Here is a 144,179-nt window from a genome sequence, read left to right as displayed (position 1 = left end):
CTGATGAAGGAATAATCTCATATTCACTCAGATGTATAAGAACTTAAGAGTGAAGAAACAGTTTTCAAAGTCTGTATCTTAAATTGTCCTCAAAGTGGATTGCATTCATAATTGACTTCAGTATTTATACACACACTCACAAAAGACAGACATGCACCACAGTAAGGACCTCAAGAGTAAATGACTACATTCACAACTCCACAAGGTCTTCGCTCTGTTTGATCTAGTAAAATAACTGGCTTTGGATATTTGCCTGTGCAGAATCCAGAGATGAATGCTTTACCATCATGGCTGTCACCAAGGCACAGCTGTCTCTTGAGGGATTCAGCCTCAAAATAATATCACCTGGAAAAATGCATCTATACACCCACTGTTGGCATAAGCATCCCATTTGACTTTTCCTGTGCAGAATGTAGCATTTTATATACAAATTATTGTAGTGAACAGATGATCAATGGATTAGTATAAGTATTCATTTACTCACCTTTTAGACTTTTGTCCATTGGGCTAGAAATTAGCAAATGCCTATTTTATTAACATTTTTGCCTCTGACAAAGTCAAGTAATTACGATTATTTTTATTATTTTTGTCAATATAAAATATTTCCTTAGAACCCCAAAAGGACATGGTACATGACAATCCTAGAAAGACATGCTCCCAGCTCAGGGAGAGTTGAAAACAGAAGACATGCATCACACACACACAAAACATTTTGACCAGTACTGGACAACTCAGAGCACTCCAGAAACACTGTCAATCATTCCTCCAGTTACTTCTTTAAATATTTCTCAGACAACAGTAAGACTTAATTTAAGACCTGAAATTACATTCTTCTTTGCAGCAGTATCTTCCAAAATCTGTAGCTTTCAGTCACCAGAACAAAGCAACACTTCCTCTGGTCATGAAATAATAGTTTCAGGATCACATGAGTACCCCTTATCCCACTGCACTGGAGCATCCATCTCATTCTTAGCACTCCTTTAGATTTTAAGATTTTACTCAGTTCTACCCTTTTGTTACAAGAAAACAAATTACAAGATGAAAGAGAAACAATTGAGCTATTTCTTTCCTATTTATTTTGAGAAGCTAAGTTTTTGGTTTTGACTGAGGACAGATTATTCAGACCATGAAATAGTTGCCAAATGTATCATAAATGGCATTTAGTTGGCAAAGAGTGTATTACTGCCAAATGCCTAACACACTGGGCATATTGTATTTGTACCATCTGGGAGAGTAAACAGTGACAGGAAATAACCACAAACAGGTGTTAATGTTAGCCCCTTAAGGGTCATTAATGAAGTATGGCATTGAAAGAGCCCACACACAAGCCCACAGTCCTGACAACTGGAGAAGGTGGGATTCCAGGGAGTGTAATAGTGTATTAATTTGTCACACACAAAAAAATCTGTTTTTGATTGCATCTCCTCTGCATGTCCTTTCCCCTCTTGCCATACCACATCCTTCAGCGGATCTCCTTTTGAATACTCCTTCCCTTTCCCTTTTAGTCAACAAGCTCTATTCTTATCCAAGCCAGCCAAGACAAACACAGTCCTGAATGACTCATCTTTTTCAGAAAGCCTATCAGCCTCTAAAGACAACTCCATGCTTTCATACATTCTTCAGAAAAGAAATACTGTCTCAATTCCCCTCTAGACACCTCCAGAGACATTTCCACCTTCACTAAAATAAAAGGCCTCTGGCTTCTACAAAGTGTTATCCATATCACACTACATCACTGTTTCCCCAGTGCATCTCCAAGGCTGCTTGCCCTGTCCCAGAAGAGACTTTAGAAAGGCTGCATGACAGTGGCACTGCCTGCTTTTACAATAGTGTCACACTGATCCAGAATAGAGAAGGTTCAGATTACCACATGGGAAATGAAATGGGTGCTGCGAGGTGAATCCATCCTGACACATAACTAGTTACACCCTTTTGAGAACATCAAAGCAGAATATATGAGTTTATCTTCATATGTTAGTTACCTTTATCTTCACAGAAGGTTACTAGATTCCCAAAGCAAATGTTAATACTTACTCAAAGTCATTAAAAATAAAACAATAAAAAACAAACAGCAACAACAAAAAAAACCCAAAAAACCAAAAAAAAAAAAAAACCCACAAAAAACCCAAAAACAAAACAAAAGAACCATCATTTTGGGATAAAGTATATAGGAAAGCAGACTAATCTACTTCTCTACTCTCCCCTCCCCTGTCTCATCCTATGCAAAACCACACATTTTCCTAAAAGGACTCTGTTTTCAGACAAATGTCACCTGGCTAATATGTAATGTTAATGATGCCTCACAAGAGCCTGAGAGACAGAAAAGACACACAATGAAGAAGAGGACATGGAGCCCTTTTCTTTAGGAGGCAGACCCTAAACCATGAGTTTCACACTGCAGAACTTCAGACTCTCTCTAATTCAGGCTATTAGTATTACGAAGAATACTGGTGGGCATTTGAATTTAGCCATTCACGAATAACGAAGGCTAACTGCTGAATAGATTAAATGTTTCCAAAGATACTCTCATTGATTCTGGCTAGTGTTTAAGAGTAGGGAAGGAGAATATTTTAAAGGCCAGAAAATAGCTCCCATTCTTTATTTCTTTGTTAAAAGAGTACATGAAACATAGTCATAGATACACTTACCCAATTCAAGAGTTCACTGTATCTAGGATGTGTAACAACTGCTAGCAGAGAATTTCTGTTACTGTTTTACTCTGCACGGCTATATACAACACTCCCCATCTGCAGTCCTTGGGTTTTGCACCAGTATGTGTCACAGCATCACAGGATCAGATATGCAGCCATGCCAAATTACATTTTGAGAGAAAAGAAAGTAAAAACAATTGGAGAGCATTTGGGCTTATTCAGGGGAGTCAGTGGAGCTGTGCCTGCAAAGATCACAGCCCCAAACTTCTAGGAACTGGCCAGTGCATGATGCCTTCTTGTTACTTGAACTAAACAGATGCATACTTTTTTACACTGGTCATTTTCTAAACTAAGTACTTTAAAAAATTAAGCCTATGCCTTTCTATAAAATTGCATCTTACCAATCCTTTGTTTATTATAACCAGTGAGAAAAGGAAACAAAATGGAACTTAAAGGAAATTGAATAAACATTTAAAGGGAGGAATCTGTTTACATCACACCATTCCCCCAGTTCTGATATCTGCTTTATTTCTACTTTAAACAATGTAAGAGTATTCCTGCATCAGTATTTTGGTTTTCTTCAGTTAATCTGACAACCTCTTCTCCATCTATGAAGTTACATTAAGCTAAGGAAAACCAAACACTCTGCAGTGTAAAATCTTCAGATAGAAGCTAAGAATACTAAGGTTGCTAAAACTTGGCCCCTTTGAGCAGATGCTAACTCTGCTGTTTTTTAAGCATGAGAGTATAGTCTGTTTTTCCAAACAGACTCTGCAAAATTTTTGTTAGAGAATAGACAGTTTGGGAATGCAGGAAAGCTATCCAGTAAATAAGGCTGCTGTCTCCAGAACCCTTGAATTATTTGTTGTAGGATCTGGAAAAGTCATAGAAAATAAGGCTAGAGGAGGAATGACTGCAAATCACAAAACTGGGGGAGTGGAGTGCTTAACTTTGGAGTGTTAAATTTCTTGTAATGTTATCAATTTTGCTCTTTTGCAGCAAAAATAGAAATTCTAGACTATATGGATTCTTGTTTTGGGCTAAAAGAGACCTTGCTTATGCATGTAAGTTGACCTTTAACCAGATAAGCCAATGAAGGAAAATACGAAACATATTTTGCCCATGTATTTTAAAGTAATTTTCGGGCCATGGAGGAAAGTATAGATTGGATATTCCACATTCAACTCTCAAACTCTGGCAGAAAGCATCTTCTACCTGAGGAAATGGTTGTTCAACTAAGTCCTTTGCTGCTTTGCCCTGACAGTGATGAGAGCTATCCTGATTCTAGCATTTAATCTGGAAGCGGCCCTCTACATACCGAGTGAGGGCAAGTACTGAAAAATGCTCATCTTGGAAGTTAAGTATGCTCTTGCTGTTCTGTGGGCCTCATACTGGTATACAGTATGGACAGCTGGAAAGGTATGACAGAGGATAGAGATGCCCCAGTGCAAGCTGAGATCTCTACACAAAATTTAGCTCAGGGTTCCAAAAAAGATTTTATTGAGCAAGCACAAATCAAGTTTTTTCAAAGGTACAACCTGGCCCAGTCAAGGCTAGAGAAAGCATCAACTGGCAAAAGAGCAATCTGCCTGTCACATCTAGAACTTTACTACAAAGCATGCAGGTCTTCTCAATAGCAACAAAGAATGTTTATTCTCCGGTACATATTCCCAGAAAAGGCAGAACTACTTGAGCTTAAATGTAAAGCTTTAGCTTTAAACTTTACGCCCCAACCAGATACATAACATAGAGTATTTCCCCTCCTCAAGATGTGAACTTGAAACTGAAAACAGCATTTCAGAGAACAGTGGCAGTCATATTGGAAGTATGACATAGCTGAAGAAACTACCCTTTCAAATAAAGGTTTTTCACAGCCTGCCACTGGCAAAGTTTGTGTATTTTAATAACATTTGTGATAAACAACTTAAAATATAAGCAAAACAGTGAAGAGTTAGATACTGAAGAATATCTCAAAATAAATTTAAGCAAAGAAAAAGTGACGGTTTGCTTTTATGAAATTAGAACTTGTATATGTTGATGCAGAAATAAGAAATCACCAGACTCATAGTCCACATTAATCAAGTGTTCCATTGACAGTGTGTTCTATTTTCATCAATGTTTTGCAATATTCTCTGTGCAGCCCTCATACATAATAGTCTTCCACACAGACATAAAATAAGCATTTTCCCTGTAAAGAAATATAGACTCTCTGCACAGCATTTTCTTCAGATTTCTCAAACAAGGGTTAACTCTGTCCTCTAGTCTTCTTGTTTCAGCTTGCATAGATTTTTAAGCCATTAGAAATCTTTTATCCATTCTAGAATAGCAATTAATTTTTTATTAAAATATATCATGTGCTCCTCAGAATACATTCACACAAATATCTTGTAAATATTGTCAGCCAGCTGAGAGAGCACTGATTAAAAATCAGGTCAGAGTGATTCTCATAGAACTGGCCACATCAACTGAGATCTCAAACCACAGCTGTCTGAAATTCTACTCCATACTTATGACAAAAAAGTCTGGACTTACACTGTTATTGTGTAATTAGGGGAGATTCAAGCCAGACTAAGCAGTGATACCCAAGAAAAATCAAGACATACTGTTCTGTGAAGCAGCAGTTACTGTCCTTCTGACATTAACAATCAAGGAGTCAAAGTAGACAGAAAAGAGAATGTGGGAACGGGCTGAAAGGCCTGTGAGGGCTGATTTATCTGACAAGATAAAAAGAACTTGATTCTTGTGAATTTGCAGCTGGTAAGTCATTCAGGTAAAGGTAGCCTAATTCCCCACAAAAACCAATACAACAGTAAGTTTTAAAGGACCAAGAGTAATTTATTAGTGTGCTACAGAATGGTATAAACAGGATTTATTGGTAATTGCCACAGAAAGGCCAAGAGTTTATGGGCATCAGAACCAAAATATTCTTTTCTTCTCAGAGAGTTAACTTGTCATGGCAGAATTTAGATGAGAGCATGTGGTGGCATAATGTAGAGAAATTTGACCCAGGACTGTGTTTCTGCACAGTCATGAACTAGAGAGCACCAGTAACTATCATACATGTCAGTCAGTGAGCAAGAAGGGTTATCCTAGCTCCTCTGCTTGGCTCCCCTGTATGCAGATCCTCACGCTGACAGAAGCCTTTCCAGACGGCAGAGTCTGCAGCTAAAACCCTCAGGTCACACTTCTTTATACACTGAAGACAAAAGATGTGACAAGGACAGACAGTCCTCCCCAAAGAGGGCCAAAGAACACTAGTTTTCCCTTATAAACAACAATAACATGACATGAATCTGGCTGAAAATACAAAAACTAATATGGATACATGGAACTGCAATTAAAACAGAGCCCTTATTGTTCAGAAAGGCTGAATGCCTGGAAAATAAATGTATTTTGTTTGAATTCTGTCCTTAGCAACAATGCCACCTGGACAAAAGTGTAGCTAAATTAAACAGTCTAAAAAAACATCTATATTCTGCTGCAGTATACCCATAATATGCCAACAGCACCACTCTGTGGATTAACTGTGAAAGTTCTGTAAACTCCCTAGCTGCCTTTCCAAGTCTTAGATCAATCACGCCAAAGAAAAATGCAAATACATTTCTATAAATATATGTAACTCTTGCAGCGGTATAAACCTGGCATTAGTAGAATTTAATGAACTACCTTATTTTACAGCAGTGTAATTGAGAATATAAATTGCTTGCTCAGGTCAGGTATGTGGCATGTCTTCTACTCATTTCCCATAATTTCTTTGTGTATCAGTGAGAGAGGCTGCATGTGCTGAATTTATAACAGATGCCTTACACTATACCAAAATGAGAACTTGACCCTGAATCCCATCCTAGATTTACACCTGAAGTTTCTCATTAGTGGTAGCTGCAGCAGAATCCATGAAAGGCAGATCAAAGTACAGTATGAAATCAGTAACTTTAAATACTTAAGCTAATCTTCAACTGAATTCCCTGGGTCTGCAAAAAATCAGGCTAAAAGGAGCTTTCTTTCCAGGTCTGGGAAGAAATCAGGGCTGAGACTGGGGGATGAAACTGTGGGGGACCCATAGAGCTCCATCTTAGGCCCTGTACTCTTCAATATCTTGGACACACAACTGAAAGGGATACTAACTTCACAGATGATACAAAACTGGGAGATGTTGACTCCCTCGAGATCAGGGAGGCCCTGCAGAGAGATCTCCACAAATTAGAGGACTTGGGAAATTACCAGCCATACCAAGTTCAACAGCAGAAAGTGCTGGATTCAGCATCTGGCATGGGGCAACCCTGGATGTATGGACAGACTGGGGAATGAGACACTGGGAAGCAGCACCGTGGAAAGGGACCTGGGGTTCCTGGTCAATGATGTGTTAAACATGATCCAGCAGTGCCTTGGCAGCCAGGAGGGACAACCCTGTCCTGGGTGGCATCAGGCCCAACATCACCAGCCGGGCAAAGGAGGGGATTGTCCCTCTCTGCTCTGAGCTGGGGCAGCCTCAGCTCCAGTGCTGGGGGCAGTTTGGGTGCCGCAATATGAGAAAGATAATTATTTAAGGTAAAGGGCCTTAAGGGAAAACCACAAGGAGCGGGTGTGTTGGTCTGTTCAGCGTGGAGGAGACTGAGGGGAGACATCACTGAAGTTACAACTTCCTTGTGAGGGGAAGAGGAGGGAGGCACTGATCTCTGCTCTGTGGTGCCCGTGATAGGACCTGAGGGAATGGCCTGAAGTTGCACAGGGGAGGTTTAGGCTGGATATGAGAGAAAGGTTCTTCACCCAGAGGGCAGTTGGGCACTGGAACAGGACCCTCAGAGGAGTGGTCACAGCACTCAGTGTTCTCAGGCAAACGGTATGACTCCTGGGACTGGTCCTGTGCAGAGCCAGTTGTATTCGATGATCCTTGTGGATCCCTTCCAGATTATTCTGTGGTTCTGTGAACATAAGCAACTACAAAATTTTCTGTTGAGACTGCCTGTCTCCCACATTGGACACTTCAGCCTGACAGCCAGCTGTCTGGACTCATGATAGAGTTGAACAGGTGTCAGCAAATCACCTGACGGAGCTCAGTGGGATATATTTCCTACTTCCCCATCTCTAGCTACAGCAGCTTTAAGAATTGAGTCCATCAGGAAAGAGTGCAGGGCTGTATGCTGTCTTGACAACAGTCTCTGTGCATCCCCTGGTGCCTGCAGCAAAAAATGAGAAGGGTTGGCTACAGTTGTTACTAGGCTGTGCTTTTGCAAACAAATCTTACCACCTGAGCCATGCACAACCTGACTTCACAGAATGATAGAATATTTTGAGTCGGAAAGGACCCACAAGAAGCATCAAATTAACCCATGGCCCTGCACAACACCATCCCCAAAAGTCATATGATGTGCAGAGAGCATTGTCCAAACGCTTCTTGAACTCTGTCAGGCTGGTGTTGTGACCACTTCCCTGGGGAGCTTCTTCCAGTGCCCAGCCGTCTCTGGGTAAAAAACCCTTTCCTAATATCCAGCCTAAACCTCCCCTGACACAGCCTCAGGCCATTCCCTCAGGTTCTGTCACCTGGTCATCAGTCAGGCCTAAGCACCTTGAGAAACCAGTGCAAAAATAATTGTTCTTGAGCATTTTTAAATTCTGGTTGTCTATCAAGTGCAGGGTATATTCATTTAAGAATGAATGTAATTTAAGAGGTGATTATATCCTGGGCTCCCAAGATCATAGGCAAAAATGACTGGAAGGAAAAGCCATTGTACCATTAGATCATACATGGCCTATTAGTTCCTGTCTGTAAGTCTTAAGGAAACAAGCAAAAAAATGCAAAACCAAAAATCAAAACCAAACCACAACAACAACAACAAACCAACCACAAAACCAAACCCCACCGGAAAAACCCACCACCGGTATTTTGCTTGAATTGTTAATTACTATCCTCTCGGCTGAGCCTTTCCCCGACACAAACAACTCTGCCCAGCTGGCTCTGTCACACACTGCTCCGGGCGAAGAGAAGACAGAGGAGGGAGGGCTCGAAGTGCTGCATGTCCCCCTCTTTCCCCTTCGCCTGGGGCAGGTGCGTGTCAGCGAGACAGCTACAGAGCTCCCGCCTCACGGCAGCGCACTCTAAGCCCTGTCAGGAGGGTCTGCGGGCGCCGGTGCCAGCACTGCCCCCTCCCTCTTCCCAGCTCGCCCGCCGCCATTTTAAGGCCGTCAGGGGAGCCGAGCAAGCCGCTGCGGCCCTCGCCGTGCTCTCACTGGGGAGCGGACGCGTCACCGGTCTGGGGGCTGCGGTAGCCGGCTTTTTGTCCCCGAGTTCTGTCTTGGTTGTTAAAATTAAATTGTGCTATTTCTTGTAGTGGCGCCTGTCCTGCATTAGTGCCTGGCCTGAAGGCAGCAGAGCTCCTCACAGCAGGTTGCCTGAGGAGGGCAGCATGTTCTCCATTGTGCTGATGTCATCTTTGGCGTTCCCTCCAATTTTAGCAGTTTCTTAATAAAACGGGAGGCAGGGGGAGAGCACGGGGACGTAGCAGCTTTCTAAATTTCTCCGTGTTAATCAGCCTTCAGGTTCTTTTTTAAATCTCCTCTGCATTCTTTCCCGTTCGGTATCAGAGAAAGAATAATACTGTTCAGGATGAAGACAAATCAATTCTGCAAATGTAATAAGAGGCTATTTCCCTCCTTCTCCTTCCATTAAATGGATAACTCAAAAAGGAATAATTTTTGTTTCTGCAGGTTTGTTGTAACACAACAATATGTTCAGCTGAGATTTGGAGAGGAATATGAAACACGCTGAGGGAGAAGGCTTTCCTTACACTCGTGAAATAAATCGATTTTCAAATTGGACTTCCTCATGTAGACAAGCAATTTTTCACTGACTTGGCCAAGTGTAATTACTCTAAATGCAATGACGAGTTGTTCTTAGGTACCTAAGGAAGGAGGGCTAATAAGTCAGTGAAACCCACCTTGTCTCTGTATAAGATTTTTTTTTCCCCCAGAGAGCTTCAGACTATTTAGTCTGTACAACATGTGTATGCAGAAGCCATGTGACCGACCAAACAAGAAAAATCTATGGTAAGGTCTTGGACATCATCTGAGTTAGGGATTTACTGAACTTAATATTGCTATTAAAGTTCAGCTACTCTTAGCCATTCACAAAGCAGCTGTTGTGCATAATAAATACTTGAAAGTGGCAAGGCAGACCAGAAAACCATACCCTGTTACCATGCAGCTTGCAGTGCCTGGGAAATCTCAAGTAGGCTGTATAAAGATCGATTTCAGTGAGTGGCTCAACCAAGTCATCTTGAAAACTCATCTGTAATTTCTGACCCATATCCCTCTTCTGTTATCTTGCCACACTGTTCAAGCTCCTCCTTTGCTTTCATTGTTATAACCCCAAGTGTATTCTATGCTACTTTCCACGCTACCATTTCTTACAGCCTCTAATTAAAGATCCCTCTGAATAAAGCCTTCTGCTTGAACAGCTAAGAGTGCCCTTCTGAAAGGCCTCTTTTGTGGGTGACCATCTTGTGGAACACAACAAAGACAAGGCACTGCAGAAAAGACACTGTTTTACTTTGTAGCCACTTCACTTGTCTCTGTCTCAAATTAATTAGCACTGCTCTGTTTTCAAGTGTTATAACACTTTGGGGAGGAGAATGGAGCTTTCAGGGGGTAAAACTGCAGCACACCACCAGCCTTGAGCAACAGAGTAGACTACAGAGAATGGTCATTAAAGGTGGTAGGTTATTAGAGGTGAGGTGGAACTCAGGTGAACGGGACTGCAATTCACACACACAACCCCCAGCCTCCTGAAGTACTGGCATTTACGTTATACATTATTAAGAAAAAGATTCAGAGTGATCCTTGCATTGGGAAATTGTAAATGAAATATCATTACAGTTATTTTGCCTGAAAAACCCCCACATTCTAATCCATGTGGGTTTTTTTACTTGATAATTATTTCCTGATGACTGTTTCTTGTTCTGCCTATGCTTATAATTTTTCTTGTATCCTTGAGCACCACAGCATACGAACATCTGCATCAGTGGAGAAGAGGATACATCTTCTGAGCGCATATGCTGGTGTCCTGATTAGAGCTGCTGAGTTTTCTCTGTGAATTAACTCTTGTAAACAGTGCTACAGCAATGTGCCGGCAGAGACTATATTGAAAGACTGCTGAAATCCAAGGCCTACATCTGTAGGGTTGTGTGGGTCAATACCTTATGCTTGTGGCATAAGCATCATAGAAACAAGTTGCCCTGGAGATACCCCAGCTTCTCTGACGAGTGTTCACGCATGGAGCAGCTCCTTTGGAACCCTCCTGAGAACAATTCTCTTCTTTCTGTTGCCATCATTCTTCATGTCTTGCTCACAGAAGCTAATGTGGCTATAGCACAGTGAGTACATCAGCTTTCATTCATCCCAAAGGCAATCATCTCTGTATTCTCTTTGTGTAAATCTCCAGGGATGCATAAGTTCACCATAATTTGCATTTACTCATGAACAGCTTCCCTGTAGGGTTATTGAAATTGCGTATTATATTATTTGAGTCATCATACCTCTAGCCGAAGGCCACAAAACTTAAAAGGTTGCTTGATATTGGCTCTTGGCTCTCCTGCCTTGTGCCAGATTTTGCTGTTAAATATATAAAGTGCAACAACTTTTGGCTACAAATGAATTACCCTTCTCCTTCTCAGATACAAATAAGAACAGGAATTGACCTATGCCTTTTATTGTCATGTCCTCCATGTGTAAGTAACCTTTTCGACAGGAGAATTCATGTATGTGAAGTATAAACTCTTCTCTGAGGCTTTGTTTTTATTTTCAGTGTGAGTACCCAGGCTGCACTGATTCAATTTGAGCAGGATGTTTCATATCAAGTCAACGATAATCCTGGAGTAAATATAATTGTAGCAGGACCAGGTTTTGAAAAATGTCACCCTCAATGTAAGGAGACAGAAAATAGGCATGTTTGTGTGGTCAAAAGCAACCAGTGTAACTGATGACTGCATACTGAGTGCCCTCTCTGTCCCCACTGATGGCAAAAAACATCACTGGCAGAAATCAAGCTGGATCTTTTTTTTGGTGATTTTTTTTTTTCACTGCAGAAAATTAAAAGGAAGATAATGAACCTGCTGGCAGATAACCTGTGAAGAATGAGAATAGTGAAGCACAGCATATTAATTATTCGATATAAACAGTTCACCCTGGTTTTCCAGCAGGCACTGTCTTCTCCAACTCCTACTCCTACTCTTTTTTGCTCTGCCTGCATCTGCCTGAAGTCCTGACTGGACAATGGCACAACTGACCCACTGAAACATTTTCCATCCACCTGTGCTTGTTCCATTCATGGCTTAATATTCAGCATATTCACAGTTCAGCGGTTTTTGTGCTTGTCTGGTGTCTACAAAACCAAGATGCTGAGAAATGTGGAAAATAGAAGAGCACAACTGCAGGGAGTGGGGAGTGGTGTGGAGTAGGGTCACCTGTGCCAATATGCAGCTGTCAAACTCTCGTGGAGCCTGATCAAGCAGTACATTTAAACCCATACATGTGTCCCAAAAACTTCAGGGGAATAACCTGTATGATTATGTTTTTTTATATAATTAAGGTTGTATTGGATTCTTTAGCCTCTTTATAATCCAATAAAGAAAAAAAAATAAAGCTTTGGTAAATCTATGGCATTAGAAAAAATCCTGCAACCTAGCTGTTTTTCCTAAAAGCTCTTTGCAATGACTGGTGGTTATGTTTTGTAAGTGTTCTCTGAAGGCCATGCATCAGCACAGAGTTCAGTCAAGTCAAATGAGAGGCTTGCAGCTTGGAACTGTTTCTAAAAAAACATTCCATTATCATCTCTCCCCTTCACCAGTTAATATAACTGACCCCAGTCATCACTCTGTTGCTGCCTGTCCTTGCCTACATGCCCGTATCAGCCGTGCATGACACAAAACAGTATATGAACTGACAACAAACCTGGGTGTGTGTCTCTTCAGCAGCATCACTTGCATGAGCTACACTGGCTATAAGACTTCTGTTTGTCTTCCGGTACAGATGCTTCTGTGGTCTCACTGCACCTTGTGCTGCAATTTCATGGTTTGTGGCTACAAATAATTTGCTTTTATTTCTCCCTGTGAAGCCAGTCAGCCCCAAGTTTGCATGTTACAAGATGAACTCTGCCTTGAATGTGATTATTACTTGCACCAGGAGAGATACTAGTGAACACTACAATTGTGAAAGTGGCAGATCGCTGTGTGATGAACAAAGACTTACATCCAAATTGCTAGTTGCACCAGGTGTGTTTAAGATCACTTCAAGTTGGTTTGTTTGGTTTTGGTTTTTGTTTTTAATCTCAGAGGTTCTAAATATCTGAATAAAACCAAAGTGGCCATATTGATTTCGCCAGTGTTACAACACTTTCAGAAAAAGATTTCTCAGACTATTTCCCTGTTTCCAGGCAACCTTGCTGAGGGGAAAGATAAATTGAACATTGTGCTAACAGATTGACATAAAACTTTGACAGCTATTTTTAGCAAATGTGAATCTAAAATACTGTGCCAAACAGCTTCATTCAAAATCTGTGATCTTGGCTACTATAATACCTCTAATTTATTTCTTTTCACTTTTGCCTGACACACACAATCCACAGAAAGCAATCCAGATCTACAGTTATTGGCACGGTGATATGGGCAGACATGGTGCTTGTTAAAAAAATAGCTCTGACAGCTTCTTCCCCAAGTTGAGTATAATAGGAGCTAAAAAGACAAATTGATTGTGGGCCTGAAGATAGATAAGAGAAAGCATGTCTGAAGAGAACAGAAATACTGAAATTTAGGTTTTTTCCTCTTTTATAGATGCTCTGGGGCTCAGTGTCAACATAAGTATGATCAGTCATAGGTAGAGATAGGAGAACAACTGTAAATCCATTGTCAAGATAAAAAAAAAAAGTCCTGCTTCCCTCCATCACAGAACAAACATCAGCAGGTGGTTCACTACACCCACATGATTGAGACCCGAAGAGCAATTGTTTGTGGATAACTGATAGCAAGCCCAGTCGCCACTTCTTGACCTGCCCAAGGGGCCAGGCAGGGCAAAATGGGGATCAGGATGCCCAGTTGCGGCTAAATTTCTCCCAGTTTTGTGACAACTAGAACATTGTCTTATATGAAAGTATTAGCTAGTAGAGTATACTATCCTGCATTAAAACCGACTAATTATACATAATACTATATTTTATTCTGCTGAATATTTGATTCAAAAAGGTCAGTAGAATACATACGGTACCTTAGTGTGGGTCTGTGGAGCAAGCGCTTCAGAACAGACCAGCAAAACCAGTGAGTCTGATTCTCTTGCTTCTGTACTGAAGGCAGAATTCCCATGAAGTAAACTTAATTAGAATCAAATGAAATTTTGTATCTTCTCTATGCTGATTTACATAACTTTTAAGTCTAGCTAAGGAACAGTAAGATAAACACTGAATGCAAATGAGCTAATAAGGGTGCTGCTTGGGATCAGGAGTCAGTGAAGATAAACTTCACAAATTTTGTTAATCTGTATTTCTCTTAATGTCTGATATATTTTCTCCCTGGTCTTGGTTTGTTGTAGTAAAATCCCTGGACTTCTCAGTATTTCAGTGTCTTACCTCAGATGTGTTAGCGGAAATCTGCCTTTGGCCCACTGAAAAGCAATTGTGCCCTATTATGTCTTCTTTTGGTAGACATTAGCTACAGGGACTACATGCTGAATACTTCAGAAACTAAGGTGATCTTCTTTCTGAATTGCTGTGTGCTCTGATCAATGACACTGGATAGTGCACAGGTCTCCAGTTCCCTCTTGTGGTGCAGCAGTTGACAGCTGCAGGTCCTGACACTGGGATGGGCCTCTGCTTCTAAAGTGCAAGGGTTCTCCATTCACCTAGTTCCCTCAGCTGGTGGTAGTTGATGCTGCTTCTGGGGTCCCATAACTTTTAGTATGTTTTAATTGAGAATTACTTTTTTTTTCCACCTCCTTTGTTCTGTGTTCATCAGTAGTTTGTTCATAGTATCCGGTGTACATCATGTTACATCTTGTACATCTTGATCTTTGTCTTCTCTTTCCCTCTATTTCATGGAAACTAATTTAAAGTAATTGCTTCCAAGTAACAGTGACGGAGAGAATGTCTAATATGGCCATCATTAAAAGGAACATATTCTTCATTATTACAAGAGGAAAACAGAGCTATCTTTCAGCACTGAAGAATTTAAGCCACTTAAAATAAGGGTAACTATTCTGCTCTCTAATAAGAGATGAACCAGTCTGTCAAGTTGGCTGGGTAACTGCATCCTAATGCTTACCATGCTTCATTAATGAAAGCAGAAGTGTAAGCCAGATGTGGGGGCATGTACTTTGGCAAGTTCTCTTCAAGGGATACGCTATCTAACAAGACAAGAGCAGCATCCCTTTTGATGCTGTTTAAGAGTACTGTTCTTATAATGATCAGGACATGAATTCAGGAATGAGCACTCTTGCTTAAGTGGTAGGGGCAGTATGAGCATCTGATATCCATGAGTTATCTGGATGTGTGCTACAGAAAGAGGTTTCATTAATCAAAGCAGAATATTGAATGTCATTTACAAAAAGCTGTGCTTTCATGTAAACATGGAAATATGGGGTAGCATATTTATGCCTTATATTGAATAAAAAATTAGTGAGTACCATGTTCTTTCACAGGTCAAATACAAACTGTTAACAATCTGTTGATTGTTTCTAATACTGAGGAGAGGTTTTACATTTTCGGTAAAAATGTAAAAGCTTTCCAAAACATTTTAAATGTGTATATAGTTCTGTTTCAGTAGTATCATTTTAATTTTCAAAACATAACAATAACTTAAGAGGAGCTGGAAGTGCAATAAGGTTTATTATCTAATGTTAGTGCTCCCATGGACAAGCAATATGGTCTTTAACAGGCAAAACACAGCCATAAGACATTAACAGGGAAATTGCAAAGGCAAGAGAGATCTTTCCAGTCTGTGGGAATTCCTCTTCCTACATTCAGTATTAACTCACATATGTAGCTAAGTAGAACTCAAGGCCTCCCAGCTCTTAAGTTTTGATTTTAGAATGCATAGCCTCACTTTAGATAGCTATGTGTTCAACCCACAATTAAACACTTACTGGTCTTAGCCTTCTGAGGTATATGTCATTCATATTTTCCTTTAATACCAGTGGAAGTTACTCATCACTATTATGGAAGAGTCAAAGTGCATGGAAAGTTCGGTATCCCAGTGGTACCCAGGATAGGTGTGACCCAGGTAGGCTAGAGTGCTAGATAGCCTATGTCCCACTCCTTAGCAACATTTCATTTAGACAGACTTCTTCATTTCGGAAAATACAAGTGCCTCGTTGAAATAATGCTTCATTTGCTGTAAAGATGCTTCAAGTGGGTTTGCTTCAAATAATCAATTGGAAGTGTGTAGGAAAATCGGGTTTTTTCTTGCACTACACTGTCAGGAATAGAGAGGCCAGTGGGTGGCAGAGCAGCACATCAAAGGGCAGGAATCAAGTAGCACTGGTGAAGAATGAGAGAGCTCAGGCTGAGGCAGAGTCTCACATGAAACATGATGCTTAAATGCATCTGTGTGTCCGGGATTCAGAGAAAATGGTAATTTGCACTGAGCAGCCAGGTTGTTTCTTCATTATTCTAAGATGGCTGCCTAATATTTAGGTAAATTAGGTTTTTCTTAAATATAACTCATGGTTTTAAGAGACTTTTCTTCTTTCCATGATTTACCTGCTTAATGTGACAAAGAGACAGGCACAATAGGTTTCCTGATAATCTAAGACAGAAAAATATTGTGAGATACTGTTTAGGCTTATGACAAGTTGTTGTATTCAGCATAGCACGAAGACCTCTCTCCAGGAGATTGTTTAGATAGTATTTGGGGATTTTGTGCTGAGTAGAATGGATTAAAGGTTTTCACAAATATTGTCACTGAAGCATTAGGTGTTAAATTAAGTACTGATTTCCATGAAATAAATTCAATTTTTGTGTTAAACTCTGAAAATACTTGTGTTTAGACACTCTCATCTATAAATCTGCAGAAGGGTTTTTTTTTAGCTGAAATCTGTGTTTTTTGCTGGTGAAAAAAGATTTAAAAAACCCTGCTGTAGTTTCAAATATTAAAATATAAGCATTTCTTTCATATCTTTACCGCAGGCAAGAGACTTCCTTCACCTCCCAAGTACCATGGAAAATATTACCTTGAGTCATAGTTTGTCTTTTTCTTTCTTTCTCTTGCTTAAAGACTTTTTTCTTACTACTGTTCCCTACCCTGAAATACATGATACCTAGTAGTATGTTTAGTAGCAGAAAGGAACAAGTCCAGTAGAAAGACTGAACTGGATGCATGTGGCAGTCTGAAATGCTTTTTAAGGGTGCAAGAAAAAGCACCTTTACTTGCACAATTAAGATAATTTAACAGAGAAGTCTATTCTGGTTTGGAGGAAAATCAGTATGCGAGGAAGTAACAGAGCTACCTTTCTGCATGGTGAGCTGACATTGTCCTGCATTCTTCTGTGCAAAAAGTGAAGAACAGTATCTTTACCTTACCCAATACCTCTAGACAGTTGCAGTACACAGGGTGCAGCTGCAGTACACAGGGTGCTCAAAACAAGACTGTCCAGATGCAAATGGAAAATGCTACAAAAATTACATTTTTCAACACAGATCATCTGCAAAAAAAAGTCTTAGTAAATCAATTTCAGTAATGCTAAATGATCCTTACCCAAGATTTGTTTCTCAAGGTTCTTTCTGACCTCCGAAGGTTCTTATCCTTGAAGGAGGACACTGGTTTTTTAATTTACACTGTCTGAACAGGTCCATTTCCAGTAATCCATGCACAGAGAAATCCACTTATAGAGATGACTGTGACTACAATACACAGGTGTTCTTGGAAAGCAGCTGTGCCATGCAAGTGTCTGTGCTATGTATTTAGGTCAAACTGTAATAGAAAGTTCTAATTTCTCTGAAGTTCTTGGGAATCATTACAAAATATGGAAGCAGATTTTTTTTGGTTTGAGATAAACAAGAATTACATATCAGATAGGAACCAGCAATTACAATAAAGCTTATTAAAGATTATTAAGGATAATAAGAAAAAAAAATCTCTACATAGAACATCATATATCATATCATATCATATCATATCATATCATATCATATCATGTATATAATATTTATTATATTAATTTTCTGAAGGAACACTGGATTATATGACCTTGTCAGTTGCCCACAGTTTTGCAATGCGGCTTTGAGAGAAGAATTTCTGTGGAATATCCTGAACAGAATAATGCATATTGATGATGAGAAAAGGGGACAGTTTAAAAAACAGATATTGATGTTGTTGCCTGGGCAGAGGTCTCATTGTCACTCCAACTGACAAATCAAGTGCACTAAGACATGGCTGATTCATATCCAGGGGAGAGATGCAGTTTTAGAATAAGCAGCAAAGTTTCTATTTTGAAACCAAGAATTCTCAATTTGTGCAGCTATGGCTGAAGACAGCTAACTAACCCAATTACCTGGATCCTACTTAACCAAAATTCCCATGCTTTTCACTTTAAAGAAGTACAGTCAATGAAGCAAGACTTTTACCTTTAACGTTTAACTTCATTTAAAATTCCTCACTCTTATGAGAAGGGAGGCACAGTTTATTGTTTAAAAACCTACATGGCCAGCAAAAGATCGGCAGTTCAGCAAAAGATTTTTATGCCACATGCTTTCGGACTTAACACAATTAGCATATCTTACAATGAAGCACAGAAAGAAAGAAAGAAAGAGTGCAACCTGAAGCCAGAAAGCAACAATACTATCTCAAAGGATGTGTTTATTTAGGAGTGCAATCATATTGAATGATTGACATAATAGAAATGTGCCCTTCTAGTACTCTGTGACTTTAAAATTATTTGTACATCATCAGCTGCTATTGCCAAAGGCAACGATAAGTTGTCATGACATTTCAGTTACCCTTTTTCATTATCTTACTGCTTTTTGACCATTTAAGAAACCTTCAATAAAAAAATAAACAAAAACAAGCTCTGGACTATAATAGCGCACTACACTTCATAAATGTTGCAATTTTCAGGGACAATTACTTGTATCATTTGTTATTCTAGAATATGTAGAATCTGAACAGATTTTAATTACTAGCTGAGTCCTTTGGTTTCCAGTGTGTCCAGTTGTTAATATATCCAAGATACCAAGACTGGAGACTCTCATACAAGAATTCTATGGATTATATATTGGAAACTTTAAAAGTTTTGTATTTAATGCACCAAATGACTGTGGAAGGTTGCCTATAATTTGCTTTAATTCTAGATTATGAAAACAAAGATATGATGCCCCCATAATTCCTATAGCATTCTTTTGTGTATTTTTTCATCTTTACACTAAACAATAGTGTAGGAAATTCACCATCATTCTAATTGAAGACTATTTTTCCTCAGAGCAGATGCACTTTCTGTGCTGACAAGCATTTTAACCTATATTTTTCAAATTGAAAAAAGTTGTTCTCTTTTCAGAAGCAGAAAAATAGCAGCTATAAAAAGTCTAAAATGCTCTACACCTTCAGTTGTAACCCTTAATAATCAGGACATGCATCTCTTCATTTAACCTTTCCAGTACTCCATCATGTGAAATGCAGAGGATAAGCAGAACTGCCTTTATATTATGTTTCAGGAAATTTGCAGGAAGTTTCTGAAAGGCTGTTGGCTAGCCAGTCTGGAATATTAAGAACAAACTGCTGTGTGACACTAGAGAACAGTTTCAATAGCTTTTGTCAGCTAACAGTCTGTAGCTAATGTCTACTGCTGAGATCCTGTTGAAGGACTTACAGAAAGTTGCTGCTTGGATCTGGGCACAAAGATTAAAACGGACAACCCTGGAAAGAGCAGCCCACCATTTTGGTAGCTGTTTCAACAGCTGGGTTTACTTTGTCAAACTAAGCCTAGTTTACATCTACAGTAAAATTGGCTAGGGACCATTCTCTGGCCTTGAGGACAACATTAAGGCATGGCTTGCCTTAAATTCTTATAGCTGAGCTCTTTCATGCTCTGGAGTAGTTTACCTTCATCTCTGGGGCCCCTTTAGAGAAGTTAATGTCCTATGGCTATTCCAAGGCATGCCATAATATTGTTCTGGAAAGGACTATCTGGTGCCAGACAGTTCATGCCAATACCCAGACACATGTGCCTCAGCCTTGTTCTTGTTCTTGTTCAAAATTTGGGGCAGCTTTTTAATTCAGGTCCCACTCTATATGTGGATATAATATATAGAGTGATTGCAACATAGGATGGTGGATATCATATAATGTTCCTTTACTTTTTTTTAAAGTGTAAGCTAAAAGACTAAGTGTAAAAAGGAGCAACACCTACTAATCTTTCAATATATAACCTTTATAGTCAGACTAAATGTCATAAAAATGGCAACAAGAGCTTTTCAAAACATTTCCCCAGGGTAGGAGCTGCTTGGCTTTGAAGAGAAAGAGTGGATATCTTTTCCTATTAAAAAAACTCAAGGCAATCTTGCACAATTTTGCTATATTTAATCATAATCTTGTGAACACGTAGAAGTTTTCAGATGGGTATATGAGGTCCTGTGTACTAAATTCCAGCCCTCTGACAATGGACATTCCCTCACCTTTTCAGATCCTTAGAAATAGTCCCTAAGTCTGCAAGACTAAACTACTGAAAAGAGAAGAGAATAGAATAGAATAGACTAGACTAGAATAGAATATATCAGTTGGAATGGACCTAACACAATCATCTAGTCCCGCTACTGACCAATTCAGGGCTGTGCACAGGTTATGAAGAGCCACTTCATCATGTAAATTCCTCATAAACACTGACAGGTTTGGGATATCAATCACCTCCCAAGGAAGCCTGTTCCAGTGTTTGACCACCCTCTTGGTAAGAAATGTTTCCTGATGTCCAGTCTGATCCTCCCTTGATACAGCTTTGAACCATTCCCACATACCCTATTGCTGGATGTCAGGAAAAGGCCAGCATTCCCTCTCCAGGTCCCCACTAAGGAAGCTGTACCGAGCAATGGGGTCACCCCTGAGCCTCCTTCTCTCCAAACCGGACAAACCCAGAGCCCTCAGCCGCTCCTCACAGGATGTGCCTTCCAGCCCTTCCACCAGCTCTGTTGTCCTCCTCTGGACCATTCAGGGCCCTTCCCATCCTTCTCAGGCTGTGGGGCCCAGCACTGCACACAGGACTCAGGGTGAGGCCGCAGCAGGGCTGAATCCAGCAGGATGATCCCAGCCACAGCTGGTGATGCTGTGTCTGATGCGGCCCGGGATGGGGTTTGCCCTCCTGGCTGCCCGGGCACACACTGCTGATTCACCCTGAGCTGCTGCAGACCAGCACCCCCAGATCCCTTTCTGCAGGGCTGCTCTACACACACTCCTCTCCCAGCCGATACTTGTGCCCAGTTTTACTGCATCCCAGGGGCAGAATCTGTATTTGTTCTCATTAAAGTTTCATGCCACTGATAGTAACCCAGTGCTCCAGTCTATTTGGATCCCTCTGGAAGGCTCTTGTGCCTTGAGAGAGTCAGTAGCACCTCTCAGTTTGGTGCCATCAGCACACTTGCTAATGGTGCCTTTAACACCTGCATCCAGATCAGTGATAAACTTGTTGCCCAGAACTGGTCCTACAATGAATTCCCGAGGAACACCACAGGTGATTGCTCACCAGGCAGATGCAGCCCCAGACACTAAAACCCCTGAAGTTCTGACATTCAGCCAGTTCTTCATCCAGCATAATGTGTCATCTCACAGCTAGACAACTTGTGCAGAAGAAGCTGTGAGGGACATTATCTAAGGCTTTACAATGATCTAGAAAAACTACATCCACTAATTGTGATGAAACACAGTCAAATTATCTAGAAGCTTAGGAATGTGTGATGATATTATACTGACTTTTCAAAGTTTTCTGAATGAGCAAAACAAAGGAACCCTCATGAATTTATTACTCATCATGTTTTCTTAGGGTTTATTTCTGATGTTGTGCTACAAGGAGTCTCTGGCAGTATTTTTACCCAGGTGCCTAGCTTTCATGTGTTTTTTTCTCCAGGAGCTATTACTATCTGACTGTCCTTTCTTGATTTTCATCTGTATTACTGACCAAACAGATGCTCTCAGAGCAACAGAGCAACACTCAGAACGAGATTTTTTTTGTTGGTGTTGTTGCTGAGAGGGGAGATTGTCTATACCTGTTGTCTTGGTTTAGGGCAAAATTTGGGAGAAAAACCTCCAGTGGGGCTCCCCCGGGAAGCAAACCCACATGGCCCTTTTTTTCCCACCCCCCCAACCGGTTCGGGAAGAGATTTCTCTGAGAGAAGTGGAAAAAACCTGTTTATTTCACAGGCACAGCACTACCCAGCACAAAAATGAATGATATCACATTACAAAACCTCTCGCCCTTCAGAAGAGATGACAAACTTCAGAGGGTCTCTTTCCTGTGGGTATTCGCTCTGTTATCAGTCCCTCTGGCGCTGGAAAATGCCGCTGCCCAGGCTGGGCTCCTGGTAGTCCACGGGTGCAAGCTCCCAGTGCTCCCCCGAGTCCCCAGTCCAGAGCAGGTTCGATTCGTTTCAGAAAAGGGAAAGAAAACAGTCCAGGAAGACCTCTCTGCTCCGGCTAGTTGGAAAGCCAAGGCGATCTGTCTCTTGTTGTCTGTCTGTGCTGAAGTCAAAACTCCCGATGCGGGGGGAGCCAGTACAGTCTCTGATAACAGACTCGGTGCTTCTTTTCCACTCACTTTTACTCTCAGATGGAATTTTAAGAATACAAAACCTGTGTCTGGGTTAGGTGGACGAATGGGGATACAATTTAACATCATAATCAACCCAGGACACCTGTGTAATTCAGAAATGGACAGGAGTTGATTTGATCTCAAAAATTAACAAAGACACTGTGATAACTACCAAGAAACAAGACATTTCTGTAGGAAATAAGTCTTCACTCATGACATAATAGAAATGGCTTTTTTAGCAGTGGACTTTCTTCATTGGCATTGTTCTCCATGCTTCGCTTTCATTTCTGGACAAGCTGTCAGAAACCTGCAGGTTTCTTTCATATTTTCCCTTCAGATAAGATTCCTGTTCTCCTACGTACTCCTCAAAATAAATTCCCTGAGTAAAAGTAGGAGGTGATTAAGATACTGATGAAAGAACGGCTTCAAAATATAAATAGAAGCTTTTGTTATGCTACTCTGACCAACACACCAGAAACTTCTGGCAAATGTATTTCAATAACATACCATAGAATCTGGTATATTCCATTATATTTAAAAGAGACCTTATTCTCCTCATGAAACCGTCATATGAAAATTTGTTTCAGAAAAGAAATTCAAAGCATTTTTCAATGCTTTTGGGATCTCCTTCAGAGTCCCGTTGCAAAGAGTCCCTATTTATGCTAAATAGGCCAAATAAAACTCTGAGAAAGAGAATCGAAGATTTAGAATAGTGTTGATACAGAAGGTAATAGTGGTCCTGTATCACTTATTAAAGAAACTATGCATGCAGTTAAAAGAAGGCGTTCCTTAACTTTATTCTGTTGCTGGTATGTTTTCCATCTTTGCAAGGGTCTGTCTAACAAAAGCTGGTGAATGTTTGAAATATTGCTCTTTACTAGGTTCTCCACAGCTTTCTCTTTTTAACTTAGATTCTTCTGATACCCGGATCCTCTCTTATGAGATATGCCAGATGCCTAGAGAGGAAAATCTAGATAACAGCTCTGGCTCAGCACTTTCTAGTGGAGCCCACATGACACAGCTCCTGGTAGATGTTTCATGGCCACTAGGCAGTGTTTTGCAGTCCTCTTTGCCCTGTAGAGTAGCCAAGCTGCCCTATTGACATCTACTGCATTTGCATTATCCACAGTACAAAAAAGACAATGTGACCGTGCAAGTACTGGGATGACTGTGGTCAAGGCCACCAATATTTCTATCTATCTGCAGCTTTCAAGGAATTAGATTGCATTTGTGTGGGGTACAAGGAACCTTGTCAATCAAAAAAGCAAGGATCTGCAGTGAGGTCAGAATGGGTGATGGGTGATGCCTCTAGCTTCAGAAGTACAGGATGTTGAACTGGAAATACAGAAAATGGAGGAAGAGTAATATACACTATATTGGAGCACTTGTTTAGAGCAAGGCAAGACTGTGGGTTAAGGCTGTGGGGTCTGAGAGTAAAGCCTTAGTTTGGGAAGATGCTGCACACATAGGTATATGTAATATACCTGCTGATAGGTAGTGTTTGCCTTTTTTCACAAGTACCTGTGCAAGTTACATGGCTTAGCATCAGGTTTGCTTGTCAGCAAGGAGGTAGCTCTTGAAAGGATTTTTATTCCATGAGGTTTTGTCTATAGGTTCTTCCTAGTGTTGTAATGCAAATCTGGAGGAGAGATGATGAGCCCTGAGGCATGAAGCCCTGTAAAATCACAGCTATTTTATGAGAAAGTTGTTTATGAAATGCAAAAATAGAACAGGGACAGTACATGCAGAAAGTAATGCTGTATCCTTTAATCTCTATGGATATGCCTTTCATGCTCAAGCTACATTTTCAGCAGAAAGAGCAATTTGTACCATGTAGAGCAGAAGCACTTGTAATGAAAGCAAATTACTTATATGGCTTTCATCTCTCTACAACATTAGACCTTTCTTGAACTTACATAACCTTACTCTTCTGAATTGCTTTCTGTCCAGCAGGGTTTTTCCATAGCAGATCTCCCATGATAACATTTTTTATTGATGTGTACAAGGAATTTAGTTTTTATGGTATCTCTTGGAGGCAAAGCATACACAGTGCTGGGGGTTTTTTTCCCATTTGCCTGTGTTTTTTAGCAATTAATAAAATACAGGGAAATGTATGAGATTAGTAGGTCTTTAAGGAAGAAATCACTCACCTAGCTGAACATCTTAGTCCTTGCATAGGTCTAGTAAATAATGATTTACAATATGAGTGGTTGGTTGTGGTTGCAATTACATATAGAAGAAAACTCCCTGTACAATATTGTGGAGAAACATCCAGATAAAAGAGGAACCTGTAACTCCATAAATAATTTTTGTAAGCAATTAATCCAAAATACCTAGCCAAGAGATGAACAAATGTGCCTGTGCCAGTTGGTCAATCTAGACTTGGAAAAGTTAAAACTTGGCTGGAATACAAAGTTAAATGTTGATAAGGCACAGCCATAATTACTGTTGCCATGGTTTCTGCTTAAGTCTCATGGCAAAGGTTTACAAGGCTTTCTCACCTCTAGACATGCTGTGTCAGGATGGTCAGAGAACTGCTACAGCTCTTGGGATGCTGCCAACCAAAAGCCCCTGCCCCTTTGGTCTGTATCACCCATCTTGTGAAATGACACATTTCCATAAGGCCTGCTGCTGGTGTTGATATCATTAGGGCAAAAATCCTACCATCCTCAGAAGTTCTGCATGATGGTTAACAGTGTGATTCACCTTCTGTCATTGTTTTCTGTGCATTTTCTGTGCTCTGCAAAACTAAATGTTTCCAACAGCAGTTTGCAGTTACCCATGCCAGTCTACAACAGGCTCTAAAGTAAGAACAGGATTAAAAAACAAGAGCAGACCTCATCTAGTCTTCCAGGATGAACAGACAGAGATCAGGTTTTAAATACCAAGGTAATTATTTAACCGTGCTTTGTGAGCTGGGTGGACAGGGACAGAGCCTAGTGTGCTAGCAGAGATCCATGTGAGGACACCCACCTAGCCAAGGCGGTTTGAGAAGTATATTGCAAAAGTTGTTTCGTCTGCCAGTCTTTCCAGCATGGTGCGTTGGAAGCTGGACATCCAGGCTGATTTGTAGACAGTCTGCTCAGATCTCTGAGCACTGATCAGATCTCTGGTGCACTGCCCTTCCCATGGCTTCCCATGGGGAGGTGGAAGCAGGTTGTGGCTTCTCTGTGGTCCCCCACTCCCTGATATGTGCACCAACTTTTTGTTATTGGGCTGTATTCTAGCTTTGTGCCTTTGTAATTTTGGCTTTCTGGCCTTCCAGAAAAAAAGGCTGGAGGGTTTAAGGTGTTGCAAAGTTATTTAATCCCTTTGTGTTTTTAAAAGAGTATTGTTACCTACTAGTTGTTTTCATGGGGGTTTCCTTCTGGAGTCAGCAGTCTCTGTCAATATTAGTAAAGTGACTATACTTCTCCTCCCACATGTTACCAAAGTCTGACTTCAAAATACAACCTTGCTACAGGTGGAGGCAAAGACACATTAATCAATGAGGACAGTTTTTAGAGCCAGTGTTCCCAGACTTTGATTCAACTGGTGGGACTGCTTTCTGGCTACTCTGGAGACTGGGCACTACATAACAGGACTAATTTGTAGCACAGCACCTTTTATTTAATGGTATACTTCAATGAAAATGTTCATTAGCAAGCCATATGTAAATACTTCTTTGGATGCAAGCGAAAAGCTGAGAATTTTATGAGGAGAATTCAGATGCATAGACTGATGGTGTTTCCCTATTTAGATCATGGAATCATAGAATATCATGTTTGGAGGGGACTTTAAGGTCCAACTTTTGGCAAATGCACGGTCTAGACAAGACAGCCCAGCAATTTGCCCAGCAGAAAACTGTTCAGTGTTGGGAAATCCAACACTTCCCTGGGGAGATTATGTCAATGGCTGACTGTTCTCATGGTAAAAATTTTTCCACTTGTGTCATGTGGAAAAATTGTCTCCCCAGGAGTAACTTGTACATATTATGCCTTGCCTGTTCTCTCTGACTCTGGAAAAAAGCAACTCTCCATTTTCTTTGTAGCCAATGCTTGAAATATTGGAACAGTCCCCAATCCTGATGCATCTCTGGGAATAGATAGAACTGCAGTGTCTCTTTCATGACTAATTATAAAGCATAATGTCTGGAAACAAGAGATCTTCTTCTCTTTTGATATTAGCCTGTGAGATTGAGTAGGCAACATTGCAAGAGAACTTTGGTTTTTGTGATCACATCACACTTAAAATTTTCCAGTCTTTTTTTTTTTTTTTACTCAGCATTCTAGGTGTAAAATAAATTCACCCAGCATCTTGCATGACAAAACAAATACTCCATTACAAGATGAGATATGGAAAGGAAGTGTTTCTCTACATTCTTATTGCCACAAGCCCTGTTCCCGGTATGGTGGTTATTAGAAGATGGTCACCATCTCTCTGAAAGATGTGGAAAGTTAGTAGAATACATTAATCAGTATCCTCTGTCTGATAACTCTGTAGGCTGCAGGATAATGGCTGGGGAAGCAAGACATGGGAGAGTGACAAATACAGCAAGAATTCTTGGAAGAGAAGGATTGCAAAAGCAGGAGTGCTGGTCCTGTCTTATGCAATAACATGCTGAATTTGTCAGCATTCATGCTGAGCTGCCTGCATAGCTGCTGACATAGTTCTCATCTTGAGCTTGCACAGAGAGAAAACTTGCCTCTTGAACTATTGTGGCAGTAAGAAAAATGTCTCTATCTGCATTAATTATGTATCTTAAAATAAGCTGATCATCCCTTTGATGATGGTGCAGGATATTGTTACAGGAGAAAGAAAATATAGCATCTTGCCTAGTTTAAAACTGAAGGTCTGTTATAATAAGGAAATACATACAACTCTAAATGAGCCCTAAAGTCCTATCACTTTTTAGAAAACAAAACAATAGTGTAGGAAATTCACCACTATTCTAATTGAAGAAGATTGTTTTTACTCAGAGTAGCTGCACTATATGGACTTACAGATCAAAAAATACCCATATTCTATAGTTAAAAAGGCTACCAGCTTCACTCTTCATGAAAAGCAACCTTATCTGAACAGGAAAAAAAAGTATATTTTCTCTCAAATATTTCACTTTTTGCTATCAAATTGTGCTGAAAAATCTCAGCAAACAATACTTGAACCTATGTAAAATGTCCCTACTAACAATTTTTTTAAAACTGTAGCTTGTGTTTTCCCATATTTATGAATTTATGTGCTACTCATCCTTTCAAATAAACAGAAATGAATGTTTGCTAAATACTAGCTCACACAGAGTACTATTCTGTTTCAAGTGTGACAATTAAAGGGCCAGAATTAAAGCATTTACTTAATTTGATAGGAGTGTTGACTCCTAGAATGCACAATATAGGAAAAAGAAATATTGTTTGGCTGAGAAACTTATTCCCTCTGAAATATTCATCTGAAAAAAAGGATTAAACAATAAGTCAGAAGAGTATATAAATTGTTTAAATGTAAATGCACTCAGCCTCAGTCTCTTTTTGTTTTAGAAACAAGTTTGATACAATAATTGAATAATCACACTCCAAAGCAAGCACTTTTGAAGAGAGTTGGAGTAATGGGTATCAGTGAACAATAATAGGATTCAAAAGATTTTCTCTGACATGAACTGATAATCCTGCCATCTTTTACAGCACAGTTATGTACAGAGTTGCACAGCTGGCACATTAGAATTTATAAGATCCAAACTGAATGGTGGGTAATCAGATAACTTCCATCTGCAGGAGAGAGGCCTGAAAATGAAGAAGAGTATAAAGCTGCCCAGTGTCTTTCTCAAAAAGGCTTCTTAAGGCTGATGGTTGCACAGACCCCTTTGGACCCCAAAAGAGAATGAGCTGAGGATTGATGCTCCACCTTATTTTCTTTCATTCAACAAACAGACAATACCCACAAGACAGATAGGGATCAAAGGGCTCCTTCCGTTCAAGCAGCAAGAACTGCTTATTGTGAGCAGAGAGAAGGAGGCAGAGTAAGTATAAAATACAGTAGGTCTGGGTAGAAATAACTCTTCCTGAGCTGACAGAGTATTTTAAAGAATGGGATTAGGAATATTGTATACCCTTAGTTTTTTGCATCTTTCTTGGTTTTTAACGCACAGAGATCAGAGCACTGTTTTTATAGAAGCAAAAATTCAGTCTCCAGTAACGTTAACTCCATTCAAGTTAAATCTCAGAATTTTACTAATAAAAGAATTTTCTGAATGCAAAGAATATAAAATAAATCAGCACGTATATAAGAGTTTTCCAGTTTTATGTCAGATTTATTAATGAAATGCTGTATTTACCAAATATAGCAATTATAAGGCAATAATCCACTACTTAGTAGGGATCACGCTGCCTTTGTCCTTATATTTCCTTTCTATTCATTTGCTCAGGCTTCCACTCAGGAAAAAGTGTTAAGACTTATTTTATGTACACATTTTCTTCAAATTAAATATTTACATAATGAAATTCACAGAAATACAGTATTTGAAAATTTAGCTACTTATAAATTACATTCTCCAGGAAGAGTCCAAGTAAGTGCATAATAGCAACTGATAATAACTATATAGATTATTACTTTTTTCTAGTAAATAGTCATTTTATCCTGACGGTAGGCAGAATATTGTATCAATTTATTTTCAGTATATTAAATGATGACTAAAATCACCTGAATCAAATCCTATTTCATTTTCAACTAATTATGTCCTTTTGTACATCCTTTACTTAGATTTTAGAACTAAATATTCAGAATAAAATTATAAATTAACTAGTCACACAATAGTTGCCTCTTCATAATAGTCCAGTGACTGTTTTCTGACCTTTGCTTCAACAGTACTGTAGGAAGTGCTTTGGACTTACATTCACTTTTAATGTATTTTTTGTACTTTAAGAGCAGCTGAACAATGTTAGCATTGTCTTCTCATAATCCTGCACAGCAAGTCAGAGAAGAAAATAATAACTCTGAATTTCCAAGATAAATCCTCACTCAAGAACATCTGGGACTTGTCCTAGACACTTTGTCTGTGTACTGTGCTATCCAGGTATACTTTTATCTGCATGTTACATCTACAGTGTAGATGTTGCTACCTTGCATAGCAAAGATCACTTGCTAAAAGACCTGAAGCTTTTTGACGCCTGCTCAGATAGCCTGTAAACTACTGTCAAATTTGGACTTATGAAAGATTTTCTCTCTTGACTGGAAGGACCTATGAGGAAGAGGAGCATTACCTACACAGATGTGCTTTCCTTCTTGGGCATGTTTGGGATAGCAAATGCCTCCTTACACACAGCTGACTGGAGGGCAGGGCAGCAGCCTTGCTGTTTGAGGTAGACACTCCCATCCTTTCCCTCCTGAGATGCTCAGAAGTGCCTTTTTGTGAGGAAACACACAGGCCAGACTTTTCACTGGAGAATTCACTGACCTGTGAATTCTGTGAATTTCTGTGAACCTGAAAAGAGCTGCTTTTATGGCCAGCATTAAGTACAGATGATCAAATGCATAATAATTTGCAAAATGAAAGTCTTGTTCCACCCTACTTTGTGTCCTGAGGTACTAAACAAGAACTCATGCAGGGTTCTTTTAGAAACAGGGAACAGTTTTTCATAAAGGGCATGTCTCAATTTGTCCAAAGATCCTAGAAAACAGTAAGTGAGCAGTGTATTTTTGCCTGCTGTATAAAAGAGCTGCATTTGATACTGTGGTTTGTACTCTTTCAAACCTGTACAAGCACAGCGAGGTGGATTTTTTTCTTATCAAAAGGAGCACAAATTCAACAACAGGCTTTAAGCTGTGGGCTTTAAGCCATAACAATTTTTGAAACATACTGTGAATTGTAAAAATAAAAGAGATAATGCCTGTTCCTCCTGCAAACCTAACTTCAAATCTCTCCCTAGGCTACAAGCAAACGCAAACATTTGGCTCTGATACTGTTTTTCCTCTTCTGCATACATCACAGAGTTAGTGCAAACCAGCATGAATTGGAACTTCTATTAAAGGCACCAAATGCTAGCAAAGAATGGCAGTTTGTAAGGGGCAGGATGCAGCTGTAGTGAAATGCCCCAGGAATGGAAAGTAAGTGGTCAAGGAGCATGAAGGTACAGAGGGAGTGGTAAAGAAAGTAAGTGTATGTTTTGGGCCTTCCGTTGTAAACATCAAGTCCTCTTCACCAGTTAATGACCAGTTTCACAGACCTTGCATTTTTTAATCCTTTAGTCAACATCCAAACCTGAACGTTCTGTGCTAGCAGCAAATTCTGCAAACTGTTTTGAATTACAAAAATTATAGAGAATTTCCTTTCAATTTCTGCCTCATAGTATTTAACTCCTGAAGACATGAAGAAGACGTGACCTTTCTGCATCTAGACACTGAAACAAACTTGTGAACAGTTTGCCTGAGAGCACCAGTGTTTTACCATGATTCCTTATATCCTGGGAAAACTGCAGGATTAGGACTGGTATGTCCATCTGCATCAAAGCACATGTGCACTGTTTCATAAGTCACTGTAGCATACAATAAAACAAAAACAATAAACAAAACAAAACAAAAAGCTGCTAGATTCTGCATTCTACAGTTTATCTGGTTTTTGGTTTAATGTTTTCTAAAGATCTAAACTTAGGAATATACTTGTGGCCCAATACTCAGACCTTTTTAGACTCCCCAGCTATTAGAGTTAGGCACCTGAAATGCAGGAATGGGAATCTTGAACTATTAAGAGCAGAGTAGTTCTAAGAGAAGTAAATGTTATTTGATAAGGGGTAAAATTATATTCTTTATATAACTTCAACTTTAAAAAGTTAGGGGTAAAAAGGGGTAAACTTTAGAGGGAAGTAATAATAAGCAATTTTTAGCCATTTGACTAGTACCAGAACTTTCTCTCTCAGAATCTTACACTTGTCAGTGGAGAACAGGATGAGCTCAATGGGCTCTTCTCCTTATTTCTTACGCACTTAGATGGCTGCTAGAAGTTAGTTTCATTTTTTTATAGAATTAAGTTTCCTTGCAAGTAATCTCCACAAAGATGATACACAGTGGTGAAGGATAGTAAAAGTCATCCTTAGATTCAGAAAGTGAAATATCTTAGTAAGACAGTATGAGCAAATTTCAAGGCCTTGCTGCGCTTGAAAGGTTGTGCCTTTTCCATTGCTACAACTGTCCTTTTTTTTTAAGTGCAAAACAACTGCAGTATTCCATCTTGTGTCAATAGGTAATGAGGAAGACATAACATGATAAATATTTTGTTTTACAAGCTGTTTCCTGGACCACGTAAACACTGTAATGTTAGGAATGCCTAAAAAGCAACAATTGGGAGCAGGATGAGAGTTTCTGGAGAAGGAACCACTCTTCTTATGTTGCACAATTTCATCAAGCCATATCTGGGGCATGGTTTCTTGGAAGTCAAACCAACTTGTGGTAGTCCCATGGCAGGATGGGGGTCAATTGTACCAAGCCAGCATTGACAAACCTTTGTTAGCCTGGATGTCAGTTCCATGCACAAACATATTAGTTGCAGATCTCTCCTTTCCCTGCTATTAGGTCTTCAGACTGCATTGCTACTTTGCTGCATTTAACTTAGAAAAGCATGTAAATAACTCTTGTTTGAAACACAGTAGCATCTAGTAATACTAAAACCTCTATAAATATTCGAGGTCAGGTTGGATGAGCAACCTGGTCTAGTGGAAGGTGTCACTGCCCATGGCAGGGCTTAAAAATAGATGATCTTTAAGGTCCCTTTCAACCAAAACAATTCATGATTCTACTATATGGAGAGACATGGAGCTGCTGGAGAGAATCCAGTGGAAGAACTGGAGCATGGGACTGAAGCATCTCTATTCTAAGGAAAGGCTGAGGGAACTGAGCCCGTTCTACCTCAAGAGTAGATGACTGAGAGGGGACCTCATCAATGTCTATCAGTATCTGAAGCAGGGGGTTCAACAGCATGGATCCAGGCTCTGCTTGGTGGTGCTGAGCAATAGCACAAGAAGCAACAGACACAAGCTGATGCACAGGAAGTTCCAGCTGGACACAAAGAACTTCTTTATTATGCAGGTGAACAAGCACTGGAACAGATTGTCCAGAGAGGTTTTGGAATCTACCTCACTGGAGATTCAAAAACTGTCAGGACACAATCCTGTGCAATGTGTTCTGGAATGAACCTGCTTGAGCAGGGAGGTTGGACAAGATGGCCCATTGTGGTCCCCCCCAACCTTGCCCATTCGGTGATTCTGGGGCATGCAGAGGGTTAACAAATCTCTAAATTAAGTTGATAGATCCCACTGTCACTACACCCTGGACAGCTGATTGTTTTCTAGTTCTCAGTCTTTTCCATTACACACATTTAAATTCCCTGTAAAAGAGGTAGAGGCACTTTCTGATCACTGATAATTTTCCCAGCAGGAAGCAAAACTTGTTTGGCATATAGTTATCTGTGTTTACACAGTCATACAACTTAATTATTGACCGTGACGTGGTTTCTTTCAAGGCCTTACCTTTCTTAGACAGATTCACCTTCTCCAGAATTGTGATATTTTGCTGTGTATTAAGAGATGTTCTACTAATCTGGGATGTAGGACTTCTTGTTCGGATAGTTAGAGGTTAATGAATGGCTCATTGTTTTTTTTGACGTGGGCTTCCTTTTCACCTCCTCAAAAATAAATGTATGTTTCAAAACATCTCCATGGAAGAGTGTTCCGTTGCCCTTTACCACTTTTCTGCTTCCTGTACCACACAGGTTTTTTCAGCACAGAAGGATACAGTGCCATCCCTTGTGATTCTGTTAAATTCACATCTATCACAAGACAGTGGAGGGTAGAAATTTTGCTGTAAATAGAAAGACATTGAGTTCACTGCTAGCGAATAACTTTGCAGTTGTAAAGTATTTGTCCCAAAACAACAACTAAGATTAGCTTTCACAGGATGAAAGAGCAGAGTGAATCACCGCTAAAAGGCAAAGGTACTAATCAAAGGCAACTTTAGCAGCTTCTTCAGTGAGCAACATTCTCTCCTCTTGGGAGAGAATTACAGAACCTAACATAACCTACCTCTTTTGGAAATGAACGCCACCTCACAACCTGAACTGCACAGAAAGTGGAAGAAAATGCAATGTAGAAATTGCAGTCTGGCTGAAGGGAGAATGAAGCAGACTGAAAGAAGACAAAGTTATGTGTTGGACTAAAGGATCTAAACCGTATAGTTGAGCTACCTGTGGTGGTGGCTCCCCATAACTTCTAAGTACCCAGAATCAAATAATGAAAATATTCAAGCCTAACTAAAAGGAAAAGTGCTGTCTTCCTAAAGCTCTGCTATGGGATGAAAAGGTTAAAAGAGAAAAATGGTGAGTAGGATGGTGGATTCACTCAAGTGACTTTACAGCTGGGAACGCCAAGGCTGAAGAATATCAGTCTGGGAGACCACATGTTAAACCTGCTGCTGATGGTGGAGGTACAACTGACACTGAAGAAGGCTTCAAGCATCAGCACTTTATTGTTTTTTTAGTACAACCTTTTATACCATTCATCTGACATGTATTACACCTGTGTGCCCTCTCTACCCTTTTGTGATTGGTCAGGACACCGCAACACTCCATATTCCATTGTCTTTAATACTGTTCACCTGTCTTACACAGGTGTAGCCCATTGGGGATGAGGCTCTGCTGCAGCCCCATTCCCAATCACAACAAACTGTGTGCCTACATACTGCTGTTTATTTGTTTGGAGAAGTAGAATTTCTGTGTAGAGATAACATAGGTGTTTACAGAGACTTGTAGGCCCTATCCCAGACATGCCTGAGCTCCCTGTTGGGAGGGAGATCAAAGCAGAGACCATAAAAAGCACAGGGAGATCACAGCATGATGCTAAACTGTGCTCAGGCCCTGGATAAATGGGGACAGCAGCAGCCCTGCTGCCCACTAGGACTGGACTGAGCCTGACGGCACCTGAGCCCTCATTCTGTGTCTCTGCTGCCCAGCCTTGTTTCAGGATCCTCCAGTTAGCAAGGTAATTGATACATTTATTCTTTGAATTTCATCTGTTTTTTTTTTCTGGTAGCCCTCAGTCATCAGTGTGATGATTCTGTTGAGTCACACACCTGCACAGGTGTCAGGGGCCTGTTATCAGCAAACTTTCTCTAACAGACAGGCCTCATGAGCTCCAAGGTCTGGAAACAGGCAACAAACATAGTTTCATTCTGGACAAGACCTTCTCATCTCCATCCTTTCCACTCCTTCTCCCTACCTAATGAATGAAATTAAGACACCTGTTTTGATGAAGAAAAGCTTTTCAGCTGTTTTCTTAAGTGTTTAAATAAGAGTTTTTCTGATTTTTCAAGCATTAGCTATACTATCCACTATTAGCCACTGTCTCGGTTTTAGAAGACAGGTGTCTGCTAGGGAGGGCAGGAGCCTCCCTTGGAATGCAAATGTAAACCCCCTCCCTCCAAATTACTATAATTCTGAAATCAAGGGGCTCTCAGGCAGAGATCAGGGGATATGAATAACAGTTCTTTACTAGTATTTATAACAAGGCACACAAACAACAATAACTACAGCATTAACAACAAAACAGAACCAGGGGCCCTGTGACAGCCTCCTCAGCCAAGACGGGAAGGGATGGAGGAGAGGCTTTGCTTCACAAACCCCTCGGGCGGGCAGTGCCGGTGCTCCTGCAGGGCTGTGAGGAACACCCAGCTGGAACAGCAGGGATGAGCTGAGATCCTGGGCCGGTGGATGAGGTGGATCAGCAGCTCCTAGCACTGGCATATCCCATCATGGGACAAGGCCCACCAACGAAGAGGGGAGAAGGAAAAGAAGCAGCAGCAGCTCCGTCTGGGTGATGGTGAATTCCCTTCTCTCCACAGCAACAGCTCCCAGCAAACTGTCCTTCTCTGAAGATGAAGAAGCCCGCCAAACTGTCCCCACCCTCCCCTTTTCCTGCCCCCTTTCTCCCTGGGCCCAGCTCAACCCTGTGTTTCCCAAGCACCCATGTACCCACAGTCAGGTTTTCCTCGCCATGGAGGAATGGGTAAAAATTCCACAAGTGAGCCAGAACTAAAAGAAGGACACCTAAGCCCCAACAGTCATTCACAAGAGTCAAGAAGAGGAAAGAACTGGAAATGGATGTTACTGTCCCCCTTTCCTTTTTAAGATCAGTATAGGAGTCTTTGCTGAGGATTTAAATGGCTAAAGTAGTCAAGAGGTAAATCCTGGCAACTATGGGTATGACTTCTGTTCTCTTGTTCTTTTTTCCAGAAAAGTGTATGGGAAGGTTTCTCTCTTACAGTATGCAAACTGGGAATATATTGTAGAAACACCAGAAATTATCTCTTATGTCGAGATCATGGTGTTAGCCATTGGTCTTTTCTGTTAGAGGTGCCAACTTCATTGTTTTATGAACAATTACATAAAAACTTGATGGTCCAATGTTTTGACTAATCTGCAAATACATAACTGAAGTTGCTCTTTGTGTCCTTTACAACTATATCTGAGGCAAAAAAATCCCCCAAAGATCTTTTGCTCTCAAAACATACATAACCACTATGGAAATCTGCTTTATTTGATGGATTTGTTTTTGTTACCAACTTCCTGGATACCATCTACTTTATTCAAGAGTCAACACTTTTTTTCCATCACCCCATCACCATTACAAGCATCTCTTTGTCTCATTTCCATTTATCTGTCAGTGCCATTGCTCCTGTGTTTCCCTTCGGAGTCATAAAGAGCCAGGTGCTACAGTGTTCCCTCATTTTGTGATCAAGGACAGAAGCTTCACATTAGGCAAATAGGTTTTCATGAGATGTAAACAGATTACCACCTCAGAGTGACTGATAAATTTCAGGAAGAAACAAAGTCAGGTGTCTGGTACTGCTGACTACTACTACTAGTGAGACTACAAGGTCACATTAATGAGCCTTGTTAACAGAGGAAATCAGAGGTCAGGAATTCATTATTGTCTTTGAGAAATAATGTCTGCAAAGTAGAATTAAAATAGGAAAGGTCTCATCATCCTTTTTACTAGGATTTTCACAGAAAATTCAGACAGATGCTACAGTATCTTTTCTAATTTCTAGAATCACTGAAAAGAGGATTTCAGACCAAGGCTCAAAGTTCCCTGGTGCCAGATTTGGTAGACCAAGAGCAGTTCATAACTCATAGTCTAAGGCAGAGGAGGGAAGCACAGAGCTGTACTAGGCTGCAGCTCTGGCCCTGGTCTGTGGGATCAGGCAGTGCACTGAGTCTCAGTTGACTGAGACAAATCCCAGGTGCTGGGAAGTGTTCAAGGCAGAAAGAGCCTCTAGCAACCAAAAATAGCAACTGAAGTACAAGATGGGAAACCAAGCCAAATGAAGAGATATAAGGAGAGTAAACTGGATAAAATAGATGTAAGAACAAACATACTATAGAAATAAATGGATAAATATCAAGAAAAAGGTAGGTTCCACAGTGTAGTAGTTCCACAGGTGGACTTCCAAATAGTCCACCAGTAGTTCCAGAATGGAGAAATCCCAGGGGAATCCCAGGAAATCCCAGAAATCCCAGGGGAGCCAGCAAAACAAGTTTGCTGGGGGTTGATAAAAACCCTGACTGAAGGCCATGGGAAAAACCCTAATAAGCATGGCGAGCAAAACATTACCCACACTGCCCCCTGTTTAGTTATATGCAAATATAGACAGAAAGTTCTTTGTTTCCCCTGTTATCATTGGTTTACTTTTGCTGCATTAATTTACATACCCCTAGGCATCTTTCCCTATTGGGCCCTTACCCTCAGACTCCACCCCTAGCTTAGTTTATATGTTACTGTATTACCCTGACCCTTGCTTTTTGGTGCAGCCTCTAGTGCTGTTCAAATTATGTGTTTGTTGTTTTTAACACTAAACTATTACTTTTTGGGCCACTAAATTGTGCCTGTTCTTCTGTTATTTTGCCACATTGTCCCTGTCTGGCCTGGTCTCAAGGCTGCAGACTCATGTTCCTCCCTGGAAGACTTCTATAATCTCTACCATTTCCTCAGGATGTCCCTATCTTGTTGAGAAACAATATAGATAGTTCAGACTAAGGAACTGTGGCTTACTTGCCATAGCTGTCTACAATCTTTAATAAACATAGCTGGTGCAGCAGATATCATAGACACCTCCATGTAGATAAATAATGTGAAAAAAAATGGGTTTTTTACCAGTTTCACATTGGAGTGAGGGAGAAAGAACTGCTAAAAAATTTAGATTTTTATATGTTACTATTTCCCTGGAAGCAAAACACTTTGTTCACCACAGTATCACTCATGTCTTTTACCTCTCTGTTAACAACACAAATGAAAGTGTGAAGTGTGGATTTTACTTGACCACTGTAGAATGCCAGGACTAATTTTTAACTACCCATAGCCCAAAACTCCTGAAATTCTTGAGGTTACTGCATGGACATGTGGAGCCACAACCTATCTCTGCACAAGAGTGGAGATTCTTTCTTGTAGCACTGACAAGAACTTACATTTCTTTCCAGGTTCTTTAGTTATGATCTGATTTATTTTTTTTTTTAATCTAGAATCATATTATTTGTCTGATCTTCATCTTTACTGTTAATTTCTGACCCCTGTAGCTTAGCTCAACTGTCTATAGTATCAAACCTATTTTATTGTCAAAGGCCATATTTTGAATTAGGATCAAAAATGTTCATGTTCCCAGCAAAACCAATTTTCATCTGGACGATGAAGAACCCTAAGGCTTTTTTCTGTCTACAGCACTATTTGTCTGGCAAGGTTATGAGCTTTTAAGTTAGCATTAGCTTTGTCTTTGCAGTAGTATCTATATTGCCATATACCAGAATCAGTAATTTAAATTAAAAATGTCTCTTCCATTTTATGAAAATTTATAAGATATTTAATGTAATATCCCCTCTGTTTTATTGTACAAAGTCAGTATGTTTTTGTTGCCCTATTCATAACCTGAAGATTTTAATGTGTATTCTTCCTTTTCAGCCAATATCATCTAAGTGCAGTGGTTTTAAGAAGGTCCAGATCAGTGACAGCAGGTGTGACCAAGACATCATGTTATTAAATACCATCTTACTTCATTGCCAGGGCAGAGGAAAAGGCACTCTTGCTCTTCAAAGAAACAGCAGCCCTTTCCAGTCAGGAGAGCAAGCATGGCCATGGTTGTGGCAAGGGTCCTTCCACCGTTGTTGTTCATGTTCCTGGGCTTGGTGAGCATTTTCCATGGATATCACCCTCTCTTTGTACACTTTTACGTGTTACTAGTATTGTTGCTGTAACTGTTTGTTTTCTTATCTCATTTCTGTTTCCTGTAAATTGCTCCTATCTCAACCTGTGATTTTCACATTTTTGTGCCTCCAGCTCTCAACTCCATCCCCAGAGAGAGATGGTGAAGGGGAAGTATGGTGACCAAATGAGTGGTGTCTCATTTGGGAGTGTCTTGGTGATGGACACTGAATTCTAAATCATGACAACTGGTTATTTTAAACTGTGAACAAATGCATGAACTAATACCAAGGATAGCACAGATAATGAAATAAACAGAAATTTTTGGGTACCCATCTTGTCCTGCTTGGTATCCTCTCTGTGCAGTAGCTGATACTGTGGTTGATTATAATTTCAAAGGGAAACTGTTAATAAAAGTATTTTCTCTTCCACAGAAGTTTCAAACGGAAACAGTAGCTTGACCAAAAGTTTTAAGACCAAGGACTCATGCTACAGTTATTCTTCTACGCAGATAGCATTGTCTTTCTGTGTTGCTATGTAGAGGCAAACTACAGCACCACCTACTGTGTGTTTACCTGCCAAAGCAGAGGATAACAAAACCTCACTACATCAATTTCACCCCTTTGCTTGCTTGGTAGGCCTGATTTAAATCAAAGTCTCTGTTCACTAATCCTATTGCATTTGTGAGGAGTGTGTAGACCTGAGGTTCCCTTCTCTAACCTGAGAAGAGCATAGGCGAAGCAAATTGCTTACTCTCAGGTGCCACAGGAATTTTGCTTCTCTGGAGTTTTGTTCTCCTGGGCAGTGTGCACAGCATGACCTGGTGAGTACAAAGAAGAAAGCTAGCCATATGGCTTTACACTGTTCAGGCACAATAACTACTTAAATTCCTTCTTATTCTTAGGAAAGCACATTTGTAAAGCATTGTTTTAAGAGTTATTTCTTTCTTTTCTGTGCCATTGCAAAACCAATCTTTTTCATTATTAAAGCCCAGTGAATGCTAATATCTGTACAGGCACTGAGCACAAAGTGTTTCCTGCCACAGAGAATTCCCCCATGACTCACTGAAGCTGGTGGGACAACTTTGCAGTTCTTTTCACTGTGGTGAAGAGCAGAAGGGCAGAACTCATATGGACAGTATTTTTTACATAAACAAGTCTCAGAAAAAAAGACAGTCATTCAGGGATGTTGCTATGATACAATAATCACATAGGCTCAGTGTCACTCAGGAAAGTGCAATCCCTGAATGTACACTAGGGTTTCCGGCAGCCCACAGGCAGACACTGTTCCAGTATTTACTAAAACCTACCAATCTAACAATATGTTCATATGCTGAACCCTAAACAATAATCAGTGCTGAAGTAGTGTAGCTGTATTGTATAATGTGGATTGTATCGTTATTTTGGAGTTAAAGACAAGAATGAGCATCCTCTTTCTCTTCTTTGTACCAGGTTAAACCTGTGATGACACCCCACTCATTCCTTTTTTTCCCCTATTATACCAGTGCTGCTATAGTGCAGCACTGTAATGGAATTTTGATTTCAGACTGTCTTTTGGTCCCAGAAGAATGACACCTATGTAAGGCAGCCTAAGAAATAACTTTTAATAGTCCAATAAAACGATAGTGCTTGCTAATCCTTAGCATCTACTTCCAATCCCAGTTGCTCAAAAACTGGCACTTAGGGAAAATTCCTATGGAGTTTAATAGAGAATGACAAGCTTTCTATAGAATGGCTGGAACTACCCAGAGAGCAGTTTAACAGGGTTATAATTCTCCATTCATAGCTATCAGCTGCACTAAATTTCTATGGAACCATACTGATTTCTTCCTTTTTCAATTCAATAAGACTTTTCCATAGAAAAAACATGCACACTTAAGCCAGCCTACACAGATACAAGGCAGGGTATATCTGCATTGCTTAATAGAAGGTAAAATTGCTACTGTTCTGTTACATACAAGGTGGGAGGGCTCTGCTGCATAAATTCCAAGCATTTGATATTCAACAAAAATCAGTTCATACTCAACACAATTTGTTTAAAAAAAAAATTATAAGTTAGGTATAACTAACAGCAACCTAAAAGTACTCCACAGTATTTACAGAGGTGTCTCTAATGATTATCAGCCTTAGAAGAAGAAAAAGAGTGGATTTGTGCCTGCTATATATTATTGCTAGGGTACAGTAATAGCAGAGGTGAATTTAGATGCTCATGGTTAGTACTTAAAAAAAAAAAGTTAAGTACAAGTCTGAAAAAAACAACATGAAGTTCTGTACAAACACACAGGAAAGCCATGCTCGTTTTAAGCTCCATTAACAACACAAAGAGATAGAAGAAGCTGCTATTCCACTTGACACTAGCAGCAGTGCCAAGACTCACTCATATCAGAGGGCCTGGGCTTCCTGCCAGAGGGCCTGCCAGCAGGAAAACTGGTAGTGATGTTGTGAGAACAAGAAGAACACATAAATATTAAAAGTAGATACCAGGCCAAAAAAAGCACACAAAGTTGTCCCTGCTTTTATGCAGCTCTGAGACCAAGTTTTACTTCTTCAGTGTCATGGACAGGTAATTCAGTGCCATTCCATCCAGATACAAGTGTTGCAGTTTCTGTGAGCAGTGATTTCTGTGTCAGAATCTTGTCTGCTGGACAGGGTCCTTAGATTGCAAATTCATAATTTTTAGGCAAGACACTTGAAGAGAGAGTGAAAATTGGTCTCAGAAAATTTCTTAGCAGCACTGCTTCTTGCAGATGTTTTTTCTGGACAAAGGCTGGTGGAGCACAATATGACCTAAGGAGATTTCCCTCTTTGCCAGACATTTTCATCTCAGGTCACTTAACACATGCTAAGGTTTGTTTGCAGACTTGTTTGCCAACAAAGATGAGGAGGTGTGTGCTCCAAAGCTGTATGAGTACGGTCAATGCCAACCACAGGCTTCTAAACTCAACAACCACAGATCCCTATATGCAACTCAGGTCCTCAGCAGCTTTCCAAAATGGTCCAAAGGTGAGCAATGCCTGCCAATCTAGTCTGCTATAAATATATACTACATATATACAGTGAAAATGTGGTAAATCAGTATTTCTGTACCTCCCAGCCTCATAGGTGCTTCTAAACTGAGTTTTTAACAGAACAGCATCCTTGTCTCATCTTATTGGCGTATTGGAGGGAAAAAACCCCTTAGGGTCCTATAACTGTGTTTAGCTTTTTCTTCTGTCAAATTGAGTCCCTGGTTCTTATTTGTTCTTCTCTGTTCTTGTTTCAATTTTGGATCTGGTTTGTTCATGGTTTGTAAAAAACTAGTCATACGGAGAGAAATTGCTTTGTTTGAATCAATGTCTCTTGCCGTAGGTGTGATGCCTTTCTTCACTAAATTTGTATTTTAACTCTCAATATTATTGGTGCTCCCAGAGGTTTTTGTTCATGGAGCTCGGAGCATTTTATAGCAGCAGATACCTCTTTTGGAAGATCTATGCCAGAAAAAAGGTGTGGGAAAAGATCCTTTTAATATCATACAAAAAGCTTGCAGATATTTCAAAATACACAGTCAATATAAAAAAAAAATAGAATTACACCTGGTGTAGAGCTAAAATAGTATAAACATAAGTATGCAATTGAAATTAACATAATTTTGGAGCAAAGAAATAGCAAATGTTATTTCCATAGTGCAGGCGTTAGGAAAACAGGGTGAGATAAAGCCTGAAGTCATGAAATTAATACGTCTCAAAGGGGAGATGAGGGAGCAGATCTCCAGTACAGGCTAATACTTATCCCATCTAGGTAGTAGATCACAATGCTTACTTAAACCCTGAAGAGGGAAAGAAACCCAGAGCTGGTCACTCTTCCTTGTATCAGCAGCTTTTCTCCAGCAGACAGTGCTGATCCCAGGGCTTTGGCAGGCATTGCTGGCACAGAACCATGCAATGTTAATCTGGCATTCTGATAAAAGACTTTACTTCTTCCTGAAGATGCAGGATTAGCACTGTTCCTTAATTTAATGTTACTGCAAGGCTTTAAGCTTTCTCACACAGAAAATGTAGAAAATTGGCTCCCCAAACACCTATTCACCATCCCAAGCTGCTGCAGTTTCTGAAGTGAAATGTTGCTGCCAGGGTGTCTTGTAATGGCCATCAAAAACTTCTTCAGTAGCTTTAACCACATGTAATTATTTTCATTAATTTTTTATCTGCATAGAATAGAAAATGGTGCAGGCCAAATTCTGACCTCAGTTACATCTTGTTAAATCTCAAGGAACACTTCAATAGCTGTAAAAGGAATGTAAACTCTAAGTGGTCTGTAGCCTGAATGTCAAGAACATAAACAGGAAATTTGCTGTCACTTCACACCAAGTCAATAAAGCTAACAAAACCATACTTCATTTCTTTTAAGAGAAATGTTAGTGGCCACAAATGTTTCTTTTTCATATTTACAAATATTTCTGTACAAATGAATACAAATACAAATGAACAAAATACAAGCAAAGAAGAAAAAGGTTTGTCAAAAATGTGATTTCTGCTTTTGTGATACTTTTGTACTGAACCCTAAAAAAAAAAAAATCTGTTCTTTGTTGCCATAGCAATGGATTCCCAGGGTGAAATTATATCATACTGCCTTTCTTCTAGGTTTCTGCTATGTGCTATCACCACCCACTCTCCTTCATTACAGTCAATAATCAACAAAACCTCCCCGCCCCCAGCCTTTATTCATCTGCATATTTTGAGGTGGAGGATGCAATAGTTATTGTTTTGACAGGTGTAGAGAAGCCAAGTGAATTCTCAGTGTGCTGAGGAAGCACAGGATGTGCTGCCTGAAATGTTTCCAGTCCAGTCCCCTTTGACAACGCCTGTGAGCAGCTGTCCATCCTCAGTCTCGTATCTCTTCTCCACATGCACTAACTGCTGGTGTCAGCTCCACAGCACTGCACTGTGTCTCTTGGGAGGGATGGGAACAAGCACCTACGCTAGCCTGGCGTTGCCAAAACTGTCAAATTTGAAGTAGAACCCAAATTTTCTCAGGTAAAGTGCTGTTGCATTAACTCAGTGTGTCACCTTTCCCTTGCACCACAGCACCTTCAAAATTAACACCTCCATAGCAGACCAACAGGCCAAGAAGAGCTTGCAGAACACACTCCAAAGTCTGAACACTAGAACACAATGTAATCTAATTTAAACAGGCTTGTACCAGGAAAAAAAAAATAAAATGAAATCGCGGCTTTCATGTAATTATTATGAAACAAAGTACAATTTCCACTCTCACGCTCAGTATGTAGCCCAGCATTTGAACTGTATGGATATTTCTCCAAGACTGATTCACATGTGCCTTTTCTTTAGCACTAAATCCCTGCAAGTCAAGTGGTTAAATTAAACATTTAATTCATGTTAAATACTGACCTGGTTCAAATTATCCTGGTTCGATTACTTTAGAGGATCAAACCAATTTATCATAGTGATTAACAGCAACTGAAGAACTAGCCCTGGATAACTTTCTGGCATTTAATATCACAGAATAGCTTTCTCTTCATTTGGAATAGAGGTTAGTGTTGTCTGGTGTCTCTTCATGCTTTCTCTACTCACGAAATACAATGCAGCTGCAGATTTTCCAGGGCCATGGCAGAGACATGAGCTTCCTCCTTCCTCCTCCTCTAGTCCTAATCCTTTTCCATTACCACTGCTTTTGCTCCAGAGTCAGTGGTCCTGGCTGTGCAGCTAAGTCACCAACCCAGACATCTCTCTCACTTGGATTCAAGGCAGTCTCCCCCTCTGAGCAATATTCACCAGGTTTTAAATAGTTAGTTTTTCATATTTAATCTGAATTTCCTCATATGTCTTTTTTATTCTTTCATCCTCACTAGTTTTTTTTTCTCATTAGCCAGATAGTAAAATATGTTTCTTTGTTTAAAAAATGGTATATAATGTTATAAATAGATAAATAAAAAGAGGTGGAGACAAAGAAAAAAGGTGCTTTGAAAGTGCTTTGCATAGTATTATGCATTAGGTCTTTGCAACAGCCTGATAGCTGAAGGTCATGTCTGCATGACAGAACTCTTTCTCCTTGCCTGTCAGTTAAATTAGTTGCTAAATATGGTTTCAAGTACAAGGCACATCATTGTTAATGCATGTCTTTGTTAATTGAAGAATAAGATGTTCTGAATGCTTACATCCCATTTATTAGTTCTTTGTGGATACAATGGTATCTATTTGAACAATACACATATAAATAATGTATAATTTTTGTAGTGTGAATAGGAATGAATCATGATGTTTATGAGAATACTAGAATGACATTATGTATTTTAATGGTAGACCCATGCTGCTCCCTATGTCTTGAAGTCAGGGTGAGATTCTGGATTTGAAAAGCAGTCCCTTTATTTAAGCACATAAGTTTGACTTTCACCCTTCATTCTACAGGTTGCTGCACACTCTCCCAGCAAAGTGATTACAAACTCTCCAGCCTGCACTTATGTAAGCAGTGGTTTACTCCACCAGATTAAGAGTTCATGTTGTTAGGTCTAGCATCTAGACCTCCAGATCTGCTTTGGTGAATCTCAGCTTCAGATTCCTACAAGTCTCCATGCTAATGGGCGGCTCTGACAATAACTAATAAATAATTTTATTTTTTTTTTTCCAATACAGCAGTACCCCCACTTGTCACACCTCTTCTGTTTGTAGCTGTGAAGTCTCTAGGGTATATGGAGAAGGAAAATGCTTCAGGGACTCAGGATGTAAAATCGTGCTAGCACAGTTGAGTATCTAGGTATATGGCTGATGCTTTTCCTTTGAAAATTGTACAGAAAGAAAATATAAAACATACAACAGTAACCCATCCACCCTAGTACCTGAACTCACTAAATCACTTGTTCAGCTTTATTTGTGATACAATAATAAATCAGTTTATGTGATAAAATACTAATTTAATTGAAGGCATGCTGAAAAGGATTAATTCAGCTGAGAAAAATGGTTTTGACCCTCCTTTCAACATAGTCTGAACCACACGACTTGGGAAGTGCTCACTACTGGCCCTCAACACTACACATGCACCCTGTCTTAGTTTGGAAATTATTATTTTGTCCCACAGTCCTTCCTCTACCATTTTTACTCCCAACTACACCCGCAAAGAGGTGCTATGAGGTAAACTGTCAGACTCTCTGATCTTCCAAAGGTTTTTATTGCCATCTGCAGCAAGGTGGGACATGCTTAGGTTGAACTAAAAATGCAAGTAGGTAAAATAAAGTGGAGGGGGAGGGTCTGGGGAAACAAAATTCAGCAGGCAATGGCTGAGCATCACAACCAGTACCGCTTGCACTAGGCAAACTTAAAGATTGACCTCAGAAACTGTAATTTCATCAGGACAGACTTTTTTCTATGCCATAGGAAACTTCAATTGACTTGATTAGAGTATTTGGATCTTAATCAGCTCTCCAAGATTATGTGTCATTTACATAACAGAAGCCTCTTGTGCTTTTCTTCCTTTTGCTTGATGAGTCTGCCAGTTTGCAGAAGTTTGGTTGTGCTTCTGCCTAGCTCTCTGCAGGGCATACACACACACAGAGAAGCACTCAGCACAATCAGAGTGTTGTGGGCACAAAGGAGTCACACACAAAGGAAACTGAGTACAAACTTCCAATTTCTGTCCAGAAATTAAGCACAATTGCTTCATTGTCTGCTGTACATGTAAGCAAGATAGGCAGGTGGAATGTATGGGCATGAAACATGCCAAACATGATTACTTTATCTCCCTAACATCTAGATGACAATTCTATACAACTCCTGTTTGTTGTAGATTCATGCTTAGGGTTGTTTCAGAAATGCCCAAACACACAGAGCAAACACTGCAAAACAGTCAAATGGACAGCTTTTTTTTTTTTTTTCATATGCTGATGATTTCACACATAGCCATTTTACAAATAGCTGGAGAGTGCTACTCCTTTAACACTCCACCTATAGTTTGTCAGGGTGCCAGGCAGCTGATGGGTTCATCCCAGCTCATGATTTTCAAACTGCTGCCCTTGATTTCCCTGTATTTTGAGCAACCTGGATCATGTACTAATCCCACAAAAGAAGTCTCCCACATTTCTACCTTTAAATATCACCTGCTATATATGTCCTGGTTTAGCACTAGTCTTGCATTATAGCTTTTCTCCAATAAAAATTGTGACAGGCACATGCAAGCCTGCCAGTGTAAAGACTGAGTTTTGGATGAGTGTACGGATTTGAGATTCCTGTGGTAAATGTGCTTTCAAAACCAAAGAGATAGTAATGCTTGCTGTAGTAACAAGGTATTTATTGTGGACTCCACAGTGGTATATGTGTCATGCCAGACCTCCTGAGACAGGAAAAATCTGGGGCAGCAGTTAAGAGCATTAATGACTTTAAATCCAGATTTTCACAGTGCATCCTCAAAGGAAACACTATCGTGTAGGTGTCTTGTCTCATGGTATCTGACAGAGACAATCTTAGAGTCAAACTGGAATAAGGAGTTAAGTGTTAGAATAACATATTTTTTCAGTCATCGTCACTTATTTCAAGTCTGATACTGTGCACATCATGCAGATCCTACAGACATTCTTCATGTACAGTTTAGTCATGTTTTGCTAAAAAAGAAAAATTATTTTCAGCAGCTAAATATGCATCCATGGTTTGGGGATTAAACCCTATATCCAGCCTGCACTTCACATGACTTATCTATAAAATGATTACATTAAAGAATGATTACATTAAAGAGAACTCAGAATTTATATCTAAGGATAAGGTTATGACCACCACAGTACCATACTGTTCCAAAGGATTTTGAACCCACAGGTGGCTTTGAACCCACAAGCAGGCAAAGAGCCAAGGCCACGTGTCAGCAAGCACATTTACCTTCTAACGCATGACATCAGCAGGAAAGTCGTGTGGGAAGTTTGGTGGGTTACAGCACCAAAATAAACTACCACAGGCACTATCCCAATCTCTTCTGCCTTTCACATGGGTTTCTGTAATGCTGGTTCTTGTCTATGGTGAGTGCATGGAGCACCTGTTCAGTATCTACAAGTAAAATTACTTTACACCTAGCTGTTACAGAGGTGTAGGAAAGGATAATTAAAGGAAACAATGCTTGCAAAGTATTTGGGGAGCACTGAATTAAAGACATTATATAAACTTAAGTTCTCTTATTAACTGGTTTCTTTTGTATATATGAATACTTTGATTTCCTTGTTTCCATACTGACCAGAATTGTACAGCCACCCTTAAAAAAGAAAAGATAATAAATAAACATAAACATAAAGGACTGGAAATGCTACCTCATCCTGTCATCCAATTCCCCATGAAACTTACTGATCTGAGTAAATGTGGTTTTGTTGTATCATATATTACTGATAGGTCTGACGAACTTTTATATTTCAAAGCTGAGTGGCAGTAAATCTAGAACCTATTGCGTAAAAGCTGATGCAAAGCCCATTGTTTTATCACAGCAAATATTATAAAATTTATTATTAAACATGCATATCACAATACTGAGATGCCAATCAAGTTCAAGGTTTATAGTGCAATATACAGTACAAATACATCCCTCATTTTCCCTGTAAAATTCTTGAGGTAGCATGTGAATTACCAAGGATTTCTAGCAAGTGCTTTCTTGACTTCTTTCAAATGTAGGTTTAGAATATCCTTTGGCCTGACTGAAGAAAAATTACAAAAAATGCACTTACATATTTAATTTGTTTTGTTTTTGTAGGAAATCAAACTCTTTGAGCTCAGAATTAAAAAGTAAAAAACCAAATTATTTAGTCATGCTATTTTAGAACATACATATTTTTGCACCATAGAATGTTATCCTATATGCAACAAAAAGATATACTATTAAAAGTGATATTTTAACTAAACTTAAGAAAATAAACATCTACCTTACCAAAATTATACACTAACATAATCTTTGTCAAAATGTTTTGACTTGGAGTAAACATTCTTTTCAGAAAGAAACTGTTCTGCCAAAAAATTAAAATCAATCATCTGCAGATTATTTTCTATTAAATAAACATACAATAACACAGAGACCAAACCTACATGTGAGAATTATTATAAATCAAAGGAATGTAATTGCTATTTAGCCCTGATTTTGATTAGTGATTATACTTGGGTCATTTGTCAAAGGTTTTTGTGATCATAGTTGAGCTTCAGGGAAAATGATCCATCCACCACAGATCTGAGTCTTCCTGTTTCCATCGACAGCTTGCATATTTCAGTGGAGAAGAGCATGTGTTTGGGTATGTACATGGTATGGGTCCCTGATGAATAAACACAGGAGTTCATAGGTGCTAGGTTAGCTGTAAGTCTCTTGGGAGATAATTTTTTTTTATTATTTTTCCCTGAGGAACTGGCATAAAAATATAGAGAATAGAAGAGGCACTAATCATTCTGAGATGCGTCCAGAACAGTGATGCTGATAATTTTCTATCAACTTTATTCCTATGTGTCTTCCAAAATACAGCAATTAAATGAATATTTGCAATTTTAAACAACACAGTGTTTTGTTTACTGATTGAAAGGCTAAGGAATTATCTCCCCTCCTAGAAAAATTTACTCTGCACTACTTAGTTGAGTCTAGATACTGCACTAAAAGTACTGCCTTGTGAGGCTAGACGTCCTATCTTGTCAGCAGCTCCAGGCCTTTGTGAATCAGGGTTTTCAGTCTACTTTCTGAGTGATGCAAGATCTAATCACAAAAGTCACTGGCACACCTGGAGCAACTTTTGTAGTAAAAGTGCTTTGGGTTTACTAAAACTCAGTGGCTCTGTGACACCAATTCTCACCTTCCAATTATGCTATCATCCCTGATGTTTATGATGGATAAGGAAGCTCAATTTTTGGGGACGGTAACTAGACTGCTTTGTAAGAAATTAAAATAGGGATTGAAGACCTATGAATCAGCAGAGTATATCACACATAACCCAGGAAATTGCTTCTATAGTCACACTGAAAACAAATGCTGATCTCATAAAAAGAAAACTATACACAGAAGAAGTAATAGACAGCCTAAGTAATTTATGTTCTTTGCTGTAATTAGTCTTATGTTATTAGGAGAGACGTATTATCTGGATGTCAGAAAATAATCTGACAGTGATTTTGAAAAGATTTATCCTGAAATGGTACGCTTAGTATGTCTCCTTGTCTGTTAACTTCGTGTAGAAAAGGCTGTGTAGGTTCAGGAGCCAAGTGGCTATAGAGTGCTATGAATCACTTGACTTGCAGAAACAAAGTAGCTTTTTCTCTTAACACTGCTTGGGGATACACATACTCTGCAAATTTGATTCTTTGTAATATTGACTGAGAAACAGAACACTCGCTTTGCAATTCAACAAAATGTACACGAGACACTTTCGGTAGTAATCTGGCAGGCACAAATCACTCCTTTGAAAACACACTTCTTGTTACTAATCTTGCTCCTGAGCCTCTTTTACACTGAAATAAGCACTATCGCTCCTGAGTTACAATGGTGTTAGTAAGGACTTACTATTTTTTATTATTTCTGTTATATTACAATAAGTGAAATAGTCACACTGGCTTGAAATCATGGAACTGTGAAATCATGGAGATTCTGCCACCAAGTTATTAGGGCTGAATTTCATCCAATATGCTATTAAACCTGTAAGTGTAAACCACAGTCATAATTGCTGATTTATTTTTGACAGCAATTTAGAATTATTTATTCCATTTACTACATGTACAATCCAATATAACTCTCATGAACATTGATGAGCATTTTGAAGGCATATAAATGGGACTAGGTTTTCACCTAGACTAACTGTTCCGAGACTGCCAGATGAGCCCCACCGGGAATTGGCAAGCCCTTTAAAAGTGGACTGCATCGACAAAACCAGGTGAGTACTTCTCTGAAGAAACAGGAACATTGCTTCTGTTGTCAAGCCTCTTCTTCTGTACCTGTGTATACCGTGGCATGGATATGTTGTGTCTGACTTCACTTTAGTGGAGCATGACTCTCCCTCATGCATACAACGTGGTGACCTCTGCTGTTGCTGCTGCAATAGGAGTATTCAAGCACACCCCTCTGGTCCCTGAGGGGCCTGGACAACAGAACTCAGGCATCCTAGACCTAGATGCAGTTGCAAGATTTCCACCTTCTAATACAATTATTTAATGAAAGGGGAAAGAGAAATATTTAAGCAATTAACTTTTCTGTTGTTCCTTTGCATCTTGGTAATTATCTCAGTTATGGTGTATTGATTCCAAAGTGGACCTGCTTTACTTGAATCAATAGCAAAATTCCATTTCCTTCAGTTGAAGCAGGGCTGGGACATAAAGAGTAATACTGAATTACACATTTGAGCATTGCTTGCAATGCAAAAGACATACAAGGTACAAGGAACGTTACTCTTGTATGAGCTCAGGGCTCTCATAAAACATATCAGAGCAAAGAAGTGTAAAAACTCTGAAGATCAAGCCAGGTTGGAGAGTTGGAAATTCCATGGGCTGGCTGCACTGGTTGTCCTTATTTTCAGCAAAGGAACAATCTCCAAAATCAAAACGAACTTTTGAACCTGTACCCAGTGTTTGTTAAAAGCCTGGAGCTGTGTTGAAAATCTGACAGCCTAAACTGTGTGAGTCATGACTTTGAAAACCTGTTAAACACATAGAAGATGGGTGGAAGAAAATGCAGAGCATCCATACTCCTGCATCTTTGGCTATAAATGAAAGAGGGGTGCATAGTTTTTAATCTAAACTCAGGCTGAGATGCAATCATGCTGCCCTCTTTGCAGGTGGTCTTGCGTAACTTTACATCCAGCAATCCAATCAAATACCCTCCCTTCAATTTACAGATGACCTCAGTGGAGGCAAAAAACATTTTTGACACTTGCACTTTTCTGTAACTCGCTCAGAAAATATCAGGGATTCTGTACTTGTTGACCTGTGTCTGAAGGCTAGGCTCTTTCAAGTGCTAAATCAAGGAGGAGTGAAATCATATGAGTGCATTGAACTTCCTATTACCTTTCATGAGCCATTCTTTCTCTGAGCACCTCAGAAGTTCAGATGGAACTTAAAAATTGCTCAGTTATGTGACATCATATACCCTTCAAAGGCTGAACAAAATGGATGGGAGGAAAACAGAGCTACTAAACACTTGTCTTCAGGATGTAATCAGTACTCAGCTTGGCATGGGATCAGTACACTACAGAAAACATGGAGTGCTGGGAAATCTGAGCCAGAAAAGCAACAGAAGCACATAAGAGGACAGAAAAACATCAAATGTAAGGTGCAACACTCTGTAGAGATTGAAGACTGTACCTTGTATTTTTAAAAAGTGTCATTATTGTGGCCTGGTAAGAGAATATCTGCGAACAGCACATAAGCATTTGCTTTCTCAGGCGCCCGAGAGCGCTGCCAGTGGCAGAGGCTCCCTTCTCCGTGAGGGCTGGGAACATTCGGTGTGCCCGGGGTGGGTGCGTGTACCAGGCTACGGCTGTCCTGGGCTCGCCGCCGCTGCGCGGCCCGGGGGCTCCGGACGGGGCGGGCGTTGGGGTGGGGGCAGCTTTTTTGTTAGAGCGGGGTGCCAGCCGCGGGTGGGCGGAGGGCAGCAGCCGCCATCCTCTCGGCTGCCCTGGCCCCAGCTCACCCTGCCCGGGGCGCGGGGCGGGCGGAGGCGCGGGCTGCGGGAGGGCGCGGCCGGCGGGCGCGCACACAAAGGCCGGGCCGGGAGCCGCCACCGGAGCCGCGCTGGGCCGGGGCCGCCGCCGCGGGCTCGCCGTGCCGTGCGGAGCCGTGCCGGGCGGGGCGGGGCGAGCGCACCTGGCCGAGGAGCCGGGCGGCGGTGGCGGGGCAGGGGCGGGAGGCCGCGGCGAGGGGCGGAGGGCGGCGCGGCGGGCGGGCCGCTCCTCATTGGCCGCGCGGCCCCACCGCGAGTGCCTGCGCGCCGGCCGGGAGCGGCCCCGGCGCTGTCGCCGCTTCCCAGGTCACGGAGCGGCGGGAGCCGCAGCAGCGGCGGGAGGGGGGGCTTACCCAGCGGGGGGCGCCGCGGGAGGGGAGAGCCCGTGCCGCTCGCCCCGGCCCGGAGGCGCGGGGCGGCTCCCCCGCCTCGCCCGGGGTCGGGTTGCGGGGATGTCCTGGGGGTGCTCCTGCCGCAGGCCCGGCGGCACGTCCCGGTTGACAGGGCAACGGAGCCACTGAGGAATGCGGCGAGCGGGCGGCTGGGCTCCGGTGGCCGCCACGGCAGCTGGGCGGCTGCCGCTGCTGGGGAAGGGGGGGGGGCGGGGCGCCGCTTTCTTCTCCCGGCGCTCGGGCAGGGTAGGGGAGGTGCCCTTCGGCCCGCGGGTGCCGCTTCCTTGGCGGGTGAGGAGGGCGGGGAGCGGCCCCGGCGCCGGGAGAGACCGCGGGCAGGGGCGTTCACCTCCGCGCTGCTCCGCAGGGCGCGCAGCCGAGCGCGGGGCGGCTCCGGGGCGCTGGTGATGAGGGCGCCGAGCAGGGGCTGAAGCCGACGGCGGGCGGCGACCATGACGGTGTTCCGGCAGGAGAACCTGGAGGAGCACTACGAGACGGGCGAGGACCTTGGCAGGTGGGTGCGGGCGGATGGAGCCGTGGCCTCTGAGCCCGGCGGGGCAAGGGGCGAGGGCAGACTCGTACCCGCCTTGCCTTTCGACCGTGTCTGAGATGCGCCAAGAGGGAAGAGGGAGTTGGATTTGAAGTTACCGCGTCTTTGCCTTTTTAATACGGGTCTGATGAGATTTTTGGAGAGGGTCCATGCCTAAGTGGTACCTGCTCAGCTCGACGCCCTCCCGGGTGCTGTGCGGCGCGTAGGGGAGAACCTGCTGCCGGCGGCGCAGCTGTGGCAGTGCGAGGCTCGCTGCTGTTCGCCGGGCGGGGAACTGGAAACGGGCTGGGCTTGAAGGGGAGAAGTTTGCATTGTTCATAGCATGAAGGACTGCGTTTGTATTGCGTGTTGGATTTTTCTTTATAAACGTGATTAAGGAAGTGAGAGAAGCTCTGCATTCCGTCGATACTGTTGTGGTGAAGATCACTGAGCATCGCTGTTGGAGCTAGAAGTCAGATTAAGGGATGTGAGCAGAGCGCTGCAGATGCAGAGCTGCCTACTTGAGCCTTGATTCTTGAATGCTGTGTAGTTGTGAGCTCCTCCGAGCTCGCACTATTAGTCATGCCTTGTTTTTTCAGTGTTTTCCATGTTTTGAGACTGTTAAAACACTGAATTATGTTACATGAGAGTCTTTTTTGTATTCTTTCCCCCTTCTTTAAGGAGGAATCCAATGGCATTTTATCAAACCAGTATGGCAGAATCCTTTTCTAGTGTTCATCTTGGTGATTTCAAAGCAAAGGCTCAGTTGACACAGGGCATTCACTATACATGGAGCAGACGCACCCGTATCTACCTCTGCACACCTTTCCAGTGAAGGGTCCTAGCAAATGTCATAGCAAGTGCTGTGAACAAGTTACTTGAATAGGCAGGAACTTAGAAATATTTCATGATTTCTTAAAAATAAATAAAAGTAAGAATAAACAAAAACCCCAAACAAAGCCAAACAAAAAAACCCACCCGGACAACCTAACCAACCAAGAAGCCCCCCACATGATAAGAAAGTTAATTGCACTGTATTTCCAATAAATTTCATCCCATTTATATTCAAGTTTGTTGATGTGACTTTGACGATAAATATGTACTTTTATTTCCACTTAGTGTTCTGGGTTCGCATTTTCATACCTCTAGAGTAACGTTCTGTGTTAGACTGTGAAGTAATATTAACTTGCTGTATAACTTGATCAGAAGACGTGTTACCATGCTAAAGCATAGGTGTGGATTTTGTGGTCTAAACAATTATTTTGGCACCTAAAATTTCTCTATTTGGTTTTCAGTTTTTATAAAAATGTTACACAGTGTTCCAAAATTCAGGTTTAGGTTTCTTGACTCTTAAAAATATTGCTCTGCCTACAGGTATTGATAAATGATTGACTTTATGGAAGAAAATAAAGACACACATATATTGTGGGGTTTTTAAGGTTCTTCGGGGAGAAGACAATGTCAATATTCAAATATAGAATGTGTAAAGGGTTATGTAGTTTCTCCTGGTTTTGTTGTTTTTTTTTTTTGTTCAAGAGGAAGTATCAGTGCAATGTTTAGTCCCTAATACATATTTATGAAATAGAACAATTGCCCTTAGGCTGATTACTTAAGAAGTGTTTAAATACATGGAGGTTTGTTTTTTTTTTCAAATAAATGTTCTTTGGAAGTCACAAGCTCCAGAGCACAGCAGTGGAGAACAGGCATTTCGTTTTTACAGTATGGGGAAGTGCAAACACTGAAAACACTAGGTAGTAAAAGAACAACAAAAAAAAACCAGAACAAATGGAGGGTTTCAGATTGACAGCGTGTTAGGTAGCGGTGTTCGCTTTAAAAATGGTATATTAATTTGATCTTTACCAACATGATATTAGCTGTAATGCTATAGAAGCTTAGCATGCAGTCTAAGCCTGTAATGTGTTATGAATTTTAAAGAATATTAAAATCTACTCTAGGTTTCACCTGAAAAAGAGTAAAGAAACCTCTATCAACTCTGCAATTTTGCCAATATATTTGAGAAAATACCAGTGGATGGTAAAACATTGTGAAATGTTTGGCAGGGCTTTTACATTAAAAACGGAATATAGTTATTTAAAAGGGCCAAAGCTTTCACTTTGGTCTCATTTTAAGAATCCAGGGTTGTTCCAGTGTGAAATGTTGGCATAAAACCATAAGAGCAAGAAAACTTCAGGATAATTATATGGTTTACTTCAGTGGTGTTTTTAACTTCTTTTTGAACTTAAGTTTCTAGGGTTGCACAAAGTACTTTTTTGGAAACCTGTCACTTTCTGTTCCTCATTTACCCCTTACTAGGTTTCTGACTGTTCGGTTTGCATATAAATGTAGTTACCCTGAGGCTGAAAACTCAAAAAAACCCAGTGAATATTAAAAACACCTTTGACTTCAAAATTTCCTTTATTCATTTGGAAGCCCAAATTGTGAATTAATACTTCAACTAAGCAATGATGAAAGGTTCCATTTTGCAAAATCAACTGATTTTTCCCCTTCTCTTGGAAGAATGCTTTTATTTCCTCTTACTTAGCTGCAGGCATGAAGTAAAAGAGATGAATAAATTAACAGGTGAGTTTTTATTGACAGACTTGTGTTTGAATGAAAAGATCCTTAAGTTTCTCAGCCAGCCTGCCTTTTGAAAGAGCTCAGTGAATTTTAATTTTAATAATCTTGACTTTAATAAGCTACACTGTTTTCCCTTGTAAATTATTTAAGTCTTTGTTACTTCTGACAGTAACTAGAATAAAAAAATCATTTGAATAAGAAAGGTGTGTTGAAGAAAGCAAATGGTCTGTGTAAATTAAATTTTTGATATAAAGTGATAAAGGAGGTTTAAATATTGCTTAGCATAAAACCTAGGGAAATAAGGAGAAGATATGATGGTGTGCTTGGGCTAAAAAAAAGAGAAGCATTCGCTGGTTTTCTGGTGTTTTACTGTGCTTTTGCAGAAAAAATAATTATCATAGTCCTGTTACCAAAATGTCTGAGTTTTCTTCCAGTCTTTATTTCGTTTTCATTTATGTCTGGGGAGAATAAGAAATAGGAATTTTGTGATTGTGAATGCTGGTAGAATCACCCGTATTTATTTTTCTTGCCCATACATGATTTCTCCTGACAAGTTCATGGCTGTTCAGGTTGGTTTATCTTAAGCTTTTGTACCAGTGCAGTCTTGGGAGACTTATGGATCTAATGCTATCTTTGGAATATATGAGAAGATTGTTCTTGATTAATGTGTGATGCTTTGCATACACTTTTTTGTTTTCCATCTTACAAATATGAAATTATATGTGTTACTTGTTCATATGCAGGCTACCTACAGATGTGTTAAGTAATCATCTAACCATGAATGTCAAGGGGTGGTAAACATTATTATGGAAGAGCAACAAATTCGTTGGACGCAATTTTGTCATTTCAATTCTGCCTGCAGTTGCAGGTGATGTGACTGTGCATTTTAAATACCCTGCAGTGCTTTTACTTCAGTCTGCCCAAAAGTCAGGAATTCATGTTCAGTAGTTTTAAAAACCTTGCTATGGTGAGCAAGCAACTAAAGACCTTCAAAGCACACTGAACTTTTCAAGGTATGTTTTTACCACCCATGACTGACCTTGCCTGGGAATTCGTATAGTGTTGTGAGAAATGTGGTGTTGTTTAAATAATTTTAGGGAGAGATATCCAGAGCTGTGTTATAAATACATATTGTGTTTGTCTGTGTGAGTTCCTGATCACATAGACAGCTCCTTCTTCCTTCACCCCCAACACCCACATTTGGTATTTTAGGTTGTTTTATTTTCCTTCAGGCTTTCATGTGCTTTCTAAAGAGATGCAGAGTGTTAAGGTAAAGTCTTGGAACTGAAGAATGGTGTTTGCATTGCACAGTGTTTCAAAATTTTTAAGGTCCTTGTTGATTCAGAAAGTAGGAAGAAGTACCTAACAGTTTTGAATGTCAGGCTTGTTTGGACCTGTTGGACTCACTAAGGAAACACTTGTAACTTGTCGAAGGAAAGCTACACTGAATCTTGCCAGTTTTGGAGACTGCTCTGACTCTGTTTGGTAGCTCACTAAACAGAGATGCTAAGAGTAAAAAGCAGCAACCTAATGTACCTAATGGCTTTATCAGTAGTGCAAGAAAAATGCCTAGGATAACATGCTGAAGATGTTGATAAGACAGAGCAGAGAGCTGTGCAAATATGTATTTACATTCTGTGAAATGTTCATCTACCATTCAGAGTTGAGTGAAAAAGGATTACTTTTTTAATTTTCCCCTGGAAAATTATTTCCATTGTAAACAGGGAGTATGTAGGCTGAATATACAAAAATATATATATATATATATATGTATGTGCATGAATGTATGTGTTTTTGATTATTCAGATACTGGGTTTTGGTAGCACTGCTTTTTATAACTGTGGAGGCTGCCTGTCATCTGTCCAAACATTGTAACTGTAACTACATTGCACTTCTATATTGGGAGGAAAGTGAAAGCACTGAAAAAACCCCAAACAAACCAACTTGAATGGCAAACAGAATTTGACCTTCATGGCGCTTTTCAGGCTTGACAACCTAATTTAATCGTGCTAACTAGCCCACGTATTAAAATTGCACCAGTATTGTCAGGCTCTGTTGTGAGATTATAGGACGTGAAACATGTTACAGGTGATACTTCCTTTCAAAACCGCCACATTTAAAACCCATGACAGCCATCTTTAATAATCTTCTAGTGTAACATTTTTTCCTGTGAATTAGCAAAAAGTCTTGTGGGGGAGAGGAAGGAGCAATGTGAAAGATGGTTTCGTAAGGCTAAAACTGTTGCATGTGAACTACAAAATTTTTAACTGTGGTGCGTTGAAACTTCCAGATTCTGTTTCCTTGCATTTTCATGCTGTAAGCTCATTTCCATTGCTCCATTATAAGGCATGTGTTAACCTTCCCTCTCATGCAGCAGTAAAGTGGTTAAACTGAAGAAGTGTAAGGTGCAGACCTCTGAGGTGCCATTTCCTGTGTTTTTCACAGGCATGGTGATAAATACTGCAAGTGTATAAGTCACTGTTTTTATAACTATTCATATTTTAGTAGTACATTATGATTAATTAAATTAAGTGGACTATATGAGTTTTTCAGGGAAAAGGACCTCAGAAGGAACACTGTTGACAACAAAGCCACTGTTTGACCAGGAAACTTAGTTGAGTGGTGTCTTTGTGTGCTCTTTTGTTTTTATTTGAAGAATTGAAGGTTGTGTAATTCAAATCACATGAAATAACCCTTACTGTGCTGTTTGTGAACCATGTACATGTTTTATCAGCCCTTGGAGGAAAAGTTGATTGTTCCATGCTTGTCTATTAGTCCTGGCTTTGGTGGTTGCACGGATACTGAAAAGGAAGGTTACTTAACTGGAAAGCATAGTTGCAAAAATTAGGCATCTCAAGTCACTTTGCCTCCCAGACATGCCTTTTCACAAATGCACAATAACCTGCAAGCTGCTGACTGCACAGGCTGCAAGAGCTGTCACCATACAGTGCCACTGGTGACAACTGCTGCTGTACAAAGTGTGCTGAGAGGTTTGCTTCATGAAAAGCACAAGAAATGCAGATGATTTTCTGGGTATAACTTGGTCCTGCTTACTTTAGTTCTCTCTCTGGGGAAGAATAATGACTGCTTTGTAGGTCTTTTAAAATACGGTGTAATAAAACCTAGAGCTTGCTGATTATCCTGTGCTTTCGGTTTAAATGCACAAATCTTTGTAAATCTAAACTCATCAGGAAGCAGATAAAAATGCTTGTCTGATTTTTCTTCTAGCCAGGCTCAGTAAGGCATGATCAGTGCCAGAGCAGGCATGGTAGGGGTGTGCTGAAACTTCAGTCTGTCCTTCTAGCTTTCCAGATTAGTCCTTCAGTGTTCATGGAGGTTTTGGGGTGTTTGGATTTTTTTTCTCTCTTTAGAGATGTTTGACTATGGCAGTTCCTCTGCTGGAATTATGTGTACTGAACAGAAGTTGGCCCCTTTAGCCTAGGAAGGGGAGGCTGACACTGCCGTTTCATGAGAGCTTTGTTCAAAGCTTAGGCTGCAGTGTTGGTGGTTGAAAGGATCAGTATCTCTTTCCTCTGCTGTATGTTTCTCTGTAGGTTGTTTTGTTTCAGGTTGGTGTATTTTTTTAATGTAGTGCTGCTGTCAAAGGGGAAAAATACCCCACCTTATGTCTAATTTATGGCAAGTGTACACTCTCAGATCAGCTGAAAGCACTAAAATCTTCAGCAAACAGAAGAAATAGGCTGAAATCTCAGCCTACATGCAGTTGTGATTGCCTCCATAAATATACTTCTAGAAATATACTTCTAGTTAAATATACAGAATGGATGGAGATAACCACTTTACTACAAAGGCAGAAGAGCATAAACTGATGACAAGGAAGTTTAAGCTGGAAATTAGGAGAACTATGGGAGGTGCAATAGGAATTGGAGTAATATTCATAAATGGTTGTTGTAGTTAGCTAGAGGTATTCAAAACTGTACCAGTTTTCGGAGGAGATTATGTGTTCCTTTTGAGACCCTGCCTTAATGTCCAGGTGTCTTTCTGTTTTTAACTGGCTTGGTTAGAAAACCTGTGCAACTTGTTGATACAATTTTATATTCTGAAGAAATTATGCCAGTTAAAGCAGTGGCTCAGCAGCTTGTTTCCTGGATGGTAGTGGCTTTGTAGGAGCTCTGAAACTGTTGTTTCTCAAACTGTGTTTTGTTCCTCTTGCAGGAAGACAGGTGACACAAAGGAAGATTATCCACTAAACCTGAACAGTGTTGACTTGCCATGCAGTACAATAGGTCATACGTAACTATGATGAGTTTGTGGCTGAGATGGTGAAGCTGAGAAAAGCGTAGACAAAGCCTAGAGATCTTCAAGCCCTTACTATCTTGTTGCTTGTCTACGTTATGCAGTGAATTTTGGCGTAATGTGAAATTTTGCAGAACTGGATACAACAGCCAGTGTCAAGGAATCTAATATTGCTAAACTCTGAGATCTTGCATAGGAAGTGATACAGGAAGAATGGAGCCTGCACATTTTGGTCAGTTTTTGGGTGACATTCCTGTTGGTTTTGGTGCAGTTATGGAACAGACTAATGACAGAGATGAGTTGTAGGGGCAGGTATATCTCCATATCCTTGCAAACCTTTCTACATTCTCCTTCACATGTTACTTGCAGGTCTTGTCCCTCCATTTCAGGGAGATTGCTGCTGTCCTCTTCTAAAGTGAAGAAGAGATGCTAAGCTAAGGTGATGAAGCTGTGAGATGAAGCTTCTTGAGAAAGACTTAAGACTTTAGAACTTGTAGCCTTGTATCACAATGCTTTGAGTGGTATGATATTATTAATATGCTGGAAAAACAAAAATGGTTGGTGAAGAAACTTAAGAAAATGTATATACATTTATAGTTTTCACAGATGGTTCTGCAGGCTGGAATGGAAAGGCTTCTTGCCTCAAAGTAAATGACCTTATGGGACCTGTTGAAATGAGACCAGTATGAACAGGCAATCTAAATTGTATCAGGATTGAGCTTGTAAAATTAAAAGAAAGAATTGCATGGTACTGTTCTGAAAAAGAAGACTGATAAGGATATTGTAACTGTTAGATTTAGATCAGTTTTAATACTGTCTTTCAAAGTTTCCATGCATATTGTACTCCATGGGGATGTTGTCCTGTTGTATTAAAAGTGTGTGATATTACAGGCATGTTGGAGTTTTGTGGGGTTTTTTCGGTTGTGGCACACATTGATGTTGGAGGGAATATCTTCTAATAGATACTTTTCACCCAGTCCCAGAATAACTCACATGGTTTATAGCAGTGCTGTAAAACACTTCACTGACTAATCCATATGGTGGTCTGCAGCCTTATTCTCTTGGTTTGAGAAGTTTAATTTCCTTCTCCTTATTCCTTCCTGTTTATGCAAGCTGATGTGCCAAACCGTTTCTGCTTCCAGAGGCAGTGGTGTTGAGGAGGAAGCATTGTTGTGTGGCTGTCCAGGCCACGTGGGTGCCTTGACCACCACCAGCAGGGACCCTGGTGTGCCACTCTACTAGAGTAAATCTTCCCCAGTACCATCTGCTTGTTGTCTCTGTTTGTTGTGAAGCTCAGATGGTCTTGCCTGTATTTAACAGAAAGAAAAATACCTTACTGGGTGGTCATGAACTTAGGGGAATCCATAAGCTTTATCCAAAGCTGGAGATTTCATAGTCAGTATAAATCATAACTGTCTTTACATACTGATTGAAACTATAGTTTGAGAATTTTTTTCTGAATTACTCAGAGGAGTGAGGTTTTGAAAAGGATAAAAGTTACTTGGGGTGATAGCAGTTGTCTGTTTCTTGCCTAAACAGGATGCTAAGAGCCTGTAACTGAATCAGGCTACTGGAAATATTTTATTTCCACAATGTCTTTATTTGTGAGCAATTAATGGTATACTTCTAAGTTTTCACAAGTTATTTGGAGTCCTGCTTTCTGCCTGGTAAGTAAATTGGCTTCTGTGCTCCTGCACATTTCCTCAGTCTTCTCTCAAGTGTCAGTGGTTGTTCTAGCTTTGAGATACTGGCTAGGTGTGCCTGTAGAAGTATGCACTTAGAGTACCTGCTTTCATGCCACAGGAACTGAAAACAAAGGGACATTTTCCCCAGATCACAGTCTGTTGGACTTTTAGTGTTCTGAAATTAACACTTATGGGATGAGAACAGCTGTTCATTTTCTGGAAACTGGTGACTTTTAAATATCTTATGCTTATAGAGAAATGGTGTGGAGACTCATCTCTGTTCTCCTTTCTGTTTGCTGAAGTTTTTAGAGAAGAGGATTGAACTTCACTAGTGATATGGTATTTTGTAATCCTGTATTTCTAAAGGACTAAAAAAGCCAATGCATAAATCTTCAAATCATGTGTATCCTTTGTGGTGTCTGCTATTTGGCACTGTGCTTACTTTGCCTAGCTATGTAGGTACAACTGAGTGCAGCTGACTTCTATGATAACTGATAATGTTTTATTCTGACATGGTTTATAGTTAATTATTCTGCCAGGTTAAATCATTCTGCCCAGTTTAATGGGTGACAACCCCTCGTGTTGGTTTTGCATGGCCTGGTTTTTTGTAGCGGGGAGGGGGCCACAGGGTGGCTTCTGTGAGAAGCTGCTGTAAGCTTCCACCATGTCCAGCAGAGCCAATGGCTGATGGCTCTGAAGATGGACGTGCTGCTGGCCAAAACTGGGCCAATTAGAGGCAATGGTAAGGCCTCTCTGATAACATATTTAAAAAGAAAATCAAACCAAAGTGGGGCACAGGTTTTGTTTTTTTCTCTAGCCAGAGGAGTGTTGCTGTTGGACACAATGTAGAAGCGTGGATTCATTCACAGCACACACTAGAGCAAGTTGTTAGGAAAAGACTTATTCCTTGAACTTTTCAGCTTTTATAGGGTCTTACACTACAGGTTTAACATGACTGCTAAAGGGAACACCACCTCTTGTCCCATAGGTGGGATAAGAGAAAAATACTCTGTCCACAGCTGTACAGAACTGTTTTGAGAAAGTGAAATTGTTTAGAGAGATAGACCTTGAGCGAGAGAGCTCTCAAGAGACTTTTCCTTGGGAACAGATCAGCCACTGACAGGCTGTAATTCTCTCAGGCTGAGAAATCAGGTCCACAGAGGAGGATGTGCAAACATGTGAGGGAAACCACATGGAGACACTAAGGTCAGTGGAGAAGGAGGGGAGAAGATGCTCCAGGCGCTGGAGCTGAGATTCCTCTGCAGGCCATGGTGAGACCACGGTGCAGCAGCTGTGCCCTGCAGCCCATGGGATCCGTGGGGCATGCAGAGATCCACCTGCAGCCCATGGGGGAGATGCCCATGGTGGAGCGGGTGAGTGCCTGGAGGGGCCTGTGATCCAGTGGGAGACCTGGAGGAGAGAGAGGCCCTGCTTCCAGGCTGGAGCAGCCTGTCCTTGGAGGGCTGCACCCCGTGAAAAGAGAGACCCACACTGCAGCAGTTTTGGGAGGACTGAGTGCCTGTGGGAGGGAGTCACACTGCAGCAGTTTTGGCAGGACTGCTGCTCGTGAGAGTGGACCCACGCTGGAGAAGTTCACGGAGAACTGTCTCCTGTGGGAGGGACCCCATGGTCTCACAGGGGGAGGACTCTCCTCTCCCAGAGCAGCGGAAGAAAATCTCAGTGATGAACTGACCAAAATCCCCATGCCCTCTCTCCCTACACTGTCTGTGTGAAGGAGAGAGGGGCAGGGGGGGAAAGGTGTTTTACACGCTTTTTACTTCTCATTCTCCTCTGATTCTGTTAGTAATAAATTCACTTTGTGCCTCTAAGTTGAGCCTGTTATGTTCTTGGAGTGTTTTCTCATGGTTCTTTTGTCAACTCATGAAGCCTTTCTTAATTTTTTTTCCTCTCCTCTGCCCAGCTTTGGCAGGGGAGGATGAGCAAATGACTTTTGTGGGTGCCTGATGTTTGGCTAGTGTCAAACCATGACACCCCTTTGTCCACAGAGGAAAGTAATACTAGTGTGTGTCTTAACTTGGGTCCGTCCAACTTCAAGGCCAGGAACTCAACATTGAATAGCTCTATCAACAAGGCTGGGAATTTATTATTGTATAAGAGCAAAAAGTATATGAAAATCTTGAATGGTAACAAATTTTATCTTTTGATACCTCTCTTCTTGTTGACTTGGACTCCTTAGTTGGGACACTTGGTTCCTGTTACCTTTAAGGAAGGTGACACAGATGTAATCCTGGAGATAGATATTTTAACTTCTCCTTCAACTTTTTCTTTTAGGGATTTAGTTTTGTTTGCTTTGGGTTTGTATGTGTGTGTTTTTGTTTTGTTGTGGTTTTTATTCCTTGCAAACACAGACTTCAAACATTTTGGTATGGGAGTGTTGACTTTGTTGGTGTATTATCTGTCTAGCAATATTTTCTTATCTCTATGCGCAGGGCCATCTGCATAGAATTGCCATTGATTCCATGGGAAAGGAAAACACGTCAGGGAATGGCTGAGTTCCTTATGTCTCATCTTTTCTCATGGCTTTTTATTTGAAAGGGCCTTCTGATACTATTTACTTCACATTCTTGCCTGAAAGGAGGATATCTGTTTTCCTGCTTTTGCTGCCAGTTCTAACATTAGCTGAAGAACAAACCTTTCCAGATTCTATCTTGCAGAGCTGGTCTACTTCTGCTGCCTCCCTTATTCCTCTAGAAAGAAACCTTTCTAGAACATTCCTGGGGGGAACATTACTGTTCCCCCTATAGGGGTATGTTAGTTCCTGGTCAATTCCACTCTTCCTGCCTGCGAGCCCACCTGCGGTGGCTAAGCCAGCCTAGCAGAGGGGTCAGAGAATGGGATGGTCCTGTTCCTTACCCACTGAGCAGCATTCTCCTGTGCTAGCACTGGCACCACCGTGAGTGCAGCCTGGAAGCGCGAGGGGATTACAGATTGAGCTCCCTGAACTGGGTCAACACGGACATGCCAGACAAGGATCAGTGCCAGCCGCCAGCACAGCATAGGAATGCAGGGCCTGTGGGATGGGGAAGCCTCTGTTGGTGACGGGTACTGGCTCAGCCTCCTAAACCACGCTGAAAAACCTGCACCAAGTGTGCTCTGCATCAGTGCTGTGCAGGTCCGGCCAGCTAAGACTGCGTGGAAGAGCCTCTCTGAACTGGGAAGCAAAACCTGACTGTGATTAACTGTGAACAATGAGACTGGTGACAGCACAGTCTGAGTATGTTTTCCTGTGGCAGCAGCCATGGGGTAACCAGAAAACCACTCCTTTGCACAAGGGTCAGAAGGGACAACTTGAAAATTTTTATTTTTTGTTTAGATATTCTAAGTTCTGAAGTGCCCAAGCTTGTCTGTGAGAGTGAATAGCTGTGAATAAAAGCTGGAGATCTGGGGAAGCAGACAATTACTCAGCTGTAAATAGTGGCTCATAAAACCATAATGTATATGGAAGTTACTAAGGCACTTAGCAACAGAGCACTGTGTTTGTTACACAAACTGCTTTGTTTGTAATGCTATATCGTCTTAAAAAGCTGCCTTTAAGTCACAGAAAAGCAGTATTTTCATCACTGGGTTAAGTGATGTGTTTATAGCTGAGTGAGTTTCCTACATATTTAGCTAACATCAGGTTAATAATTGGAGGAGAAAATACAGAATGTTTCTACACAAAAAATTACTCTGCCATCTTCTGTGGAGCGTAAGGAGGTTGTTTCTCCCTTCACTCTAATACTAAGAGGTTACTAATACCCCTGTGGATTTTAGTGATTCTTCATACCTGATAGAAGTAGAAAGTAACCAAACTTTAAACTTTTAATCCTTTCCACACCTTTAATTTGTATTATTACTAGAGAAAGCTGAGTCATAACCTGCTTGGGGCTTTGCAGTCCATCCTTACTTTTGCGCTTAGTGATTAGATTTCATCCTTTTTCTAGCAAGTGTTTGAATGATCCATACTCTATGACTGTATTAAATTATTTTTTTCAAGTATAATGAAGCAAACATTTTCTTATGTTAGCATTGTTTAATGTATATAACATGTGCAGCTGTGCTGTAAAGGTGATGAATTTCTGCATTTTTATTTGTGGCCATTCAACATAAATACCTTCCAGAGTCAAAATTTCCGTAGGAATGCTACTTATAAGCACATTGTTATTGCTCATTAAGATGATAGGACTTCCACTACTAAACAGGGAATTTCTGAAAAGGTGAAATTAAGAAAGGCTGTTCATTGTGATGAAAGAGTAGAACACAATGTGAGGTCTGAGCTTGGTTCTTCCCCAAGTCGAAGGACAAGCACTTACTCAGGCATGCTTCTGAACCTATTCCCAAAAAGAGAAGCACATAACTCAAAACACTAGTTATGAAATAGCAGCAAGAACAGTATTGAGCATCACCAAAATCAAATGTTTGTTCTGCTCATATGCTTTAATGTTCACACCAGTTTCCTGGTTTAAGATTTTCTGAGCTAGTAGTAACTGAGCTTTTATGATCAGTTCCAAATCAGATTTATGTCATGTGTGTCTTTAACCATTTTGCTAGATTAACTTATAATTTAATGTTAATTGCTGAGTTGGTTTACAAATTTCATGAAAAGTCCAAAAGAGGAGGAAAATTAAGTACCAAATAACAGTAGAAGCATTAAGACTCTACTTAAATACTTGCAAATTATATTAGTATTTATTTAGCAATGTTTATGCATTGATTCTTAACATAGCTGTATGTGTAAATGCACTTTTTAATACCATGAATGACAGTTGCTTGAAAATCTGTGGCTTTCTTCGCATTACCTCCCTGGGGTTTTTTTGTGGTTTTGCTTTTTGGGTGGGTTTTCGGGTTGGTTTGTTTGGGGTTTTTTTGCATTTTCCTATATGTTATAGATGTAGTTACTACTTCAACTGCTTGCAAGTGTGAGTACTTCTCTTTTCATAGCATAAGATGATTTCTGAAAAGGCTTTAGCAGATGTATGTGTATTCAGACCAAACGGGTTTCTACAAACTCCAGCCCAGGCATCATTAATAGGAAATGGCTGAGATACAGCTGCCTTGGAAGTTGTCTTGGTTTTAGAAGACAGGTGTCTGCTAGGGAGGGCAGGAGCCTCCCTTGGGATGAAAATGCAGACCCCTTCCCTCCAAATTACTATCATTTCGAAATCAAGGGGCTCTCAGACAGAGATCTGGGGATATGAATAACAGTTCTTTACTAGTATGTATAACAAGGCACACAAACAACAATAACTACAGCATTAACAACAGAACAGAACCAGGGGCCCTGTGACAGCCTTCTTGGCCGAGACGGGAAGGGATGGAGGAGAGGCTTTGCTTCACAAACCCCTCGGGCAGTCAGTCCCGGTGCTCCTGCAGGGCTGTGAGGAACACCCAGCTGGAACAGCAGGGATGAGCTGAGATCCTGGGCCGGTGGATGAGGTGGATCAGCAGCTCCTGGCACTGCCACATGTCCCGGCAGGACAGGGGGTGCGAGGCCCACGAACGAAGAGGGGAGAAGGAGAAGCAGCAGCAGCAGCTGCAAATTCCCTTCTCTCCGCAGCAGCAGCTCCAAGAGCGAGTCTCCCTCTCTAACCCAAGAAACCAGCCGATCTCCAGCTACCCCCACCCTCTCTCCTGGGCCCAGCTAACCTCCCTGTGTTTCTCAAGCACCCACTAAGTACCAGCAGTCAGGTTCCATCCCCCCCGCCACTAATGGGCAAAAAATTCCACAGGTGAGACAGAGCAAAAGGAAGGACACCCAACCCCCAACAGGAGTTTTACAGCCATACATACTCCTCCAGCTTATACATTAAATACCACTACAATTAGATGTGGACTTCACATTGGTATTTTTAACTCCTTTGTCTGAGTAGTTTTTGGTCAGAAGTATTTTCTCTAGTACTAGCTAGTTCAGTGAATAATTCAGTGAATTCTTGTTCCCCGTGTAACTGCAAAGGAGCAGCTCCAAATTCCTCTAGAGCAGGTCAGTTCTTTTTGCCTTTTAGCAATGCATGTGTCAGAGATCAGTGACTCAGAAGTGTTCCTTGAAAGAGAACCACAGAATACCAAGATTCACTCAATCTAATACTTTGTTTTTGTAAGTACATTTCTTCTTGTAAAAGTGGGAGAGAGAGTGTGGGTGTGAAAGTGTGGTGTAGCACTGCTTTTGTCTGTATACTAGCAAGCTGAGAGCTCTTGAGCTTTGGAGTATTGCTTTAGTCTCATATTGAAAAGAAAAATATAAAAAAAATTTTAACGTACCACAGAGAAGATTGTATAAACTAACTCTCAGCTTCTCTGACTGTCTGTGTAATGCCTCTACATTTATGTTACGTTGAACTATATTAGATGAAACTTAAAAGTGAAATGTAATTGTATGGTAAAATGAATTCTCAGTAAGGAGCTAAGAAAATGTTTATTTCCTGAGCAGTGAAAAGTTTTACTGCATCTGAAGTGTGGAAGTTACAGCCTTTAGATATTATGCTTTTTGCTTTCAAAGGAATAGCCAACAGCTGCTTTTTATCCATCTGTCTATCTAGATATATTTATTTTTTCATTAGACAGCATAAAAATAGTGTCTGACCATGAGTCAGTCTTTTGAATGAAGTTTCAGCAATGTTGATAACTTGCATTTCTTGTCTTGTCTACTGGCACAGTGACAAGTATGCATGTTTGGTGTTACCCAGGCTGTATATGTGAGTGCTGGATAGATAATATGAAACTGGAGACAGAGCTGAATTGTTTATATACATACAGGAAAGAGAGAATGCTTTGTCTTTGCCTGTCTAGTGTTTGCCTCTCACCCACCTATTCAACAGTTCAAAGCACTAGAAAAAGCAGGAAAGAGAATTTAATCTTTGACTACTTTCAGAATAGTTCAGTTTCTTACAGCCATGTGTAAAGCTGTTAGTGTGTCTCTGTTTTGTATCTGCAGTAATCCATGGGTTTCTAGGAGAACAGAATCCTCAAACCTTCAGTAATGCTTCCAGCTTTTTCAGAGTGCCTTTTCTTCTGAACATCTGCTGCCAACATAGACCCAGAGTACTTCACTCATTCAAATTTGCATTCCAAAACCCAAATGTGAATGTAAGAAAAATAATCTGACATCAGAATTCCTGCTTATGCAAAAGAAACTTTTGGGTTTTTTTAAAGAATTACAGAACTCTGTAAAAGCATGTAATATCTCTTTGTTCTGGTTAAAAGCAACAAAAATCTACTTATTTGCCTGACACTAAGCCACATCAATCCATTGACAAAAGTGTAATTTAGAATGAACAGGACAGTACTGGTGAGCACATTGATGTGAAGAAGTTCCTTTTTGTTGCTGTGTACAGCTTGTAACTTGGAACACTTTTTCTGTTTGTACACAGATGCCAGTTTTTCAGTGCCAAGAATGTTCCTTTTATACATTACAAAGTTCTAGCAACAGCACAGCTCCTCTTCCTGGCAAGGGCTTTGTATGTGCTTGAGAGTTAAATCCTTCGATTTCTTTTCTGCTTCATCTCCCCCACATGCTTTCATTCCTTGACCTTGAGTTGCACTAAACTGATTTTCAAGAGGACAGTTTGACCTAATTGCTTAGCAGAGTATGATCATGGAGAAACCCATATATTGTGTGATAACCTGTGGTCATAACTTCTTTAAAGTCATGTGCTCCTTTGAAAGAAGACCACATTGATTGCAGGGAGGGCTGTGTGCTGGTGCTGTCTGTGGAGGATTTAGCAGCTGCAAGATTTTTCCTTTCTCTTTCTTTCACAGTCTGAAATACCATTGCCATACCACCTTTTCTCCTGGAAAAACCCTATCCTTCATGCTGCACAGGACTTCAGAAAGACAAACTAATCTGTGACTATGTTTCTGTACATTGCTTTTTATAAGGTTTATGTGCTGGCATAATGTAAATTTGAAATGCTCTCATCGTTTGGAAGCAGGTAACTAATAAGAGACCAGAAGTCAAAGTAGAACAAGAGATGCAATGACAGCTATTAACCCCCGTGTTCTGAAAAGGTTCAAATCACAGCAGCAAGCAAATGGAGGAGGAGGAGAAGGGAGTATGATTGCCACCTTGCTGCAAACCTTCTTGTGCCTTTTCAGTACTGGTGGCACTTTCTGTCTAGCTCATTAGGGCCATCTCTAAAAAACTTGAAGCTGTATGCTGCTGCAGAGCAAAGCTTTCATTTGTTGAAGCTTGTGTTACCTGCCCTTGTTGACTGCATTGATTAATGTGGGGTTGTGCTGTGAAGAGTCTCTTAAGGCACTTCTGGTTTAAACTGTGTGTAATGGTAACATGAATGAGAGAGAGTCAATGAAGGAATGTTTTCTCTGCCTCCTTTGTAAGGCAGATGGAAATTACTTTCAAGTTCCTTGTGTATGTCTATCTGTGCTAAAAGAAGCCACAAATTAAGTGGAGGCACAGGAGTTTTTCAAGCTTATGGAGTAGCCTAGTGACAGGAAAATTCTCTTGCTAAAATAAGACCTTCACTCTCAAGTAGGAAGTGTTTTAGGATTATTGAAGTTGATGATCTGCAGAGTATGGTGCAAGGAAGAACTAGATTGTTTCCTAGCTGCTATTGGATTAATTTGCTAAATAAAATAATTGTGAAATACTAATTTTTATCTTTTCTTGGAGGATTGATCATGTCTTTGTAGGAGATTTCATTGTGTTAATTGTGCAGAATTCAAAACAGGAGCTTTGTATTGTATTGAATGGTATTTGACTTGTACCACTTAGTAGTGTCCTTTATGCTGTCATCATGACTGCTTTTTGCAGGGAAAAAGCTAAGGTGGGAGAGCTCTTCTGGCTGTCACTTTGATTTGAAAACTAGTAAGCAAACTGCGATTTTTTTTTTTTTTTGTCTATGTGTTCCAGTATTAGACAGTTTTTCTGTCTTTTTTTTGTATCTTCTTTTTTAAAAGGTTAGGGGCAATAAGGTGATGCACTTTAAGTGTCATGTGTGTACTGCATGCTGTGTGTTGTCAAGGATATATTTTCGAAGTAATATTACTTATTTTATACAATTCTGTTGGTCTGTAATTTATGCTGTAAAGTTTACAGCCCATGGCCCTTGAGCATACAATGTTAAGTACTCTTGTAGCAGATCTTTTAGAAGCAATGAGAGGTAAAGGCAAGTGGGAATATATTTGAGGGAGATTACTCCATTTTTTTCTTAAAAATAGAGGTGGAGGGGAAGAAGAGTGTGAGCCTGTTTGTAGAGACATGCAGGATGTATGGTAGTTGTTTCTCTGCTTGATTTTTATTCCATTTTTACCACACATGTAGATTGTACTGTTACTGCATGTTTTGGGGGTCTAGTGGTTAGTCAGCTGCACAAAATTACTTAGTAATGAAGTTCTGTTCCTTCACTCAATTCTCTTGTTCGTTTGGAAGGACCATAAATTTTTAAACTGCTTTTAACATGTTTCATTTAAACACAACTTTCTTTTATCTGCTAAGTAACGTTATCTTTAATACTGTTTATAGCTGGTGGCTTTTCATACATTCGCAAGAATGACAAGTAGCTGACATAAAGAAAAAGAAGGATCTTTTGAAACAGTTTCCTAGCTCAGTTAGACATGAAACACTGAAATGAGCAAGACGCCATAATGTGAGATCTATTGAACTGAGAATTGAATCCACTATCCAGGGAAAGCGATGAGCTTTATGGATATGGTTACTATCACCTTGTTGGTAGTTATAAAATCTGCATTAGAGTGTTGGGGTTGCATGTTCCTGCATGGAGGTAGTTACAGCACATTTCTCAGATAACACAACGTAGCCTTATGCTGGCATGGGAGCAGATTTACTTTAGTTTTACTCTAAGTATTTATAATGGCTTGGACGTCCTTGTGTAGTGTGGGCTTGCCTCAACAAAAGCAAAGAGCTGCAAGTTTTAGGTACACTGCCTGGAGTGCTGGTCTTCAACTTATCTTTTCAGTAGATTCCCTGTACTGCAAGACTGCACAGGGAAGAAACTGGTTAATCTTTCTAAAGCTCAGACTGCGTGGTTAAGCACATTTGACAGCTTGTTTGTGTGTGCAGCTTTTAAAAAAATCAATTGTATTCTACCCATTGTTCTTCCTTCTCTTTCTTCCTCCTTGTATTAAGGTTCAGTTGTTCCTGTACACCATCAGAAGCAACACGTCACTGCCTTCTGGTCTGTCTTGGACGTTATCTTTGCTTACATTTGCTTTTTGCCCTCTGCACTTTGGCAGTTATTCAATCTCAACATGATACTCACTTCCTGCTGCCGGTTGGATATTTTCCTTGACTTTATCTCCAAGTGTCAAAATGCACCATGCTGTCCTTAATCACTCAATAAACAGACAGGAGTTGAGATTTTCCAGGATGTTGAAAGGTTGAAAACATTTTCAGGTTTAGTCTGAAAACATCTCCTTTGCCTATGCTGTGCTTTTAGCTTATAATTTTCTTCCTCAGAAAGTTGATTTGTGCAATAATAGCTCACCTTGGTACACAGTGAATTCCTGTCCAGTTGAGTTTTGTGGTTGCTTTTTTTTTTAAAGTCGATATAGCTGTTTTAACCAAAAGTTATTGGAATATTAAAAGAAGAAAAATCCAACCCCCCCAACACCTCAGCTTAAAAATCAGTCACAAGACAATAATGAAGCTGGGATCATTATCATCAGAAGACATCTTACAGTGAAATCTTATGTATATCAATTTTTAAATTGCTAATTGTTAATTTTTTACTTGATTATTCATAAGTACCTGATGGAAGAGTTTCACTTCTCTGTAGACATTTAGAATTTTCATTCTGAAAATTGGACTGTAACTGTTTTTGTACAGGATAGGAAGATGTTGAGAAAAGAATTATTGTAAATATCTCAATATTTTTCAAATTAATATGCATTTAATATTTTTTACATGCTTTTGGAGCTGTGAGAGTGAATCGAAAGGAGGGAGGAAAAGCTGAGAGAATTGGGTTTATTCAGCCTAGAGAAGAGAAGGCTTTGGGGTGACCCAATCTCAGTCCCAGTATCTGAAGGGAGCTTACAAGAAGAGTTTTTATAAGAGCATGTAGTGACAGGACAAGGGAGAATGACTTCAAACTGAAAGACAGTAGGTTTAGATTAGATACTAGACAAAACCTGTGCTGTAGGGGTGGTGAGGCACTGGAATATGTTGCCCAGAGATATTGTGGATACCCCGTCCCAGGAAGTGTACAAGGCCAGGTTGGATGAGGCTCTGAGCAACCTGGTGCGAGTTGTGTCTGCCCATGGTGTGGGAGGTTGAAACTAAATTATCTTTAAAGTTCCTTCCAATCAATGCCATTCCATTATTCTGTGATTTTGGGAAGAACACAAAGCAAAACTGGCATGAAGGACTTCAGCTCATTGCTATTTAATCCTAGAACATGTGGTAGCACTTCCTGCCATGTCTTGTGTTAGCAGGGGTTTGGGGTTTTTTAAATTATCTTTTAAGCTGGGTCATTCAGCATTAATGGTTAGAAGTAAATCTTGGTTTTGTCAGATCAATTTAAGAAAAGATGACAACAGTAAGAGGTAGCTGGGCATGCAGAGGGTAAATAGGGTATGCACAGATATTTTTGTACCAGCTTCCCTTCTATACAGAAAAGGAACATGTTAGAGGCAGTTTCCACAATGCCGTGTGCTGCAGAATTGTCACTGTGCTAGCAATCCAGCCCAACAAATGTTTGTATTGTAAGTTGTTAACATGAAAATTAGTTAAACAGAATTGTGGAAAAGTACTATTTTGGGAGAACTGTGGGTGGAAAAAACATAAATTGATAATAAATTGCATAGAGAAGTATCATATTGGTCTCAACAGTACTACTTTCTACACTAATGTCATGCACTGTTTTATCTACTTTAGATATTTGCTTAATGTATGGCCCACACAGGCTTTAACTTTGGAGCAGAGCTTAGAATTCAAAAGAGCTATGATCATCCCTGCTTTCATTCTTTGGAGTTCTGGTAGTACCATTTTTGTACTACCCTGGCGGTATTCCTTCAGCTGGTCGTGTGGCAGATGAGGAAAAGAGTCTCAGCATTATAGCACGCGAAATCATGTGAGGCCAGAAAAAGTGTCTGCCCCATGGTGACTGCCTGGTCTCCATGTGATTGTCACTTTCCTGTTGCATCGGCAGAGGAGGGTGGTGTTCCTTGTGCTCACTGTAATTCCAGTGACCCTGTACTTGCAGTTTTGACAACACTGTGTTTGTGCCTAGGTAGTGTTGGTCGTTCGCTTCTATCGCCCGCTCACTGTGTGCTACCATCTTTCATGTGGCTGCTGCTTCAAGCTCGTCTGTCATTAGTTTATATGTTCCCATCTTTGATAAACTGTCTTCTTTTAGCACCATGCTGAAATGGTTGTGTGCAGAGTTGTCTTACAGCTGCCTGGTAACTTGTCCCATGCAGCTGCTTCTGGATGGCATCTTCCAAAGAGACCCACCTTTGTTCAGAGGTGTTGATACCCATTGTGAAGCCAATTTATATTTGTATCTGTGACAAAGGTTAGGTCTGGCTGTTTGCAGCAATGCCTGTGCTTACCTTGTTCACTCTCAATGGGAAGCCTAGAGTTGCACATGTATTGGGATTTCAGCTTATTTTTTCAAATGTTCTTTGATTCACAAAGTTTGAGAAAAATGTTCTCTGATACTGTAGTTTTGTTTGGCTTGTTTTTTGGTTTTTGGGGTTTTTTTATTTCCATGCTTTGAGAAAGCTTTCAAAAAGAGCAATAAGTATCTTCAGTTGTACGTAGTGAATGCATTGAGAACAGCAGTGAATTTAAGCCTAGAAGCTGTTTATAAAACAGCTGAGACTCAATGGTGGTGTTGCCAAGACAATGAAAATATATTCAGAAGCTTTTCTGACTTTTGGGTGATTGTACAGTTTCAGAAAGGAAGGTGTTGGAGGATTCCCTATTCCATTTGACAGATTTTCATGTCAAGCCTACAAGCTGATTTTTGACTGCCAGCCCTGCAGTAGTGTACTTGCAGCAGCTGAGCTCAGCTCTCTGCCTGTCACCACCAACACACTATCACTTCTGCCAGCTCGACAGTCTTATGGTTACACTTGGAGTAACACCTGTGCAAACTCATTAATTGCTAGCAGTATTTCACTGATGTCGCTCTAGGACACAGGAAGAGAGCAGTCTGTATTTTCTGGCAATCTTTTTTTGTTTTGCCTCCAAAAACTCATTTTCCTTCCGGCACATTGTTGGCATTCAGCCACGAGAAAGCTGTGAGACCAAAGCAGCTCTTGCTGCCAGAGAAACACCTGACCTGTGAGGGGAAGGAAGACTTTAACATGACATTGTTGCTCAGCAGATGCAAACTTGGGAGCCCCTAGGTTTTCTGGACAGGCTACCAAGATCATGAGTGTCTTCCATTAGTTTCTTTGTGGCTACCAAGGAGTAACCACATGGTTTGCTCACAGCTGGTCAGAGTAATGTACTGCACAGGTTGCCATAACAAAACAGTCTTTTCTGAAGTGACAGGCAGTCCATCCTGGATCCTGAATTGCACACCAGCACACTTGCCCTCCTGACATGCTATGAGGCACTTTGCTTCCAGGTGCAAGACAATCAAGGGCAGTTAAGAAGCCAAGATATCCTGGGAGCCCAGTCTTTGCCCACTTTCTTTGGGCAAATGGGGTTGGTTTCTTGGCTCCAAACTCCCAAACTACATAACAATAAAGATGACCCCCTGTTGAGGGCAGTGGTCTCAGTGGGGCAGCAGTGCCCGTGGAGGGCTGCTTGCTGCACCCTTGGCTCTTGCCAGCCAGATTCTTTGTTGCACTCCATGGCGCATGCTGGGCTCTCAGCAGTTGTCCCAGCAGAAGGGAGTGATCCAGAGGTGATAATGGCCCCATCTGCACATCATCTCCCTTCTACCGGTAGCCTGGCCTGCCTCAGGACTCCCAGCTCTGCCAGGGGGATGCTGCTTCAGGAGCTCCTGATCAGTGCAGGGAAGAAGCAACCATTGCTGGCAGCCAGCATCTTGGAACCTGGTGAAATTGACTGAGCAGCCAGAATAGTTTCAGAAACATGATAAGATGGAGGGATAGCAGGATTCTGGTTTGCGTTTTGCCTGCTGAAGAGCTGAGAAGTACAAAGTGGCCTGAGGCAGGTTACTGAGGCACCGTTAATAGGAAGGGAGCCATCCTACAAAACACTGGGCTGTCTTCATGGAGCGACGTTTGGGTGCTGACTTCCTGACAAGTCGCTACTGCTGCCTTCTTTAGCTGGGCATGAGAACTTTATGGGAGGGGAAACAAGAAAATGCTCCTTTGCCACACTCTGTCTCTTGCAGTGCATGTTTTCTTACCTGATGAGATGGAGAACAAGGCATGGGACCACCTTGCTTTGAGATGATTTATTGCTCAAGTAGCCAGATAAGATGTCAGTCTCAAGGTGTGGGATTTAGAGGAGCAACAAGTCAGACACAGCTCAAGGTAGTCACGAGTTTCTTCTTTGCATGGCAATATATAACATTTCAGCCCAATAGGCAGTTGGCACTTATTTGTTTTTTGAACTTATTTTCACTTATTAACCTATCACCTTTGCTTAATTTTGCTGTGCTGCATCTGTGTCTTAGCCAGTAAACTGACAGGTCACGTACTCATACACACACTATTACAGTTTCTAGATCTCTAGCTTACTCTATAACTCACACTATTACAGCTTAAACCTCAAACTATTTTACCCAATATAACTCCTTACCTGCTCTAGGCATATTCTTATAACTATAGACATAAGTTTATAATTACCCAGTGTCTGTGTCCCTTCATCACTACATCGATACAAGCTCTTCCCAAGGCTGAAGATCGAACTCTTCAGTATCTGTGGAATTTTCCAGTTTTCTGTTTCCCACACTTACCCAGCATAATAAATTGTTCTTAAAACATCACTTTGCCTAGAATAAAAAAGGACTATTAAAATTCGTTGTTCTTCATCATTCTTTTGCAAGGCTGTTTGTGACAAATATACTACCACACTGGTCTCTTTCTGGCAGTTCCTCATTGACATTTCCCTGTGTAAAGAGCTAAGAGAGCAATTTTCTTCGACATTTTAACATGAAAATGAACAAAATGAAGCTTGTCACTAGGGGAGAGCACATTGTGCTGGCCTTCCTGAGACAATTTGTATTGGACTGGAAAGCTGGTGGCTGGCAGTAGGAAAGGCAGGCTGCTTACAGCACTGGCACAGGGGGTCTGTGCAGAAAGCAGTCACAAGGCACATGGTCCTCTGACAAGTGTTTTTATTAGAGAGTTTGGCTTCTGTGAAAGAAGCAATAGCACTCCCTGCTAAGGGAAACCTTGCTCCAGGTAATGTTTTGAGTAGATAAAACTTAATTGCTTAATGACAGAAAAAGGAAGGAAATGCATAAATGGAATTCGTATTCTTGAGGCCAAAATAAAATGCCTTTGTGAACTGGATTTGTTACAAAAAAATCAGCAAAAAATAATTACAACTTTGCTTGCAGTAGTGGAGCTTGTGTCTTTTCTGTTTCCTTTGTCAGGGAGGCAACAGATACAAGAAAATTTCAGGAATTTGTGCTGCTCAGTATTTGAAATCTTAACTTGAAAAGTCTGTGTCTAGAAAATCAAAGGCCAAAGTAGGCTGTGGTTTGGTAAGTGAAATATTTCAAGATTGTTTGCCTCTCATTTCCTTGTGCAAAACTGTATAACATCTACAACAAATTCAGTTTGCATGCAGAGGGCTCCTGAGTAGAAGCAAGGTGAGGAACTGAATTTAGGGACTCACTGCTGGTGATAGCAATAGGAGCTCACAACTCCTTGCTTATACCTAACTCTTAGGCAAAATGGATTTGGATACTGCTCTCTACAAGAGTACTACCTTTTTGTTTGAAAGCTGTAATGAAAAGACCAGCTTTCTGGAAAAATACACTCATTGAAGCTCCATTTACAAAGTAATTTATTAATTCAAAAATCCTTGCTTTATTTTGGAGCTGTATTTAAACACACATCTCTCCAATTCACTCCAAGTTAGTGCGCTTGCTTTATCTCTGGTGCAGTATTGCTTAGCCATAACTTATGAAGCACGAGGGTGGAGGGTGGCAAGCCAGGTTATGTAGGTCAGTTAGTTCTACACTGCAAAACTCTACAGAAGTGCATCTTGATTAAGACCATAACTTCTCAAGTGTTTCCTTATAGTTCATGCAGTCCTTTTCTCTCAGCCCTTGTAATGGGATGAAAAGCTTTCAACTGCAGCCTGCAGTGGCTGTTAAGCTGAAGTCCATGTGAATGTGTTTTTATTCTAGTGCCTAACTTTTCATCTGAGTAGGAAGAGCTGAAGCACTGAGAGCTGTAATTGATGCATTAGAATATCTTGGAGACTGACTGAATTACAGTAGAAAGTGAAACTTATCAGTAATGTTAGCAATTCTAAATACTCAACTGTTTGGATGACAAATCTCCTTAGTCAAAACCAAACCTAGGAAAAATACCTCTATTTTGATAAAGAAGCTGAATTTTAGAAAACCACTAATTTTTAGTAATGCTTGCAACTTGCAATGCTTGCAAGTAAGACTTGCAACTCTTTTTTCTTCTTTTTGTCAGTTGTCAATATTTTTTTTTTATCTCTGCTAATATTCGTTGAGCACAGTCCTTCCATTAATAAAGGTGTCTGCATTGGTTACAACAGTCTCCATTTTTTCTTTCAATGTAATAATTTTCCTAGGTTTCATAAAGATCTTTGAAGGAGGCATGTGGACTTCTGGCTGCCTCAGAACACTGACAGCTGAAGTCAGAAATGGAGGTGGTATTAGGTCAAAGCTTACTCACAGGAGAGAGCTTCTGTGCACAGCATCCAGTTGCAGAAGTGGGATGTCTTCATACTCTAGCTTTATACTTCATATAAACCATCTCTGGAAATCACTTAATCCATTCTCCACTTTAAAAGAAGATAACTCAACTGCCTGTAAACATAAAGAAAAGTTAATGGTATTTGCTGCATTATTAACACTGAAAAATGAAACATTCAATTCTCTGTTCTTAACTTAATGCATACTGCTAGCATTTTTATGATGAGACAAAGTAAATTCTTATAGGCAGAAAACATGTTAAAAAACATGCGTGGATTATTTTATTTTTTTGAGATAAAGTGTATGCTGCTAAGAATCTGGAACACAAATGGATGGAATCCTAAAGGACAGTGGTAGTGTTGCTATTTTATTTCATGCAATGAAAGAAATCCAGTAGATGAATAAGGTGATGATGCATCTATTTCTCATATTAATTTGATAAAAGCGTTTTAATTTCCAGTGATCTGTTCTTATTTCTCATTTAAGTTCTGAAAAAGTTAGATAATCAGACCTCCAAAAACTTGATGTTTTTCTGTCTTCTCAAATTCCATCTAGAAATCTAACTGAAAACCTCCTTCTTATTCCACGAGGAGCACTTATGCAGATAAAATACGTGCATAACCTGGGCCCATGTAATTATTCAGCAGTCATGCTCCAAATTTGCTGTCTCTCTAGTGCTGTACAACAGCACTTTCAAGTCCTACCAAAGGAAGAGAACACTGAGTTTTTAATGAAGTGAGCTGGTTTTGGCACCAATGATTTTCATCCATTACTTTCACAAGTATGCCGTTATTGTTGCTGTAGCACAAAGTTCTAATAGAATGTATTTCCACGTTAAATGAAACAAATATCAAAGTAAAAACAAGCAGCAATCTTCAGTTCAGCATGTTTTAACATAAAGCTGTGTAGATTGAATTGCTAGATCATACACTTTATTTTTCCTGTAAGGAAAGAGGTTGGAGATGGTTATAGGGATTTGGCTAGAAGTCAGCTCTATAAAAAGAAAAATAAAATGCTTGTCACTGTCTTTTCTCCCCCCTCCAGTGATTGAATATGTTCTATGCTCTCAGATTGGATAGCACAGAGGTGCTGCAATCTTCTCTGTCTTCAGAGTTAGATCTATATGCATGCAGTAAGCAAAACAAAAATTATTTTAGTGTGGTTTTATATAATTGTGCTGTTTAGTTCAGTTCTGGTGAGACTGCTGATAAGGAGAGGAAGGCAAAATACCTAAAGCTTACCTGAAGGAGTTATATTTACATCTTTGTAAGAGTAGTGGACTGAAATTAGAAAAAAAAAAGTGAAACTTCATACATAACAGAATTTCTGTGAGTGAATTATCTTGACAAATGCAGGAACTTCAGATGGTTTGTACTTTAAATGTGGCAGTACTTAAAATGAACTGAGTTGGACCCAAAAGCTAGTGGGTAGGTAAATGTCCAAGAATTTCCCACTGAAGTACCATTGCTTGAGAGACAGATTTTTATTTTTTTTAATACATGTGAGAAGGGGAGGATGTAGGGGAGGAGGAGACAGTTTCTATATTGATGCTGGTTATACAGCAAGATTTGTAGATTAATCCTTTTACCCATGTTGCAGATTGATGGGTAACTGTGGTGTGCCATCTGCTTATCTGTTTAACTGTTTAACATCTGTTTAACTGTTAAATTAAACTTAGTCTTTGTGCATATATGCTTTTACTTTTTATTTATTCATTAAAAGACTTCTAAAAAGTCATTAAGCCATCTAAATAAAATGGAGTAAATAACCTTGAAAGCAGCAGAATTGTATTATTAATGAGGTATGTGAAGCTTTGAATTAATAACTTAGAATACTGTTTATTCCCTTTTTTGGTAGATTGAAGTATTCATTTAAAACTGTGTGTGTTAACTTGAACAAGCAATGACTCCATCCATTTCATACATCCATAGCTGAGAACATAATAGGTTTCCAAGAACTGTTTCTGTCTACATACTGAATAAGCCCTACTGAGTATAAAAAGTATTGGGTGAGTGTGAAAATCATGTTTAGGATTCAGCACTCTGTTTAATCCTGAACAGAAGCATAATTGTTGAGGCAGTTTGGATTTGGTTGTTCTTAGTTATGTTTTTGGTCTGCTCTGCCATTTTATTGCGATGGTGAGCTGGGTAAGTTGGAAGGAAAGCAAGTGTCAAGCAGAGAACATAATACAGGCAGCAAGAGGGTGATTTGAGGAAGGGCATCTCTCCAAATCCCTCTCATTAGGAGGGACTTTGTGAGGAGTACTGATTCATTTCTTTCACTGAGCTTCAGGAATAGATCTGAATACCTGGCCACCGTGCTGGAGTCAGCACAGTGAATGTGTAAGGACAGAAAAGAGCAGTAACAATGACAGCAGAGCTGAAAGGAGTGAGGAGAAATGTGTATGTTTTTCCAAGTTTTGGACAACAGTGGCTTGAAGACCAGGATTTAGTGAGATACAAGATAAAGTGGACTTACTGGAAGTGCTGCATCTGCAGATGAAGGTGGACATCTTAAAAATCTGGAATTAAGACAGCTGAGTGAGGAAAACTCACTCAGCTGTCAGCAGACTGACGTTGGTGAAAACCGTTAGAAGGAAAGCTTCCTGTTGTATTAAAAGTGCACAGTGAATGGGATGAAGAGGACTGAAGCTGGTAAACACCAGAGATAAATAGCCTATGAAACCCTACAGCTTGTTCAAAAGTTAGTTTTAAGGAAAAGTGAAAGGCAGACAAGTGGTGTTTCATTTGTGTTGCAGAATTTTGACCAAGAAAGACCACAAACCGTACAGCAGAAGAAATGGAGCACATTGCGCAGTGTTGTATCCATTGCAAGAGTGGTGAGAGAGAGCAAGGCTAGTGTATCCCAATTCTTGTGAACGGGCAGGAGAGTGAATACTAGGAGGTCCAGTGCTCCTTTTAACTCTTTTAAACCTTGGACTTGTCAGGTTTGTTGCCCCTACCATTCTCTCTAATCAGGAAAGTGATATAAACTCATGGAATAGTTGCAGCTGTGTGTTAAAAGTAACAAAACATCTTATTCAAAGGTCTTTCTTACGTTTAACAGATGGGAGCTGTTTCTGTGAATCTTCAAGTGCTTCCCGGAATGATTCCATTGTATCAGTGTTGAAAAGATAAATCTACCCACAGAAATAGTTTGAAGAATTCTGTGTGATTTCTTAAATCTTCCCATGTATTCATTGGCATTAAGTTTTACATTTTTAGACAGCATTTTGTATGAAGTTGTGTCATGTCTTGATCATAAGGTAATGATTTAATGTGTGGGTTTTTTCATTTACTTTGCACATGATTCTTATAGATCCCTCTTTTATTGAACATGAAAAAGAAAATTATAAAGGTTATTTTTAATGCCATAAGAAATTTGAAGACAAATTGGGAAAACAGAAATCAAATTAATTTCACAGTTATCTAAATTGAGGGAAATTGAGTCATTGGAAGTTACTCCTGCCCTTAAAGAAGATGAAAAGTCAATAAAAATGTTAACCTAAATTTAAAATTAATTTATGAGGTATATAGAAATACAAAATTTAGGCAGCATCAAAGGTTAAGCTTGAGGACTGATCAAAGGCTTAAAGATGCATATTTCTTGCACAGCATTTTCTTCTGAGCATTTGGTTTCCAAAGGACTTAATGAAATTTCTATTACATTATTGAGTTGTTACCTGCCAATTTGAGTTTATGGATATTAACTTTATTTAAAGTCCTAAATAAAGTTCGTTGTCTAATATTTTTAAACAATTATGAAATGCCTTCATAAGCCTTGACTATCTCTCAATTACATGCTTTGTGTGGTAGTTCAGATAATAAATATTTGTTGAAATACTGTACATATTGGAAAATAGCTTTCCATTATTTGCTTAAACTCCCATATTCTTCTTCCTCATTCTTTTGAACATTGTTATCTTTAAATAGAGATAAATTTGAGTTCAATGCAAATAAATTCTTCAGAGGTGTTATTCTTATGATTTGTTTATATTTAATTTGTGATGCATGCTTCTGTTTAATGCTTTGTTGTAATTTAGTATCTTTGTCTTTATTTTGGCAGTCGAAAGGGTCTTAAATATTAATAATGTTCATAGATCCATATAATATGCTGAGTTGGAAATGACCTATCAGGATCATCGAGTCCAGCTCCTGGCCCTGCACAGGACATCTACAAGAAACGTGCCATGTGCCTGAGTGTTGTCCACACGCCTCTGGAACTCTGTGGGGCTGGTGCTGTGACTACAGCCCTCTAATAGCTGAATGTCTTTCTTATATTGTGGTTGAACATCATGTACTTGTTCCTATACTGTAAGGCCAGGCTATACACTGACAGACTGAGAGAGCTGGGGCTGTTCAGCCTTGAAAAGAGAAGGTTCTGCAGGGTCCTTACAACAGCCTTTCAGTACTTGAATGGGGCTTAGAGGAAGGCTGGAGAGGGATTTTTCACAAGGGCATGGAGTGATAAAACAAGAGGAATGGCTTTCAACTGGAAGAAGGAATTCTTAGATTAAATACTAGGAAACAATTCCTTACTGTGAGGGTGGTGAGGCACTGGAGGAATTGGTTGCCCAGAGAAGTTATGGATGCCCTATCCCTGGAAGTGTTCAATGCCATGCTGTATGGAGCTTGGTTTAGTGGGAGGTTTCGTGGGAGGTGTCCCTGCCTTTTGCAGGGGAGTTGGAACTTGATGTTTAAGGTCCCTTCCAACCCAAACTGTTCTATGGTTCTATTAATGTGTGATGCATCATGACTCACCTAAACATTCCTTTAAAGTGGTGAAGCGAGCCACAGCTCAGCCACATCTAATTAAATATCAAGGAGTTGGACTATATAAGGAAAATACAAATAGCTTCTGTTCTGAACTGTGAATCAATGCATGCAGGTGACTGAGAGACCAAAAAAAACCACAGCTGAAATGCAAAGAATAAATGTGTCAATTACCTTGCTAACTGGAGGATCCTGAAACAAGGCTGGGCCGCAGAGACACAGAATGAGGGCTCAGGTGCCGTCAGGCTCAGTCCAGTCCTAGTGGGCAGCAGGGCTGCTGCTGTCCCCATTTATCCAGGGCCTGAGCACAGTTTAGCATCATGCTGTGATCTCCCTGTGCTTTTTATGGTCTCTGCTTTGATCTCCCTCCCAACAGGGAGCTCAGGCATGTCTGGGATAGGGCCTACAAGTCTCTGTAAACACCTATGTTATCTCTACACAGAAATTCTACTTCTCCAAACAGATAGAGGATAAACAGCAGTAGGTATAACATATGGTTTCCCACACTGTTTATTCTCCCAGCCTTGGCATTCCCAGCTTGAGCAATTCCACCATCTTCCTTGCATTCTTCCCCTTTTAACCCTCTCCTCTGAACACAAACAAAACTTACATCACTTTTTGTTCAAATGCTTTCATAACTGTTTTCAGATTGAATCACATAATAAAGCATCTCTGACTCTACTTTTCATAATTCCTTCCACTCTTCTCCCCCTTTCAAGGTCACATGCCAACGCTTGGGAATCACACTGAGCAGATCTGCTTGTAGCTTCATGGGGAGAATTGGTATAACCCAGTCAGAACACAGGATTTCACTGAAATCCTGTTTTCACTGAAATCCTGTTCAGTTTCGAGCTGTGAATTAAAACTAAGCCACTTTCTAAAGGGAAAAATTGTGAAGGCACTCTCCTTGGATAAAAGGGTGGACTACATTCTCCTCTGGTTACATAGCAGCCGTACTTGGCCAGGGCTATGTAGTGGCCTTCAGAAAAACTACAGCAGCAGGATGAAAATATTGCAGGCATTTTGACTTTTAATTTCATTTTCGAAGTGCTATGTTTCTAATTAAAACACTTTTCAGGGACAGAAACTCAGTTACCCCTTATAATAAAATACATCAAATATCTATTCACTTCACAATATAGTGTGTATAAAATAAACAGTAAATGAAATATAATCCCTAAATATCATCCATTCATACTTTTTATCCTGCTTTTAAAATCCTCAAAGTAATGTATATAGAGATACCATGCATATTTATGTGTACACAGAGAGTGGCTGAAACTTGTGCTTTATTCTACTTTATAAAATTCAGCCTAATCGCAAGATTGCATTTTTTCTAAGCTTCTTATTTGTAAATGCAAAGAATTCTTCAGTCATCTGCAGTTGATGTTTACTGTGAAATTGCTGGTACAGGAGCCTCATCTCTGCCTAATGGACTGTACTAGTTAATAAGTGTTTTTCAGCTCAGCAAGTATATGCACAGGTGTGTGCATGCGTTCACACTCTGTCTGTTTTGACTTGCTTGACATTAAGTATGTTGGAAAAACTTTATCCTGGTTCTCTCAGTAGAATAAGAAAATCCCAAGCAGATGCCGATCCTTTAGGTGAGGGTGCTGGGGAAGGGATGTGGAAAGTTTTACAGGCATGCTTGGCCTTACTTTTGACACAGAGGCACAGTACGTAGCTGTCTTTCTTCATCCCCTTCTCTCTGAGCCAGCCACAGCCATCTGATTAATCTGCTCATGCTTAAGTAATTACTCTGCTGAGGAGCTGTGTTCAGTGAGATGTGATCTTGACCAAATCCATAAATGGATAAACAGGCTCCATAGGGAGCCTTGGCAATGGCAGGCACTTGCCTTTTTAAATGTATGGTGCAGAAAGCAGTTTAATTCTATGACAAACCACGCTCACAGTAAGGAATTAAAACACTTTGTAGCACTCAGTACTGCATACACATGCGTATCTGTCTCTTGTCTCTTCATCTCTTTTTCTTTTCCTCCCCATCTCCAATATAACTCTTCCTCTAAAATTTTTCATGCACTACTTGGAACATTACGAAGCATTTTATAATAATAAAAACCAGTAAACAATGTCTGTTTTTCTGAGATGCTTTATCTAGATCTGTCATAAAATTTTTTATGATGCTCTTATACCCTCCCTTAGGACTAGTGTCTCTTCTGGGTATCTGAGAAAACAGTTAAGAAAATCACATTTCTCTAAGCTTAGCAAACATCTAGAGAAGTCTGTTAGCAATCTAATGAAATTACAGAAATCAGAGCAACAGAAACCTCCAATTTCATCAGTGTTATGTGCTGAGGTTTGACAGCACAAGAGGATTTCTGCAGAATATAAATACATAGCTAAAAGGCATGATGATTTGTTTTTAAAATAATCAAACGACAAAAATATGACGCACAAGGTTTAAAATGCTGGAGAAAATAATAGATTGGACAAATTCTCTCCTTCTTTGTGTCTGGTTTCTAACTAACTAGAGTTAGTTTTCTTCTTAGTAGCTGGTACAGTGCTGTGGTTTGGATTTAGCATGAGAATGTTGGTAGCACACTGAGGTTTCTGTTGCTCCTCAGTAGTGCCTGCCTTAAGGCAAGGATTTTTCAGCTCCCTGAGCTCTGCCAGCCAGCAGGTGCACAAGAAGCTGGGAGCACTGCTCAGCTAGGACAGCTGATCCAAACTGACCAGTTTTGGGCCATGTTATAGCATACCATGAAAATCATACCCAATAGATAGCCCAGGGGGAGTTTATCTTAAGAGAGGGGCAGTCACTGTTCAGGCATGGATTTGGGCATCAGTGTGTGCTGAGCAATTGTATTGTGCATTGCTTCTCTCTCTTGGGTTTTAGCCCTCTCTCTCACCCTTTCCTTTCCACTGCTATTTTCATTGGTTGTATTTTTTTTTGTTTTTTTTCATCACTGTCCCTAATGAACTGTTCTTATCTTAACCCTTAACCCTTCAGTTTTTAGTTTTTTTCCTGATTCCTCTCCCCATCATACCATGGAGGGGTTGGGAAGAGGTACTTGATTGCCATTTGGGGTTAAGTCACAGCACTATAATTCTTTATTTTCTGGTCCATCATGCAACCTGACTTCAGTTACACAAAGTTGTGGTAGGTAGTTTAGTCTATAAATGAGCTTAAATATTTGACTTAAGTCTACCTGCTTCTGTTGCTGCTTGAAACTTCAAATTCTGACTGCTTCATGTTGTCATATTGTAGATACTATCAAAATGCTTCTATTAATTTTGTTTTTAAGATAACAATTACTCTGTTAAAACTGTATTTGAATAGGTGGTACAACAGAAGTTTCAGTTGATCTACAGAGACAAAAAGGTATCTAAATAAATTACGCAATAATAATAGTGTTCATTTTGAAAGTTAGGGTTTTTTTTAGTTTAAAATATTACATAAAGGAAAAACTGTTTTTATATTTTGCATATTTCGGTAAAATAACTTTAAATATTTGATGCATTCATAGTGAAGAATAATCAAAGTTATCATCACATACGTACATGGAGTCACTATGGGGGAATCTTGGTACTTTTGGGACTTGGTAATTAGACACCAAAATTTATTCTAAGTCAGAAATAAAGAAAAGTAATTTAAGAGATGTGGAGTTTATAAGTGTATAAATCATCTAACAATGAATTTGGAAATTGGGAATTACCAGAACCCAGAAATACCAGGTGTTAGTACACTTGGGTTTTTATACATCTGTCTGATTTTCCCCTTTGCTTCTCCTTCCTTGTTGTTGTTCTTTTTGTCTTTGCTGCTTTTCCAAAAATATTTCTAAGGAAAGTGTATCAGCATGCGTTATATTGACGGGTGTAAATTGCAACTTCATTTTAACTCTGCACCTGTTATGTACTGCATAATTGCCTAACACGTGTTCCTCTCCTGCCTGTGTACTTGCACCACTCAACATTTTATTGTTCCACAGTCAGGTCTATTTAAACCCTTATGTTTGCTTTTCTATACAAGTAAGTACTTGAAACAGCCAGTTCTTAACAGCGATCTCTGTGGTCCACCATCAGTTTCCAGCTGGTTTATTCTTCTGCTTAGTCACTTATGTATCATTTCAGGAGTATTTTCTCTTTAGCTTAAATACTGTATCATGTTTAACTTCTCTTTTTTCTTTTCTTTAGTACTGCTTTTTTCATGTGACTCTCAAAATTATTACTTCTGTTACACTATGGCCACCAATCCCTTTCCTCTTGTTTGTGTGCAGCCTGAAACAAATTTATGGTGAGTAATAGGCTTCAGGTGCTTCCAGCTCCTTCTCCTACCAGGTATATAGATGTTGTTCCTTCATGTTACCAAGTGGTCAGGTTTGTGGACAAGTGTTCCTTTTCTTTGAAAAATACTTGGATACCGCTGCCTCACCAGCGGGTTTTGTGAGAGCTAACCTTGTTAGCAGAGGCAGGTCGGATGCCTTTAGTGACAGACAGCGGTAACGGAGAGCAGTGCTTGCTGACGGAGCTGACTGATGCTGGGATGCTCCTGGGGCTGCACATCCCCTGGTGCATTGGCCTTCCCTGCAGCAGATCCCTGAGGAAACACAGAACTTGTACAGTATGCTAATAGGTGTTCTGTTGGAGGAAACAAGTGGCCCCACGCTTGAGGTGCAGTTTCTTTCACAGCCTAATATAATAGTATTATGTAAATCTCTTTCTGTTGGATTAGTGTAATTTTATAAAGGGAAACAGTCAAACAAATAGTAAAACTAGTTGAATGAAATACATTGTGTTTCCAGAGTTGTGTACTAAATATCAAATTTTTAAATAGGAGAAAAATGCCAACATGTCAGAAACATACCAAAGCATCTTATTTTTCTAATGGCAACTTAATGCCTTTTCTTTACTCCTATTTCCTGCTCCCATTAAATTTTGGAATGAAGTCTTCAGAAGCTGGCATGGAAAATTGCCCCATTATTGACCTGTTGTGGCAATAACTACTAGAAAATGGTTCCCTGGGGGTTACTTGACCAACTCTGTCTCCAGCTTTCACCAGGTTATTGGGGCAAGAGTTTTACTCCTCACAGAATGAACTAGCTGGGATAAACTGGTGCAGATGGCTGGGAGTGGGAAGGAATACAGGTTGTGTGCCACCCCTAATCACTGGCACCATCATTATGGAAAAAATGAAAGTATTTTTTGTGTTTTCCTTTTGATTCTAAACCAAATGTCTCTTTATTTAAAACTATCCTTAATTCATGCTAATGAGTAGTTATTTTGTGATCCCACTAAGCAAGGAGCAATAAAGGTTGGCATATACAGGCTTTATTGGTGTTTACATACCCTATCTGCATAACTTTCACTTACACATGTATTTATTGTAAAGGGCAGTGTGTCTCATGATGTAAAAAGGACTCAGAAATGTCATGATTAGGTAATGGGTAAGTTGCTATTCTGAAGTGAGTCTGAAAAATCACTGGATGTGGATGTATGCCAAGTGTCCCACAATGAGTAGGTTTAGGGCAGTAATTAAGGGCTGGTTGAGATAAGGATTACAAGATCACCAAACAAATTACTATTATTAGCAGAAGTATTTGTTCTTACATCAAGCTGTCATCCTGTCTTGCTGTTTAACCTGATTCAGCTATGAAAAAGAATGATGTCAGATACTTTATTAAGTGTGAATTTGTGTTTTACTTTGGGGAGAGGGTGCAGGGTGGTTAGTGTCATTTTCTTCTAAACTGGGAGTCATTTTTTTACTCTGTGCACTTTAAATCAAACCTGCAAAAGCAAGGTTTAAAAAACCTTAAAAAACAAAAGGACTTTTTTGGCTTTGAAGATGCTGTATCAATGAATGCTGAATCTGAAAATGTAGGATCTGTGGGAAGATATTACTGGATATTCTATACGTGTTAGCAAAGCTGATTTATATCAGCTTGTTACTGCAGTTCTACAAGGGGAAGCCCAGTAAATACCTTTTGATTTACACATCTCCTCTGGTTTTAAAATAGGAGTTTAGAGAGAGTTGTAAAATGGTGTGGCTTAGGGATCACAGGCATGAAATAGGCCCTTTGATTGCAGCTTAAGTTTGATCTGCGTGTACAGCGTTTAATAACAGCTAATTGTGCAGTTGTGTGTGGAATAAATACCACAACAACAACAACAGTAAGGGGGTTATTTGGTGTATAACTGGCACTTACTCATGATACTTGTTATTTGATAACTTTCTTACAGTCTTGAGCAGTGTCAAAGATTTTGGAACTTCACCTACTATAAATCATGGATGAGACCCAATCTTTAAAGTCATGTACTGGACTTCTGATAACGCTTTTATATTGAATAGTGATAGATCAGGGCATCCTTCCAACAGGTTGTTGTGGACAGAGAAAATAGTGAAAGACTGAAAAAATAAATGACGTATCTCAGAAGAGAGGAGATCTACTTGTCTTATGTAGCCCTCTTTGTTCCAGGAGGTCAACCTCATGCTGTAACATCATAGTTGACCCATTGCCAAAATAAGATTAAACAGTCTTCTGATGCCTTAAAGGCATCAGAAGCATGAAGTGGCTTTGGGAAATGATGTAATTCAAATATGAATAACACTATGTAAAAATCATGAGGTCAGTAAAACACAGACAACTCTTAATTCCCACCAACTTTTATAATTAAATCTCCTTGGATATGAAAATATATTGTTTGTTGGTGTAGGTCAGATTTATATTTTTCTTTTTTTACTCCAGAGCTGATGTTAGATGTAATTTTGGTTTCAATATTATAGTTTGGGGGTTGTTGTTTTGAGGTCTGTTTAATTTGCATTGTAGGGATTGGGTAGGAGTTATGGAGGGGGTGGGGTGAGGGTGGGTAGGGAGAAGGTTGTTCCTTTTTTTTGTTTATTTTGTTGATTTTCCATAATGAAGCAGTAGCTTTTGCTAAACTTAGGGGCTGAGCATCGATAAGAAAGTGGTTAGCCATGCAGCATTCAAGCCTATGGATGAATCATAAGCAGAAATATTTTTCTTCCTTATCAGGCCTTTTATACTTCTAGCCTGAAAGCCAGCCAGGTGGTCAAAATACAAACAGCAGCTTTTGACTTCCTTGTGATCATTAGCTTGAGTAGCTGTTTGGAGTTGTGATGATGTCTGCATCTGTGTGCTACTTCACTTTGTTGCTTCTTTGAAACTGTGAATTTTCTGCAAAACTGACTGCTTTTTAAATAAAGCTTTGTATCTCTGTAGAGATGTGCATGCTGTGGGGGAGAGTGTGAGACAATCACTTGCTTCTCCCTCTGGAAGCAAGAGCCGTAGAGGCTGTGTTTTCAATTCAGCAGTGCAAATACCTCTGCTCTGGCAGTGCAAAATTGTTCAGACCTTGGAGATCAAACTCAGTTTTTGTGAAACTGGACCAAAACAGGCAGAGAAGGCTGATGACCTTAGGACAACTTGTCTAGCTCTCTGCTGCCAGTTTAGGATGACACAGGAATTCCATGTGAATATCTTACATGTCAAAGAGCATCTCTGATAACACTAGCAGGCGAAGTCCGGGCCAGTGAAGAAGGTGTGTGATGGAGAGGAGGATATGGTGTGGTCTGAAGCACTGCTCTGTCCACTGCAGTTTGTAATAACAATGTGGGGGTTCCCGTATGGCAAATCTGATCCTTGAAAACTTTGTGCAGAATTGGGGGCGGGTGGAATTTGAGGCAAAGATATTTTTCATGCAACATAACATCTTCTCACAAGTTCATGGATTGATTTCATCAAGCAATGAAGAACTAAACTTGAATGGTGATCATAATACTGAAATAAATCTAAACCTCAATTTAAGACTATTGACTTAAGACTCAAAGTTTACTGCTCTCACTACCCATGGCTCCATTCAAAAATTTTCCAGGCGGTGGTGGCTACTCTAGAGTGTCTTTCTAAGAGTTCACATGAGAGGTCCTGTCTTTGCCCTGCCCTTCTGTGAGTGGCAGTGATTTAGCCTGGCCCAACTGCACATCCCAGTTCAAGACAGTGTGTCGCTCAGGGTACTGTGTGAGATCAACATAGTAATGGTGGCAGGAAATTAAAAAATAGCTCTGAATGCTATATGGCTGTTCAAGTAGTCACACCTGTTACAGCTAGCTCTGATTTAATTGTTGTTCTAAGTCTGCTTTAGAGAACAGCTCTTCTTCAGTTAACAGGGTAGGCTTCAAAAAAATGTTCTCATTAGTATCATTCTGTAATTTCATGATTGCTTCATATGGTGAAAAAAGCAGGAACAGAATTTCCTGAGAATCCTCAACCATAGATTGCGGAAACTTAAAAGAAAAAACAGTTTTAGAAATCCTGTTATTTCTTTAAGTCAACATTAGGCTCCTGGAGATTTCTGATCTAGATCAGTGTGTACATCTAGCAACAGCAGACTTGTAAATCAATGATATCGTGCTGGAGTCAGCAGCTTCCTGGAGTTCCTTCTGTTTTGTGATACAAACACAGGTTTTGTTTCTCAATGCCTTTTCTTATCTTCAAACTCGTACTTAATAAGATGATACAGTAACTATAATTCTTGATACTGTTGTATTTAGTGCTTAAAAAAATCCAAAGCAGCGTCATGAAACCCAGCTTTTTTAAAAAACTTCATAAAAAACAGACTTGAGGATAGAATAAAGTTTATATTGACAAATCATGTAGGTTGTAAGAAACTACAAATCATCCCGACTGCAGAACAAAGAAAAAATATTCAACAGGCATATGGGAAGAGAAATCCAGAAACTATTACGTTTGCTCAGTAATACCCAGTGCCCATATCTGTCAATAATCCAGTGGTCCTCTCTGACAAAGTGTTACCTTTTACCTACTGATGTGCTGAAATGTGTACATTTGTGTGATGCAGAGACCATATCTTAAATTACCTTTCCTGCCTCTTCCAGATTTTTTTCAAGTATTATTCTAGGTGGCAAAAAAAGCAGTAAAATACTTAGGTCAAGCAGAGTTAAAAGCTGATTTCCTCCACCACAGTAAACAGGCTACTCTTAACTCTAAATTTTCTTGAGCTGAACACTTGTCATCTCTTTTTTTTTTAGCGGGCAATTTGCCGTAGTGAAAAAATGCCGTGAGAAAAGTACTGGTCAGCAGTTTGCAGCAAAATTCATCAAGAAGAGGAGAACAAAATCCAGCCGTCGTGGAGTAAGCCGGGAAGACATCGAGCGAGAAGTTGGCATACTGAAAGAGATTCGGCATCCTAATGTGATTACGCTTCATGATGTCTATGAGAACAAAACAGATGTCATTCTCATTCTGGAGCTGTAAGTAACTCTAGAGACCCATGGACAAGTAGGAGAATGCTTGTTTCTTTGGTTTTTAAAAACAGACACTTTGAGAATTGCAGTGATTTCATTGAAGTTCCTTTTCACCCAAAAAGGGAATAGATTCTCTATGTAGTAATCTTCATTCTAAGTCAGTGTTGTAGCTTCTGATTTCTACACATATTTTTCACGCTGAATGCACTACAAAGTTTAAAAAAAAATTCAGCATATTTAGGATTTCTTCTTTCTGTTTTTGCTTTAATCACTGTTGGAGTTATGGATCCAGAATAGCCTTTAACTAAATAAACTGATGTGAAGATCAGAGCACAGGAAAATAGATATTCTAAGTGGAGATTAGTTTAGTAAATTTTATTGCATTTTGCATTGGTGTAAAGTGGCCTCAGTGAATGCTTTTTCTCATTTCTAACCAACATAGAACAGAATTTTCCCAGTTCTCTCTTGTTGAAATGAGAACTGAAATTTCAGACTGTTTCATACTGGTTTAGTTCCCAATTTTTCATCCAATGTAATTGCTAATAGTTTGAGGTAAATATGTCAGCAGAGACTACTTCTGTATTTTTTCAAGTCTGTCTTCCAGTTCCTCAAAGACTGCAATTGTGGGAGTTGAGCATTAGTCACCTGTTAAGAGTCTGTCAATGCCTGCTGCTGGACGGCAGCATTCGTCTTTTTCTTGGCTGTTAATGTGGTTTTTCTTAAGTAGGTTCTGTCTTCCTGTTTACTACCTTTGATAAATTTTTTTGTGGTAGATAAGTGATATTTCCTCTATATAAAGATAGTTCAGTGTTGTATGGTTTCAGTAACATGTAGATTTACAGCAGAGATTTAAAAAGAAAACTGGGAAGTAACTTTTGGAGTTCCATTTTTTCTTATGGCCTATATATGCATGATACTACTTTGTTGTTTATGCAGACATATTTATACACTTCTAGTCCAGCATGTGATGGTTTATTGTAATAGTTGTAGTCTGGCTTGTTTTTTTTTAGTTCCAGTTGTATACACTTGCATTAGTTTGCCAAATTTGGATAATTAAAACAAGTATTTTTTTTCCATACTAAAATATCATCCTGTATAAAGTAAAAGTTCCTCATATTCTTATTATTTCTTGGTTTTGTTCAGAATTCTTTGAAGTGTGACATGAATATGCAGCAAAACTAGGTGATGCTTCTTCCTTTCCCCACTTGATACTAACTCTAGTGTTCTCTTGCTCTATAATCTTACTGTCAGAGTATTGCTGCTTCTGCAGCTCCTTCTGCTCTGAAATCTGTCCAGATGAAATCAGGCCAGTGTCTGTACTTGAAAGCTGTGAGGGAGACTTGGTAATCATGGCAGTGGTAGGAGGAATGGGACTACTCCACCCACCCCACTTCACACATGGAGTAGGAGCTCTTTTGGCTGCAAGGCTGCTGTGTGTGTGTGTGTGTGTGTGTCAGTGTGTACCCACTATTGTCCACTGAGCAGAAGAATGACAATCTGCATATTTCATGAGCTTAATGGCATGAAGCTCAGCAAATTATTTGATTACAATTTAGATAATTGTTTTGCGGAGGTGAACAATGTCTATATCGTTTCGATTGGAGATATTTTTTTTTTCATTTTTCCTAACTGCTTTGTGAGTGTTTAAAGTTGAAGAAGTGCTATTTTGGATATCACAAAGGTAATGCATTTATTTATTTAGACAGTCAAAGAGGAAAAGATGACATTAGCAGTCCCTTTGTAAACTTGAATATGCTAACTGCTACAAAGTTTTGTAGTTCTCAAAGTCACCGTGATGTTACATAAAGCTATTGAAAAGACAGGATTGTCATTGTAATCACATGCTTAGACATTCAAAATGTAATTCTTTTTCTCTAACGTTCTAATACTCACATTTTGCTTAGGGATCCACCCTCTTGACAGTCTGTTCTTACAGAACAATTTCATACAAACAGAAATACAGCTGAAATCTTATTAAATACCCTGTTTCACTATCCTTAGGATCTACCCTAAGTGTCCATTTTCCATTCCGATTAGAGCATAGTATATTTCCTGGCACTTGTGTTCTGTTCTGACTACAATAATGAGGAAGTATACACACAGAGACGCAATTTTGTATAACTGAGCAAATGCAGCTGCCCTTTTGTTGCCATACATGCACAGTCCTAGGGCAACGGGGTCTCTGGCCTGTTCACTATTGATTTTTAATTTCTGCCTCAGCAAGAGGTTTGCTATGTTGCATACAGCCTTCTAAACATTTTTCTGCCTTACTAACTGGCAGTTTCTCAGAGGTGAGTAACTGACTGGACAAGGGGGAATGGCATCAAACTGAAAGATGGTAGACTCAGATTGGTTATTAGGAATTGTGAGGGTGTTGAGGCACTGGAACAGGTTGCCCAGAGAAGTTCTGGATCTCCATTCCTGGAAGTGCTCAAGGCCAGGTTGGATGAGGCTTTGAGCAACTTGGTCTGGTGGGAGGTGACCCTGCCCATGGCAGGAGAGTTGGAACTTGATGATTTCTAAGATCTCTTCCGACACAAACCATTCTCTGGTTCTATTCAAGGTCATGATTTATATGCAGGAATATGTGGGCAAATGGGTAATTACTGCAGTGGCCAAGCAGGTCCTCACAACACCAGAGCTACTTAGCACAAAACAGAGCTACTTTATCCACATACATGTTTGGAAGTTTTTCTTTCAACCATCTTATATCAGGAAACTAATTTACCAAAAAACTCAAGTTTTATGAAGCATTTAATTAATGAAACTTTTAAAACCAAATCCTTCCTTAAAAGATTCAGCAGCCATGCACAAGAATGAGATATTCTTGAAGAACCTTACTTTATTGCAGTCTTTTGGTATATTTAGAGCATTCTGACATATTTTCATAACTCTAGGTCTTTGAGACAAGTGTCTCATTTCTTGATATGGAAATAACCATTTAAATTCCCACTCTGTGGACTCTTTCATCAACTTGAAAAGAATGTTATGCATGTTACATACAAACTGGAAGCCACTGTCTTTTCCTCATCTAGCTTAAAACCTTAATAGTTTTCTTTTTTTTTTTTTCTTTTATCGCACAAATAATTGAATTAGTCAGAATTTCATGGTAGGTTTTTCTATCCAGCTGCAGCAGTTAGAATCTGTTATATGTTAACAGTACTAAGCTATTTCTAGTGAGCTCTGCTGAAGCCATCATTTTTTCAGACTTCACAGACTAGAAAACACAGATGTCTATGCACAGTGATAATTATTTTCTTTCCTCAAGCATGTTTTGCACCTACTTTGTTCCTGTTTTTCTGGCCTTGGATGCATAATTTCTCTCTTCCATTTTATTTTTTCTTCCACTTCATTATTAGTCTTTATTTAGGCTGCTGATATAAAATATACTCAGTTTGTGGTTCTTTGTGGAGCCTTGGTTATGGTTTCTTGCTGCAACACAAAAATACTTTCATCCTATATTGCATTGTATTATGCAATAGAATTCATGAAAGTAGTGCAGGTGGTCTCTCTTTTTTTTTTAAATGGTTTGATAGCAATATCTGACGCCTTTTACTTGGAAGCTGTGGATGGAGCTAGGTATTCATACTTTCCTCTGCAAAAAACATAACTTCATTTCTGAATTTGAAATCTTAATTTAAGATGGTTAGCTCTTCTAGCGTGGTTCTGAGTGATGATTATCTGTTTTATAATTTTTTAAAAAATAGAAGGCTTTGAAAGTATTTAGAAGCATTTGTGTATTAAATACTAGGACTTATGCTTCATTTGAAAGCATAAACTTTCTTTTAAACTTAGTCTTGTGTATGACACGGTCTCTGAGTTTCAATTTTGTTGGGAACTTCATATTAATCAAAACAGAAGAGTGCAAGGAGAGGATGATACATCCTTGTGTAAAAATGGTGACAGTTTCATTAGTTGATCATTGAAGAGTAAATAACAGCAGATAACTGTGAAGTCTTTAAATTCCTCTTCTATCTTATTGGTGCTTTAATTTAACGTTTTACAGTTATGCTCAGGAAGAGAATTATAACCTGTCTTCCAGAAGCTTGAAGACTTCACAGGGTTTCTTTAATTTGTAGTCTTTGTCTTTTGGTAGAAATACCTCTGAGGTTTTTGTTAATTTTACCTATAAGTAAATAAAAAAGTTATTCTCCAGTGGCTTTGCACTGAAATTTAAGAGGAGGATTAAATATTTGGTGCTTCTTGGATGTAAGAGGCAGTTAGCAAACCCTGTGACACTAATTTGTAGATCTTGTGCCACCTTTGGATTTCAAAATCCGAAATTCCAGGCCCAGAGATAAATGCACAGAGAATAAGTAGACAGGTTAGAACAAAGGCTTGACAGGGCTGACAGGACAGGCTCTAGAGCTGGTATGACTCTGCCACACAGTGAGAACTGGTTTCCTTGTGCAGCAGTCCCTGAGCATAATCATTGTCCCTCTTGTTTGCTAAACCTGAATGCTGCTCATATATTAAATTTGAATGTTGTAGATGAGATCAAAATACTAAGGCACTCTGCTGGGCCAGGGTAACCACCTGCTGTATCTGGACTCTGGGCACCTCAGGAACTTCAGTGATGAATACCTAAATACCAGTGCAGGAAAGTGCAGGAGTGCAGGAAAAATCCACAGGAGTGTTCAGGCCCCCTCCCACCCTGCCCCCGAGTGGGATTTCACTGCTTAAATTATAGTCCAGGTTTTGGTGTGTGTGTTCTGGCTGGCCATTGAGGGTAATGCTTCTTGCTCAGTGTAACTGAAGGATTTAAGCACACTAAAGAAAGGATTTCATGACAGTGGTGTCTCTAATAGAAGCTGGACAAATGAAAATGGTGTAGTGGTGCTGGAACATGTCATCATTTTTCTGGTAGCTAGACAAAGAAAAATTGAAGTGCAGTGTTGTTCAGCCAGTAGGTAATTTATTGAGCTAGCAGCCCTGATCTGCTGTTTTGAATGTTTGGTACACTTTGTACTTCTGAGGAGTGGGTTGGTAACTGCACTACTCATAATAGTAATGAGGTGGATGTAAACCCCCTTATTCTTACATAAAACAAAGTAATAATATATGAGTCTTGGGCTGACAACTGCATGACTGGCTGTCATACAAGAAGTGTTTGACCAGAGAATCCCTAGGGAAAACATTTCTTTTACAAATTGACAGAAGCAATGCTTGGACTAGAGAAAAATTCAGATAATTCATCAAATTGCATCTGTTTTAAAACTGGAATAAATTGCTTCTTTAACTTAGTTTATGTTGTTTTGAGATCTAAGCAAGCTGTTTCTTTAAGGGGTTTGGGCCTAGATTTTAGGGTTCATTGTAGATCTTTAAATTCATTAGAAATACTTAGATAATCATTAATTACCATTTAGGTGCTATTGCATAATAAGCAGTATGATCATAGCATATGACTGAGTCATTATGAGGTGACCATGCTGTCTTTGAAGGTTAATTGATTCTGAGTTCCCTGAGTAGGTTCCCCATAATGACTTCCTCTGAGATCTGGCGATAGTTCTGTTTCATAGTTAAGAAAGCCTGGCAACTTGCAAAAAGCACTATCCAGAAATCCTTTTTCCATGGGCGTGATGTATTTTATTTCCCAGAGGGAGGTGTGTGGGTTGCAATCACATCTGTCAACCTTCCTTTGGGAAGGCTGGGAAATGCTTTTAGCACTATTACATTTTATAAGAAAGAATGCAGTCAGCTGAAAGCTTTAATTTACTTTTATCATTTCAGGAAAGCTAGCATTTCTGCTTAGAAGTATCAGTGAAATAAAACATACCAGCTTTGCTCTTAGTGAAAATGTTTATACAAAACACTTCTACAAACATGTGCTTTGCTACTTTAAAAGAATATAAAAGGTCATGTTGTAATGATGAGATTTACTCAGCCCTTTTGACTTTCTGTGTTATAACATGGTCAATAATACATTAGAATTAGGTGGAATTAAGATGTGACTGCCACAAAGCACAATCACTTATTTTGTCGAGCATGATATCTGAACAACATATTATGGCTGTGAAATTATGACTTAAATGTAAACAGAAAGGTTTTATATAGGAACATTAACAAATTAGTGCTTTAGAGGAAAACAGTATGTGAAGGTGAACATGGAAGCTTTGCAGCCATAAAGGAATTCAGCTGTGACTTGACTTGTAATCAAGTTTCTCTGTTAATCTGAGTGGGTGTAGGTTGCTGTCCATCCTTTTCTTACTAGCATTTTGGCAATTAGAGTCATCTTAGGGCCCGGAAGAACTGATCAGGAAGCTGTTCAGTAATTCCTACCAGCAAACAGAGAAATTGAAAGCTCTGTGCTTCCTGGGGATGCCAGGCAGAGATACTCCAAAGTCCTCCACAGGAAGATGCACTAGTGCTTGGTGAATCTCTTGCCTCTCCACTCCCTTCAGGAAGCATCTTTATCCAGTTGGTGGTTGGGGGCAGCAGTCTTTTAGGTGCTGGTTGTGAGGGCCCTTCTGTAGAGGCCCAAAGGCAGGCTGGGAGCAAGTTTGTGTGGCTTGGGAAACCCATGCAATGGTTTGGTTTCAGTCAGATTTCATCAGAGTGCTTGTGCATCAGCATCCCCAAAGCTAATTTAGAAACAAGGGCCCGTTGTAATGGAGGTAGAAACTGTACTTCTTGGTAGAAGATGATGTTCAAAAAGAGCAGTCAAAAGGGCTGACGTATGGAATAACCTCTCCCTTCTTCTTTTGATTTAACACTGCTTGTGTATGTGAGATGGGATATGCATGTTGGTGGAATGGGGCTCTCTCCTTGCCTTCCTTGCTCCACTTTTGAAGGTGACTCTGGTTTACTAAAATGTGCAGTATTTATATATTGCGGGACTTTTACACAGGCTGAGGCACAGGACTAGACGCAACAACCCAACAGCATTTTAGGAGGCTTTTGAAGGCTGCAGTAGCTTACACAGCCTTTACCAGCTTCTTCTAACCCATTTCTTCATCTGTGACATTGGGAAGTCTAGTTAGGATCATCTAGTTATTCTACATCTACAATACAATTATGAAATCTGTGAAACCCAGCTCTGCTGATAAATCTGAGGACATTGTAATTCAGTCAATTAATTATGGAAGTCAGACTTGTAAAGTATGTTGAGTGTGGACCTGTATTAACCCATCCCTGACTCACTTGAAGATTGCCTTGCAGTGATACCATGGGTTTTCCTATGCCCATGGTAGCGCAGCTTAATACCAGATCTTCCTGAGTCTGCAAGTGGGAGTTTCCTGACAAACATAAAGAGGAAGCTGAAAAACGCAACCTCCCATGGGGACATGGGTCACTGCCCTACATGTGTGAGATGGGTCTCCCTTGGAGGTTGCCTGGTGCAGAAGGACCTTTCTGGGAAGGCAGGCATTTCTGAGCTTCCAAGTGAAACTCCTTGTGCATGCTAGTATAGCCTTTTACTCATCCTTGCTGTAAAAACCCTTTTCTCTCATAGTTATTACTACCATAAGTAAGCAGCAGGAGCAGCTTGATGGGCACTGTGCTTGCCAGCTATGGCAGCGCCCCAGGCTTGCGGAGCTCACCCCCACAGCTAAGGCGTTACCAGCAGGAGAATTCACAGTGGCCCCCTCTGTGAGGGGAACCCACGCAGGTTCTCCTCCTGGACATCAAGAGTGAGATGTGTAACATGAGGGGGCACACCAAAGTCCCACAGACCAGAGGTACAGCTGCTTCTGGAACAACGCTTGGAGTGCATTACAGCTCGTCCCTCCTCACTCGCCTACTCGTTCAGCAAGGGCTGCCAAGTCACTTAGGGTAACAGTACTTCAGCATCAAAGAAGCACACAACAGATTGGAAAAAATCTACCACTTCTGCTAATAAACTTTCAGTTTTGAAAAAGAAAGAAAAACATCTCAAGCCTTTTACCTTCTTTGGCCCTCAGTTTTGAGATTTGAAAGCACTGGGTATATTACCTATGAAATACAGATAACGTTTTATTGCACACAATTATAAGGCTTATGATGTGTCATTAAAGAAATGTCACTACAATTAACCTGTGGTAAAGACAGAAGAATTGTACTCAGCAGTACAGAATCAGAATAATTGCAGGTAAGAAGAAACTGAATAGTCTCTTTCCATTTTTTAGACAAATGCATACATCTCGAAAAGTTTCAAACTTCAGGAATTAAATCTTTTTTGGGGGGTCTATAAGGAATGGGTATAAACAGTGATAATCATAGACGCAGTCTTTGAAATTTAATAGTCATGTCTTTAACGTGCCAACAGGACTAGGAGCAAGCTTCACCAGCCATGAAGCATAACGCCACTTGTGTGACACTGTCAGTCTGAGACTGCAGTGTGGACAGCACAGTGCTTCAAGAGGGCATTGCTGCAAGTACCTGCCTGAGTACTTCCCTTGTATTTGTGATGGCTGATGAATGATTTAAGCACCAGCAGGAGCTTTTGTTGTTTTGCACTGTTTCCAGCTGCTTGAGAAGCAGGACCAGAGGCAGTCTTTTAGTACAGTCTTACAAGCTCTTCTTCAGCTGAGGATCCGTCTTCTGTGGTTCCCCAAACTGTGTGATAGCTAGCCCAGTGCCAAGCCATGCTGAGTGCATGCAGGTGATGGGTTTTGCTGTGGCTGTGCCACAGCTGCCCATGGCTGGAGCAGTAGGCACCGTCAGTCTGCCTGCTCCATGTGGCAAGGCGGTGCTCTCCCGTCTACAGCCACTCAACAGCTCCAGCCAATGACGCTTGTAAACATGTGCAAGTAAGTTTCACGTGATGCTAAGACCTTTAGCCCAATAATTGGAAATGAATGTCACTGTTCAGCTCAGTGCTGCAGACATACAGACGTTAGCCTGAAAATATTATATTTTTTTTTTTTTTCAGTCAGAAGCAAACAATGAGAGAATATGCATGTGTGTCCATTCGGAAGATGCTTCTGAGCAGTCTCTGTAAAATAACAAGTTGGATTTAATCATTAGGAATGCCATTTTACTGTCTCTACAACTACAAAAAAAAATCATTAAAATGACTTCTCATCCTTACAGTCTATAATTCTTATATTTTAATGGCACTTTGTTTCAATAATTGCTTCCATGCAGAAAATATTACAACACGAATAATACCCAAAACAATACTCTCATTATTGTCTAGGCAGCTCAATGAAAGCTCCAAGAACTCATTAAAATACACTTTTCGTGCAATTTGCATTACAATAATGCAGATTAAGTCTCTTAAAAAGTAGACATGATAAAGAAGTCAAATGTATTTCCAGAAATTTACCCAAACTATTTACCTATTGTTATATGTTAATCACCACCTCATGTTTCATAATCAGAGCTTTAAATCACAAACAGATTATTTTCTTGCCCTGCAGAAAAGCAATAAAAATTAGGGTACACTTTCAGAATTTGTTTTAATATCATTACAATAAAAAAAAACAAACAGGGGGTATTATGACCATTTCTGCAATCTCCAAGGCTTTTCTTTGTACCCCATATGACTGCCCACTGCGGCAAACTACTTTTCTCACAGATGAGAAAAGTAGTTTGCCACAGTGGGCAGTCATATGTCGTTTAGCTGAAACGTGAAATGTGTTTGTCTGTTATTTGGGAATAGCTGTAATTCTGTCACTTCAGTTTCCTGTCACTTCAGTGTCTCTTTATGCTGTTGACTGAGTCAAGAGCTGCTTGACTTAGCTGAGAGTCATCTCTTTATTCCTTTTTCTCTCAAATGCAAAAATCCAGGTGTGCTTATGTACCCTGTCTTACTTCTTTTCTTTCTGCTGTGGGGATAGAACACTCTCTGGAAGTAGTCTTGAAGGTGTTTCATTGTAGAAAAGGTATCATCATGTTAGAGTACAAATACAATATAGATGCTGCATGTAATACGGTATTTCAAAAACATAATCTGTTTTCAAATATGTGGATGCTCTGGGGAGTTCAGAAACTAAATACTAGGACAGCTGCCAATAAATATTTCAAAATAAGCTTTAATTTTTTTTATTTTTCAGTGAGGGTGTAAAAATCTGATGTGTTACTGATATGAGCCAATTAAAGTTTCATTTTCTAGATAACGTAATGTCCCATTATGTTAGTATGTTTTGAGTCTCATTACTTCATATTTCATTTTATTCTTTTAAATGTGCATAGAGAGAGTAGGAGGCTTTCGCTTCAGTTAAATTTAAATACTGTTAACCATGTTATTTGGGTTTTCTAAACTTTTTTTTTGTCTGAAAGTAAGACTTTTTACTGTATTCTTTTCAGGGGAGGGAGGGGCTTACTAACTTTTGGATATCGAATTCAGTAACTTCCATAATTTTTTGGGATATTTGAAACATTTAAAGCATCTGGATCCTTTTCAAGGTTTGAGGACAGCTATGCTGAAAGGAACCCATGGGTTAAAACAAGCTTGTCAATAACTCTGCTTCTGCTCTCCAAGTGTTGCAGGTGGAGAGCTCTTCGACTTCTTAGCTGAAAAAGAATCTCTCACGGAGGAGGAAGCCACAGAGTTTCTCAAACAGATCCTTAATGGTGTTCAGTATCTCCACTCTCTGCAAATTGCCCACTTTGATCTTAAGGTGTGTTGAACAGATAAAAACTTTGACAACTGAAAGCAACATCCATGAAAGTCCTTTGTAATTCTAGCCACAAATCAGTCATCATGCAGATCTTGGCCACAGTTTTGTTTTGCTAGCTTATGTAGACAGGGGAAAGCTCAGCCACTGGAAAGAAGTTACTGAACTGTAAATAGTTCCTGTCTGTAAGATTCTTCAGGGGAAATGGCACCTCCTGACAAAATTAAACCATTCTGAGAAAACAAACCTGAAATAAAAATGAGGACTATGTTTTTCGGGTTTTGTTTTTTTTTTTTTATGTGAATGTAATCTGGGTGAAACATTCTGACCTAGATGCCTTTTTCAATTGGGTTTTTTTTTAGACATTTAACTGAAACTGCAGTGAGTTAAATACAAGGATTTTTGTGGAGCAAATGACAGATTTCCACTTCTGTCTTTTCCCCTTTTGTGGCTTTTTTGTTTTTTTCAGAAAAGTTGTTAATTGCATCCTTTTGATAATGAAAACAGAGCTTTTTATATCTAAACTGAGCAACTGCTTTTCAATGTTTCAGTCTCAGGATCTTTTCCCCCATAAGATTTTTTTTTTTTCAAAGGTAGACAACTAAACATTTCCCCTTAAGTCTTCTCAACTGGGCAGAGAAAATGAGTAAGAGAAAAAGAAGACACAATGATTTCATTATAATTGAAATATGGTTCTAAAAGGGAAGGGAAAGCATTTCAGGGTAAACATACCTTTTCCAGTTTCATCCTCATCACCTCAGTAATACATCTGGTCTTTGTATAACAGCAAGAGAAAAAATTTTAAAGCTAGAAAGGAATGTATTTATTAGAGTATGAAATGTGAATTTTCACCAATGTGCTTGTAGTTGAACAAGTCATCCTTGGATACACCGGATACCAAAAATTTGTGCATTAAATTAGGCAGCAATGTGCAGACCAATGAGTATACAGTAGAAATGCAGGGAGGAAAGGAAATGCACATATCAGGTCCTGTGACTGGGAAAAAAAGGAGGTGTTACAATGAAGAGCTGCCTTTAACAACTCCAGAAGCCCTTAACACTCTGAACAGGATGGATGGTGGTTCTTCAGAACACACCAGCTTATGGACGCAGCAGGACATGGAGACTAAGTAGCTGGTTCCGTATGCTGATTAAAGTGATGCAGTGTAGGAACAGGCCCCTTTGCTGATAATCCTGGCATTTCATCTTCGTTTTGGCTTTGCAGATCTTTGATGTACGGTAATGTGAAATCCATATTTCAAAATAAGCTAGAAGAGACAGGAGAACCTGTTCTTTTTCCTTTCTATTAAGTGTGTTGAGCCTTAAAATCTGGGAGCTGGACCAATCCAGAAGTTTCCCTGGAAGATCCAAAGGCAACAAGATACACCTCCTTGATTGTTTATGTGGTGTGAAAGAAACATCTTTCAGGAACTAATGTAAACCAAAGCCAGTAGCTGGTTTTTAGAGTTTTGTTTCCTGGAAGCTCCCCACAATGCTGGAATGGCTGTAGCGCATGGCCTGTGATCTTTACTGGGGGACAAGGTGTTTCACTTAGGGCCAGTCCACATGAAAACTGCAACTGTGGTATCTACAAGAAGTAAAATCTTGGCTTTGCGGAGATCATAATGCTCCAGCATCAACATGGAATTCTAATTTACTGTATTTAACTTTTAGCATATGTTAGATCATAATAGAAAAGACAGGTTTTTTCTGCCTAAAACACAATTCAAGTGTCTAACAGAGGTAAAAAGGAATGTTCAGTGCTGAAGAACACTGGTCCACAGTTTGTACCTATGTGTAATCTCTCTTTCTCTCCCCCTCCCTCCTTCTCAAAGCCTGAAAACATAATGTTGTTGGACAGGAATGTACCGAAGCCTCGAATCAAGATTATTGACTTTGGTTTAGCACACAAAATTGACTTTGGAAATGAATTCAAAAATATCTTCGGAACACCAGAGTTTGTTGGTGAGAAAACTGTTGTTTCTTCAAACTATTCTTTTTCAGTCAGTGAAACAGTATTTGTGGCTTAGCTTGGGTTGGCTGATTTACAGATTATGAAATTTGTGTGTAATTTGTGACATTTTGAAATTTAAATAAGCAATTTGTAGCATTTGACTTCAAATTAGTCTTGCGTTAAGATGTTTTAATCTATCAGCATCTTAACTTATTATCTCTGACATACATGGACTCAGAGTGAGACTTATAACTGTTATTTGACTAGGTACTTACCTTGCTGCTTTTTCCTTTAGCTCCTGAAATAGTAAATTATGAGCCTCTTGGTCTTGAAGCAGATATGTGGTAAGTTATTGGATCTTACTTGAAATAAATCTCTCATGATTATGCTTATGTTCTAACCATTTTTTTTCTCTCCTCTCTCTCTTTCCATCTATTTTTCTCTCCTCTCCCTCATCCTTTTTTTTTTTTTGTTTGTTTTTTTCTTCAATCCAGGAGCATTGGTGTAATAACTTACATTCTGTAAGTACCAAAATCTATGGATGTTTCTTGCTAATGCTGTTGTTTTTTTAATTCTTATTCTATCCTCAGGGGCGTTGGTGTTGTTTGTACAAAGCAAACCATTCTGATTGCACATGATGATTCAAGTTGTATGATCTTAAAAGCAATAGTATAATTATTGAAAGAATTGCCATTAATCAGCCTTGAGCTAGCATGGGAAACTGTTTTCAGATCTGTAGGTGACTATCTTAACAGTGTTCTTTAAAATTACAGCAAGGTTTTTTGCCCTGCTACATCACATTTTCCTGAAGGTAGATTTGCAGCCTAAAAACGGAAAAGAAAAATGTTATTTCTACTGTTATTTGATCACAGAGGGTTGAAGCAGCAGTATTACAACATGTAATGAGAGAAATGTCTTTCTTGCAGTCTAAGTGGTGCATCTCCATTTCTTGGAGAAACCAAACAGGAAACGCTGGCAAATGTGTCTGCTGTGAATTATGAATTTGAAGAAGAATTCTTCAGTAATACCAGTGCCCTAGCTAAAGACTTTATACGAAGACTTCTAGTCAAAGACCCAAAGTGAGTTGTTTTTCTTCTGTGTAGCACTTAACATCTCGAGTATTTGAAGTTACATGATATTTGGAGGTGATGGTTTAATAAACATAAAAAAGTGTGTATTTTATTAATATCTGAAACAGTTTTATCTCTTATTCTCTTGAAGGAAGAGAATGACTATTCAAGACAGTTTGCTGCATCCTTGGATCAAGGTTAGCATGCCATTCATTCTCTGTTGTCCTGTTTTTAATCATTCTTCATTTCATGCTTTTCAAGTTTCTTAACATGGAATATTGTCATAATTGTTTGATGTAACTTACTGTTTTGGAAAGCTGTCTGCATGAAAGCTAACATATGCAGAATGTGGGCTTCATTCATATATGTGCTATGTGAGTTAGCAGTAGGGAAGTAGCCCCCTATGGGATTTAAACTCATGGTCACACAGAAGCTAATCTTCAGAGAGCATTGCGCTGACAAACATACAGTCTCTGAATCCAGCCCAATTTACACTAACTTTTCTTCTTCCATGCCCTTATTTAGACTGGGAAAAAGCCAGTAATCTCTCTTCTGTCCTTCCCCTTTAGACTGAAGAGAGCAGTTGATGTGGTGGTCTACTTCCTTCTTCAGTGTTTCAGTGTTTGGTTTGGATTGAGCTTTTGTGAAGCTGCCAGGTAGAGAGGGAGAAAATGGCACCTGCCATTCTTCGTAATGTGTGTAGTACTCCCTGGCAGTTCATTTCTTTTAATTCAATATCACATTCTGATTGTGAGTAGAAAACCCATTCAGTGCCATTGATTTCCCAGGATATGGGGATGCACAGTAGGTGTTTGATCCCATTCTACTTCCCAGAGAATCAGTTAGAAGAATATTTATCTGTGCCACAACTGCTCCAGTTCACAGTACAACATCCGAGGGCAGGCATTTCTACACCAATATGCCAAACTACAAATTTGACCATGGTTTGCTGACTTTTTGCTGAGGTAATCTGAAATAGTTGAAATGCTTGGAACATATTGACACAATATTTTAAACCACTAAAGCAAGCATTGTGCAAATGGGTTTCTCTTGGATCAAGTTCCACGCTCATGCAAAGACACAGGTTATTCTGTACCCTATTACTTTGCTTTACAACTTTCCAGGTATTTGATTCCCACTCCACTGGTCACATGCTCTTTTCCCCTTTCCCACCACCATCTTTACCTGCATTTCCATGGCAGGGAAGGTTGAAACTAGTTCCCTTCCAATCCAAGCCTTTCCGTCATTCTTTTTTATACATATGTACATACATATATATATATATATGTATGTGTGTATATATGTATGTATATATATGTATATGTAAAAATTACTTCAAGAATAGGATCATAAAATCCAAAATTCAGTATTCCACTAGTCATTGGTCCTTAGTATTAGTCCGTGAAAAATTTGAAATTATGCAGGCTTGGAGCTTGCTGCACTGGTAGGTGGGATGTGATTTTGGCAAGGGGGTAGTTTTTCAGCAGCATCTAGGTAATTACACTGAGGCTGTAACAAAGATTGGCTGCATTTAAAATCAGTCAGGAAATCCTCATAGAAGACAGGATTTATCTTGGAAATCAAATGCCTCTGTTGGAGAGGGAGGTGAAGGACAAGGTATTCTGATGTTTGAAGGGTTTTTTTTGTTTAAAATGAAAAGCACATTTTGTGCATTCTTAGGTCTGGATTTCCCTTACAGCATTTTCTTAAGAAATTTCATCTGTATGCCAGACTAGACTCTGAATATTAAAATCATGTGCTTACAATTACTTTATTATTACAGTATGATTGGAGTACTATTATAATGCAAGTGGAAATCATCACTGAGGGACAGTCTTACATGCAGATATTATGGCATTTTTTAGAACAGCTTTATTTTCCTTTTGCTCTCAGCCAAAAGACACTCAGCAAGCACTTAGTAGAAAAGCTTCTGCAGTGAATATGGAGAAATTCAAGAAGTTTGCAGCACGACGAAAGTGGAAAGTAAGTCATTCACTAACACATCAGAATGTCGGTGACATACAAATGCAGTAGCTTTGCCTGTTCCAGGGAAAAGTCAGCACATTTAAGAGTGGAAAAAGAAGGAAGAAGAAACATGTTCTTCTGTCACTGGGAATAAATTAGGTGCTTGACTATGGCAATATGGGAGAGGACTTCTTTGTTAATGATCTGCATACAAATGCTTGTGTGTTGATTGTTTGCTTTCTGCTTCTGATGGATTATAAATAGCAATAGTTGAAGTTTCAAATTCAATATAAAAAGCAGATGGGGTATTGGAATCAAACTTCATTTTGTTTTGCTAAGTCCTTTAAAATCTTTGCAATAGCATTGTATCAGAATTTCCTAAATTTTTTTACATACAGCTTTTTTCTTATTATTTTTATAAAGCAATCAGTGCGCTTAATATCCTTGTGCCAAAGATTATCGAGATCTTTCTTGTCCAGAAGTAGCATGAGTGTCGCTAGAAGTGATGATACTCTGGTAAGTGTGTTCTTATATATTTAGAATGTTTTATGACATATTAACTTTGTCAGTTTCTAACTGACAGAAATATTAGGTTCTTGAAGATTTGCATAATTCACTAATCTCATAAGTAGGAAGAAATAGATGTTCAGGCTACAAAGGTCACTTATCCATAGTTTGATCTTCTGCATCTTGAAACCTTGAAATTTAACTTATCCTTTTGAGGCTGATACCCAATGTCACAAGCAGTTACTTCAGGAGGAAACTTTAGAGTTGGCCAGTATTCAGTTTGTGGTACTAGATATGACTAGAGTTGAGTAGTTAGGAGCAATTGCTGTATGTTTTGTAATTACAAATGTTTGTAAATCCAAAATCATTTTTCTTAGCTTACTCTACAAGTTTTAATACACAATTCAGAAATTCCCCATGATCAGCAAGGAATGTGTGTTAATATGTTTATAGCTGGGGAATATCATCTTTTCTGTTCATTAATAGGATCAAACTTCAAAAATTCTGCAAAGCCCTTTTCATGCATACTGTCTTTTCCATGTCCCTCCTGTGCAACTCCATGCTCATGTTTCCACTTTTTGCTCTTATCTTTTGGCTTCTGTGCTCTTTGTTCTCCTCTTGCTCTCCTTTCCCTGCCCACCACCCCCCCCAGCTTAGCTATCTCTATGCCTTTTAACACTGGATCAGCGTTTCACACCCGTGTTCCAGCAGAAAGGATTTACAGTCCAATGTTAGTGTCCTAAAAAAATCTGAAACCTCAGGAGAGAGGAGGTAATAGCAGTCCAAATAATGGGCTCTGTGAATTTCAGCTCTTTGAAATTCTAGTGCAGAGGAGAAAAAGAAAGTTACACCTGCAGAGGTATCTAGGCTTATTACTTAGGTTCTAGATTTTTAACTGATCAGTTTGAATAGATAAAAGCTTGAACCAAAGCACCTCTCCTGTGGATGACACAAAACCTGGTAACTCGGTTGGGTTCTTGGCCTCTTGGGTTTTTTATCATCACATGTGTGCAAGGAATAATTTCATTTTATGCAAGTATTGCTTCTGTTGGTATCTATCACCTATTTTTCCCATGAGGAAAAAAAAATACACCTAATAGAAGAAACCTGTGTGGAACCTCGGTGAGTAACAGGTTTGTGTGCGAAGAAGAGGGAAGCATATTTTACTAGAAAACATGTGGGGAGTTTGGTGTAGATTTTCAAATAACATGAATACATGCTAGCCATATGCTTCATGAAAGATTACAACTTGAACCTGAAGCACTCTTTTAGAAAAAATATTTCAAAAAATTTAGGGTTTAATTTTATTTTTTTATTTTTTTATGTCTTGGCAGCTCTTTAGATATGGATTTTTTTTTCTTAAAGCTAACAATTTTTCTTCTTTCGCATTTAATTGCAAGGATGAGGAAGATTCTTTTGTGATGAAAGCTATTATTCATGCCATCAATGATGACAATGTTCCTGGATTACAGCACCTTCTGGGATCTCTGACAAATTACGATGTCAATCAACCTAACAAGGTAGTGTGGGTCTGTGGTGAGGTGTGAGGTGTGTGGGGGACAAGCTACCACCCTGTTGAATAGAGCAGTGAGATTGTAAAACAGAAATGTAACACCTGAAATGAAAAGGCAAGGGAATGGGAAAAAAATTCTACCTTTTTTTCTAGGAGAAATTTTCATGTGCTTTGTGTTCAGTCTTCTCAAGATACATTAAAATGGAGCCCAAATTGGGATTTTTTTGCCTAGGCATTTCAAAAGTATAACTCAAATCTATGGTCAGGAGCTGTGGTTTATCAAATATAACCTTCACTCCTGGTTGCAGTTGCTGTTTCTTGTGACAGATGATAGATAAAGATGACAGAATACCTAAGAATAACCAGACTGCTAAAACTGACTTTGCAAAGCATTGATAGGAAGAGAAGCTGAAATCTGCAGAAGTGGGTTATATGAACATGTTAGATGGCGGTGTTCATTTTCAGTAATGAAATTGCTTGTCCACTACAGTATTTCAGTGCATCAGCAACATCTAGGAAAGTGAAATGGGACTGCCCATTAAAACAATAAATACAGTGATTTCTTAAATGGTTCAAGACAAGGTCACACTTTTTTTGCGTGGTTATAGTGACCTTCATTACAAAGTCCTTTCAGAAATAATCATGAAGAGCAGTATAGAAGTAAAATGTATGTTATTTTACTGTGGTGGGGTCTTGAACCATTTAAGAAATCACTGTATTTTTTTGTTTGAATGGGCGTTCCATAGATGTTGTTTATGGTTTATGTATGAGGTGGTGTAGGCCGCAAAGAGATCGCACAGGGGAATGTTCTTGCCAAACAAAGCTAATAAGAGCTAAACATTAATATTCCTAATTTAAAAAGCATAAATTTACTGTGTGATATATCATGAATTCATCTCAAAAATATGAAAAATTGCTGTGCAGTACATTTTATTAAACAAAGAGATAAATTATTTTTTTCACACAGTATTTCCTGAAGACTTGAAAGTAGAAATCCAGAAATGCTATTCAATGCCTGCCTTCTATTCCACTGTTTTCTTAATCCTTCAATAATTACTTACATCATTCTTGCTTGTATTTCCTTATTAGCATGGAACACCTCCACTACTGATTGCTGCTGGCTGTGGAAACATTCAGATGCTTCAGTTGCTTTTAAAGCGTGGATCTCGTATTGATGTTCAAGATAAGGTTTGGGTTCTGCTTTTCCACTGCTCTTTTTAAGTTTTTCTGTGCAGTTAGCAGGAGAAAAGCAGTTCGGACCAAGTGGTACTGGATATTAAAAACTCTGAGCTGTAGATCCTGTTTTCTGTCTTCCACTGCCAAAATATAAGACCAAGTTTTTAGCAATGTCATTTGTTACTAATACGCATCCTCTGACTTTCATCACTTTATTAGCTGAAATAATTTGAATTATACTATCTTATATTGTAGCTCATGCTTACAAAACCACATCAAGTAGTTCAAAGTAGTGATTGCCCTAAAACTAAATAGTGAACTTTACTTAATATAGAATAATAAAAGAATATTTTAGCTGTGGGGAATATTGCAAATAAAACAACAATATATTTGATGGAGGATATGCTTTGTAATAAGCTTTTTTCCAAATGTGCTCTAACAATTCATTTAAAGCAAGCTTGAAGAACTGTGCTTCTCCGTATGGTAAAGCAAGTAGAAGAAAGGTTTTTATCTCATGACTGTTCTTTCTAATGAGCTCCTTAACAAGAGAGAAGAGGATTATCCTTGCAAGCAGTTAATAATCCTGTTAATTATCCTTGCATAGAGAGGTTTTTGTTGTCACTATTGGTATGTAGAGTTGTTGAATCAGTCTGAAAATTTTTTAAAACTGAATTGTTCATATAAGCTTGAAAAGCTTTTCAGTGTCTCTGTGTACACCTAAGTGCACGTGTACCTCAGGTGAAAATCTAGAATTAGGATTTTAACTCGATCAGTAACATCTGAAATGAAATATTTTTGACAGGGTGGATCTAATGCAATCTATTGGGCTTCTCGACATGGACATGTAGAAACACTGAAATTTCTCAGTGATAATGAATGTCCTTTGGATATTAAGGACAAGGTAAGAAAATAACTCCTTTTTCACACAGATGGCCTTTTCCTATAACTTTATCTTAGAAAAGAGAGAGGTCTTTCAATTGAAATGGTTTTCAGCTGGGTCATAATTCCAGTAATTTGACTGGCTTTTTTAGTGTGGTTTTCTAAGTTGACATATAGGGCCGTGATAAGAGAGCTTTAAAGTAGCTGGATGTACTGGTTATTTTCCTGACAAATGCTAGCCAAGTGTGCATGTTAAATGTGGTGGTGAGTACATGGTGGGTAGGTGGGGAAGTACAAACCTAAATTAATTTTCACTTGAAGACTTGATTTCTCATTGGAACTCAGGGTGAAATCGTGATTCGGTTTTTCATTCCTCTTGACTGAAAATCACTTTTGCCTGACAAGTAAATTTGACTGTTATTAAGTTGAGTATAAGGAAGCATAACAATTTATAGCTGATGAGCACTTACCTTGTCTTTGGCAGTGTTACTTGAGCAACATATGCCCTAGAAACTAGTTGCTGTTAAATTTTTATACCATAGCAATGATTTTATACTAGCCAAAGCTTCCGTACAGAAGAAATTCTTTCACAGAAAGAATTTCACAGAACCTGTGAAACACAGTTTGTTTTGTTGAGGGAACTAATGCAAAGCAAGGTACATTGGGAAAATTGTTGTTTGACTCCTGATAAGGCTGCTGGGATAGAGATTACTCTCTTAATAAAAATACAGTTTCTGTTTTATATAATTTCAAAAAAGAAAGTTTTGCAAATAGTTAGACATAGTGACCAAAATGCACCAGGGTATACAAACATGTTAGGCCAGCTCCTTACATTTGAATAAACAGGGTAGGGGGGAACATACGGAAATATTATGAATAGAAATGGGACATATGTTTCAACACAATTGCACAAACAGCTTCCTCCTCATACTGCTCAGAAATCCCATCGTGACTGTGATCTGAAACAAATAAGGTAGGGAAGTAAGTTCTGGAAAAAGAAAGCCTTTGAAGAAATAACCTACCTGCCAGGTGGTGGTGTGTCTGTCACGTACAACTAGTTTGTAAGCTCTGCTGATGGAGCTGTGTGGCTGGGCAATGGAGAGGGAGGAGAATCCCATGCAGGATTCAGGGCATTCAGGCTGTACACGGTGTACAGGCAGTGTGTATCATGATGTGACACAGGAAATGACACTGGCATGCTCTCCTGTAATTGCAGTCTGGGGAGACCGCTCTCCATGTGGCAGCTCGCTATGGGCATGTGGATGTGGTTCAGTTTCTCTGTAGCATTGGATCCAATCCAGACTTTCAAGACAAGGTGAGTCATGAGCACTGTCTGCATTTTTTCCAACAAATAAGGCTTCATACGTGTGGTCAAAACTTCAAGTCTCACTTTTAGCCTCTGGCATGTTTGCAAACCAGAATTATGAAGATTTTGATATCTCTTAATAGATAAAGATTATGTGAAAAACTGAGAGTGCTATGAAACACAGGTTCTCTCAAAAATGAAAGCTTAAAAAGATGAATAAACAGCTCCATGAAGGTGTGGGTGGTGGTGTGTACTCTGAGTTCAGCTAAAGAGTTTTATTAGTTTTTGCCTTGAATTCTGCTTGGTTTTTTGGCAGTCATAGGATTTTTCTGCAGTGTCAAGGACTCATTTTTGAAAATAATGGGTGGGCTCAGGAGGATTTCTTTAGAGGTCTGAAGGAAACAAGGAAGACAAGGCTTAACAGAAAAAGAAAATCCATTTGACCCAAATTTGACCCATTGTGTGACAGTTCCACAAGCCTCTCCAAGTGCTGCATCCTCTAGGACTTCCTTTCCATTGTTTAAGGAGACCTACACTGAGGGAGGACAGGACATGTTCTTTGTCTGTTTCTTCACACTCAGATTTTTGCAGAAACCTTGAACACAGTCCAAGTCCTCGGCTATTATCAGCCTCTTGTCTCCTCTCTGATATTTGCCAGGTACACAAAGGATATCCCATTTCTTAGAATTTGACAGAGCTACTTCTTTTAGTGGGTTTTAATTCCCCCTGCTTTTTCAGTGGGATACTTTCAGCATGTTTTTGTGAAACATTTGAGGTTTTTAATGTTGTTCCACGTAACTGCTCTGACGTACAGTGAATTGAAGTTGAATATTTCAAAATTTCTTGGGTTCGAGCAAAAAGCAAATTAGTACTGCAGTCACAATTGAACTCCAAATGCAGGCAGTTTCAAAGGCTTGTTGTGATGTGTCTTTAAAGACTTGAGTCTTTAGCTGTCTTTGCTCCTCGAACTTTGGGATGTGCTTTCTCAACATGGTAAGCAGAGTAACCTGCCTCAGACTGCTGGCCTAGTGTGATTTGCATCTTCATGGTGATCGATCTGTTTTAGATGCTGGATTAGTCACAGCACACAGGATGTAGAAGTGGTTTGTGAACAAGGGTCTGTTTTCAAGTGAGAGAACCAAGATAGTTAGCCTCAGGATCCTGGGTAGATTTGAAGTAGGATTGCTGACATACAAGGTAATCACTTGTATGTCAGCTGAAGTTGTTCTTGGTTTTAGAGTGTCAACGTTAGAAATTACAACATCTTTTTATAAGACCTATCTAGTAGACTGTCTTTTTTTTTTTTTTTCATACCATCTTTTTGTATTTTAAAGTTGGGAAATTGTTCTTCCTGAAGTTTGGATCAGTACTGTTTATTGATTTTCTATGTTAATAGGAAGAAGAAACCCCACTGCACTGTGCTGCTTGGCACGGCTACTACTCTGTTGCCAAAGCACTCTGTGAAGCAGGTTGCAATGTGAACATTAAAAACAAAGAAGGGGAGACCCCACTCCTGACAGCATCAGCTAGGGGTTACCATGATATTGTGGAATGCTTGGCAGAACACAGGGCTGACCTTCATGCAACAGACAAGGTTAGTTATGTTCAGAGATCACAGGGACGTGTCTCTCAATTACTTCATTTGAGTGCTGCAAGCCAGCGTTGTTTCCACAAGGTGAATTTTCGTAGCAGTTCCCACAGGGCTTATTGATGACTGAAATAGTCTTTAAGGTTGTCCACTGATGATTATTATTCCATGACGGGGTTTTTGCTGATCTATTATCTCCTTATCATTTATCACCTCATGAGTAACACTGAAAAATTGCAGGAACATTAGGTTCTGCAATTGGCAACAAATGGTTAACTTCAGAGAAAAAGATGGGTTTGTTGTTGGCCTTTGATTACTACGGGCTGGACAAACCACACCCATTTTAAATAAGAGCTATTTAAAAATATGACTCTGCTTGATTCAGAATTAATTTTTGTCTTTCGTGATGTAATCCAAATAAATAAATTTGGATGTTCAGTGCTTGTATTTTTGGTATGGCTGGCATTTTAGCTACCTTTATTAGTAGTATTAACTAAATAGTTATTAAAGTAACTTCAGAAAGAAGTTTTCACTTCTAAGATAATTTTTTCCAGTTACATTGTCTTTTTAAGTTGTTCCACAGAGAGAAAGCTCTGTCTTTAAAGTTACTGATCAGAAAGCAGATTGCATGACTTTTACATCACTAACTCTGTCTAGTAAACGCTAGAGTTTACAGTACTCAGCTGGTTGTTACCGTTGAGCACTCTCCTTCCTCTGAGGAAAGATGTTAGAAGAGAATGTACAATTGTATTTCATCAACTCCACTGAAAAGACCAGTGACATAACAGAAATTTACTTTCATCTCATGGCTTATTTGTTCTGACAAACAAAAGTGCATCTCCCTGCCTCCACCTTCAAATTAAAAACCATTGTGATTCTTGAGGCAAGGAAGATGCACCCTGTTACTTGAGATGGTTTTGACTTAACTAAATATTTGGATTTTTAGCATTATTTGATCTCACAAACTGTCTCTTTATTTCAGGATGGTCATATAGCCCTGCACCTTGCTGTAAGAAGATGTCAAATAGAAGTAGTTAAAACTCTCATCAGTCAAGGATGTTTTGTAGATTTCCAAGACAGACATGGGAACACTCCTCTACATGTGGCCTGCAAAGATGGGAATGTGCCTATTGTGATGGCACTCTGTGAAGCAAATTGTAGTTTGGATGTCACTAATAAGGTAAATGGAATATGTATGCTGAACTACGTTGTTTATTAGCTCACCTGTTGCATTAGGTGACCTTTTTAAGTTCACTGATATGAAAAATCCTTGGATTTTTCTGTCTCTCAGAGTGGCCAAATAAGTATTAAATGACTCACCCTACAAATTTGCCAGAGTTTGTTTCAGTTGAATAGATCATTAAACGTCCAGGAAGAAAGAACTCAGGTGAATTATCACAGTATGTTTTGCCAGCACTCTTCCCTAGCCGTTTAGCTTTGTGTTATGCAAATTACATCTAGGTGCAAAAGAACAGATGAAATGCATTGCAGCTGTCTTTGATTTCAAAGGTAACATTAAGTTATGCACGGAATTGAAGACTGGTATGTTTTCTGCTACAGTGTTGTAACTCTAAAAATGGTGATTGCAATGATTATTGGTAGATGGATGCCAGATAAAAATGCAAACACTCTGTAGCTGGTGTAAGCGTTTTCCAGGATGAATATTTCATTACCCGTCCCTTAATTCTGAGACACTAGTGCCTTTATTGTTACTCCTGTTGTGCTCATCCTGCAGTATGGGATAACTAAACATAACACTTTACAGGTTTATATTATGTCTTTTATCCTGGAGGTCTTTAAGAGAAAAGTGAGCTGTTTCAGGAAACATTCCATATATAGTTTGAATAGGTCAAGGTCAGTCACTCTGCTGTCAGGCTGTGGTGCTTAGGGCTTGATATTTACCCCTGAATGTCTTTCTCTGCCAGATTTAAATTTTATATATGCTAAAATGTTTAAAAGTTACTTATAAGAATCTTTATGTTGCTATCTCAAATTTCTTTGATTCAGGTATTTGAGCTTCTTTGTGTTTTTTTCCTGGAATAGTACCTATTCTAGCAATAATACTTCGCTAGTTAACACGTCTATTTATTACCAAAGCACTTACATTGTATTAACCAGATAAAGAAAATTAACAAGTTTTTTGAGGATTGTCTGTGCAATCACTTTTGGTTTCAGCAATTAAAATCATCAGCTGTCTAATAAAAAAAGTTAAAACAGTGAGGTCTCCAGTCCTGCTTCTCAGCTTAAATCTGATTGACTACACAATTAAATCCAGATCCACAGATAAGAGCACATTTTAGACAAGTCTAGTTAATGGACCATGAGGCTGTTGTCCTGTTTGCTAATGGAGAATGCTGAGCTGGGATCATCACCAGCATGCTGAGAAAAAATATTTAGCCTTCAAATGTTCAGTGGCTGTGGGATCACGGCTACAGAAGCATGGTTGCAGTTATTCTTTTGCTGTTATTCTTTTAGGAGTAATGTATTCTGGAGAGACTTTTAGAGTGCCCTTTATTTGAAATGGTGAGTTTGAGTGTTACTAAATAGAGAATCTTAATTTTTACTTCTCTTCAGGAGCAAGCCCTATATTAACATGGCATTAACAAAACTAACTTCTATCCTTGGTCCAAACACTTGGCTTTGTCCCACATGTGTGTAATACCGACTGAAGGCACTGTTTGTTTCTTTCAGAGATTCAGCACAGTAGAACATCACATGCATTTATTTAGAATCATAGAATCATGGAAGCATTTAGGGTTGAAAAATAACTGTAATATCAGAATCTAACCATTAGCCAAGTACTCCTAAGCTGACCGCAAAACCATGTCCCTAAGTCCCACATCTATATGACTTAAATACCTCCAGGAATGTTGACTCCACCACTTTCCTGAGCAGCCCATGACAGTGCTTGACAAGCCTTTTAGTGAAGAAATTTTTCTGATATCCAATCCAAATCTCCTCTGGCACAACTCAAGGCCATTTTCTGTAGTCCTGTCACTTGTTTCATGGCAGAAGAAACCAACACCCAGCTCACAACACCCTCCTTTTGGGCAGTTGTAGAGAGTGATAAGGTTCCCCTCGAGCCTCCTTTTCTCCAGGCTAAACAACCCCAGCTCTCTCAGCAGCTTCTCACAGGGCTTGTACTCCAAACCTTTTAACAGTTCCATTTCCTTTTCCTGGCCATGCCTCAGCACCTCAATGTCCTTCTTGCCATGAGGAGCCAAAAACTGAACACAGGATTTGAGGTGTGGCCTGACCAGTGCTGAATGCAGAGGGACAATCACTGCCCTGCTGCTGCTGCTGGACACACTGTTCGTAATACAAGCAGGATGCTACTTGAGTTGAGGTATAGGGTTTGGAGGAGCCTGAGCATCTTTTCAGATTCCAGTTATCAGAAAACTGGCTTTGCTTTCAAGTACTTCTTTCAAGAAGTAGCTTTATGATTTTGTTTCTGATTGTAGACAGAAAGAACAGTATTGAAAGCATAAAAATGTGAAGTAATAGTTGGCTACCAGCAGAGAGTAAATGGTAGTTTTTGTAACAGTAGCTCTGAACATACAAAACCAGAAGTGGATATCGTGAGGGCCTGTTGTCAGTGAAGGGATTAATGGAAAAAAGAAAATTGGAAAAGAAGTACTTTTCAGCACGTCTTCACTGAAAAATATATTATTTCATGCTGACTTCTTTCATTCATTCCTTTTATTTCTTTGGGTGAAAGGGGGAGATATTTAGTCTTCAGTAGTACTTGGATGGAAGTAGAACCCAGAGTTCTAAAGGTTAAGGAATTAGTGTTGTTTAAGTGTTCGTATTTAATTAAGTAAAAAGGCAATTAAATTTTCTGGAATTAAAAGACATTATCAAATATAGTCAAAAAAACCTAAAGGATTCCTCCACAGTTGTGAGGAATTTAGCTAAAAAATTGTTTCCCCATTTTTTAAATAGTTATCTAGCCTTCGTTTTTAATTGCACTTCCAGCAGTTGTGCTTAAGCTGCAATCAAAAGTACTTTTTCTTGCAGTGTTAGCAAAACCATTCCTGTGTATCAGGTATGTATAATTGTATAATATGTCTGATTATTACTCAGAACATTTGAAGTAAAATTCTTTGACTAATATAGTGACACTTCTTTCCTCATTTTAGTATGGAAGAACACCTTTACACTTGGCAGCAAACAATGGCATTCTTGATGTTGTCCGGTACCTTTGCCTTACCGGTGCCAATGTAGAAGCATTAACCTCTGTAAGTACTGAGAGATGCTCTTCTTCTTCTTTTAGGCATGATAGTAGAAAAAGAACTCACAGAGAGGAGTAGGAAAAGGCCATTACATTTTGAAATTTAAAATAAAGGCTGTTGTATGTTATACAACATGAGTGGTATTTGTTATATCTCTCTTGTCTACTTGTTCCCTTCTTCTAAATGAATTTGAAACTGATGATGGTATAGAACAGCTACCACTTCATCTACACCTAATAATTTCTTTGTCTAAGAATTACTTGTATCATTGTGTTTTCTATAAGCACAGTGAGTCACTTCACAAAGATGTACGTCATTTCACATCACATTTGAGAAACATACAAATACACTGTATTATTATACAGTATATACACTGTAAATATTTTTCTTGCTTCAAGGCGGTTAAAAAGTTCTGGTTTTATGGTGGGAGATGTGTGGTGGCATGGATGAGTGAACTAGCATGAGAGTATCCTTGTAAACTAAATCACTCATGTCAGATCAGCCAGCACCACTGCTTCCAGTTAGTAACACTGGAGGCATTTTTCATTCTCAGTAAGGTGAGAAAAATCCTCCTAATGACATACTCACAGCAGGAATGAAGTGTCCTTCGTCCTGTGCATGCTAAATTATAGACATCATGCATTACATGTGTTTTGAACAAACTAACCATGATTTATTTTCAGATCCAGTGGATCATTTTACATTGCAACTCACTGTAACCAATGTATTCTGCTTAGAAATAACTGCTGCTGTGTATGAGGAAGACAGGTTGTCATTAGATTTTAGTTGAGTTTTCAGAGTTCTTATTCCTAACAAATTATTCCTGAGATGGCTGAAATGGAGGGGGGAAAAGAAGAAAACTTCTGCATCAGTTGTTCTACGCATTTGGTATAATATAAAGTACTAATTTTTGTGTTGTTTTCCTCTAGATTTAGCACTGCAGTTTTGTCTTTTAAGCACGGATCTTATGTAGGAGGAGAATGCAAAAAAAACTTGGAATTGTAGCTTAAACAAGTTTAGGACTTAATGATTACTTTTTGGTAACTACTGGATTGTATATTGCCACGTCCCCTATTAATAATAATGAAATGTCCATGCAGTGGACTTGGTAGGATGCTCTAGAGATTTCCTTTGTCACCCGTTTTTTGTCTTTTTTGTTGGTTTATTACATCCCATTGTGTATATGTATTTGCACTACTATGTACTGTAGAGATGAGATAAAAGAAAAGGGTGATGAGGGAATTGTTGAGCTGTTGCACTTCATTTGTGTCATATATGACAGCTGTGTTGTTATAATTGCCTCTGTGGACACTGTCCTTCCAAGATAAAAGTACATTTTGTCTCTTTTGGTCAGTGGGAAGGACATAGCAAAATAAATAGTGCTGATACTAAATCTATCAGGAGCAGTGCACTGAATATCCATAGCCATCCATTATTCCAGCAGTGTGGTGGCAGAGAGAAGGGAAAAGGAGAGGACCAGAGAACCTTGCATGTTGTGATTTTAATATTTCTGTTTTGCATTGGTTTTCTAGAAGGCTGTTAAACTGTTCTGAAAAGTTTATTAACAGCTCTTTCTGAGCCAGTGCAGTAGAATTAATGGCCTTTTTCTTCTCTTAGTATGCCATTTCTGAGGAACTAACTTTTCCAACTCCATTAAGTAACTGGGCTATATTATGAATTCCTTGCCTTCTTTCTGGTTAAAGCCCATTTTGGAACTAGTCTGTTTTTAATTTGATTGCCTGGATGGTGTTTACTGACCTCAGAAAACCTTCCACTTCTGGAGTATACAATTATTTCACATGTTTAAAAATTGCCCCAAAACATCTGTTGTGCTCACTTGTTAACTGGCACCATGTTGTTGGATTTTCCTCATGGAAGTTTCTAAACCAACTTTAAAATTGTCAGATTGATTAAAAACTTTGGATGCAGATGCTTGCAAATGCCATTTGAACTCAGGATCAGCTCTTGCAGCCTGTCTGATTTGCAATATAGGGAGCCAGTCAGCAATTGTAATGAAATATTACCAGTGGGTGCAAAATAGGCTTTCATGGATTCTGTAACCAAGCCCTTTTTATATGTCAGGTTTGTTTATCTATTGCTATACCAGTGTGTAGATACTCTGTATTTTTCAGGAAAGACTAAAAATAACTTGCTATTTTGCTTGTGTACGCATTTTTTAATTCTTTTATCTGAGATAGTGAAATAAGCAAAGTACTCCTAAATTAGTTACCTCTTGCCAAAATTTAGAACAGTACAATAGCGTAAGGCAGCTGTAAGAGTCAAAGTAGTGGGCAGTTTTTCTTTTAGTCTTTTCAGTATTAAACTGCTGATCTGTGAAACATAGATAACTAAATGACAAGACCAGAATACTGAAGGCAGCTTTGTTTCTCCTTTTAAACATGCTGGTGCAATTCAAACTGCATCCCTTACAAGTTTCTTTTTTTCTGGAATCCTCCAGTGGCTGATATGATGCTATCAGCCTTTATCCATTGGTAAACAAACATTCACCTGCTATCCTTGTGAGTCAATATGCTGATGTGTCCCTCCTTTGTGACCTTTCAAATCTGTTCTGTGGGCAATATCTAGAAATCACTATCACCCTCTAATTGGTGAGAAGAGAGATGGAATTCAGGGGGAGGAGTGTTGACTCTGCTTTCAGACTCTGGATTCAAAGTATCTTGTTACAGTGGCATCCAGGTGCTCATTTGTAAAAGAAAAATGAAGGAACTACTGCTAATAATTTGTGTTTTTAACAGGATGGGAAAACAGCAGAAGATCTCGCCAGAGCAGAGCAGCACGAACATGTAGCCAGTCTGCTTGCAAGACTTAGAAAGGTAGGGAATGCATGAATTTTAAGTGAGGTTTTCATCAAAGCCATTCTAAAAGCTGTTGCAAAATTCCTTTCTGCAATGGTGTCTTTTCTTTTTTTTTTCTTTTTCCTTTTTATATTTTAATTTGAAATTATGCTCTCAATTAAAGCAAATATGTACATATTAAAGAAGCTGGCTAAGCTAGTCTGTACCACTGATTTATATCTATCAGTGTCTGACAGTGCCTAGCAAAGCATCTAAGGTGTTTAGTAGAAAATAAACTACTAAGCACATTCCCCAAGATGACTTATTTCCTGGCCATCACCATTTCACTTAGATTAAGGTTATGAAGGATGGGGGGTTTGTGCCCCTCATGAAAATGTCAGTAATGTATGGAATAGTTGTATAAGACCTCAATGTCATCTTTTGATTCTGCAGTTTCAGTATATCCAAATGTCTTGCCAACTAGAGCAAAAAGCTGACCTGGGCTTGCTGCAAGGCACTATGTCTGACACATCTGATATGCATTGATTAGTTAGATAGGCAGCATCACTCATGCTGGGAAGGTTCAGAGCCTACTTGCCTGGAGATTACAGGCAAGAGCCAGACCAATTAAAATAATCCTTTTATAATTATAATGATGAGTCTTTGATTAGAGAAACTGAAATAAATGACCATTTCTATTGCTTGTAGACAATGGTGCAAACTGTGTATTGCCAAGGTAGAAGCAGAATTGTGTCCTTTAGGCCTGCCAGCAAATCTTTACTTCCTGGGATTGTAAACCAAATGTGTATCAAGACATGAGAAAGTGCAAAGTTCAGACTTCCTTTGCCATGACAGCTTTTGTAAAGTTTGTCATAGTAGGCTCCATTTTGTATAGTTACATCCCCACACCAAATTTTTATTTGTGTCTGCATGCAGGCAGGTAAATCTGTGATTTATTCATGATGTAAACATGAAAATAATACAAACTGACCTAGAACAAAGGAAGAAGGTCAGATAGATGTCTTTTGAAAGAAACATTAGTAAACTGTAGCTCTTCTCTTGATAGTGGAATATACATTACTGAAGGCTTGTCTCTCTATATATGGTGAAAATGCATTATACTTTGTAACACAGAATCTGAACAGTTGAAATTAATAAATTATATCTAGCCACAGAAAAATATTCTAGTACTACTTAAAATGGTCAATATCATCTAGCACACAGCATACCTTACACTTTGTTTTGGTGCTTGTGAAACATCCTGCCTCTAATACAGGCACGTGAAGAACCTACTGCCATAGTGGCTCTTGTGGAGGATCCTGTATTAGCTGTAAAAGTGCAGTGTTTGCACACTGTGACTAACTTAGTAAATAAATTCCTGCTGGTGAGGAAGGAACAAAATTGTATGCACTACTGTCTCTGTCAAATTTCTCAGCTCAGTTGCTGCATGCTTATAATTCAGGAGGGCTCATCCTACATGTAAATGGGTTCAGAACAATAGAGTCTCTCCCTCAGCTCCAAATGGGGAAGTGAAGAAAGGGAAGATTAATCTAGTTCCTTTGCCCTCACACTTCTCTGCTTTCTCCCTGTTCCCTTGAAAATCACAAACATGCGAAGCACAGAAAAAGTTGATGTAAAGGAAAGAAGAGAAGAAATGCACATTGAGTTGTTGGATGGTTCAGGTGATAGCTGTCACAGAAAAATTCTTCAGTTCTGCATATATATTCTGTAAGAGTATGTACATTGGTTAACCTTCTGAGGCTGATGGGTTAGGAGAATAGGCACTGAAAGAAGCTAGTTTTGACACTTTGCTCTCTCTGTTGGAGGTCAAAATAATTCCATTCACTGATTTGAGCCTGAAGATGTGTGATTTTCATGAAACATCAAGGTGGCTCTTGAGAGTGAGCATTAAGCTCACCTGTGTGCATGTCCAGTAACCATGGCTTGCATGATGAACCAGATGAACACCAGTCTGGCAAGAAAGTGTATCTAAACCCCATGCTGAGTTTGTTGGGAGGCAGAAGTTCCCTGCCACGAATTCTGATTTCTTCTTTGCATTGAATTTTAGGATACACACCGGGGGATTTTTATCCAGCAGCTGAGGCACACACAGAATCCACAGCCTCGGATCAAACTGAAGTTGTTTGGATACTCTGGCTCTGGGAAAACCACCCTTGTAGAGTCCCTCAAGTGTGGCCTGATACGAAGCTTTTTCCGAAGACGTAGGCCTAGGCTGTCCTCCACAAACTCAAGCAGATTCCCCCCATCTCCTTTGTCTTCCAAACCTTCAGGTATGGTTTTGAGCCATGTTTGTATGTGAGAGAGAAAACAGTTTCCTCTTATTCTCTAAGGTTCTGAGAAGCTGTTGGCTGCACTGCAAAAGACAGGACAGCCTAATCATGTAAGAAACAAAAGAAAAAGGGAGCGGGAATTGATGGACTTCTCTGTGCATAGGCTTGTATCTAAAGTAAGAGGAAGAGGATCAGCAAGTATGAAGGATATATGAGTAGTTAAGGTTTTCTTTGCTTACATGCTGCATAAGTGAACTTGCAGAGTGGAGGACAGGACTTGTGAACACTGCTGTTTATTTTTCACAAAAGGTCCTAGGCTGCAAATATCAGTTTCATTACTAGCTTCCTTTCTGCTGGAGGAACTTCAATAAGCACCACAAAACTGGAACGGTAGCTGCATCTCTGTGATTTTTAAGTAATAACAGGTTTCAGAACTGCCTCTGATGCCTTGGAGTGCTTTTCCTTAAGGTAGAGGATTGAATTAGCCCACTTAGAGCTGTCTAAGATTGTCTTCAAACAAGCTGAAAATGGAGGTTTTCTAAACTGAAGTAAATGTTTGCAAATATTAGGGAACAGATTGCTCATGAGCACCAGCTGGCCTGTGCAAAGTAGGAAGAGCTACAAGGTGTGGAGAAACTAGCTAGGTTTACATTTAAACCTAGTGTGCCCAGTTTTTGAAGAATCCACAGGGGGACAGTGGAAAGACCGATGAACCATTTGTCCATGTCCCTTTTCTAACACTGGGAGCCTACAAAAGCAAGCAAGGCATCTTGAGCTCAAGCTCAAATTGATGTTTAGAAGTGGTCTTACTGTGTAACTTACAGATGAGGCCATGGTTGCCTTTTGTAAAAAGAAAAAACTTCTGGATAATACTTGTAGGTTTGGACTTTGTTCATCATTTTTAAGTACTATTAGAACAGTGCTAGTAGTAGTTTTTATTTCTACTTTCTCTCTATTCACCTGAGGAAGCTATAGGGCATTCACAGAGTGGCTTAACAAGGCAAGATCCATGCCACAGAGATTGTTACTGCATTTGATGTTTACTTAACACCAGGGCCTCACATCTGTGACAACAGAAAAAAAGAACTTGATTAAATTAATCAATCAAAAGTTCTTGATTTATTTATCTTAATTTACTGTGTCATACGAAGGGCAATAAATCACTCACGGAATATCCATTCCTGAAGGCAGTACAGGAACATTTTGACTAAAGATAGATTTTTTTTGTGTTGGCTGGTAACAGAACCAAAGAAGAGGTGTTCAGTCACACTGCCAAATCAGTGTAGAAACAAAGGTGAATTTGAAGCATGCCCTTCAAAAGAGCTTACCTAGATACAAAGCCAGAAAGATATGCAGTTCTATATATACAAAGCTATTATGGTGTCATTTTAACATCTGGAAGTCTGGGGTTTGCTTCTTTCAGTATATGTTCTTTTGGGATGCAAATCAGTATATAGCATGTAAATTATATTATGGGCTGATTGACGTAATCAGATAAATATTTAAATCAGCACAACTTGGTCTGTACTTGGTCACATGATTTGTTTATATGTTTGTTTAAATTCTAAAAAGAAGTAAAAAATAAGTGTGCAAATTCACTAAGTATTTATTTACAAGAGCCAAAAGACTAAAATACTACACTAGTATTTTGAAACATGAAAGTGTAGTTTCACAGCTAACAGTTAATTTTTCTATTGTATAACCTAAATATTATAATTTGTGGACTAGTAAAGGAAAGAAATTCTTTATCCACTAGATGGTGCAAGTCAGTTAAAAAGCCCTTTTGTTTCTCATTTGTGCTCTGGGAATCTGAATAAACAAGAAATTTAAAAATTGCTTATTAGTAAAATAATTTCAGTTAAGGGCCTGTTTTTCTCCACTGCTATCCCAGAGACACTTGTTACATGTGGATATTATTTTATCCTTACCTACAGGAATCAATAATACAAATATGTGACATTCTTATGCCAATAAGAATAGATCATGCAATGAAATTGTAGCCCTTAGCTAAAAAAAAAAAAAAAAAAAAAAAGGCAGTACATCTTTGCAACATAGAACTTTAGTTATTCAAACCTTTCATACATATAAATTTCAGTTTTCCAGGCTTCCCACTCAGAGGTATATCTGCTAATGGACATAAGTGCTTTATAGTAGGATCATTCTAATATTTTTCTTTTAATCATTCAGAATAAGAATGTAGTTTTGTATGCCCACAGCTTCAAAGACATCTCTTTTCTTTGAAGAGTACATTGGGCTTTTTAATCTGCTTTTATGGCTTGCATACTTGTTTTGAAGTGATCTTGTTGTGATTTTCAAATGGTTTGTAATCTCATTTTCCTTTCCCTGACCCAGTTTCAGTAAGTATTACGAATCTTTATCCTGGCTGTGAAAATGTCAGCGTGAGAAGCCGTAGTATGATGTTTGAGCCAGGCCTGACCAAAGGGGTATTAGAAACTTTGGTGTCACCTGCTCATCACTCTCACTTCTCTTCTGATGACCAGTCCACCAAGGCCATAGACATCCAGAATGCCTGTTTGCATGGTAAGAAGAGCCCTGGGTTGGGATGCTGCAGGACAGTTAATGCCATTTTACTTGTTTTTTTAAATAAAAATGGTGAAGTCTGAGTTGGTTTAGTAGTGGCTGTGTTTGACAATCCAACACTAGTGGGATTTAATTTGTTTGAGAAAGTAAATCTGCCTGAGATTCTGTAACTGTTGTAATATACATTTTAATCACTCATGTCAGGACTTAATAGTATTACATAGAAACATTTCTGAGGTAAGTGGGAGAGAAGAAAAGAGAGATTTGGTATGAGAGGAGCAGGTCAGCAAAGTGGCTACTGGTATGAAGGCTTCTTCACCTATACTGTATGTCATCTGGGGATTTTATCAGATTTAATATGGTCCCATTTAGTTCTCACCATTTAAGTATATTCCCAGCTATGCAAAGGACATACCGTTCTCACTCCATGTCAGGGCTGAAGCATATTTGGTGAGCCCTGGAGCTCATCAGTCACTGTGAGTGAAGCTTCTGATTTATTTTATTTTTTTGCAAGGAAACTAACTGCTCTGCAGTAGTTAGCAGTAAGCAGTAGTTAGCAGTAAGAGGGGTCAATCTCAGAAGGTGTCATAAGTACACACATGGCTTTTGGCTCTGAGGCCACACAAACTGCTTCTACTCCACCAGCCATATTAATTGTCATTTATATAGGTGGTCAGGTCTCCTTCATAAGGAAGATGTTTTGTGTGCTTTAGCAGCTGCAATTTTAAAACCAAGTTAGTATTAATCAAGGGTTTACTTGGAGACAGAAACCTGCGCAGTAACAAATGCAGTGACAAAACATTTATTCTAGGCGCTGAAGAGTTTGCAAAGTGGATAAAGCTTGTTCTTTGTGCAGGCTAAATTCTTCAGTATTTCTTCTTAAAGTATAATTCGAAGCCCAGTCAAATTTTGCAGGAAACAGAGTTGTGCCATGGATTGTCAGAAAGACTTTCTTTTTCTTCTCTGTACTGTCTTGATACCGAACAAAGTGTACACACGGGTGAACTCTTGCGTGGCTGTACTCATAACAGCAGGTTGGAGTGTTCTGATTTCTCTCCTTCTAGAAGTTTGAAGGGCATCTTCATCACCATTTATTTAGTTAGAAGTAGTACAAGTGCGGCAGACATCACCCTGATCAAATGGTGCATCTGGGAAGTGCAACATACTAACATTTTTCTCACCTAAAGCTAAAGGAGATGACAAAAAGAAGCATGGAGCTCTTGGAACCTTTAACATGGTGATTCTTCATCCCTGATTAACCAACAGCGTGAAACAAAGCAACTTCTTTTTACAGTGTGCTTCAGTGTTTTTTAAAATCAATGGTGGCATGTTAAGAGGAATAACTAATAAAAATATTAAGCTTTTTTGAAGTGAACAGAATGGGAGCTATTATTAATGGTTTTCAAGACAATTACAAGATCTGCTGCTGTTGTTCAAAGCAAAGCTCAATTTAATTGCATAAGACTGCATGCATGTAACAGAGGTACTTACCTATGGCATCCAGCTAAATGTCCTATAGAAGGAATGTGAGAGAGGAAGATTTTGAGGGTCCAACTGCTAAGCCTTGGAGACTGACTGGAACTCATTCCCTTTGCTCATGATTGCATTTTCAGTCTTGCTTTCTCACATGCATACAGTTTATGTTTGTGAAAGTTTAAATCAGATTAAATGTTTTGTTTATATTACCATGGCCAGAAAATGTTTCATGCTTACTGATGAAGTGTAATCTCTTCATCTGTTCATCTGCTTTTCAGGAGTTGGTGATTTCAGCATCTGGGAATTCTCTGGGAATCCTGTGTACTTCTGCTGTTACGATTATTTTGCTGCAAATGATCACACTGCAATTCACATAGTGCTTTTTAGTCTTGAGGAGCCTTATGAAATCCAGTTAAACCAAGTGACCTTTTGGCTCAATTTCCTGAAATCATTGGTCCCAGTTGAGGAGCCAATAGGTATGTTCTCGTGCTTGTTAATGAAGTATTAGAGATCTGTAGAATAAAGCTTCTTGTATTTCTCTGCAACTCTGTACATCATCTGTGTTTGATCTTCATCCCCACGTATTCAAACAAATTTTACATTAGGTTTTTTGGCAAAAGGAAATTTTATCTGTGGAAGAAGCCAGGAGAGTTGCACACACCACTTTAGTTCAATTAAAAAGTGTCACAAAGTACAGTGCAGTATCTTGTGGCACTGGGATTTACATCTGTACATGGCAGATGAAGTTTCATGTCAGATAAGCTGTCAGGAGTGTTTCAGAGGGCTGGAACCATTCAAAACCAAATTTAGACACATTGCTTAAGTTCCTCTTACATCTAACCCAAATAAACGATACTTTCAGCATAAATTAGTCATGTCAGTGACAGCAAGAAAGAACAGTATTATGGAACAGTATTACCCCTTAGTATGTACAACTTTCATGTGTTTAACTAGAGTTCTAGTTAGACTTCAAATATGATAACTGTTTGGTGCTGATGGGCAGAAATCAGTCTTTCTTTTAAATTTCATATATGCTCCAATTTTGCACAGGTTTTAAGTAATTTGTTTTCTATTCAGGCTTACTGAAAGTTACTTGGTGGGCAAATTTAAATTAACTTAAATAACATTTTTCTTAAAAGGCCTAGTAGTCCACGTGTATATACAGTAAATTATAACTTGTTTGCATATGTAGATGAGTATTGGTCTCCAGACTGTGACAGTTTCTTGGACTAACCAAGCTCTGACACACGTCTTGGTTCTGTGATTGGAAAGACTATTCCAGTCAGCTGATCTAACTCAGCACTCTAGGACATTTGCAACAATGCTAGGAATTCACCAGACATGTATTAAATACTTAACATTGTGCAAACAGTTATTTTCTCTCTCTTTCTGTGTTATACCCCTGTATTATCTCAGCCAGACAATGAGCCAAAGCCAACCCTTGGTTTTCAGTTCAGGCATCTGCATTCTTTTATTTTCTATTTTAGATCAAATTACAATGTTAATAATATCAGCATTTGGATCTAACCAACAGCAAATTACCTGAGGAAGTTAAAGCTCAGAAATTTGCAAAAACATGACAAAGCTGCAAATACAACTAATTTGCAACTGCTGAAAGCTTTTCACAGATCCTCAGTCTCAGTTGATTTTTTCTTCTTGCTTATCTGATTATCAACATTACTTAGATACTTCACTTAAATCTGTGTTTATACTGATCAGTTCAATCTGGGTACCCTTTCGTCTCTGTGTTGCTACAAATCTCTCAAGTAATATCCAGTAACTGATGTTTGCAGAAAAGTTAAAACTCTTGGAATTACTTTCCAGTTATTTTGTCCAAGTCCTTAGCTGCCAATTAAATAAATAAATTAATTAAAATAAGATAGTTACAAAATTGCCTGGAAGTGCTATGCAGAGATTTGGGGAAATGGCTTTTTATGAGTTAATCAAGATTCTGTAGCTCTTAGTTGATGAGAACTGAGCAGTGATGTAAGCATATTTCTCCCATGTGGCCTTTTTTTTAAGGCTCAAAGAGCAGGATTGGGTGTACCGTGTCTTTTAAAAGTAGCTTAATGATGTCTTCTCTCTTCTGGGATATGAGTTTGAGAAAAGATTGAAAACTCTGTGTTCCGTACTGTCACCTCATTCATGCCATTTGTATCTTTCTTTCTCATTCTTTTTCATGGCTTCTGCCAGGCTTTCCTACTTAACTCTCACCTAAGTGAGAGGTCATTGTTTGTGTAAGTACTGCAAAGTAGCATTCATATCAACATATGAATGTTGTAGATGTTTGTGTTCCTACAATCCTCTATTCTGCACCTGTAATATTAAGGACTATTCAAAGTTTATGCAAAACCCTTTCAAGAAGCTGCTGTTTCTAATTGTTTTTTTCCTCAAGCTGTCATAGTTGAGTTAGTAGCTGTATCATTAGCGCTACCAATTACTGTTTTTGTTAAACCAATAAAGTAACACAATATAAACGTATCTGATGTTATACAAGTAGTCTAGCTATTAAAACTGAGCCTTATACAGACAGTCCTATAAGCAGATAGTTGCCAGAGCACCAGCAGGTACACTGTTAATGGCTATGCTTAGAGTTGGTAAATCACTACAAAGGTGGCTGGTATGAAGAATGTAAAATGTATTTCTGCATTTCTGGCTCAGTATGAGCCATCTCCATAGGCATGCCTTATATTGAGGGAGTCCTCTTGTTTCTCTTCTAGCATTTGGTGGAAAGCTGAAAAGCCCCCTGCGTGTTGTTTTGGTTGCCACACATGCTGACATCGTCAATCTGCCTCGGCCTGTTGGGGGAGAGTTCTGGTATGACAAAGACATCTCCTTGTTGAAAGAAATCAGGAACAGGTAATGGGAAGTATATTTTTACATCATGTTTAAACATGCTAATTGGAAAGAAAAATACTAAAATGCATTGGAATAGGTAAAAGGTTTTGTATGGCTTATATGATACTATGATATTTTGAATATGTTCAGGAAGCATATGTTGTGCTAAAATTGAAAAAAATTACCAATAGTACAGCAAGTAAGCTGCCCTGAGTGAGCTAAAAAAAGCCAAGCTGTGTCAAAATTAATTGTGGTGTAAGCAGTCTCACCCTGTAAACACTGGGCTACATCCAAAGACCCATTCCAACTTTCTAACATCTTGGTTCTAGGGTTTTTTGCTGGTCTCAGAAAAGTAGGCCATTTTCAGCTAAAAACTCTGAATGCAAAAGAGGAAGCTTTACCAGAGAACTGCTCTTAGCTCTTCACTGATTTAGGATAGGTATGTAAAAAACTTAAATGAGGCCTGGAAGTACTCCCCACACAGTTTGCAGAAAGCTGGACATTGTGGAGTCACACAGGTGACAAGGTCATCCAAGAGGTTATCTAGAAGATAGCGAAACTTGTAGAATTCTTCAGCAAATGCCTGGAGCACACTCTAATGGTAGATGGAAATAGGGATTTTCCATAAACATATAATTGTTTAAAGTAACAATACCTTATGTTCAGAGTAAGCATGTAAGTGGGAAACACTGGGTATGAAAAATCATCCACACCTGTGAGTATGGACACTTGTCTGGGCTGTACAAGAAACAGAAGTAGGAATTCCAGCACAGTGGTGTGGGGGAGGGTAGTATCTTAATTAAGTATTAATTAATTAATTATCTTAATCAATTGAAATAAACCAGTAGAAAAATACCTGTGTGTTATCTTTGGTGCTGAAATCCTTTTAAATGCAAATCTGTCCAGAGCTAGGCAAACAGGTTTGTGTGGTTGGAAAGTCAGAAGGAAGTGAGAAAGAGAGCTGTTAACATCAATGACTACTAAAATATTTAAAGTGAGAAGAAAGCAAGCAACAGACTTTAAGACTTTAAAAAGAATAAATTCCTGTAATCTCTTCTAGTAAAATGTTTCATTTTGTGATTAAAAGTCATGTTGTGTAGTTACAGTTTTCTTATGCATAGTCACTCTTCATCCTGAGAGAAAACGATTTTCTCTTAATATCTCTGCTTATTTTCAGGAAAATTATACAGCAGCTACAGTGTCTGTGCTTATAAAATATCTCAGCATAATCATTACTTGAACTTCATAATTCCTTGAGGAAAACAACCCTAGTATAATTTAAGATGGAAGTACAATTGTATTAAGAAATATAACAGATTTGGGGCTAAGTTAATAATTATTTTCCTTTAGATTTGGAAATGATTTGCAAATTTCAGAAAAGTTATTTGTCCTGGATGCTGGAGCATCTGGGTCTAAAGATATGAAGCTTCTCCGAAATCACCTGCAAGAAATAAGAAGCCAGATAATTTCTGTAAGTAGTGTCTAATGATCTGACTTGCATCAGCCAAAATGTGAACATCTTGTGTACTAATCTACTGTAAATTTCAAACTTAAAACAATGAAACATACAGAAACCACTGTTTTCCAATTTCTAAGCCACACACTTGACAGGTCTTGTGATAAGCAAGCCCTTGACATCAAAGATTCAGTCGGTATTTTGCAAATAGTAGCTGTTTCAAGCAGATGACCAAAATACTCTCTGTTGAAAGGAAACAATTTGATATTTCAGTTTAAAGTCACAGTTTCGGTTTTTGGTTGGCAGTGATTGGATTTCAGCACTGCCCCCTCTTTTTTTGGTTTTTCTAATCATGATATGCATAGTATTACATACATACAGCATAGTATTTCAGAGAAAGAGAGAAATATATTATAAATATATTTCAGGGAGATAAGTTTTTTCACTAAAAACCCACCAGAGTAGAACAGTTTTCTCAACTGTTAGAAAAATAATTCCAAATATGTATATGTAAACTGAATATGTATTAACCTTTTACTGCATTTTTAATTGAAAAATATTGCTTGCAGTTGTATCTGTGCGAGTAGGTATATGCATGTAAGACTAAAGGTAAAGTGTAGCCATGATTTGATGTTTTCACCATGAATCCATAGGGACTTCCATCCTAAGTGTGACCAAGTCAAATTTTTTGTAGCCTGTGTTAAATGGATTAATATTATGTTACAAACCAATGAGATTTTCTGCAGCTACTTTTGAAATGTATTTTTTTGTAACTGATTAAAAGTGTATGTATTACTGAGTTAATTCTGTGGGTTGATGAAAATATTTGGATTTGTGCAAAATTCAGCCTATTTTACATTCCTGATGGTCTCTTGATTTTGTAAGCTTTTTTTCACTAAGAAAGCTTTATTATAGCTATTGTCACTAGCTTGAAATCTGAAGGGATTTACTGCAAAGAAGCGGAGGCTGTGGCTTGAAAATGTAGCAAGACGGCATCAGTGAAGTCTGAGGCAATCACTAAATCAAAGTACCACTTTTGCTTCTTACTTAATACCCTGCTGTCTCATGTTTTGAAGTAAAATGATCATGTGTACTAATGAGTACAGATTCTGAATAAATTCTGATCATTTCAGAAATAAGCATTAACTTATAGATGCATGACAGCAGCTCATGGTGATATTTGGAAAATTTGCTTATTTCAGTGAAAAAACTGGTTTCTGCAATTCACTTTTTTAAGAAAAGGTAGGTAGGTCTTACAGCAAGTGAATGCCAGATGAAAGAGTAAGGGTCCAGCACAAAGGGAACTCTTTAGATCTGAATATTCATTATGAATGCATCACACCTCCATTAAAACAAAAAAAAAAATACTACCACTATTCTCAAATGGATGTTTTCTGTGCTTTTCTAAGACTTGCCCACCTATGACTCACCTGTGTGAGAAAATAATCTCCACACTGCCTTGCTGGAGAAAAATTAATGGACCCAACCAGCTGATGTCCTTGCAGCAGTTTGTGTATGATGTACAGGAACACCTTAATCCCCTAGCAAGCCAAAATGACCTACGGCATATTGCACAGCAGTTGCATAGCATAGGAGAAGTAAGTATTTTTATCTAAATTCCATCTCTTTATTTGCAAGATACTGTTCTGGTAGAATATTGCTTTATAAGTTTAAGCAAATGTCTAAAGTTGTTTGGTTTTTTTCTCTTCCTCTTAAGACATCATGAGAAGTACAGAATGCTTATTAATGCTTTCTGTTATCATTATAGATATTGTGGCTTCTATTTTGTTCAATGTAATCTCTTTGAGACAGGAAGAATTAGAGTTTATTACTATAGTTGAAAGAATATAAAATACCCAGAAAGGATCATTATGTTATTAGCTTCACTGAAATGTTCACTGCACATGAAAGATCTATATATGTCCATTAGAAATAAGAGTAGTAGGATAACACCTTTGCAGGGCATGACTAGGCTTTCCAGCTGTTGGGCTCTAATCATTTCATTACTAGTGTAAAATAACAGCAAGATCTGGTTTTTGTTCTCAGTACTTGGCAAATATTTAAATGCACTATTGTTTTTTTTCCTGTGAGCAGTGTTAATCAAACTGTTCGGTCAGTCTGTTAGGAAGGTGAGAATGTGGGCTATCATCTTGTACTTCACAAGATGTAAACAGTAACTTTCATATTTATAAACAGATTAACATTATGCAGAGTGAAACTGTCCAAGATGTTGTGCTTCTGGATCCTCGCTGGCTCTGTTCTAATGTCCTTGGAAAAATCTTGTCAGTGGAGAACCCAAAAGCTCTCCATCACTACAGAGGTCGGTACACCATAGAGGACATCCAGCGTCTGGTGACAGATAGTGACGTGGAAGAACTGATACAGATTTTGGATGCCATGGATATTTGTGCAAGGGACCTTAGCAGTGGAGCGATGGTGGATATTCCTGCTCTTATAAAGACTGACAATCTCCACAGGTCTTGGACAGATGAGGAGGATGAAGTGCTGATATATGGTGGTGTTAGAATCGTTCCTGTGGAACATCTTACCCCATTTCCTTGTGGAATTTTTCATAAAGTTCAGGTGAATCTCTGCAGGTGGATTCATCAGCAGAGCACAGAGGGAGATGCTGATATACGTCTGTGGGTAAATGGATCAAAGATTATGAATCGAGGAGCTGAGCTTTTAGTGCTGCTGGTCAACCATGGGCAGGGTATAGAGGTTCAAGTTAGAGGACTGGAAACAGAGAAGATCAAGTGCTGTTTACTTCTGGATTCTGTGTGCAGCACCATTGATAACTTAATAGCCACAACCTTACCAGGTCTTCTGACCGGGAAATATTACCTTAGTCCTCAGCAACTGAGGGAACATCATGAACCAGTAATGGTCTACCAGCCTAGAGACTTTTTCCGTGCGCAGAGTCAAAAGGAGACATCATTAACTAACACTATGGGGGGATATAAAGAGAGCTTTAGCAGTATACTGTGTTTTGGGTGTCTTGATGTTTACTCCCAGGGAAGCCTAGGAATGGATATTCATGTTTCTGATCTGAATCTACTTACCAGGAGAAAACTAAGTCGACTTTTGGATCCACCTGATCCAATGGGCAAAGATTGGTGCCTTCTTGCCATGAACCTGGGCCTCCCTGACCTTGTTGCAAAGTACAATACAAATAATGGAACACAAAATTATTTTCTCTCAAGCCCAGTTCATGCCCTTCTGCAGGAATGGAGTAATGCACCTGACAGCACTGTAGGCATACTAATGTCTAAGCTGAGAGAATTAGGTCGCAGAGATGCAGCAGATTTCCTACTGAAAGCATCTTCTGTATTTAAAATTAATTTAGATGCTAATGGTCAAGAGGCTTATGCCTCCAGTTGCAACAGTGGAACATCTTATAACTCGATTAGTTCTGTAGTGTCACGGTAAGAAGAGGTGTTTTTTGTGGGCAGCCTTTCAAAGTGCAGAAAGGATAAAAGATACAGTATAAAAGTTACAGTGCATACTAATTTATGAGCTTTTGCATCAGAGGATCCTTCTCTGGCACCACCTTTTATGTGCATAAACTTACTACTCCTAACTGTGAATTGTTGCTCTTTATTAAAAAGACTGGTGTACTTCTGGTGGTTTAAAACTATTTCTGATTGAGAATGTGCTGCTTAATACTGCCATTTCAACTGGAAAGTCTTAACTTTTGGATTATGTACTGCAACTGTTTTCTATAATTCTTCCCATAAAAGTTAGGGGGAGAGGAATAGCACATGGTACCTTATATGTGTATGTTCCTTACATTATTTTTTTTTCCTTTTAACTGTGTTCTCTGCTTAACATTTTTCTATATTTGTAAGGGGAGAAATCCACCATTTGTGGTCAGTCTGACCAAACTTAAGCGCATTGTTTTTAGCTGAAAAAGTGAGTGCCTTTTGCAGAAGGGAGAGTGCAGTTGATTTGAATGACCCTGCTGGAGTTACAAGAACATGCTACCTCTGTTTCACTTAAATTGTCTGCATGCTTTTCATTGCAAGTGGTGCTTGCCTGTTAATTTCTCCTGCACTTCTAAGTCATTGGTGATGACTCACGCAGAGCATTCTTGTGCCAGTACTACAGGTATAGATGTGATACCTAATCAACTTCAATTAAAGTCAAATCATAATGTGAAAATCTCTTAAACTTGCCAATTATCATGCTTCGTTATTTCCATGCACCTCAGGTAAAAGTTCATATCATTATAATAGAGCTCAAAAACACAAGTGTTGGATACTACAAATAATATTGTCTAGCTGTCAGTTGTAATTTGTGTATAACAAAGGTTTTCTACTATTAGATCCTGCATTACTTACTTCCTGTACTTGAAAACTTTGATGGGGATAAAAAAAAAAAAAAAAAGGAAGCAAGGTTTCTTGCAGTGATAACTTTAAAATTGATATGAGGGAATATGATTCATTCTCTGTTCTAAAAAGCATGTAATTTTCATGGTGCGATAAGTGTTTGTTTATATATATTGTATGTACATATATTAAGACTATTTTTTCCTTAATCTTACATTGTAGTAAATTTTAAAGGATTTTTCTACAAATAAACTGTTGCTTGTTGCATCCTTGTTGATCACATTCTGTTGCTGAAGGGTATCAAAACTTCTCTTTTCTTCAGAGTCAGAATTGAGGAGAGGTAATGCCTGCCTTCTGAAGTTCTGGGAACCTCCTGTTTGACTTCATGGGGATTTCTTAGTATGCTGCAGGAATATTTTTGGGGTTTTTTTATTCCAGAGGTGGTGCCTGTGCAGCAGAGGGATCTGCATTCTTTTTAACAAATGGCAGGCCAAAGCAGTTTGCTACATAGCTTTTCCTTTGTGGTTTTTCACAGTGGAAAGCAAGACAGCAAATGTGAGTCTGTCATCAGGAATTCTCCAGATAATACCATGCTGCAGAGAGAAAAGACACTGCATTAGAACTTGTGCTCAAACAATGGTCCTTTACATTAAATATCCCCTCATCACACAAGGTCCTCTGCTGGTGCTGCTTATTTAAAATATCAGCATCTCTCCCTGATAGCTGCACAGTCTTGGTATGGCACGCTATGCAGGCATCTTTGCACAATAGTTCTGCCCTGCAAAGGATTTAAGCAAGATCTTAAAATGCTAGTTGCTGTTTCCCCCTGCCTTTGCCTATTTTGCCCTTGCTTTATTAAATCTTTCCCCAGGTTCCAGCTATTGTTGGGCTCCATAGTTAACCATTCTTTTAAAATCTAGTCCTCAATAAGAAGTATGGTTTATGAGCAGTCCTACCCTGAGCTCTCTGTGTTTTGATATTCTGCCCACTGCTGCTCTTAGTGGCTCAGTGCAGAGCCCAGCTCTATGCAGCCTGTATTTACCTCTGTCAATTAATGGCCACTTCCATACCTCCACTTCCAGCTGCAGACATGTTTAGTACTTCTGTCAGAGTCTGGTAAGTGGAGGGGTCTTTCTCATGTCATAAAACTTCCTGTGTTTCTACCAGAAAAGGCTTCCTCTCCAGCCCACTTTCCCAAATGCTTTATGTACACTTGAGATGTGTGGTCAACTTACCAACGCTGATTAACTACTCCTTTTACTTTCTGTTTTTCCCTCCCCAACAGTATTTATTACATGTTTCTCACAGTTCCTTGCTTCCATTTACTATAAAATGCAGACCTGGGTGTATAAATTACTTAGTGAACTCTATGACAAACCTTTGACTAGCAGTTACTGCATCATTTATGGTTTTCATGGTAATACGCTGAGGAAAGTGAATCACAGTCACAGGATAGCTTTGGATTCCTTTCTTATAAATCCTGTGCTACTGATAAAATAAAAACTTTGTTTCCTAGACTATAATTTGGGGATAAAAAAAAAAGGCTAGCCAAGTTGATACATGTGAGTATCCCTTCTGTTGCTTCACTTGTATTAATGTATCATCTTGTTTTTTGTGAATGTGACTAGGAGCAGAGCTTCATTCTGCACTTTTTAGGACCATGTTTAAAAGATGCAAAGATCCTGCCCTTTCTCTGGAAATGGAGAAAATGGAGGTGTTTGCAAGGTCAAAAAAGTTTAAGTGTACAGAATGTATAGTTCATGTAAGGAACATGGTAGGTATAGCTCCTGACAGTGAACTGAAGCTGGATACTAACCATCTTTGTAGCTTCAGAGAAGAGCTGCTGAAACATAATATTGAGGATAAAGCAACAAATGGCAATTTTCATTTCATCTTCAAAATCTGTAATAGAGACAAACTCTCAAGTTTGTTGCTCAAGGTCAAGATGCATTACAGATTAGTTTAGGGAAGTATTCTACTGGCACCCTTCAAATCTTAAAGAAATTTTCTGAAGAAGATAGGGAGGAAGCAAACAGTTTGGTGCAGGCCATTTTCCCAATGATTTCTCCCAAGCATGCAGCAGCATGCATCAAAGAAAGCGCTTCATATGGCTATTTTTATTGGGTGTTACTGGTTGTACTGTCTTTGGAAGTTTTGTTGCTGACCTGACTGCTGAGTTTGGAAAGCCACAAGAGATCAGTGGTTACATGCAAATGATTTTAAAGTGGGACAAGGGCATCCAGAGGCAGCCTTGGGTGGAGGTGGATATATGTTTATATGATTTTTTATGGATACATGATTTTTATTTTTATATTATTTTTATGGATATATGATTATATTAATTTTCTCACTTTAAAAGGATGAGGAGAAAAGGGTAAGACAAAGTGAGTCATAGATTTTAGGACCTCTGGGATTCAAATAATGGAGAAAGTTATGAAACTACAAGAGTTTAGAAACTCCTAAATGTCACATGCTTGACAGAGCCAGGTTTAGAAAGGAGACACTTTCCTGAATGGTCAGGTCTTTACAGAGAGCAACAATCAAGTTTTTAGAGCTGGCTGTGCTGGAGCCAATTCCAGGTCCTAAACTTCTGTTGGCTGTGTTACTCCCTCAATGGAGAAGTTACCTCCCTAATTCACTGTAACTTTTTTATAGCAGAGATGCTTTGTTGCAGCATCATTTAAAACAGATGCCTCAATTTGAATTGCATCACTGTTTCAGCTTTGCCAATGAAATGGAGGAGTAAGGCCCAAGTTGTTACTCCAAAGAAAGTAAATGAAGCATGCTGTTGGCTAAGTCAGAGGAGATGGAGCATTACAGAATCTTTGAAGGTGGCCTAAAAGCACTCTGCACAATATTAAAATTTATTTCTATTTGATTTTTAAATTATTATACTCAGTCTACTGTGTCACCAAAAACAAAAAGCACACACCAAAAATTCACTCACGTTTTTTTCAGGCATTGTCTGACTTATAAGACAAGGCAGTGGGTGGAAAAGAGAAAGAAAATTGGTTTTCAACAAGGCCTAAGGTACTTGCTTGCCAAAAGGGTTACAGCCAAGCCACGCAGACCTTGCAGGTAGAAGTATTTGGGTCTTCAAAAGTCAGGTGAGCAGTACATAGAAGGGAGCGTATTCCTCTGTATGGCTATGTCTTTTGTCATAACAAGCTTTACAGGAGCAGTGGGACCAGCAGCTATCCTGTCTCAAAGCCAGGTGAGGATCTCGGTGGACCTGGTTCAGCTTTGCATTAACCAAACTGACCTAGTGTTTCTGCACCAGCCAGACTACTTTGGGTGAGGTCCAAATCCAACACATGCATATTTAAAGATCGTTTTTCCGAAAGCAAGTATGTTTCTGAGTCAATTGGATGTATCTTAAAATTCCCTGGCCTGTCCTGGGACAAGGCAAACCTGGACCACCTTGCCCAAACTCTGGCTCCTGCTGTCACCAAGCCTAGGTCACCTACACTGCCAATATGCACTTGCATACCCTAGGCAGAGAGGAAGACTAAGATGAATTTAGGGCAGGGTGATAAGGGGTCTCAAACAGGAGTGAATACTTGGACATGCTGCATCTTACATGGATTTCTTGGCAAAGAGATGCTGACAGCCTGAACCCACAACATACTCCTCCTGCAGAAATGTAGCATCTGCTGCGATGGTGTAGGCATTTCTGGTGGCTCTCTGTCCAGGCTCATGAATACACACTCTGTTGCATCTGCACAGAATTCAGAGTGCAGCTTGGTGAGGTATCTTCCCTATGGATTCAGGCATGGCCACAGCAGAGTGTAAAACAATTGGGGAAGCTCTGTACTATGTGTGTTGGAAGTATAGTCAGGATGCTTCTGCTGCACCTCAGCAATTGAAGCTGGAGGGCTGGCGGAGCAGGCTGGAATTTGCATGAGTAAGGACTGAGTGAGACATCAGCATGTGGTGCACAGGGAGGGGAGGAAGAAGTTGTACTTTTCAAAACTGCTGTCAGAGAAACGTGGGAGAGAGGGGAAGGCTCTTGCATTAGGGAGGCTAGACTGCTGATGTTAAAAGACGGCATGTGAATGACACTTTGAGTCATCTTGTGCTTCACTTTTTGAGCTGCTCATTGCATTGCAAAAGCAACTTTTTTAGCCTGGCCACAAAGAAGTATAGTTTGACTAGTCTGTTTCCCATGAAAGATGAATCAGCTTCACTTTCAGACCCCCTACACAGGACTGCTCACAAGTCAAAATAGACATAGCAATCAGCTGAGCAAAAGGAGCACAGAAAGAAGGTTAGCAGTGACTCCTGCGAACACTAAATTTACCTACAAAGCACTATAACTTTGTATCATTTTTAGGTCTTTCTATTGGTTGCAAATGTGAGAAAAAAAACTACTCTGCAGAGTGCTGAGTGAAATCAATTACTGCTAAGCCAAAACTTTTATTACTGGAAAAACAAAGGGCACTAGTCTGGAATTTTGTGCCAAAGGCAATATGTCAGTGCTTATGAAAGCCAGTGTAGGTCCAGGTGAGTTCTAGGACAGAAACATAATATAGGAGTAAGCCTATAGGATGGATTATTTCATCATTCCTAAGGTATGTATCTGCAGAAACAGGAAAGGTATTTCTTCAGAAGTGTTTCCCAGTAACACCTGATAGCTAGGATTAGACTCAGATTTGTTTATACTTAAGAAATAAGCCAACATCCTCTACAACTAGAGCAGTTCAAATAAAAGTTTTCTACAGACCCCTGGGGATTGTGTTGCCAGCTGGAGAATGTTGTAGCAATTACCCTGGAAAACATGGAAGGAGATAAATCACCGTAACCAACTTAGCATCAGATAGGATGGGCTGAATTTCCTCAGTTGCTCACAGACAGAAGGAAATATCACTTGCACTTGCTAGACCTGGTAGTCAGGTACCAGTACAGGTTTCAGAGGAAGCTCAAGGCATCATCTGCCATATCAATCTGCTTATAGAGATTTAGAAAGGAACTGCATGAATGTTTAAACTGATGGATTAGCATAGTTTCCATGTAGGCTTTGAGAAATTAATCAAGGCACAAAGCTTACAAATGCTACTGAGAAGAGGAGGATTTCCAGGCCTTTTTATCCCAGGTAATAACACCTGCCTGAGAAGTGTTTTGCAAAGCACTTATTGCTGCCATCCCAGGAAAATACAGAAAGGAACCTAATCTGGTGCCAGTTTGGGTCTACAGGACAGATATGAGTGGATGAATACAAAGCTACCATGTGACTTCCCATTTGCCATTCATTCTCCAAGACATGCTGTTGGTTTGTACTTAGCAAAACAGGGAGAATATTTTTCAGCAGAAGGTGAAGTAGAGTTACAGGAAGAACAACTTCCTCAGCTGTGACTTAGCACCATGCAGTTGTCCTATTTCTTACTATCATGGCTAGGAAAGCTCTACAGAACTACTAAAGCCACCAAAGAAAAGCATGCCAGAGAGAAATTCTACCTTGTTTTATACATCCATCTTCAGTAAGGATGTTCAGTTATTTAAATGTTTAGTCTTTTGTGCTAGCATAGTACTTTCACAATTCCCTTACTAGACCCACCTTTCTGCTTTAAATTGCACACTGCAGGAAAGAGTGCTACATCACTCATGTGAAACACTGTCTGTGGCACCAGGTGAACCAGGCATTGCACAGAAGGAGAGCACAGGTCAAAGTGAGTGCATAGGGTGCTTGTTAGATAAACATGATGGTTACAAGGGCTTCTTTCTACCATCAGTTCAACCATGTTCCCAACTCCAGCAAAATTCAGCTGCACAGTGTGGATGTGATCTCTGAATTTCCCATGGATACACCTGGAAATACCAAAATATGGCATCTAGTGAGGACAACAGAGGTGCAACTCTTTTATGTTTCTCTTTATGGTGTGCTAGACTTAAATCATTTTTCACATTCCACCAGTGAGGTCAGGAGCAGACTTCATAATCACAAAGGGGTCTCACTAAATTCAAGTTTGATGTTCGTGTGTACTTGTACTACTGCATTAAGCACTAAGGGAAACATTCCTGCCTCTTTCAGAGTTCATTGGACAACACCTTTTCATTTCCAGAAGTGAAGCCAATTTATATAAAATTGCTGGAAACCACTTGTTTTCAGCAAATATTTATCATCATCGTCTCTGAGGCACATTGTTTTTAATGTGTTTCAATTAAATCTCTAAAAGAAAAGTTTTCTCCAATGGAAAAACATAATCTTTGGCAGAAATTGTCTATAATCTTCTAAGAGAGACTTTGCCAGCTGGTACTTTGACTGGTAAGTGAAGTCATATGCAAATTGTTTCTGTTGTTAGAAAAATTAGTTTCAAAATCTGGTATTAAAAAACTCCTGTAACCCACTGTCAATCTGAAGCCACAACTCCTTGTTACACAGCTACATTGCGATACCACAGTGGAGTCACAACTTCAGTGTGCCCTTGCGTAACAGACAGAATTTGTGGTGGTTTAACACCGGCAGGAAATTAAACCCAAATAAACCACTCCCCTTAACCCCAAAGTTTCCAGTAGGGGAGGGACCTTGCCGTGCTCTGCACCGGTCGAGAATGAGGGCCAAGAGAAGGAGGGGCTCCCACAGACAGTGTTTCCTGACACCTTCCCACTGCAGAGGGGAAGGCAGAATGACACCCTTCTGCTGGGGCAACTGGGTTTTCCTGCCAAAGCTGTGCTCCTGGGCAAGATGTGGGAGGCATGGGAGAACAACCTGGCCAGACAGTACTCAGCCCTGCCTCTCCCTGCCACCAGCAGAGTGTGAAGGAAGACCACCTTCCCTAACAGGAATTTAGGGCCTTGCATCCACACATACACAGCAGGTATGAAGACTGTTATGCCACTGCAACCTTATTATTAACATCCACCAGGCCCAGAGCCACATTTTGCATGAGCTAAAGCCAATTTCCATTTGTAGCTTGGAGAAATTGATCTGCAGACCTAATCTCAGCCAACTCAAGGGCTTATACTTCTATGCCTGTGCTGAGGTTAACCTCAAAAAGTAAAGTGTGCAAACAGTGCTAATTTTGGGAATTTTGCTAATTTTGGGAAGCAGAGCAATTGCAAATATGGTAATTTGAGTTGTAAGAAGAAGCTGTTTGTATTCTCTTTCTGCAATTTCCACTTTTAAACCTGCCAAGTCAATTTATTTGTCTTTTTCAAATCTAGAAAACATAACGACGTATGGAAATCTTGTAGTATAAGTGATTTTAGCTATATTATGAAAAA

At 39.4% G+C, this 144,179-nt stretch overlaps 1 protein-coding gene across 2 annotated transcripts; it reads left to right on the top strand.

Moving 5' to 3' along the window:
* The first annotated feature begins 53,015 nt into the window (after positions 1-53,015).
* Positions 53,016-137,141, top strand: DAPK1 (death associated protein kinase 1). 2 transcript variants are annotated; one of them, XM_005522622.3, is made up of 25 exons: positions 53,016-53,157; positions 92,291-92,512; positions 102,909-103,047; positions 104,879-105,008; positions 105,293-105,341; positions 105,492-105,518; positions 105,924-106,076; positions 106,219-106,264; positions 107,961-108,050; positions 108,456-108,548; positions 109,940-110,059; positions 111,142-111,240; positions 112,031-112,129; positions 113,324-113,422; positions 114,810-115,007; positions 115,984-116,181; positions 119,141-119,239; positions 121,990-122,067; positions 124,097-124,319; positions 126,672-126,860; positions 128,615-128,812; positions 131,057-131,195; positions 132,525-132,645; positions 134,040-134,228; positions 134,827-137,141. In XM_005522622.3, the coding sequence occupies exons 1-25, from the start codon at positions 53,096-53,098 to the stop codon at positions 136,057-136,059; spliced, it is 4,293 nt and encodes a 1,430-aa protein (XP_005522679.1). In that variant the 5' UTR covers positions 53,016-53,095; the 3' UTR covers positions 136,060-137,141. The 2 variants fall into 2 exon arrangements, with proteins under 2 accessions (XP_005522679.1, XP_087910257.1); XM_088054131.1 differs by lacking the exon at positions 53,016-53,157 and adding an exon at positions 62,798-62,897 and having other exon boundaries at positions 134,827-137,140.
* The last annotated feature ends 7,038 nt before the right edge of the window (positions 137,142-144,179 follow it).

The sequence above is a fragment of the Pseudopodoces humilis genome, chromosome 4 (assembly GCF_049639895.1).
Source record: "Pseudopodoces humilis isolate 2021_Gansu_Grassland_sample_001 chromosome 4, ASM4963989v1, whole genome shotgun sequence".
Taxonomy (NCBI): Eukaryota; Metazoa; Chordata; class Aves; order Passeriformes; family Paridae; genus Pseudopodoces; species Pseudopodoces humilis.
This window is presented reverse-complemented; position numbering and strand designations above follow the sequence as displayed.

What these genes read in the sequence shown, in the direction of transcription:
- DAPK1 (XM_005522622.3), top strand. Translation starts at nt 53,096, where the DNA reads ATGACGGTGTTCCGGCAGGAGAACCTGGAGGAGCACTACGAGACGGGC. An exon ending in TGCTGCATCCTTGGATCAAG is followed by an intron (nt 106,265 to 107,960) that starts GTTAGCATGCCA and finishes TTTTGCTCTCAG; the next exon opens with CCAAAAGACACTCAGCAAGC. An exon ending in CCCAGTTGAGGAGCCAATAG is followed by an intron (nt 128,813 to 131,056) that starts GTATGTTCTCGT and finishes TTTCTCTTCTAG; the next exon opens with CATTTGGTGGAAAGCTGAAA.